General features: G+C 40.2%; 6 protein-coding genes and 1 pseudogene across 7 annotated transcripts in view; all 7 read left to right on the forward strand.

Moving 5' to 3' along the window:
• Positions 1-6,497: 6,497 nt before the first annotated feature.
• Positions 6,498-11,193, forward strand: LOC310731605 (B-cell receptor CD22-like; the record flags this gene model as incomplete). Its single annotated transcript, XM_083551259.1, has 5 exons — positions 6,498-6,546; positions 8,037-8,273; positions 8,361-8,579; positions 8,680-8,949; positions 11,177-11,193. The coding sequence occupies 5 exons, from the start codon at positions 6,498-6,500 to the stop codon at positions 11,191-11,193; spliced, it is 792 nt and encodes a 263-aa protein (XP_083407385.1).
• Positions 11,194-13,312: 2,119 nt separating this feature from the next.
• LOC310731606 (B-cell receptor CD22-like) lies at positions 13,313-42,496 on the forward strand (the record flags this gene model as incomplete). Its single annotated transcript, XM_083551260.1, has 14 exons — positions 13,313-13,375; positions 13,493-13,535; positions 13,761-13,848; positions 13,938-13,974; positions 14,081-14,158; positions 23,250-23,448; positions 23,536-23,754; positions 23,855-24,124; positions 27,697-27,966; positions 34,534-34,814; positions 34,965-35,050; positions 35,140-35,176; positions 35,278-35,355; positions 42,449-42,496. The coding sequence occupies 14 exons, from the start codon at positions 13,313-13,315 to the stop codon at positions 42,494-42,496; spliced, it is 1,797 nt and encodes a 598-aa protein (XP_083407386.1).
• Positions 42,497-46,926: 4,430 nt separating this feature from the next.
• LOC310731607 (B-cell receptor CD22-like) lies at positions 46,927-70,105 on the forward strand (annotated as a pseudogene). The gene is made up of 10 exons: positions 46,927-46,975; positions 48,500-48,736; positions 48,824-49,042; positions 49,149-49,418; positions 59,899-60,167; positions 64,668-64,937; positions 69,553-69,646; positions 69,736-69,772; positions 69,874-69,951; positions 70,073-70,105. The product of its transcript is annotated as a B-cell receptor CD22-like (transcript).
• Positions 70,106-78,761: 8,656 nt separating this feature from the next.
• On the forward strand, positions 78,762-89,802 carry LOC310731609 (B-cell receptor CD22-like; the record flags this gene model as incomplete). Its single annotated transcript, XM_083551262.1, has 6 exons — positions 78,762-78,765; positions 78,862-79,098; positions 79,186-79,404; positions 79,511-79,793; positions 89,515-89,616; positions 89,733-89,802. 6 exons carry the CDS (start codon positions 78,762-78,764, stop codon positions 89,800-89,802), a joined length of 915 nt encoding a protein of 304 aa, XP_083407388.1.
• Positions 89,803-92,872: 3,070 nt separating this feature from the next.
• Positions 92,873-111,417, forward strand: LOC310731610 (sialoadhesin-like; the record flags this gene model as incomplete). Its single annotated transcript, XM_083551263.1, has 12 exons — positions 92,873-92,932; positions 94,373-94,380; positions 94,556-94,592; positions 94,699-94,776; positions 100,453-100,651; positions 100,739-100,957; positions 101,058-101,327; positions 101,554-101,561; positions 101,875-101,952; positions 104,403-104,458; positions 111,130-111,231; positions 111,348-111,417. The coding sequence occupies 12 exons, from the start codon at positions 92,873-92,875 to the stop codon at positions 111,415-111,417; spliced, it is 1,185 nt and encodes a 394-aa protein (XP_083407389.1).
• A 3,008-nt stretch (positions 111,418-114,425) lies between these two features.
• On the forward strand, positions 114,426-117,700 carry LOC310731611 (pregnancy-specific beta-1-glycoprotein 5-like; the record flags this gene model as incomplete). The annotated part of the gene is made up of 8 exons (XM_083551264.1): positions 114,426-114,537; positions 114,734-114,742; positions 114,839-115,075; positions 115,163-115,381; positions 115,482-115,751; positions 115,978-115,985; positions 116,304-116,381; positions 117,683-117,700. The coding sequence occupies 8 exons, from the start codon at positions 114,426-114,428 to the stop codon at positions 117,698-117,700; spliced, it is 951 nt and encodes a 316-aa protein (XP_083407390.1).
• Positions 117,701-138,216: 20,516 nt separating this feature from the next.
• Positions 138,217-144,179, forward strand: part of LOC310731612 (sialoadhesin-like) — a gene marked incomplete at both ends in the record, with an annotated part of 19,663 nt that continues 13,700 nt past the window's right edge. The window contains 4 exons of the mRNA XM_083551265.1: positions 138,217-138,265; positions 139,736-140,014; positions 140,102-140,320; positions 140,421-140,690. Of these exons, the coding sequence (XP_083407391.1) occupies positions 138,217-138,265; positions 139,736-140,014; positions 140,102-140,320; positions 140,421-140,690 (817 nt within the window). The remainder of the gene's footprint in view (positions 138,266-139,735; positions 140,015-140,101; positions 140,321-140,420; positions 140,691-144,179) is intronic.

A 144,179-nucleotide genomic window follows, 5' to 3' on the forward strand; every position in this document is an offset into this window, starting at 1 on the left:
GCATCACAGGTCGTATGGAAAATCTCTCCAAGTTTCGTTTTTGGGCATGATAAAAATCTAACAGTTTTGGTGTCAGAAGCGAGATACTTTCCGACAATATCCAGAGGGAGATCACGCATCAAGGTAGAATTTAATGTATTCCCTTGTTTGCGGTGATTGTCCCGTTTGCCAGCTAATAAGGCTGCATGTGTGTTCGTGTCTTGGTTATGCATTAATTTTTTAATTAATGATAATTTCCTTGCGGGATGATTTCGTCGCGACATTGGTTTCCTCACCTTAGATGTAAGATGCAAGATTAGTAGACGTTTTTTACGGTCTGTCTAATATAGGCGATATTGTCTGAAGTATCCAAAAGAATCCACGATCATTTTTTATATGCCCGAAAAAAAATAGATAGATGAAAAATTAATTGTTTTAAGAAAAAAACAAAAAAGTGAGAAAAGAGAAAAGGAACTAAAGAGAAAAGGAACTAAAGAGAAACGGACATTTTGAAAAGACTTTAAAATTTTTCAAAAGACTTCAATCTTGTTTTGGCTTTAAAGTCTATTTTTTTCTCCTAATTTACAAAATTTGTGATCCAATTGGAGAGACTGGATTACCTTTTTGTTTGAAGACTGTGATCTCCCTGGTGCCTGCGCAGCTGTATTGTCTGAGTGTTATGTGTTTTGTGTATTGTCCGTGTATTAAGTGTTGTGTGTCTGTTCTTTGTTCTGTGTAAAGATGATGGGTCATAACATTTCTCGCTTACTGCCGGAAGAATATACCACAGATTTTGTGTATAGGAATAGTGCTGGTTTTTGGACTAATCCTTATTTAGATCATATGGCATTATGGAGTGAAATTGTGTCACATCTAGATACTTTTCCATAGAGATTTACATGCTGCTTGAGGTTTCTGCTATGCTTCAGGTTAAGTTAACCCTTTATGCTCTGCACTGCAACGGGAAGTGGTGCATTCCAGCCTCAGCACTAAACTCAAGGAGGAGGTCCTAGGAAAATGGAAAGTTCATCTATTAGGGAATAGATAGAGTTCCAATTTCATGTCCTGTAACTCACCTTTTGCCTGTGATGACACCGACTGGTACAAATTTATATCATAGCTTTACAATAATTCCAAACTCGCCTTTAAACATTTTAGGAAAGGATATGATGCACAAAATGGGAATGGAAATTCTGTTTTTTTAAACCAATGTCTCACTGTTTTTCCTTCTGTCCTCATGCTCTCAACTGAGCCACAGCCACATCTGGAAGATTTCTTTCAGGGTAGTACAGAAGTCGTGCCTGATGAACCAAGTTTCGGTGAAGTTAACCCTAAATTATGGGCCTCTCACAAAGATGAGGCAGGTTTCATCCAGGTAAAACCGTATCATCCACTCATGAAAACACACCATCCGATTTTTGTTAAACAATATCCATTGTCGAAAGAGAAGAATGTTGGCATTGCTCCTGTTATTGACAATTTATTGTCACAAGGTGTTTTGATCGAGACACATTCACCGTGTAACACACCGATTAATCCCGTCTTAAAGGAAGATAAAAAATGCTGGAGGCTAACACAAGATTTACGTGAGATTAATAAATGAGTTATTCCGTTAGCTCCTTTGGTGCCTGATGTAGCTACCATTGTTAACTCTATACCAGCAACTCACGGATTTTTTACTGTGATTGATCTTTGTTCTGCTTTTTTCAGTGTCCCTTTGGCCTCAGAGACGCAGCCGCTTTTCGCTTTTACCTATAGGAGCATCAATTCACCTGGACACGTCTTCCTCAAGGCTTTGTTGACTCGCCAGCCGTATTCTCCGCTGTAGCGCACTGAACTTTGGCTGATATCCACCTGCCGGAAACAATCTGCATTCATCAATACGCAGATGACATCCTTGTCACAGGACCGAGTACAGCTTGTGACTAGGTTTTCAAGACCTCTGACTGTGAAACAGATGCAGAGCTTCTTGGGACTGATGAACTACTGCCGAGCATGGATCTCTGACTGCGCACAGCATGATAAAGTTTTGCATAGTGCTATTGCTCACAAAGCTCCTCCATCACATCTCATTCTGTGGTCTCATGAAATGACTGACAGTTTTGCTGCCCTCAAGAAGGCTGTACAGTCTGCTCCAGCTCTGGGTCTTCCGAATTATGCTGAGCCTTTTCACCTTTATGTGCACGAACGTGGTGGTACGGCTGCGGGGATCCTAGCCCAGGAACACGGTGACAGATATCGCCCTGTTGCGTATCTTTCCAAATTTTTAGACAACATAGCACAAGGGTTGCCTTCGTGCTTGCGTGCAGTGGCTGCTGCGGCTCTGATGGTCCGGGATGCTGAGAAAACGGTGCTGTCACATCCTTTAATACTGTACACCTCAAATCAGGTAACAGCTAATTTATACGACCTCAACAAACAACATATGACAGCACAACGTAGATCTGGTTATGAAACTACACTCTTGGTAATGGAAAACTTAACTATTATGCCTTCTTCTCAGCCGCATTCAGCTGTAGAAGCTCTGCGTGATCTGCTAGACGATATTGACTTAGATGGTTTTGATGGCGCACATGATTGCCTTAGACAAATTGAACGTGAGACCTCTTGTAGGCCCGATCTTTTAGATACGGCCCTGGAAGAGGGGGATTGCTTATATGTAGATGTTCATGTTCAGAACCTTCTGGTGTGTATTTATGTGGATATGCGGTTTTAAGATTACCTGATGTAATAGTTGAAGCTAAATCATTCCCATACACATCGGCACAAGCTGCAGAATTGTTCGCACTTACAAGATCATGTCAGTTGTCTAAAGGTAAAGTAGTGACTTTATACACTGATTCTAAGGATGCTTATGGTGTTGTGCATGATTTTGCTGAAACATGGAAGCAAAGAGACTTTAAAACAGCTGATGGAAAGCCCATAGCACATTTTAATCTCATAGGCGACTTATTAAAAGCTGTTCAACTCCCTGCCAAAGTGGCCATAGATTTTATACATATGCCACCTGTAGGAAATTTGAGGTACCTGTTGGTTATAGTTGACAGATTCACTAAGTGGCCAGAAGCATTTGCATGTGCGACAGAGAATGCTAAAACTGTTATTAAAATATTAACAAAAGAGATCATCTCTAGGTTTGGTATTCCTAGCGTGATTGAAATTGATAACGGCACACCTTTTGCTTCGAAGGTAAGACAACTTTTGGCTAAAAGTTTAGCAATTGATTGTTATTTTAATATTCCCTATCACCCACAGTCAGCTGGAGTGGTAGAGAGAACAAACAGAACCATTAGACGTATTACTGAAGCCTGCATTGAAACAGGCCAAAATTGGACTGTTGTTCTCTCGGTAATACTCACAGAAATGAAAATAACCCTATCTTTAACAAAACTAACCCTGTCTCGAACAAAACTAATCTGATCTAAACAGCACCCACTTAATCTATGCATTAATTGGTCTGTTGGCCTAAGAAGCCAGCCTAAGTGAGTGTTCAGGGCTGAAACAGTTGAGAGCCCACGGAAAGATCTTTTCTTTTTAGTAGAAAGGGGGCCACCTCCGGGGTGAAGATCAAACTCACTTGACTGTTTAGTTTAGCGTACCCTGATACTCGCTCTAGGTCTAAATTCTATAACTATATGTGCATAGATGTAACTAGACTCCGAATTTTTTTATTCTCTTTGAATACATTATTCAGAGAAGAAACTGTTATGTATACCTTATATCACTGTTAATAGACATACTGAACAAACAATGAGAAACAATGGTCTCATGATGTCTTGGAGAACGTGAAACAACTGCTGAACAAAGTTTTTGGAAAAGATTAAGAATTTGTTTACGAGTGTTGAACACTATTTTGTTTTAGGAATGATTCTTGTATGTTGTTGGAATTGTACTATGTATGTTGATGACGATGGTAAGACAGGCCATAAAGGCCTTGATTTGAGTGGTTATGATGAACGATTATTTGCATGTAAGAAAAGAATGAAATGGAATATCTTTCAATTGGCAGTTTATGTCACAGGTTCTGTTCCCAGGATGAACATCCTATGTTTTGGTGTGTGATGCTAAATCATAAATGATTTAAAGTGGCCATTGTTAGTGTTAAAACTGTTTTCACACTATCTCACACACATTCCTTTGTCCGTTCAGTGTCTATAGGATATTTACGATGTTAGTCGGTAAGGTAAACAGAGAGTCTTATCTGGGCTGGTATATCCTCTTGTCTAAACAGGAAACACTTTAGGTCAGCTTTCTGCCCAATATGTGTGTGCGTGTTCGTGTGTGTGTGCGTGGACTGTATCATCCTGTGTATAAATACGTGTCTGTTTTTAAACAATCCCACAGCCAGGGACGGTCTCGGTCACCCAGACTTCCTCCAGACACCACAGATGAGGAGAATGTTCAGTACGCTGCTGTGAATATTCGTAGGAGCACTGCTGCCACCCAGTGAGCAAATCATTATCATTACACCAACACTAACTCTGCTGCTCAGGCTACTTCATTAACTGACTGATTAGATGTGCATTATTCGTGTCTTTAAGTCACCTCTTTTCGTTCCATAGGCTTATGACAGATGATTCATCTCTGATCTACAGCAAAATCCAGCACGTCCCCAGAAAAAGCAAGAGCTGAGACAGATGTGAATGCTCTTTTCTGTATTTAAACTGAACTGGAGAAGAAGAACGTCTTTGGCATTTCATCAGAACAGCAGTATTTATGCTTCAGTAGTGTGTTGTAGTGCTTTAAAAGTATACCTTTACCTTAAGAAATCTATTTTCAGGTAAAAAAAAAATTTTAAGGGAATTTAGATTCATAATATATATTTATTTTACATTTATGTTTTAGTTCCATTATAATTTTTATAAATGTAAAATTTTTTTTTATTATTTATTTTGTTACAAACTACATTTCCTATCAGCCACTGCACATTAAGGGGCCCTGTCACATGTCTCTTTGTGCACCTGAATCCTGTTGTGGATAATTAAGACTTGTATTTAGACTCAGCGTATGTTGCAACTTTTTTCTCTTCTCCATGGTTTTGTACCCTTGATCCATGTTTCAGTTTGCTTGTTGTTTCTTTGTTATTCATTGTGTTTTTTCTTCAGAGTTTGTATTTATTTTGAATAAATAGAAAGCATAGTCTGGGTTAATTAACACATTTGTATTGACCAGATAATTCCACATTTGGCATAAATTCAATGTCCTCAATATTAATACACAAAGTGGAAAACATTACAAATAAAGAAAAACCTTTGAATAAAAAGGTGTGTCCAAACTTTTGACTGGTAGAGTGTATATACTGTACTGTACAGACACACACACACACACACACACACACACACACACACAAACACACACACACACACACACAGAGTTCTTTGCAGAGGTTTTACCAGTGGTGGGCCATCAGGGCCATCAAAGCCTTCTCTTCTGGCCTAAACACTATCAGAAGCACTGACCTACATTTACCACCTAAATTCTAATATTTGTTCCATGAAATTGTTATAATTTATTCCCAACAGTTTATTCTCTTCATTTTCGTAGCGTTTCTCTCGGCTGCACTGCTTCAGTACGTGTATGTGGATGTTAGACTCTTTGTCCAATCAGATTTCAGCCTCTATGTGCTGCCATGTCAATCTAATCTGCCCAGAGCCTTCAGAATCAGTACTACTGGCCTTTTTAACCTTAGAGAATATTAGAAATTGGTCTGTTTCTTTAACCAATCAGAGTTCATATTTGCCTCACAGGGCAGCTCGCTGGCCCAGAATAGCGTCAGCATTTTTCCGTCCTCTGATTGGTTGGTCAGAGAGAAACTGTTACAGACGAGTTCGACTGGCAAAACACTTGTAGAGCTCTGCACACATAAATACATCTGAGTCAGACTTTTTTACGCCTATGGAGGAAGAGAAATTGATTTGATCTCAGACATACGTAACCTTGCAAAGGTGTATGACGTGCAACATGAGACTGTCTTCCACAACCTCAACTTTGTAGCAGAGTTCGGCTGTTCCTTACCCAGTTTTAAGCCCCCTAGACATCTGTTTCTGATTCAGTTAATTACTGTGTTTCAAACTGTGCAAGTGCCATATATATAATGCCATAATATTATTGGTGGTTGTTATGATGTTATTAGATACATGGTTGCTAATGTATCACTAAATCGTTCTCATGATATTTGAAATATTCCAACCTTAATTCTGAAAATCAAATCAGTTATAGAGACGCCATTTCATAGCACAACAGAAAGAAAGACAGAGTAATAAAGGGGTGTTAACCGTATGTATTTCTGTTTTAATGCATCAAAAGGGGAAGAGACTGAGCTGAAACAGACAGATAATCACAATCTTTACTGCTGATGCTCACAAATACAGTACGGGTGAAGGAGGAACAAACTAAGTGAGAAAGTTATTAAAAGTGTAAGATTTTTTGAAAGCATTTCTTGAAAGCATTTCCAAGGAAATCTTTGCATTAAATTCAACACCTGGTGGATCTTTAAGTGACGTCTGTCTGAAGGCAGAATGGCGAGAAACATTACAGCAGCAGCTGCAATCCTCGTGTTACTGACTGGTAAACTTCTCATATATTTCAGCTCTTTTGACTGTTTTTCTGTGCGATTATGTCGTTGCTGTATCCTTTCAGTCTGTGTGCAAGATTGATCCTTTGTATGGTGCTGTAGAGTAAACATCAGGAGTTACAGAGCAAGAAACTAAACGAATTATTGCAACTTTTACTGAAAACATGCGAATGTAAAAAAAACTCATGATGTATATTAGGCATGTATTTTACACAACAATATATTAGTATCCTCCACCGTTCTTCATCTGTGTGAGTTTATTTGTACTGTTTATATTCTTCAAACCAAGAGGAAGTTTGTAAACTGTTTCAAACTGAGATCTATTTTTACATGTCATTTTCACATGATTTTGGTACAATCGCTCTGTGTGACTAAAAACAGCAGCATCAGTGGTAAAGTCTAAAGTAACACCTTCCTGATCAGTGTATGTGTCATCGTTTTAATTTCAGCTTCGTGTGTGTGTGTGTGTGTGTGTGTGTGTGTGTGTGTGTGTGTGTGTGTGTGTGTGTGTGTGTGTGTGTGTGTGTGTGTGTTCCAGGAGTTCAGGCTCAGCCCAGTGTAACTTTCCCCACTCAGAGTTTCTGTGCTCCTGCTGAATCTTCAGTAAAAATCCCCTGTACATTTACAAATCCTGATCACTCCAGTGTCACACAGAGCGAGTGGTATCGAGTCCAGAGCTCTGAAGGAGAACCACAAGACCTGAGTAAAGATCCACAATATTCAGGACGAGTTATAATCTGGACACCTGAATGTTCGCTGACAGTGCAAAATGTGAGTGTGAGTGACTCTGGAGTTTATAACATTAGATTTAAAACACAGAGCAGTGACTGGATATCAGCGCCATCTGGAGTTCATCTGACTGTTACAGGTAATAATGCACATGTAGACTTTGCAGTATAATATGATATATAACAGGTCTGTAGTATTTACAGAGTTTTTGTACATTATTGTGTGTAGATTTGCAGGTGAAGGTGGAGCCTAAACCTGAAGGACAGAAAGAAGTAAAACTGACCTGCAGTTTCACCTGCAGTCTCAGTCCATACAATTTCGACTGGTACAGGAATGGCCAAATGTTAAAAACTACATATGATAACTTCATAGTCCTCGACTCGACTAGTCTACATGATGAAGGCAGCTACTCCTGTAGGGCGTATGAGAGTGAACGTCGCTCTCCTCCAGTGTGTAAGTGTCAGAGTAAATCTGTCCAGATTCCTCCCCCTCAAGTTTACAATAAAATTGACAAGACACCTAATTTTCGAAATTAAACTCAATATCTTCTGTTTTAACTACATTTATGACCAGAACTAGATGATAATTATGGGATGCCAGGCTTCAAAAGAAGATCCTCCCACAGTTATTACCTCTCTATATGTTTCAGGTGTAATGAGTAAGGCGTTTTGGCGTGTGACTTACACTCCTGATCATGTGTGTGCTCTGAAAGGCACATCGGTTGATCTCTCCTGCTCTTATACGCACCCTGCAGAACACACAGTGAGAACATCAGTGTGGTTCATTAAACAGAAGGCTGATGATGATCCTGTAGATGTGAGAAAGGGTGAGGAGCATCAGGGCCGAGTGCAGTACACACAGAACTCTCAGAATAACTGTAGTCTGAGAATCACTAACCTGAGAGAGACAGATGCTCAAACATACAGATTCAGATTCTACACTGATGGAGGTGATTACACTGGAGAACCTGGAGTCGCTCTGTCTGTTACAGGTGATGTACAGTTATACAAGTATATATTTACTAAATAAAGTGAATAGAGAGCAAAGTAATTACTCACATACTTTCTATAATTTGCAGATCTGAAGGTTATAGTATCAGACTGGACTGATCAGGACATGGAGCTGAGCTGTAACACCATCTGCACTCTGTCTAACAATCCCAATTACATCTGGTACAAGAACGGACAGCGGGTGAATGAGAGTAAATCTGCCTCCTGCTCTGTAGCTGCAGTCAGTGGTGAGGTCAGTTACAGCTGTGCTGTTGAAGGCCACGACAGTCTCCGATCTTCTCCAGTGTGTAAGTGTGGATTTACCTTTTTTCAAACACAGTATTTTTATATAACAAATGCTGATCCTGAACCAACACTAGCAGATTTAGTTGTTGTATTTCTATACAGATTCCCCTAAAAACACCAGAGCAGTGGTTCATCCATCTGGAGACCTAATGGAGGGGGATTCAGTGACTCTGAGCTGTAGCAGTGATGCAAACCCTCCTGTTCACACCTACTCCTGGTTTAAGCAGATAGAATCTACAGACACACTGCTGACAACAAGCCAGAATTACAGCATCAGCAACATCAACACCAATCACAATGGACTCTATTACTGCACTGCTCACAACCAGCTGGGACGGCAAAACTCTGCACCTGTACACCTGAATGTGTTAGGTAAGTGTCATGTGTACTGTAGCTTCACCCTGAAGCTGAAAGATTATTTTCATATATCAGCATATCTCCAAGTTGTTTATACACACGTAAAGTTTTACTAGTTGTGTTTACTGAGTGAAAAGTCCATATACTGGGTGCAATGTAGTTATTAATTATTAGTTCTTTGCAGATGTTTTACCAGTGGTGGGCCATCAGGGCCATCAAAGCCTTCTCTTCTGGTCTAAACACGATCAGAAGCACTGACCTACATTTACCACCTAAATTCTAATATTTGTTCCATGAAATTCTTATAATTTATTCCCAACAGTTTTTTCTCTTCATTTCGTAGCGTTTCTCTCGGCTGCACTGCTTCAGTACGTGTATGAGGATGTTAGACTTTTTGTCCAATCAGATTTCAGCCTCTATGTGCTGCCATGTCAATCTAATCTGCCCAGAGCCTTCAGAATCAGTACTACGGGCCTTTTTACCTTAGAGAATATTAGAAATTGGTCTGTTTCTTTAACCAATCAGATTTCATATTTGCCTCACAGGGCAGCTCGCTGGCCCAGAATAGCGTCAGCATTTTTCCGTCCTCTGATTGGTTGGTCAGAGAGAAACTGTTACAGACGAGTTCGACTGGCAAAACACTTGTAGAGCTCTGCACACATAAATACATCTGAGTTAGACTTTTTTACGCCTATGGAGGAAGAGAAATTGATTTGATCTCAGACATACGTAATCTTGCTAAGGTGTATGACGTGCAACATGAGTGTCAGGGATTCACCCTGCCACGCCCACCTCTGTAGCTGTCAGGGATTCACCCTGCCACGCCCCCGTCTGTAGCTGTCAGAGATCCATACTGCCACGCCCCCCTCGATAGCAGTCACGCTGCTTCCCAAGATTACCGACAGCTGTGGCTCATGAAAGATCAGACTACATAAACTCACGTTCTTGAGTCACAGGCTGTCGGTCGTTGTATTGTCATGCAGGTAAATCGCGTGGCTGCTCAAATGCCGGGATTCACCGCTGGCTATTTCTCCGAACTCCATTTCCTTATTGAAGTACTCATTGCCGAAAGCTTTACTTGCGTTGGGATTAGGCGTTTGACATTCGCGCTCATAGTGGATACTTCGTTACGAGCGGATGTCTGGGTTTGCTTTTGTTTTCATTGGTGTATGAGTGTTTTGTTTTTTGCACCTCAATAAAGAACATGATTGGACTTTATCTGCTTCCGCGTCTGCAGCCTGACAATGAGACTGTCTTCCACAACCTCACCTTTGTAGCAGAGTTCGGCTGTTCCTTACCCAGTTTTAAGCCCCCTAGACATCTGTTTCTGATTCAGTTAATTACTGTGTTTCAAACAGTGCAAGTGTTAGAATTGAGAGCCAAAGGGTAGTTTTACATTCTTAGTCACAAGTTTTGTACTTATTCTGTCTTTTTTAAATTATAATCATTGTTTTTAATATTATGTCTGATGATGAGGCTGTGTAAGCTATGGTGTTGCTAGGTGGTTGCTGTGCTAAACAGATTTGGTTATTGCTAGGTGTTTCCTAAAGTATATCCGTGGTTTGTTAGCATTTTGCTTGTTGGTTGCCATAATATTCCAGGTGCTTTCCATGGTGTTGTTAGCTAGTTGCTATGCTAACCAATTTGGCTACCTCTGTATTCCAGGGGTTGCTGGCATCTTTCTCATTGGATGCCATAATATTATTGGTGGTTGTTATGATGTTATTAGATACATGGTTGCTAATGTTTTACTAAATCGTTCTCATGATATTTGAAATATTCCAACCTTAATTCTGAAAATCAAATCAGTTATAGAGACGCCATTTCATAGCACAACAGAAAGAAAGACAGAGTAATAAAGGGGTGTTAACCGTATGTATTTCTGTTTTAATGCATCAAAAGGGGAAGAGACTGAGCTGAAACAGACTGATAATCACAATCTTTACTGCTGGTGCTCACAAATACAGTACGGGTGAAGGAGAAACAAACTAAGTGAGAAAGTTATTGTTTATTAAAAGTGTAAGATTTCTTGAAAGCATTTCTTGAAAGCATTTGCAAGGAAATCTTTGCATTAAATTCAACACCTGGTGGATCTTTAAGTGACGTCTGTCTGAAGGCAGAATGGCGAGAAACATTACAGCAGCAGCTGCAATCCTCGTGTTACTGACTGGTAAACTTCTCATATATTTCAGCTCTTTTGACTGTTTTTCTGTGCGATTATGTCGTTGCTGTATCCTTTCAGTCTGTGTGCAAGATTGATCCTTTGTATGGTGCTGTAGAGTAAACATCAGGAGTTACAGAGCAAGAAACTAAACGAATTATTGCAACTTTTACTGAAAACATGCGAATGTACAAAAAACTCATGATGTATATTAGGCATGTATTTTACACAACAATATATTAGTATCCTCCACCGTTCTTCATCTGTGTGAGTTTATTTGTACTGTTTATATTCTTCAAACCAAGAGGAAGTTTGTAAACTGTTTCAAACTGAGATCTATTTTTACATGTCATTTTCACATGATTTTGGTACAATCGCTCTGTGTGACTAAAAACAGCAGCATCAGTGGTGAAGTCTAAAGTAACACCTTCCTGATCAGTGTATGTGTCATCGTTTTAATTTCAGCTTCATGTGTGTGTGTGTGTGTGTGTGTGTGTGTGTGTGTGTGTGTGTGTGTGTGTGTGTGTGTGTGTGTGTGTGTGTGTGTGTGTGTGTGTGTGTGTGTGTGTGTGTGTGTTCCAGGAGTTCAGGCTCAGCCCAGTGTAACTTTCCCCACTCAGAGTTTCTGTGCTCTTGCTGAATCTTCAGTAAAAATCCCCTGTACATTTACAAATCCTGATCACTCCAGTGTCACACAGAGAGAGTGGTATCGAGTCCAGAGCTCTGAAGGAGAACCACAAGACCTGAGTAAAGATCCACAATATTCAGGACGAGTTATAATCTGGACATCTGAATGTACGCTGTCAGTGCAAAATGTGAGTGTGAGTGACTCTGGAGTTTATAACTTTAGATTTAAAACACAGAGCAGTGACTGGATATCAGCGCCATCTGGAGTTCATCTAACTGTTACAGGTAATAATGCACACATAGACTTTGCAGTATAATATGATATATAACAGGTCTGTAGTATTTACAGAGTTTTTGTACATTATTGTGTGTAGATTGGCAGGTGAAGGTGGAGCCTAAACCTGAAGGACAGAGAGAAGTAAAACTGACCTGCAGTTTCACCTGCAGTTTCAGAACATACAATTTCCACTGGTACAGGAATGGCCAAAAGTTAAAAACTACATATGATAACTTCATTGTCCTCGACTCGACTAGACTACATGATGAAGGCAGCTACTCCTGTAGGGTGTATGAGAGTGAACGTCGCTCTCCTCCAGTGTGTAAGTGTCAGAGTAAATCTGTCCAGATTCCTCCCTCTCAAGTTTCCAATAAAATTGACAAGACACCTAATTTTCGAAATTAAACTCAATATCTTCTGTTTTAACTACATTTATGACCAGAACTAAATGATAATTATGGGATGCCAGGCTTCAAAAGAAGATCCTCCCACAGTTATTACCTCTCTATATGTTTCAGGTGTAATGAGTAAGGCGTGTTGGGGTGTGACTTACACTCCTGATCATGTGTGTGCTCTGAAAGGCACATCGGTTGATCTCTCCTGCTCTTATACGCACCCTGCAGAACACACAGTGAGAACATCAGTGTGGTTCATTAAACAGAAGGCTGATGATGATCCTGTAGATGTGAGAAAGGGTGAGGAGCATCAGGGCCGAGTGCAGTACACACAGAACTCTCAGAATAACTGTAGTCTGAGAATCACTAACCTGAGAGAGACAGATGCTCAAACATACAGGTTCAGATTCTACACTGATGGAGGTGATTACACTGGAGAACCTGGAGTCGCTCTGTCTGTTACAGGTGATGTACAGTTATACAAGTATATATTTACTAAATAAAGTGAATAGAGAGCAAAGTAATTACTCACATACTTTCTATAATTTGCAGATCTGAAGGTTACAGTATCAGACTGGACTGATCAGTACATGGAGCTGAGCTGTAACACCACCTGCACTCTGTCTAACAATCCCAAATACATCTGGTACAAGAACGGACAGCGGGTGAAAGAGAGTAAATCTGCCTACTGCTATGTAGCTGCAGTCAGTGGTGAGGTCAGTTACAGCTGTGCTGTTGAAGGCCACGACAGTCTCCGATCTCCTCCAGTGTGTAAGTGTGGATTTACCTTTTTTTAAACACAGTATTTTTATATAACAAATGCTGATCCTGAACCAACACCAGCTGATTTAGTTGTTGTATTTCTATACAGATTCCCCTAAAAACACCAGAGCAGTGGTTCATCCATCTGGAGACCTAATGGAGGGGGATTCAGTGACTCTGAGCTGTAGCAGTGATGCAAACCCTCCTGTTCACACCTACTCCTGGTTTAAGCAGATAGAATCTACAGACACACTGCTGACAACAAGCCAGAATTACAGCATCAGCAACATCACCACCAATCACAATGGACTCTATTACTGCACTGCTCACAACCAGCTGGGACGGCAAAACTCTGCACCTGTACACCTGAATGTGTTAGGTAAGTGTCATGTGTACTGTAGCTTCACCCTGAAGCTGAAAGATTATTTTCATATATCAGCATATCTCCAAGTTGTTTATACAAACGTAAAGTTTTACTAGTTGTGTTTACTGAGTGAAAAGTCCATATACTGGGTGCATTGTAGTTATTAAGATTTGATGATTTAATTGCTGCAGTAAAATATATTTGTCTCTGTACCTGTAATAAAAGCTTTCTTTTCCTCAGGTGATGAGGTGTGGAAGCTCCATGTTGCATGGGGAGCTGCTGCACTCGTTCCTACTCTGCTTCTTCCTATTGCTGTTCTGGTCATTATGTGAGTAACTGAACTATTTTATTCTATAAATATCTGAATGAAACAAGAACAGATTGAAGAGCCGTGTTTTATGTTATTTGTGTGAATAGGAGGAAGAGAATAGCAAACAGAGACACTGACTTTCAGGTACTGAGAGACCGTTGTAATGTCTGTTTATGTCTTTTCTTCATCAAACTCTAGATCCTATAAAGTAAATAAAATAAGATTGGAAAATTTTGTTTCTTTTTCTCAGAGGGTTCCGGCACCTGAAGGCGACACGTACACAACACTGCAGCTCACGACGATGTCTCCAGATTATGATACTCTGCAAGTATGTACACAGTCTTTGTTTGTATGTGTGTGTGTGTGTGTGTGTGTGTGTGTGTGTGTGTGTGTGTGTGTGTGTGTGTGTGTGTGTGTTAGCAACACACATACTACATTCTTCATTCTCTTATCTTTTCCATTTAGAATATTAAGAGCTCTGTCAAGAGCCAACACCGAACCCTGCAGCCACGTCCTTAATTAAGACACCCTGACGGTAAGTGTACCTGCTTCACCAGACTGAGTATGAGTTTATATATCAAGTGTCAGGATTCTGGGGGTTTTGTATTTGTAGTTATTTCCTTTTACCACCAGATGTCGCCTTTGCCCTTTCCAAATGCTCAATTGTCTCCATCTGTTCCCAATCTCCCACAGTCTATTTAAGGTCTTTCTTTGTGGTAGTTTTTCACTTGCTTCTTAATGTTGTATGGTCTACTGATAGTGTTTGTTTCTCGTGTCCCCAGCATTGTTTCAAGTTGCCTCTTTTAAAGTTTTTAATATATTTTGCTTTTCTCTGCTTTTTTCTAGAAAAAGTCATTTGGACAACTCTTCTTGAGTTCTTTAAGAAGATTTTCAGTTTAATATTTTATTTCTTGTCTTCTTTGTTTATTCTTGTTTTTTACTTTATAATAAATACATTATGAAACCTTCCACCTTTTCATTGAGTCTATCTCTGATTAGGTTCATATGCCCCTCTGTGCCACATCTTATAGATGGTTTGACTATGAAGCCATTGTCCCTGGTTCAAGTCCTAACCGTCTCATAAAGGAAATTAAATCAAACAAAAGAGTATATGTTCCTTATTTTAATTGTAATACAAGCATGAATTTTAAGTATATAAATTGTCAGTAGATGCAAAAACACATTGTTCAGACATTATTTTATTCAGGTGCAGGAATAGTTAAATGCAGTTCAGAGAATAATATGTAATATAAACTTTTTATATTTCTCAAAATCAATGTCACAAATCATGTTAAGAAATGACAATTTCCTCTGCATGTTAGTAGCATAAACATGTTAGCATTTGTGACTGAAATTATATCATTGTGTGCTTGAGGCTCATAGGTTGTTGCTATGTGGTTGCTATGCTAAATCTGTTGGCTGCTCGTTATTCAAATGGGTTACAAACATGTTTTTCAATACTTCTAGACTGTGCACACTCGTGGCACAACTCCCATCCGAGTTGTAAAATAATAGTGTCACTTCAGCATCCTCGTTGTTGTGGAGAGCACAAGAGCACAAGAGCAGTGAAGTGTGGCAGCAAAACCCCTCACAGTGAACATCTTCTCTGGTCCTCCTACCTGTGTTTATCCTTTTCTCTCATTCTCATGCTCATGCAGTGTCCAGTGACTGACTGAGGTCATTCTCTTTACCATTGTTGTGCAGAGAGACTATGAAGCTTCTGACCTTGAGGTAGGACATGTGCAAATCTTCACTGACCACTCTTATCCTGTACCAACACACTTGCAATTAAAAACCAACAAATTCAGCAGCAAGCAACCACACAAGAGCTAAAACTTCCCTGAACTTCCTCATACTTCCTTTACTCCTGCTCTTATACGCACCCTGCAGAACACACAGTGAGAACATCAGTGTGGTTCATTAAACAGAAGGCTGGTGATGAGCTTGTAGATGTGAGAAAGGGTGAGGAGTATCAGGGCCGAGTGCAGGACACACAACTCTCAGAATAACTGTAGTCTGAGAATCACTAACCTGAGAGAGACAGATGCTCAAACATACAGATTCAGATTCTACACTGATCAGGACAAATACACCGGGAATTCTGGAGTCTCTCTGTCTGTTACAGGTGATGTCAAATTATTCTATAATTGCTTAAGTAATCTAGCAATAAACAGCTGAAAATGATTAAACATTTATTTACAGTATATAGTTATTATTGTGCAGATCTGAAGGTTACAGTATCAGACTGGAGAAATGGGTATAAAAAGCTGAGCTGCATCACCACCTGCACTCTGTCTAACAATCCCACTTACATCTGGTACAAGAACGGACAGCGTGTTCCTGACCAGAACAGAAATGAACTGGATCTGGATGTGAGCAGTGATGGCAGCTACTCCTGTGCTGTAACAGGACATGAGAATCTTCACTCTCCTGCAGTCTGTAAGAACTTTTCTCCTTCACTCAGTTTCTCATAATCCCACTGTCAGCTTCTGCTTATTGAGTGGTACATTTCTTTGTTTTAAACATAAAAACGTAGCTTCCTGTGACGTAGCTTCCTGTGTTTGACTTGTTTGCCGCGAGTTACGTGTTTGTATCTCTCGGCGTCTTTCAAACAAACTTTGCTATCTATCCATCCGTTTTTCCTCTTTTAATAATCCTTAATTGTTTTTGTCTTCCTGACTTGTGCCTGTAGTTAGTTAACTCGACTATAACTAGTGTTGTTTATATTTATTTTCTCTCACTCACATCTCTGTATAATAAATCTGTTCGTGACGATAAGCACTATGCCGGTTGTTTGTCTGCATTCGAGCACAGGTGAGGACTCGTTCGAGTTGCAAACGGTGGCGTTGGAGATGGAGGCATTGGAGAAACAGATTCGCGAGCTGCATGTAAAGCATGACCGGCTGCGAGAGCGGAAAGCGGCGCTGGAAACATCCCGGGCGGACGCGCACTCATCCCAGGTAAACTCCCGGGTTGAACCTAACGCTCCCAGCACATCAACTCCGCGTGCTTCTATGCCCAGGCCCAGCGCACCTACAACTCCGGCACCGGTGCAACATGGACCCTGGATGCGACCGCGGCGGAAGAGACAAGCCAAGCCCCGATCGAGGACGTCTCCACCTCCACCACCGGCCTTCGAGATCTCGACCGAGAACCGCTTCGTCCCCCTCCGCGAGACGGAACGCGACACTGTTATTCTCGGAGATTCCATCGTCCGGCATGTCCGCGCTACCCGAGCTAAAGGTAAGGTGCACACTCGCTGTTTTCCTGGTGCTCGTGTTCTGGATGTCGCTGCGCAGGTACCCGCGATCCTGAACGAGAACTTCGGAGCGGTTGTTCTCCATGCCGGATCAAACGACACCAGGCTGCGGCAAACGGAGATCTTAAAGAGGGACTTCAGGATCCTGGTGGAGACGGTACGCAGCACATCACCCACAACGAGGATCATTGTGTCAGGACCTCTTCCCACTTACCAGTGAGGGGCTGAGAAGTTTAGTAGACTTTTAGCTCTAAATGAATGGTTACAGTCATGGTGTCGAGAACATAAACTTCTCTTTGTTAATAACTGGAACTGTTTCTGGGAGCATCCTAGGTTCTTCCGCCTGATGGCCTGCACCCCAGCAGAGTTGGAGCAGCAGTGCTATCAGATAACATCTCTAGGATACTTCACACCATCTGACTGGTAAGACATCAAGAAATCTTCAACTATAAGAACACGCATACTACAGACCAAATAGTTACAAGTTCACACACAGCCCAGTTTATAGAAACCGTATCTATTCCTCGTGTAGTAAAACCAAGAATTACATACACAAGATCCAGAAATAATCTTATTGCAGTTAAAACTGAAAAATGCCAGATAAACAAACACAACAAAGTTCTAAAGTTCGGTCTTTTAAACATTAGATCACTTGCACCCAAAGCACTGATTGTAAATGAGATGATCACAGATAATAATCTCTCAGCACTCTGTCTCACTGAGACCTGGATTAAACCAGGTGATTATATGGGTCTAAACGAGTCGACACCGTCAGGATATGTTTATAAGCATGAGCCCCGTCAGACTGGTCGTGGGGGGGGTGTAGGAACCATTTATAGTGCTTCTCTTAATGTTAGTCAGAGATTAGGATTCAGCTTTAAATCATTTGAAGTGCTCGTTCTTAAAATTGCACTTTCAGAGATGCATAGAAAACTCGCTCTGGTCACCGTGTACAGACCCCCAGGACCCTACGCTGATTTTCTTCATGAGTTTGCTTGTTTTCTCTCAGACCTCCTGATCAGCTTTGATAAAGTGCTGCTTGTAGGAGATTTTAATATTCATGTAGATGATGAAAACGATGCCCTAGGATTATCATTTGTCGATTTACTAAACTCTTTTGGAGTTAAACAAAACGTCACCAGACCAACCCACCGTTTTAACCACACACTAGACTTAATAATATCCCACGGAGCAGACGTCACTGATATAAATATTTTACCTCAGAATGATGACATCACAGACCATTATCTCCTACTGTACACACTACCGGTAGAGCAGATTAACCGTGTTTCACCACGGTATCGACTTGGTAGGACTATTATTCCAACCACTAAGGACAGATTCATAAATAACCTGCCTGATTTATCTCAGTTTCATATTAAACCCATAACTGCTGATCATCTTGATGAGATGGCAAACAACATAGACCTTATCCTCACTAGCACTTTAGACACTGTTGCCCCCATCCGGTTAAAAAAGGTTCGAGAACAAGCACCTGCACCTTGGTATAATAGTCATACGCATGCCCTAAAGAGAACAACACGTAATCTGGAGAGAAAATGGAGGAAAACTAAATTGGAGGTATTTAGAATTGCGTATAAAGACAGTATGCTTAGCTACAGACAGGCGCTAAAAGCTGCTAGAGCTAAACACCTGAGCAAACTCATAGAAAACAACAAAAACAACCCCAGGTTCCTTTTCAGTACAGTCGCTAAATTAACAACAAATCAGGGATCTGAAAAATGTGTTCCATCACAGTTTAGTAGTGAAGACTTTATGAATTTCTTCACTGAAAAAATAGATAACATTCGAAAAACAATTGTGGCAGTTCAACCTCTGACAGCATCTCCCGACACAATCGTACTTACAACCCCACAACTACACTGTTTTACATGTATAGGACAGGAAGAGCTGTATGATGCTATTATGAAAGCTAAATCAACAACATGTCAGTTAGATCCAATTCCCACTAAACTACTGAAGGAAGTGTTATATACAGCTGGTGAGCCTCTTTTAAATATTATTAACTCCTCACTATCGTTAGGTCATGTCCCTAAATCCCTCAAGTTAGCAGTTATTAAGCCCCTCATTAAAAAACCTAATCTGGATCCAAACACGCTATCGAATTACAGACCAATTTCAAATCTCCCATTTATGTCTAAGATTTTAGAAAAGATTGTCGCTGCCCAGCTATGTAACCACTTGCAGGAGAACAATATCTTTGAAGAGTTTCAGTCAGGTTTTAGGCTCCATCATAGCACAGAAACTGCTCTAGTTAAAATCACTAACGACCTGTTTTTAGCTTCAGACCAAGGCTTCATCTCCCTATTAGTTTTACTAGATCTTAGTGCTGCGTTCGACACTATAGATCATGATCTTCTCCTCGATCGCTTACAGAATTACATCGGTATTCAGGGACAGGCATTAAGCTGGTTTAAATCCTACCTGTCCAATCGTTACCATTTCGTAGATTTAAATGGAGAGCTATCCAGGATAATGCTAGTAAATTATGGCGTGCCACAAGGGTCAGTTCTGGGACCCCTGCTTTTTACAATATACATGCTTCCATTAGGAAATATTATTAGAAGGCATGGAATTAGCTTCCATTGTTATGCTGATGATACCCAGCTATATATTTCATCCAAACCAGGCGATACAGCTCAATTAGCTCGCATAACTGAGTGTGTTGAAGAAATAAGAGATTGGATGACCCATAACTTTCTGCTATTAAATTCTGATAAAACGGAGATTTTGCTCATCGGCCCAAAAAATAGTACACAGAAGCTCCAGCATCTCAGCCTGCATTTAGACGGTTGTTCTGTAACTACTAGTTCAACGGTAAAAGACCTGGGAGTTATTTTAGACAGCAACTTATCTTTTAAAAATCACATCAATCAAGTTACAAAAACAGCCTTCTTTCACCTTAGAAATATTTCTAAGCTAAGAAATATGTTATCTATATCTGATGCAGAGAAGCTCGTCCATGCGTTTATGACCTCTAGAATAGACTACTGTAATGCATTACTAGGTGGATGTCCTGCATCATTAATAAACAAGCTTCAGTTAGTTCAGAATGCCGCAGCAAGAGTTCTTACTAGGTCAAGAAAATACGATCATATAACCCCAATCTTATCGTCCCTACATTGGCTTCCTATTAAGTTTCGAATAGACTACAAACTACTGCTACTCACTTATAAAGCACTAAATGGTTTGGCTCCCATGTATCTATCCAGTCTTTTAACACGCTACAATCCGTCACGCTCCCTGAGATCTCAAAACTCTGGGCTTCTAGTAGTTCCTAGAATAGCAAAGTCCACTAAAGGCGGTAGAGCATTTTCACATTTAGCTCCTAAACTCTGGAATAGTCTTCCTGACAGTGTTCGGGGTTCAGATACACTCTCCCAGTTTAAGTGCAGATTAAAAACATATCTTTTTAGCAAAGCCTACACATAACACACATCACACACATCACATCACAACCTTGTGCTCCAGAACATCTGATCACATGCACATTATCAACTTGTGCTGTTAATATCATGAACAGCAGCTACGCTAATTCCTCTTCACTGCTTCTCTTTCTCTCCCCATCCCGAGGCTTCCTGAGGTTTGGCCAGCTCCAGTCACGTCCCACCTCGTGAAGATTGTGGACCTATGGATGATCATGGAGAAGTAGATGCCGAGTGTTTAAAGGCCTTGGCATGGAGAAGCTGATGCTGGATCTATGATGATCACAAATTGTTCTGTATTGTTGAAAAATTTATGACCAAACTTTTGATGTCACCCATATGAGGATGGGTTCCCCTTTGAGTCTGGTTCCTCTCAAGGTTTCTTCCTCATATCATCTAAGGGAGTTTTTCCTTGCCACTGTCGCCACGGCTGCTCATCAGGGACAAACGCACACCATTCACCTTCACTGTTGTTTTCTGTAAAGCTGCTTTGAGACAATGTCTGTTGTGAAAAGCGCTATACAAATAAACTTGACTTAAACCATCAACCAAAACAAATCTGCCCAGTTTTTACCAATAAATACCATGACGAATGAAAATTGTAAATACAGACAATGTAGACCAATTTACAACGTACAGTAACGTTTTTTTTCTCATGATCTTTTATGAAGGTAGCAACAGATCACAACATATGTGATCTTATGTGATCAGGTGTTTTATTTCCCCTCAGATTCCCCTAAAAACACAAAAGCAGAGGTTCTTCCATCTGGAGACCTAATGGAGGGGGATTCATTGACTCTGAGCTGTAGCAGTGATGCAGACCCTCCTGTTCACACCTACTCCTGGTTTAAGCAGAGAGCAGCTGCAGACACACTGCTGACAACAAGCCAGAATTACAGCATCAGCAACATCAGCTCCCTGCACAGTGGACTCTACTACTGCACTGCTTACAACCAGCTGGGACGTCAAAACTCTACACCCGTACACCTGAATGTGTTAGGTAAGTGTCATGTGTACTGTAGCTTCACCCTGAAGCTGAAAGATTATTTTCATATAAAAGCTTTTCTTTCCCTCAGGTGATACAGGAGGTGTGGAAGCTCCATGCTGCATGGGGAGCTGCTGCACTTGTTCCTACTCTGCTTCTCCTTCTTATTGCTGTTCTGGTCATTATGTGAGTAACTGAACTATTTTATTATATAAATATCTGAATGAAACAAGAACAGATTGAAGAGCCGTGTTTTATGTTATTTGTGTGAATAGGAGGAAGAGAATAGCAAACAGAGACACTGACTTTCAGGTACTGAGAGACCGTTGTAATTTATGTCTTTATCTTCATCAAACTCTAGATCCTATAAAGTAAATAAAATAAGATGATGTATATTAGGCATGTATTATCATTTGTACTGTTAATATTCTACAAACCCAGAGAAAGTTTGTGAACTGTTTCAAACTGAGATCTATTTTTACATGTCATTTTCACACGATCTTGGTTCAGTCGCTCTGTGTGACTAAAAACATCAGCATCAGTGGTGAAATCAAATGTAACACCCTTCCTGGTCAGTGTACGAGTATTACTTTAATTTCTGCTTTTAAGGCGTGTGTGTGTGTGTGTGTGTGTGTGTGTGTGTGTGTGTGTGTGTGTGTGTGTGTGTGTGTGTGTGTGTGTGTGTGTGTGTGTGTGTGTGTGTGTGTGTGTGTGTGTGTGTGTGTGTGTGTGTGTGTGTTTTCCAGGAGTTCAGGCTCAGCCCAGTGTAACTTTCCCCACTCAGAGTCTCTGTGCTGTTGCTGAATCTTCATTAGGAATCCCCTGTACATTTACAAATCCTGATCGCTCCAGTGTCACACAGAGAGAGTGGTATCGAGTCCAGAGCTCTGAAGGAGAACCACAAGACCTGAGTAAAGATCCACAATATTCAGGACGAGTTATAATCTGGACATCTGAATGTTCGCTGACAGTGCAAAATGTGAGTGTGAGTGACTCTGGAGTTTATAACTTTAGATTTAAAACACAGAGCAGTGACTGGATATCAGCGCCATCTGGAGTTCATCTGACTGTTACAGGTAATAATGCACACATAGACTTTGCAGTATAATATGATATATAACAGGTCTGTAGTATTTACAGAGTTTTTGTACATTATTGTGTGTAGATTTGCAGGTGAAGGTGGAGCCTAAACCTGAAGGACAGAAAGAAGTAAAACTGACCTGCAGTTTCACCTGCAGTCTCACTCCATACAATTTCGACTGGTACAAGAATGGCCAAAAGTTAAAAACTACAAATGACAACTTCATTGTCCTCGACTCGACTAGTCTACATGATGAAGGCAGCTACTCCTGTAGTACGTATGAGAGTGAACGTCGCTCTCCTCCAGTGTGTAAGTGTCAGAGTAAATCTGTCCAGATTCCTCCCTCTCAAGTTTACAATAAAATTGACAAGACACCTAATTTTCGAAATTAAACTCAATATCTTCTGTTTTAACTACATTTATGACCAGAACTAGATGATAATTATGGGATGCCAGGCTTCAAAAGAAGATCCTCCCACAGTTATTACCTCTCTATATGTTTCAGGTGTAATGAGTAAGGCGTTTTGGCGTGTGACTTACACTCCTGATCATGTGTGTGCTCTGAAAGGTACATCGGTTGATCTCTCCTGCTCTTATACGCACCCTGCAGAACACACAGTGAGAACATCAGTGTGGTTCATTAAACAGAAGGCTGATGATGATCCTGTAGATGTGAGAAAGGGTAAGGAGCATCAGGGCCGAGTGCAGTACACACAGAACTCTCAGAATAACTGTAGTCTGAGAATCACTAACCTGAGAGAGACAGATGCTCAAACATACAGATTCAGATTCTACACTGATGAAGGTGATTACACTGGAGAACCTGGAGTCGCTCTGTCTGTTACAGGTGATGTACAGTTATACAAGTATATATTTACTAAATAAAGTGAATAGAGAGCAAAGTAATTACTCACATACTTTCTATAATTTGCAGATTTGAAGGTTACAGTATCAGACTGGACTGATCAGTACATGGAGCTGAGCTGTAACACCACCTGCACTCTGTCTAACAATCCCACTTACATCTGGTACAAGAACGGACAGCGGGTGAATGAGAGTAAATCTGCCTCCTGCTTTGTAGCTGCAGTCAGTGGTGAGGTCAGTTACAGCTGTGCTGTTGAAGGCCATGACAGTCTCCGATCTTCTCCAGTGTGTAAGTGTGGATTTACCTTTTTTCAAACACAGTATTTTTATATAACAAATGCTGATCCTGAACCAACACCAGCTGATTTAGTTGTTGTATTTCTATACAGATTCCCCTAAAAACACCAGAGCAGTGGTTCATCCATCTGGAGACCTAATGGAGGGGGATTCAGTGACTCTGAGCTGTAGCAGTGATGCAAACCCTCCTGTTAACACCTACTCCTGGTTTAAGCAGATAGAATCTACAGACACACTGCTGACAACAAGCCAGAATTACAGCATCAGCGACATCAACACCAATCACAATGGACTCTATTACTGCACTGCTCACAACCAGCTGGGACGGCAAAACTCTGCACCTGTACACCTGAATGTGTTAGGTAAGTGTCATGTGTACTGTAGCTTCACCCTGAAGCTGAAAGATTATTTTCATCTATCAGCATATCTCCAAGTTGTTTATACACACATAAAGTTTTACTAGTTGTGTTTACTGAGTGAAAAGTCCATATACTGGGTGCAATGTAGTTATTAATTATTAGTTCTTTGCAGATGTTTTACCAGTGGTGGGCCATCACGGCCATCAAAGCCTTCTCTTCTGGTCTAAACACGATCAGAAGCACTGACCTACATTTACCACCTAAATTCTAATATTTGTTCCATGAAATTCTTATAATTTATTCCCAACAGTTTATTCTCTTCATTTTCGTAGCGTTTCTCTCGGCTGCACTGCTTCAGTACGTGTATGAGGATGTTAGACTTTTTGTCCAATCAGATTTCAGCCTCTATGTGCTGCCATGTCAATCTAATCTGCCCAGAGCCTTCAGAATCAGTACTACTGGCCTTTTTACCTTAGAGAATATTAGAAATTGGTCTGTTTCTTTAACCAATCAGAGTTCATATTTGCCTCACAGGGCAGCTCGCTGGCCCAGAATAGCGTCAGCATTTTTCCGTCCTCTGATTGGTTGGTCAGAGAGAAACTGTTACAGACGAGTTCGACTGGCAAAACACTTGTAGAGCTCTGCACACATAAATACATCTGAGTTAGACTTTTTTACGCCTATGGAGGAAGAGAAATTGATTTGATCTCAGACATACGTAATCTTGCAAAGGTGTATGACGTGCAACATGAGACTGTCTTCCACAACCTCACCTTTGTAGCAGAGTTCGGCTGTTCCTTACCCAGTTTTAAGCCCCCTAGACATCTGTTTCTGATTCAGTTAATTACTGTGTTTAAAACTGTGCAAGTGCCATATATATAATGCCATAATATTATTGGTGGTTGTTATGATGTTATTAGATACATGGTTGCTAATGTATCACTAAATCGTTCTCATGATATTTGAAATATTCCAACCTTAATTCTGAAAATCAAATCAGTTATAGAGACGCCATTTCATAGCACAACAGAAAGAAAGACAGAGTAATAAAGGGGTGTTAACCGTATGTATTTCTGTTTAATGCATCAAAAGGGGAAGAGACTGAGCTGAAACAGACTGATAATCACAATCTTTACTGCTGGTGCTCACAAATACAGTACGGGTGAAGGAGGAACAAACTAAGTGAGAAAGTTATTGTTTATTAAAAGTGTAAGATTTCTTGAAAGCATTTCTTGAAAGCATTTCCAAGGAAATCTTTGCATTCAATTCAACACCTGGTGGATCTTTAAGTGACGTCTGTCTGAAGGCAGAATGGCGAGAAACATTACAGCAGCAGCTGCAATCCTCGTGTTACTGACTGGTAAACTTCTCATATATTTCAGCTCTTTTGACTGTTTTTCTGTGCGATTATGTCGTTGCTGTATCCTTTCAGTCTGTGTGCAAGATTGATCCTTTGTATGGTGCTGTAGAGTAAACATCAGGAGTTACAGAGCAAGAAACTAAACGAATTATTGCAACTTTTACTGAAAACATGCGAATGTACAAAAAACTCATGATGTATATTAGGCATGTATTTTACACAACAATATATTAGTATCCTCCACTGTTCTTCATCTGTGTGAGTTTATTTGTACTGTTTATATTCTTCAAACCAAGAGGAAGTTTGTAAACTGTTTCAAACTGAGATCTATTTTTACATGTCATTTTCACATGATTTTGGTACAATCGCTCTGTGTGACTAAAAACAGCAGCATCAGTGGTGAAGTCTAAAGTAACACCTTCCTGATCAGTGTATGTGTCATCGTTTTAATTTCAGCTTCATGTGTGTGTGTGTGTGTGTGTGTGTGTGTGTGTGTGTGTGTGTGTGTGTGTGTGTGTGTGTGTGTGTGTGTGTGTGTGTGTGTGTGTGTGTGTGTGTGTGTGTGTGTGTGTGTGTGTGTGTGTGTGTGTGTGTGTGTGTGTGTGTGTGTGTGTGTGTGTGTTCCAGGAGTTCAGGCTCAGCCCAGTGTAACTTTCCCCACTCAGAGTCTCTGTGCTGTTGCTGAATCTACAGTAAAAATCCCCTGTACATTTACAAATCCTGATCACTCCAGTGTCACACAGAGAGAGTGGTATCGAGTCCAGAGCTCTGAAGGAGAACCACAAGACCTGAGTAAAGATCCACAATATTCAGGACGAGTTATAATCTGGACATCTGACTGTGCGCTGACAGTGCAAAATGTGAGTGTGAGTGACTCTGGAGTTTATAACTTTAGATTTAAAACACAGAGCAGTGACTGGATATCAGCGCCATCTGGAATTCATCTAACTGTTACAGGTAATAATGCACACATAGACTTTGCAGTATAATATGATATATAACAGGTCTGTAGTATTTACAGAGTTTTTGTACATTATTGTGTGTAGATTTGCAGGTGAAGGTGGAGCCTAAACCTGAAGGACAGAGAGAAGTAAAACTGACCTGCAGTTTCACCTGCAGTCTCAGTCCATACAATTTCGACTGGTACAGGAATGGCCAAAAGTTAAAAACTACATATGATAACTTCATTGTCCTCGACTCGACTAGACTACATGATGAAGGCAGCTACTCCTGTAGGGCGTATGAGAGTGAACGTCGCTCTCCTCCAGTGTGTAAGTGTCAGAGTAAATCTGTCCAGATTCCTCCCCCTCAAGTTTCCAATAAAATTGACAAGACACCTAATTTTCGAAATTAAACTCAATATCTTCTGTTTTCACTACATTTATGACCAGAACTAGATGATAATTATGGGATGCCAGGCTTCAAAAGAAGATCCTCCCACAGTTATTACCTCTCTATATGTTTCAGGTGTAATGAGTAAGGCGTTTTGGCGTGTGACTTACACTCCTGATCATGTGTGTGCTCTGAAAGGCACATCGGTTGATCTCTCCTGCTCTTATACGCACCCTGCAGAACACACAGTGAGAACATCAGTGTGGTTCATTAAACAGAAGGCTGATGATGATCCTGTAGATGTGAGAAAGGGTGAGGAGCATCAGGGCCGAGTGCAGGACACACAGAACTCTCAGAATAACTGTAGTCTGAGAATCACTAACCTGAGAGAGACAGATGCTCAAACATACAGATTCAGATTCTACACTGATGGAGGTAATTACACTGGAGAACCTGGAGTCGCTCTGTCTGTTACAGGTGATGTACAGTTATACAAGTATATATTTACTAAATAAAGTTAATAAAGAGCAAAATAATTACTCACATACTTTCTATAATTTGCAGATCTGAAGGTTACAGTATCAGACTGGACTGATCAGGACATAGAGCTGAGCTGTAACACCACCTGCACTCTGTCTAACAATCCCACTTACATCTGGTACAAGAACGGACAGCGGGTGAATGAGAGTAAATCTGCCTCCTGCTCTGTAGCTGCAGTCAGTGGTGAGGTCAGTTACAGCTGTGCTGTTGAAGGCCACGACAGTCTCCGATCTCCTCCAGTGTGTAAGTGTGGATTTACCTTTTTTTAAACACAGTATTTTTATATAACAAATGCTGATCCTGAACCAACACCAGCTGATTTAGTTGTTGTATTTCTATACAGATTCCCCTAAAAACACCAGAGCAGTGGTTCATCCATCTGGAGACCTAATGGAGGGGGATTCAGTGACTCTGAGCTGTAGCAGTGATGCAAACCCTCCTGTTCACACCTACTCCTGGTTTAAGCAGATAGAATCTACAGACACACCGCTGACAACAAGCCAGAATTACAGCATCAGCAACATCAACACCAATCACAATGGACTCTACTACTGCACTGCTCACAACCAGCTGGGACGGCAAAACTCTACACCCGTACACCTGAATGTGTTAGGTATGTGCATTGTAACACTGTCACATAGCTTTATGAAGCAGAAGAAAAAATATCAATGAAATGGTGTATCATCTTTTTTTTATGATTTATTTCTGAAGGTTCAGAGAACACAGTGTTAAAGTTCAGCGTGGTGGGTCTGGTTGTCTTCCTGGCAGTAACACTCCTCTCAGGAGCTCTGTGGATGTGGTATGTAAATTGCAAACATACTAATTATTTTGAAAAAAACGATTTATAATTAGCATGAACATGTGCTTGGCGTTCCTCAGGAAGCGGAAGTCGAGCTCAGCTAATAAACGCAGCAGCACTGCCGAGGGTGAACAGGTGAGTGTGACTGAATGGAGCGACTGTTTGATCGTGTTCAAGTTGAAACTTAATTCTGTGCTCCTTTTTTCAACGTCAGCCTGCTCCAGTGTATGACAATGTTCCAGCCTCAAACCACAGACACAGAGTCACCTCAGATGATCAGGAGAATGTTGCCTACGCTAGTGTTGTTTTTAAACAATCCCACAGCCAGGGACGGTCTCGGTCACCCAGACTTCCTCCAGACACCACAGATGAGGAGAATGTTCAGTACGCTGCTGTGAATATTCGTAGGAGCACTGCTGCCACCCAGTGAGCAAATCATTATCATTACACCAAAACTAACTCTGCTGCTCAGGCTACTTCATTAACTGACTGATTAGATGTGCATTATTTGTGTCTTTAAGTCACCTCTTTTTGTTCCATAGGTTTATGACAGATGATTCATCTCTGATCTACAGCAAAATCCAGCACGTCCCCAGAAAAAGCAAGAGCTGAGACAGATGTGAATGCTCTTTTCTGTATTTAAACTGAACAGGAGAAGAAGAACGTCTTTGGCATTTCATCAGAACAGCAGTATTTATGCTTCAGTAGTGTGTTGTAGTGCTTTAAAAGTATACCTTTACCTTAAGAAATCTATTTTCAGGTAAGAATTTTTTTTTAAGGGAATTTAGATTCATAATATATATTTATTTGACATTTATGTTTTAGTTCCATTATAATTTAAAAAAAAAATAATAAAATTTTAATATTTATTTTGTTACAATTTACATTTCCTATCAGCCACTGCACATTAAGGGGCCCTGTCACATGTCTCTTTGTGCACCTGAATCCTGTTGTGGATAATTAAGACTTGTATTTAGACTCAGCGTATGTTGCAACTTTTTTCTCTTCTCCATGGTTTTGTACCCTTGATCCATGTTTCAGTTTGCTTGTTGTTTCTTTGTTATTCATTGTGTTTTTTCTTCAGAGTTTGTATTTATTTTGAATAAATAGAAAGCATAGTCTGGGTTAATTAACACATTTATATTGACCAGATAATTCCACATTTGGCATAACTTCAATGTCCTCAATATTAATACACAAAGTGGAAAACATTACAAATAAAGAAAAACCTTTGAATAAAAAGGTGTGTCCAAACTTTTGACTGGTAGAGTGTATATACTGTACTGTACAGACACAAACACACACACACACACACAGAGAGTTCTTTGCAGAGGTTTTACCAGTGGTGGGCCATCAGGGCCATCAAAGCCTTCTCTTCTGGCCTAAACACGATCAGAAGCACTGACCTACATTTAACACCTAAATTCTAATATTTGTTCCATGAAATTGTTATAATTTATTCCCAACAGTTTATTCTCTTCATTTTGTAGCGTTTCTCTCGTTGCTATGCTAACCAATTTGGCTACCTCTGTATTCCAGGGGTTGCTGGCATCTTTCTCATTGGATGCCATAATATTATTGGTGGTTGTTATGATGTTATTAGATACATGGTTGCTAATGTATCACTAAATCGTTCTCATGATATCAAATCAAATCAAATTTTATTCATCACATACACATACATACAGGGTACGACATGTAGTGAAATGTTTTGTACGATGGTCCGGCATGAGGGAATAGGATGGGGGAAAGAAAAGGAGGCAGATAAATAACTATAAGGTATAAGAAAAACTATTAAAATAAAATAAAATAAATAAATAAAATAAAATAAATGAATATAAGGTATAAAGATATATAGATATATAAAAGGATAATGTATGAAACAAATATACATATAAACAGTAAACAATGTGTAGTGAAAAATGTAAACAAAATAAAAATGTAAACAATAGGCAATTTGTGGTGGGTTGTCCATAAAGTGTCCGTGTGCGGTATGGTGTGGTGTAAAGGTCCGTAAAGTGTCCATGTGCAATATGGTGCAATATGTATGGTCCATGTGGTATGAATAAAATAAAAAGCGCACTGTGCTGTGCAAGTCCAGAGTTTAAAGTGTCGTGGTGCGAACGGTGAGATATGTTTAAAGTGACGTGGTGCGAAGGTGAATATATGTACAGAGAAGTGTGATGATGATGGTGGAGAGAGTGGGCCAGTTCTAGATCCTGGGTGTTTCCTGGTTTAAACACCGGATGGCCTGCGGGAAGAAGCTCCTCCTCATTCTCTCTGTGTTCGCTTTCAGGGAGCGGAAGCGTTTTCCTGAACGCAACAGAGAAAAAAGTCCATTGTTGGGATGGCTGAGGTTCTTCATAATCTTCCTGGCTCTGGTCCTGCACCACGTGCTATAGATGTCCTGCAGGTTAGGGAGCTCAGTGTGGATGGTATGTTCAGCTGAACGCACAGGACCAAGACAGATCCTGTGTGATGTTAACACCAAGGTACCGGAAACTGTCCACTCTCTCCACTGGGGTCCCGCTGATGTTTATAGGTTGGTATGACCGCTCCCGCTTTGTGCTGAAGTCCACGATCAACTCCTTAGTCTTGCTGACGTTCAGGAGAAGGTTGTTCTCCTGGCACCATCTCTCCAGGTTTTTAACCTCCTGTAGGTAGGCCGTCTCGTCGTTGTTAGAGATCAGACCCGTCAGCAAACTTGATGATGGTGGTGGAGTTGGATGTGGCCACACAGTCATGTGTGTACATTGAGTAAAGCAGGGGGCTCAGAACACAACCCTGGGGGGCGCCAGTGCTAAGGGTGAGGGTGGATGGGGTGTTTTTTTCCCACCCGTACGGCTTGTGGTCTGTCTGTCAGGAAGTTAGAGATCCATTGACACAGAGTCCCAGGACCTCCAACTTAGAGGTGAGTGTGGAGGGAATTATGGTGTTAAACGCTGAACTGTAGTCCACGAACAACATCTTTGCATAATTCCCATTTCTTTGGTCCAGGTGGCTCATCGTGGTGTGGAGAAGATGAGCAATGGCGTCCTCAGTAGAGCGGTTTTGACGGTACGCAAACTGCAGTGGGTCCAGTGTGTCTGGTAGTGATGCAGTGATGAAGTCTCTGACCAGTCTCTCGAAGCACTTCATCACTACTGAGGTCAAGGCTACAGGGCGGTAGTCGTTAAGGCAGGCGGGCTGGGGTTTCTTCGGGACCGGAACAATGGTGGACTGTTTGAAACATGAGGGGACAACAGACTGTTCCAGTGAGAGGTTGAATATCTCAGTGAACACCGGTGCTAGCTGGTCAGCGCAGGCTTTCAGAACCCGGCCTGTGATGCCATCTGGTCCTGCTGCCTTCCTGGTATTCACTCTCTTGAAAGCCCTCCTTACGTCATGCTCCGAGATGGTGAACGTGTTTACCTCTCCGGCTCTCTCGGCGTGCACGCTGGTTGTGCCGCTAGCGTGGTTAGCTGCAGCCTCGAAACGAGCGTAAAAGGTGTTTAGCTCGTCTGCCAGAGAAGCGTCCGCATTCACCATTTTAGAAGATGGTGTTTTATAGTCCGTTATTGTTCTTAGTCCCTGCCACAGGTTCCTAGAGCCACCATGTTGAAACTGTGACTCTAGTTTCCTCCCGTAGCGCCGCTTTGCTTCCTTCACCGCTCTGCGAACACTGTAAGACGCAGCCTTGTACTCGTCCATGTCCCCGGTGGCGAGCCCCGTGTTGTAGGCAGCGGAGCGGGATCTCAGAGCGTCGCGGATAGTTTTATCCACCCACGGCTTCTGGTTGGGAAACGTTCTGATAGTGGTTTTCTGCACTGTATCATCAGCTAGATTCCCGATGAAAACTATGAAAATGTTTCCCGATGAAAATGATATTTGAAATATTCCAACCTTAATTCTGAAAATCAAATCAGTTATAGAGACGCCATTTCATAGCACAACAGAAAGAAAGACAGAGTAATAAAGGGGTGTTAACCGTATGTATTTCTGTTTTAATGCATCAAAAGAGGAAGAGACTGAGCTGAAACAGACTGATAATCACAATCTTTACTGCTGGTGCTCACAAATACAGTACGGGTGAAGGAGGAACAAACTAAGTGAGAAAGTTATTGTTTATTAAAAGTGTAAGATTTCTTGAAAGCATTTCTTGAAAGCATTTCCAAGGAAATCTTTGCATTAAATTCAACACCTGGTGGATCTTTAAGTGACGTCTGTCTGAAGGCAGAATGGCGAGAAACATTACAGCAGCAGCTGCAATCCTCGTGTTACTGACTGGTAAACTTCTCATATATTTCAGCTCTTTTTAGTGTTTTTCTGTGCGATTATGTCGTTGCTGTATCCTTTCAGTCTGTGTGCAAGATTGATCCTTTGTATGGTGCTGTAGAGTAAACATCAGGAGTTACAGAGCAAGAAACTAAACGAATTATTGCAACTTTTACTGAAAACATGCGAATGTACAAAAAACTCATGATGTATATTAGGCATGTATTTTACACAACAATATATTAGTATCCTCCACCGTTCTTCATCTGTGTGAGTTTATTTGTACTGTTTATATTCTTCAAACCAAGAGGAAGTTTGTAAACTGTTTCAAACTGAGATCTATTTTTACATGTCATTTTCACATGATTTTGGTACAATCGCTCTGTGTGACTAAAAACAGCAGCATCAGTGGTGAAGTCTAAAGTAACACCTTCCTGATCAGTGTATGTGTCATCGTTTTAATTTCAGCTTCATATGTGTGCGTGTGTGTGTGTGTGTGTGCGTGTGTGTGTGTGTGTGTGTGTGTGTTCCAGGAGTTCAGGCTCAGCCCAGTGTAACTTTCCCCACTCAGAGTCTCTGTGCTGTTGCTGAATCTTCAGTAAGAATCCCCTGTACATTTACAAAACCTGATCGCTCCAGTGTCACACAGAGAGAGTGGTATCGGGTCCAGAGCTCTGAAGGAGAACCACAAGACCTGAGTAAAGATCCACAATATTCAGGACGAGTTATAATCTGGACATCTGACTGTTCGCTGACAGTGAAAAATGTGAGTGTGAGTGACTCTGGAGTTTATAACTTTAGATTTAAAACACAGAGTAGTGACTGGATATCAGCGCCATCTGGAGTTCATCTGACTGTTACAGGTAATAATGCACACATAGACTTTGCAGTATAATATGATATATAACAGGTCTGTAGTATTTACAGAGTTTTTGTACATTATTGTGTGTAGATTTGCAGGTGAAGGTGGAGCCTAAACCTGAAGGACAGAGAGAAGTAAAACTGACCTGCAGTTTCACCTGCAGTCCCAGTCCATACAATTTCAACTGGTACAGGAATGGCCAAATGTTAAAAACTACATATGATAACTTCATTGTCCTCGACTCGACTAGTCTACATGATGAAGGCAGCTACTCCTGTAGTACGTATGAGAGTGAACGTCGCTCTCCTCCAGTGTGTAAGTGTCAGAGTAAATCTGTCCAGATTCCTCCCTCTCAAGTTTCCAATAAAATTGACAAGACACCTAATTTTCGAAATTAAACTCAATATCTTCTGTTTTAACTACATTTATGACCAGAACTAGATGATAATTATGGGATGCCAGGCTTCAAAAGAAGATCCTCCCACAGTTATTACCTCTCTATATGTTTCAGGTGTAATGAGTAAGCCGTGTTGGGGTGTGACTTACACTCCTGATCATGTGTGTGCTCTGAAAGGCACATCGGTTGATCTCTCCTGCTCTTATACGCACCCTGCAGAACACACAGTGAGAACATCAGTGTGGTTCATTAAACAGAAGGCTGATGATGATCCTGTAGATGTGAGAAAGGGTGAGGAGTATCAGGGCCGAGTGCAGTACACACAGAACTCTCAGGATAACTGTAGTCTGAGAATCACTAACCTGAGAGAGACAGATGCTCAAACATACAGATTCAGATTCTACACTGATGAAGGTGATTACACTGGAGAACCTGGAGTCGCTCTGTCTGTTACAGGTGATGTACAGTTATACAAGTATATATTTACTAAATAAAGTGAATAGAGAGCAAAGTAATTACTCACATACTTTCTATAATTTGCAGATCTGAAGGTTACAGTATCAGACTGGACTGATCAGTACATGAAGCTGAGCTGTAACACCATCTGCACTCTGTCTAACAATCCCAATTACATCTGGTACAAGAACGGACAGCAGGTGAATGAGTGTAAATCTGCCTCCTGCTTTGTAGCTGCAGTCAGTGGTGAGGTCAGTTACAGCTGTGCTGTTGAAGGCCACGAGAGTCTCCGATCTTCTCCAGTGTGTGAGTGTGGATTTGACTTTTCTCAAACACAGTACATCTATTTTTATATAACAAATGCTGATTCTGAACCAACACCAGCTGATTTAGTTGTTGTATTTCTGATCAGATTCCCCTAAAAACATCATAGCAGTGGTTCATTCCTCTGAAAGTCTAGTGAAGGTTGATTCAGTGACTTTAAGCTGTAGCAGTGATGCAAACCCTCCTGTTCTCACCTACTCCTGGTTTAAGCAAAGAGTAGCTACAAACAACCTGTTGACAACAAACCAGAATTACAGCATCAGTAAAATTAGCTCCCTACACAGTGGACTCTACTACTGCACTGCTCACAACCAGCTGGGACGTCAAAACTCTACACCCATACACCTGCATGTGTTACATAAGTGTCATGTGTAAAGTTTTACTAGTTGTGTTTACTGAGTGAAAAGTCCATATACTGGGTGCAATGTAGTTATTAAGATTTGATGATTTCATTGCTGCAGTAAAATATATTTGTCTCTGTACCTGTAATAAAAGCTTTTCTTTCCCTCAGGTGATGAGGTGTGGAAGCTCCATGCTGCATGGGGAGCTGCTGCACTCGTTCCTACTCTGCTTCTCCTTCTTCTTATTGCTGTTCTGGTCATTATGTGAGTAACTGAACTATTTTATTATATAAATATCTGAATGAAACAAGAACAGATTGAAGAGCCGTGTTTTATGTTATTTGTGTGAATAGGAGGAAGAGAATAGCAAACAGAGACACTGACTTTCAGGTACTGAGAGACCGTTGTAATTTATGTCTTTATCTTCATCAAACTCTAGATCCTATAAAGTAAATAAAATAAGATTGGAAAATTTTGTTTCTTTTTCTCAGAGGGCTCCGGCACCTGAAGGCGACACGTACACAACACTGCAGCTCACGACGATGTCTCCAGATTATGATACTCTGCAAGTATGTACACAGTCTTTGTTTGTGTGTGTGTGTGTGTGTGTGTGTGTGTGTGTGTGTGTGTGTGTGTGTGTTAGCAACACACATACTACATTCTTCATTCTCTAATCTATTCCATTTAGAATATTAAGAGCTCTGTCAAGAGCCAACACCGAACCCTGCAGCCACGTCCTTAATTAAGACACCCTGACGGTAAGTGTACCTGCTTCACCAGACTGAGTATGAGTTTATATATCAAGTCTCAGGATTCAGGGGGTTTTGTATTTGTAGTTATTTCCTTTTACCACCAGATGTCGCCTTTGCCCTTTCCAAATGCTCAATTGTCTCCACCTGTTCCCAATCTCCCACAGTCTATTTAAGGTCCTTCTTTGTGGTAGTTTTTCACTTGCTTCTTAATGTTGTATGGTCTACTGATAGTGTTTTGTTTCCCGTGTCCCCAGCATTGTTTCAAGTTGCCTCTTTTAAAGTTTTTAATATATTTTGCTTTTCTCTGCTTTTTTCTAGAAAAAGTCATTTGGACAACTCTTCTTGAGTTCTTTAAGAAGATTTTCAGTTTAATATTTTATTTCTTGTCTTCTTTGTTTATTCTTGTTTTTTACTTTATAATAAATACATTATGAAACCTTCCACCTTTTCATTGAGTCTATCTCTGATTAGGTTCATATTCCCCTCTGTGCCACATCTTATAGATGGTTTGACTATGAAGCCATTGTCCCTGGTTCAAGTCCTAACCGTCTCATAAAGGAAATTAAATCAAACAAAAGAGAATATGTTCCTTATTTTAATTGTAATACAAGCATGAATTTTAAGTTTATAAATTGTCAGTAGATGCAAAAACACATTGTTCAGAAATTATTTTATTCAGGTGCAGGAATAGTTAAATGCTGTTCAGAGAATAATATGTAATATAAACTTTTTATATTTCTCAAAATCAATGTCACAAATCATGTTAAGAAATGACAATTTCCTCTGCATGTTAGTAGCATAAACATGTTAGCATTTGTGACTGAAATGATATCATTGTGTGCTTGAGGCTCATAGGTTGTTGCTATGTGGTTGCTATGCTAAATCTGTTGGCTGCTCGTTATTCAAATGGGTTACAAACATGTTTTTCAATACTTCTAGACTGTGCACACTCGTGGCACAACTCCCATCCGAGTTGTAAAATAATAGTGTCACTTCAGCATCCTCGTTGTTGTGGAGAGCACAAGAGCACAAGAACAGTGAAGTGTGGCAGCAAAACCCCTCACAGTGAACATCTTCTCTGGTCCTCCTACCTGTGTTTATCCATTTCTCTCATTCTCATGCTCATGCAGTGTCCAGTGACTGACTGAGGTCATTCTCTTTACCATTGTTGTGCAGAGAGACTATGAAGCTTCTGACCTTGAGGTAGGACATGTGCAAATCTTTACTGACCACTCTCATCCTGTACCAACACACTTGCAATTAAAAACCAACAAATTCAGCAGCAAGCAACCACACAAGAGCTAAAACTTCCCTGAACTTCCTCATACTTCCTTTACTCCTGCTCTTATACGCACCCTGCAGAACACACAGTGAGAACATCAGTGTGGTTCATTAAACAGAAGGCTGGTGATGAGCTTGTAGATGTGAGAAAGGGTGAGGAGCATCAGGGTCGAGTGCAGGACACAAAGAACTCTCAGAATAACTGTAGTCTGAGAATCACTAACCTGAGAGAGACAGATGCTCAAACATACAGATTCAGATTCTACACTGATCAGGACAAATACACCGGGAATTCTGGAGTCTCTCTGTCTGTTACAGGTGATGTCAAATTATTCTATAATTGCTTAAGTAATCTAGCAATAAACAGCTGAAAATGATTAAACATTTATTTACAGTATATAGTTATTATTGTGCAGATCTGAAGGTTACAGTATCAGACTGGAGAAATGGGTATAAAAAGCTGAGCTGCATCACCACCTGCACTCTGTCTAACAATCCCACTTACATCTGGTACAAGAACGGACAGCGTGTTCCTGACCAGAACAGAAATGAACTGGATCTGGATGTGAGCAGTGATGGCAGCTACTCCTGTGCTGTAACAGGACATGAGAATCTTCACTCTCCTGCAGTCTGTAAGAACTTTTCTCCTTCACTCAGTTTCTCATAATCCCACTGTCAGCTTCTGCTTATTGAGTGGTACATTTCTTTGTTTTAAACATAAAAACGTAGCTTCCTGTGACGTAGCTTCCTGTGTTTGACTTGTTTGCCGCGAGTTACGTGTTTGTATCTCTCGGCGTCTTTCAAACAAACTTTGCTATCTATCCATCCGTTTTTCCTCTTTTAATAATCCTTAATTGTTTTTGTCTTCCTGACTTGTGCCTGTAGTTAGTTAACTCGACTATAACTAGTGTTGTTTATATTTATTTTCTCTCACTCACATCTCTGTATAATAAATCTGTTCGTGACGATAAGCACTATGCCGGTTGTTTGTCTGCATTCGAGCACAGGTGAGGACTCGTTCGAGTTGCAAACGGTGGCGTTGGAGATGGAGGCATTGGAGAAACAGATTCGCGAGCTGCATGTAAAGCATGACCGGCTGCGAGAGCGGAAAGCGGCGCTGGAAACATCCCGGGCGGACGCGCACTCATCCCAGGTAAACTCCCGGGTTGAACCTAACGCTCCCAGCACATCAACTCCGCGTGCTTCTATGCCCAGGCCCAGCGCACCTACAACTCCGGCACCGGTGCAACATGGACCCTGGATGCGACCGCGGCGGAAGAGACAAGCCAAGCCCCGATCGAGGACGTCTCCACCTCCACCACCGGCCTTCGAGATCTCGACCGAGAACCGCTTCGTCCCCCTCCGCGAGACGGAACGCGACACTGTTATTCTCGGAGATTCCATCGTCCGGCATGTCCGCGCTACCCGAGCTAAAGGTAAGGTGCACACTCGCTGTTTTCCTGGTGCTCGTGTTCTGGATGTCGCTGCGCAGGTACCCGCGATCCTGAACGAGAACTTCGGAGCGGTTGTTCTCCATGCCGGATCAAACGACACCAGGCTGCGGCAAACGGAGATCTTAAAGAGGGACTTCAGGATCCTGGTGGAGACGGTACGCAGCACATCACCCACAACGAGGATCATTGTGTCAGGACCTCTTCCCACTTACCAGTGAGGGGCTGAGAAGTTTAGTAGACTTTTAGCTCTAAATGAATGGTTACAGTCATGGTGTCGAGAACATAAACTTCTCTTTGTTAATAACTGGAACTGTTTCTGGGAGCGTCCTAGGTTCTTCCGCCCTGATGGCCTGCACCCCAGCAGAGTTGGAGCAGCAGTGCTATCAGATAACATCTCTAGGATACTTCACACCATCTGACTGGTAAGACATCAAGAAATCTTCAACTATAAGAACACGCATACTACAGACCAAATAGTTACAAGTTCACACACAGCCCAGTTTATAGAAACCGTATCTATTCCTCGTGTAGTAAAACCAAGAATTACATACACAAGATCCAGAAATAATCTTATTGCAGTTAAAACTGAAAAATGCCAGATAAACAAACACAACAAAGTTCTAAAGTTCGGTCTTTTAAACATTAGATCACTTGCACCCAAAGCACTGATTGTAAATGAGATGATCACAGATAATAATCTCTCAGCACTCTGTCTCACTGAGACCTGGATTAAACCAGGTGATTATATGGGTCTAAACGAGTCGACACCGTCAGGATATGTTTATAAGCATGAGCCCCGTCAGACTGGTCGTGGGGGGGGTGTAGGAACCATTTATAGTGCTTCTCTTAATGTTAGTCAGAGATTAGGATTCAGCTTTAAATCATTTGAAGTGCTCGTTCTTAAAATTGCACTTTCAGACATGCATAGAAAACTCGCTCTGGTCACCGTGTACAGACCCCCAGGACCCTACGCTGATTTTCTTCATGAGTTTGCTTGTTTTCTCTCAGACCTCCTGATCAGCTTTGATAAAGTGCTGCTTGTAGGAGATTTTAATATTCATGTAGATGATGAAAACGATGCCCTAGGATTATCATTTGTCGATTTACTAAACTCTTTTGGAGTTAAACAAAACGTCACCAGACCAACCCACCGTTTTAACCACACACTAGACTTAATAATATCCCACGGAGCAGACGTCACTGATATAAATATTTTACCTCAGAATGATGACATCACAGACCATTATCTCCTACTGTACACACTACCGGTAGAGCAGATTAACCGTGTTTCACCACGGTATCGACTTGGTAGGACTATTATTCCAACCACTAAGGACAGATTCATAAATAACCTGCCTGATTTATCTCAGTTTCATATTAAACCCATAACTGCTGATCATCTTGATGAGATGGCAAACAACATAGACCTTATCCTCACTAGCACTTTAGACACTGTTGCCCCCATCCGGTTAAAAAAGGTTCGAGAACAAACACCTGCACCTTGGTATAATAGTCATACGCATGCCCTAAAGAGAACAACACGTAATCTGGAGAGAAAATGGAGGAAAACTAAATTGGAGGTATTTAGAATTGCGTATAAAGACAGTATGCTTAGCTACAGACAGGCGCTAAAAGCTGCTAGAGCTAAACACCTGAGCAAACTCATAGAAAACAACAAAAACAACCCCAGGTTCCTTTTCAGTACAGTCGCTAAATTAACAACAAATCAGGGATCTGAAAAATGTGTTCCATCACAGTTTAGTAGTGAAGACTTTATGAATTTCTTCACTGAAAAAATAGATAACATTCGAAAAACAATTGTGGCAGTTCAACCTCTGACAGCATCTCCCGACACAATCGTACTTACAACCCCACAACTACACTGTTTTACATGTATAGGACAGGAAGAGCTGTATGATGCTATTATGAAAGCTAAATCAACAACATGTCAGTTAGATCCAATTCCCACTAAACTACTGAAGGAAGTGTTATATACAGCTGGTGAGCCTCTTTTAAATATTATTAACTCCTCACTATCGTTAGGTCATGTCCCTAAATCCCTCAAGTTAGCAGTTATTAAGCCCCTCATTAAAAAACCTAATCTGGATCCAAACACGCTATCGAATTACAGACCAATTTCAAATCTCCCATTTATGTCTAAGATTTTAGAAAAGATTGTCGCTGCCCAGCTATGTAACCACTTGCAGGAGAACAATATCTTTGAAGAGTTTCAGTCAGGTTTTAGGCTCCATCATAGCACAGAAACTGCTCTAGTTAAAATCACTAACGACCTGTTTTTAGCTTCAGACCAAGGCTTCATCTCCCTATTAGTTTTACTAGATCTTAGTGCTGCGTTCGACACTATAGATCATGATCTTCTCCTCGATCGCTTACAGAATTACATCGGTATTCAGGGACAGGCATTAAGCTGGTTTAAATCCTACCTGTCCAATCGTTACCATTTCGTAGATTTAAATGGAGAGCTATCCAGGATAATGCTAGTAAATTATGGCGTGCCACAAGGGTCAGTTCTGGGACCCCTGCTTTTTACAATATACATGCTTCCATTAGGAAATATTATTAGAAGGCATGGAATTAGCTTCCATTGTTATGCTGATGATACCCAGCTATATATTTCATCCAAACCAGGCGATACAGCTCAATTAGCTCGCATAACTGAGTGTGTTGAAGAAATAAGAGATTGGATGACCCATAACTTTCTGCTATTAAATTCTGATAAAACGGAGATTTTGCTCATCGGCCCAAAAAATAGTACACAGAAGCTCCAGCATCTCAGCCTGCATTTAGACGGTTGTTCTGTAACTACTAGTTCAACGGTAAAAGACCTGGGAGTTATTTTAGACAGCAACTTATCTTTTAAAAATCACATCAATCAAGTTACAAAAACAGCCTTCTTTCACCTTAGAAATATTTCTAAGCTAAGAAATATGTTATCTATATCTGATGCAGAGAAGCTCGTCCATGCGTTTATGACCTCTAGAATAGACTACTGTAATGCATTACTAGGTGGATGTCCTGCATCATTAATAAACAAGCTTCAGTTAGTTCAGAATGCCGCAGCAAGAGTTCTTACTAGGTCAAGAAAATACGATCATATAACCCCAATCTTATCGTCCCTACATTGGCTTCCTATTAAGTTTCGAATAGACTACAAACTACTGCTACTCACTTATAAAGCACTAAATGGTTTGGCTCCCATGTATCTATCCAGTCTTTTAACACGCTACAATCCGTCACGCTCCCTGAGATCTCAAAACTCTGGGCTTCTAGTAGTTCCTAGAATAGCAAAGTCCACTAAAGGCGGTAGAGCATTTTCACATTTAGCTCCTAAACTCTGGAATAGTCTTCCTGACAGTGTTCGGGGTTCAGATACACTCTCCCAGTTTAAGTGCAGATTAAAAACATATCTTTTTAGCAAAGCCTACACATAACACACATCACACACATCACATCACAACCTTGTGCTCCAGAACATCTGATCACATGCACATTATCAACTTGTGCTGTTAATATCATGAACAGCAGCTACGCTAATTCATCTTCACTGCTTCTCTTTCTCTCCCCATCCCGAGGCTTCCTGAGGTTTGGCCAGCTCCAGTCACGTCCCACCTCGTGAAGATTGTGGACCTATGGATGATCATGGAGAAGTAGATGCCGAGTGTTTAAAGGCCCTGGCATGGAGAAGCTGATGCTGGATCTATGATGATCACAAATTGTTCTGTATTGTTGAAAAATTTATGACCAAACTTTTGATGTCACCCATATGAGGATGGGTTCCCCTTTGAGTCTGGTTCCTCTCAAGGTTTCTTCCTCATATCATCTAAGGGAGTTTTTCCTTGCCACTGTCGCCACGGCTGCTCATCAGGGACAAACGCACACCATTCACCTTCACTGTTGTTTTCTGTAAAGCTGCTTTGAGACAATGTCTGTTGTGAAAAGCGCTATACAAATAAACTTGACTTAAACCATCAACCAAAACAAATCTGCCCAGTTTTTACCAATAAATACCATGACGAATGAAAATTGTAAATACAGACAATGTAGACCAATTTACAACGTACAGTAACGTTTTTTTTCTCATGATCTTTTATGAAGGTAGCAACAGATCACAACATATGTGATCTTATGTGATCAGGTGTTTTATTTCCCCTCAGATTCCCCTAAAAACACAAAAGCAGAGGTTCTTCCATCTGGAGACCTAATGGAGGGGGATTCATTGACTCTGAGCTGTAGCAGTGATGCAGACCCTCCTGTTCACACCTACTCCTGGTTTAAGCAGAGAGCAGCTGCAGACACACTGCTGACAGCAAACCAGAATTACAGCATCAGCAACATCAGTTCCCTGCACAGTGGACTCTACTACTGCACTGCTTACAACCAGCTGGGACGTCAAAACTCTACACCCGTACACCTGAATGTGTTAGGTAAGTGTCATGTGTACTGTAGCTTCACCCTGAAGCTGAAAGATTATTTTCATATAAAAGCTTTTCTTTCCCTCAGGTGATACAGGAGGTGTGGAAGCTCCATGCTGCATGGGGAGCTGCTGCACTCGTTCCTACTCTGCTTCTCCTTCTTCTTATTGCTGTTCTGGTCATTATGTGAGTAACTGAACTATTTTATTATATAAATATCTGAATGAAACAAGAACAGATTGAAGAGCCGTGTTTTATGTTATTTGTGTGAATAGGAGGAAGAGAATAGCAAACAGAGACACTGACTTTCAGGTACTGAGAGACCGTTGTAATTTATGTCTTTATCTTCATCAAACTCTAGATCCTATAAAGTAAATAAAATAAGATGATGTATATTAGGCATGTATTATCATTTGTACTGTTAATATTCTACAAACCCAGAGAAAGTTTGTGAACTGTTTCAAACTGAGATCTATTTTTACATGTCATTTTCACACGATCTTGGTTCAGTCGCTCTATGTGACTAAAAACATCAGCATCAGTGGTGAAATCAAATGTAACACCCTTCCTGGTCAGTGTACGAGTATTACTTTAATTTCTGCTTTTAAGGCGTGTGTGCGTGTGTGTGTGTGTGTTTGCGTGTGCGTGTGCGTGTGCGTGTGCGCGTGCGTGTGCGCGTGCGTGTGCGCGTGCGTGCGTGCGTGCGTGCGTGCGTGCGTGCGTGCGTGCGTGCGTTCCAGGAGTTCAGGCTCAGCCCAGTGTAACTTTCCCCACTCAGAGTCTCTGTGCTGTTGCTGAATCTTCATTAAGAATCCGCTGTACATTTACAAATCCTGATCACTCCAGTGTCACACAGAGAGAGTGGTATCGAGTCCAGAGCTCTGAAGGAGAACCACAAGACCTGAGTAAAGATCCACAATATTCAGGACGAGTTATAATCTGGATATCTGAATGTACGCTGTCAGTGAAAAATGTGAGTGTGAGTGACTCTGGAGTTTATAACATTAGATTTAAAACACAGAGCAGTGACTGGATATCAGCGCCATCTGGAGTTCATCTAACTGTTACAGGTAATAATGCACACATAGACTTTGCAGTATAATATGATATATAACAGGTCTGTAGTATTTACAGAGTTTTTGTACATTATTGTGTGTAGATTTGCAGGTGAAGGTGGAGCCTAAACCTGAAGGACAGAGAGAAGTAAAACTGACCTGCAGTTTCACCTGCAGTCTCACTCCATACAATTTCCACTGGTACAGGAATGGCCAAAAGGTAAAAACTACAAATGACAACTTCATTGTCCTCGACTCGACTAGACTACATGATGAAGGCAGCTACTCCTGTAGGGCGTATGAGAGTGAACGTCGCTCTCCTCCAGTGTGTAAGTGTCAGAGTAAATCTGTCCAGATTCCTCCCCCTCAAGTTTCCAATAAAATTGACAAGACACCTAATTTTCGAAATTAAACTCAATATCTTCTGTTTTAACTACATTTATGACCAGAACTAGATGATAATTATGGGATGCCAGGCTTCAAAAGAAGATCCTCCCACAGTTATTACCTCTCTATATGTTTCAGGTGTAATGAATAAGGCGTGTTGGCGTGTGACTTACACTCCTGATCATGTGTGTGCTCTGAAAGGCACATCGGTTGATCTCTCCTGCTCTTATACGCACCCTGCAGAACACACAGTGAGAACATCAGTGTGGTTCATTAAACAGAAGGCTGATGATGATCCTTTAGATGTGAGAAAGGGTGAGGAGCATCAGGGCCGAGTGCAGTACACACAGAACTCTCAGAATAACTGTAGTCTGAGAATCACTAACCTGAGAGAGACAGATGCTCAAACATACAGATTCAGATTCTACACTGATGGAGGTGATTACACTGGAGAACCTGGAGTCGCTCTGTCTGTTACAGGTGATGTACAGTTATACAAGTATATATTTACTAAATAAAGTGAATAGAGAGCAAAGTAATTACTCACATACTTTCTATAATTTGCAGATCTGAAGGTTACAGTATCAGACTGGACTGATCAGTACATGGAGCTGAGCTGTAACACCACCTGCACTCTGTCTAACAATCCCACTTACATCTGGTACAAGAACGGACAGCGGGTGAATGAGAGTAAATCTGCCTCCTGCTTTGTAGCTGCAGTCAGTGGTGAGGTCAGTTACAGCTGTGCTGTTGAAGGCCACGACAGTCTCCGATCTCCTCCAGTGTGTAAGTGTGGATTTAACTTTTTTTAAACACAGTATTTTTATATAACAAATGCTGATCCTGAACCAACACCAGCTGATTTAGTTGTTGTATTTCTATACAGATTCCCCTAAAAACACCAGAGCAGTGGTTCATCCATCTGGAGACCTAATGAAGGGGGATTCAGTGACTCTGAGCTGTAGCAGTGATGCAAACCCTCCTGTTCACACCTACTCCTGGTTTAAGCAGATAGAATCTACAGACACACTGCTGACAACAAGCCAGAATTACAGCATCAGCAACATCAACACCAATCACAATGGACTCTATTACTGCACTGCTCACAACCAGCTGGGACGGCAAAACTCTGCACCCGTACACCTGAATGTGTTAGGTAAGTGTCATGTGTACTGTAGCTTCACCCTGAAGCTGAAAGATTTTCATCTATCAGCATATCTCCAAGTTGTTTATACACACGTAAAGTTTTACTAGTTGTGTTTACTGAGTGAAAAGTCCATATACTGGGTGCATTGTAGTTATTAATTATTAGTTCTTTGCAGAGGTTTTACCAGTGGTGGGCCATCAGGGCCATCAAAGCCTTCTCTTCTGGTCTAAACACTATCAGAAGCACTGACCTACATTTACCACCTAAATTCTAATATTTGTTCCATGAAATTGTTTTAATTTATTCCCAACAGTTTTTTCTCTTCATTTTCGTAGCGTTTCTCTCGGCTGCACTGCTTCAGTACGTGTATGAGGATGTTAGACTTTTTGTCCAATCAGATTTCAGCCTCTATGTGCTGCCATGTCAATCTAATCTGCCCAGAGCCTTCAGAATCAGTACTACTGGCCTTTTTACCTTAGAGAATATTAGAAATTGGTCTGTTTCTTTAACCAATCAGAGTTCATATTTGCCTCACAGGGCAGCTCGCTGGCCCAGAATAGCGTCAGCATTTTTCCGTCCTCTGATTGGTTGGTCTGATTGGTTGGTTGGAGAAACTGTTACAGCCAAGTTCGACTGGCAAAACACTTGTAGAGCTCTGCACACATAAATACATCTGAGTTAGACTTTTTCACGCCTATGGAGGAAGAGAAATTGATTTGATCTCAGACATACGTAACCTTGCAAAGGTGTATGACGTGCAACATGAGACTGTCTTCCACAACCTCACCTTTGTAGCAGAGTTCGGCTGTTCCTTACCCAGTTTTAAGCCCCCTAGACATCTGTTTCTGATTCAGTTAATTAATGTGTTTTAAACAGTGCAAGTGTTAGAATTGAGAGCCAAAGGGTAGTTTTACATTCTTAGTCACAAGTTTGTACTTATTCTGTCTTTTTTAAATTATAATCATTGTTTTTAATATTATGTCTGATGATGAGGCTGTGTAAGCTATGGTGTTGCTAGGTGGTTGCTGTGCTAAACAGATTTGGTTATTGCTAGGTGTTTCCTAAAGTATATCCGTGGTTTGTTAGCATTTTGCTTGTTGGTTGCCATAATATTCCAGGTGCTTTCCATGGTGTTGTTAGCTAGTTGCTATGCTAACCAATTTGGCTACCTCTGTATTCCAGGGGTTGCTGGCATCTTTCTCATTGGATGCCATAATATCATTGGTGGTTGTTATGATGTTATTAGATACATGGTTGCTAATGTTTTACTAAATCGTTCTCATGATATTTGAAATATTCCAACCTTAATTCTGAAAATCAAATCAGTTATAGAGACGCCATTTCATAGCACAACAGAAAGAAAGACAGAGTAATAAAGGGGTGTTAACCGTATGTATTTCTGTTTTAATGCATCAAAAGGGGAAGAGACTGAGCTGAAAAAGACTGATAATCACAATCTTTACTGCTGATGCTCACAAATACAGTACGGGTGAATGAGGAACAAACTAAGTGAGAAAGTTATTAAAAGTGTAAGATTTCTTGAAAGCATTTCTTGAAAGCATTTCCAAGGAAATCTTTGCATTAAATTCAACACCTGGTGGATCTTTAAGTGACGTCTGTCTGAAGGCAGAATGGCGAGAAACATTACAGCAGCAGCTGCAATCCTCGTGTTACTGACTGGTAAACTTCTCATATATTTCAGCTCTTTTTACTGTTTTTCTGTGCGATTATGTCGTTGCTGTATCCTTTCAGTCTGTGTGCAAGATTGATCCTTTGTATGGTGCTGTAGAGTAAACATCAGGAGTTACAGAGCAAGAAACTAAACGAATTATTGCAACTTTTACTGAAAACATGCGAATGTACAAAAAACTCATGATGTATATTAGGCATGTATTTTACACAACAATATATTAGTATCCTCCACCGTTCTTCATCTGTGTGCGTTTATTTGTACTGTTTATATTCTTCAAACCAAGAGGAAGTTTGTAAACTGTTTCAAACTGAGATCTATTTTTACATGTCATTTTCACATGATTTTGGTACAATCGCTCTGTGTGACTAAAAACAGCAGCATCAGTGGTGAAGTCTAAAGTAACACCCTTCCTGATCAGTGTATGTGTCATCGTTTTAATTTCAGCTTCATATGTGTGCGTGTGTGTGGCGTGTGTGTGGCGTGTGTGTGGCGTGTGTGTGGCGTGTGTGTGGCGTGTGTGTGGCGTGTGTGTGGCGTGTGTGTGTGTGTGTGTGTGTGTGTTCCAGGAGTTCAGGCTCAGCCCAGTGTAACTTTCCCCACTCAGAGTTTCTGTGCTGTTGCTGAATCTACAGTAAGAATCCCCTGTACATTTACAAATCCTGATCACTCCAGTGTCACACAGAGAGAGTGGTATCGAGTCCAGAGCTCTGAAGGAGAACCACAAGACCTGAGTAAAGATCCACAATATTCAGGACGAGTTATAATCTGGACATCTGAATGTTCGCTGCCAGTGCGAAATGTGAGTGTGAGTGACTCTGGAGTTTATAACTTTAGATTTAAAACACAGAGCAGTGACTGGATATCAGCGCCATCTGGAGTTCATCTAACTGTTACAGGTAATAATGCACACGTAGACTTTGCAGTATAATATGATATATAACAGGTCTGTAGTATTTACAGAGTTTTTGTACATTATTGTGTGTAGATTTGCAGGTGAAGGTGGAGCCTAAACCTGAAGGACAGAAAGAAGTAAAACTGACCTGCAGTTTCACCTGCAGTCTCAGAACATACAATTTCCACTGGTACAGGAATGGCCAAAAGGTAAAAACTACAAATGACAACTTCATTGTCCTCGACTCGACTAGTCTACATGATGAAGGCAGCTACTCCTGTAGGGCGTATGAGAGTGAACGTCGCTCTCCTCCAGTGTGTAAGTGTCAGAGTAAATCTGTCCAGATTCCTCCCCCTCAAGTTTACAATAAAATTGACAAAACACCTAATTTTCGAAATTAAACTCAATATCTTCTGTTTTAACTACATTTATGACCAGAACAAAATGATAATTATGGGATGCCAGGCTTCAAAAGAAGATCCTCCCACAGTTATTACCTCTCTATATGTTTCAGGTGTAATGAGTAAGGCGTGTTGGCGTGTGACTTACACTCCTGATCATGTGTGTGCTCTGAAAGGCACATCGGTTGATCTCTCCTGCTCTTATACGCACCCTGCAGAACACACAGTGAGAACATCAGTGTGGTTCATTAAACAGAAGGCTGATGATGATCCTGTAGATGTGAGAAAGGGTGAGGAGCATCAGGGCCGAGTGCAGTACACACAGAACTCTCAGAATAACTGTAGTCTGAGAATCACTAACCTGAGAGAGACAGATGCTCAAACATACAGATTCAGATTCTACACTGATGAAGGTGATTACACTGGAGAACCTGGAGTCGCTCTGTCTGTTACAGGTGATGTACAGTTATACAAGTATATATTTACTAAATAAAGTGAATAGAGAGCAAAGTAATTACTCACATACTTTCTATAATTTGCAGATCTGAAGGTTACAGTATCAGACTGGACTGATCAGTACATGGAGCTGAGCTGTAACACCACCTGCACTCTGTCTAACAATCCCACTTACATCTGGTACAAGAACGGACAGCGGGTGAATGAGAGTAAATCTGCCTCCTGCTCTGTAGCTGCAGTCAGTGGTGAGGTCAGTTACAGCTGTGCTGTTGAAGGCCACGACAGTCTCCGATCTTCTCCAGTGTGTGAGTGTGGATTTAACTTTTCTCAAACACAGTACATCTATTTTTATAAAACAAATGCTGATCCTGAACCAACACCAGCTGATTCACTTGTTGTATTTCTGATCAGATTCCTCTAAAAACATCATAGCAGTGGTTCATTCCTCTGAAAGTCTAGTGAAGGTTGATTCAGTGACTTTAAGCTGTAGCAGTGATGCAAACCCTCCTGTTCTCACCTACTCCTGGTTTAAGCAAAGAGTAGCTACAAACAACCTGTTGACAACAAACCAGAATTACAGCATCAGTAAAATTAGCTCCCTACACAGTGGACTCTACTACTGCACTGCTCACAACCAGCTGGGACGTCAAAACTCTACACCCATACACCTGCATGTGTTACGTAAGTGTCATGTGTAAAGTTTTACTAGTTGTGTTTACTGAGTGAAAAGTCCATATACTGGGTGCAATGTAGTTATTAAGATTCGATGATTTCATTGCTGCAGTAAAATATATTTGTCTCTGTACCTGTAATAAAAGCTTTTCTTTCCCTCAGGTGATGAGGTGTGGAAGCTCCATGTTGCATGGGGAGCTGCTGCACTCGTTCCTACTCTGCTTCTCCTTCTTCTTATTGCTGTTCTGGTCATTATGTGAGTAACTGAACTATTTTATTCTATAAATATCTGAATGAAACAAGAAAAGATTGAAGAGCCGTGTTTTATGTTATTTTTGTGAATAGGAGGAAGAGAATAGCAAACAGAGACACTGACTTTCAGGTACTGAGAGACCGTTGTAATTTATGTCTTTATCTTCATCAAACTCTAGATCCTATAAAGTAAATAAAATAAGATTGGAAAATTGTTTCTTTTTCTCAGAGGGCTCCGGCACCTGAAGGCGACACGTACACAACACTGCAGCTCACGACGATGTCTCCAGATTATGATACTCTGCAAGTATGTACACAGTCTTTGTTTGTTTGTGTGTGTGTGTGTGTGTGTGTGTGTGTGTGTGTGTGTGTGTGTGTGTGTGTGTGTGTGTGTGTGTGTGTGTGTGTGTGTGTGTGTGTGTGTGTGTGTGTGTGTGTGTTAGCAACACACATACTACATTCTTCATTCTCTAATCTTTTCCATTTAGAATATTAAGAGCTCTGTCAAGAGCCAACACCGAACCCTGCAGCCACGTCCTTAATTAAGACACCATGACGGTAAGTGTACCTGCTTCACCAGACTGAGTATGAGTTTATATATCAAGTGTCAGGATTCAGGGGGTTTTGTATTTGTAGTTATTTCCTTTTACCACCAGATGTCGCCTTTGCCCTTTCCAAATGCTCAATTGTCTCCACCTGTTCCCAATCTCCCACAGTCTATTTAAGGTCCTTCTTTGTGGTAGTTTTTCACTTGCTTCTTAATGTTGTATGGTCTACTGATAGTGTTTTGTTTCCCGTGTCCCCAGCATTGTTTCAAGTTGCCTCTTTTAAAGTTTTTAATATATTTTGCTTTTCTCTGCTTTTTTCTAGAAAAAGTCATTGGGACAACTCTTCTTGAGTTCTTTAAGAAGATTTTTAGTTTAATATTTTATTTCTTGTCTTCTTTGTTTATTCTTGTTTTTTACTTTATAATAAATACATTATGAAACCTTCCACCTTTTCATTGAGTCTATCTCTGATTAGGTTCATATGCCCCTCTGAGCCACATCTTATAAATGGTTTGACTATGAAGCCATTGTCCCTGGTTCAAGTCCTAACCGTCTCATAAAGGAAATTAAATCAAACAAAAGAGTATATGTTCCTTATTTTAATTGTAATACAAGCATGAATTTTAGGTATATAAATTGTCAGTAGATGCAAAAACACATTGTTCAGAAATTATTTTATTCAGGTGCAGGAATAGTTAAATGCAGTTCAGAGAATAATATGTAATATAAACTTTTTATATTTCTCAAATTCAATGTCACAAATCATGTTAAGAAATGACAATTTCCTCTGCATGTTAGTAGCATAAACATGTTAGCATTTGTGACTGAAATGATATCATTGTGTGCTTGAGGCTCATAGGTTGTTGCTATGTGGTTGCTATGCTAAATCTGTTGGCTGCTCGTTATTCAAATGGGTTACAAACATATTTTTCAATACTTCTAGACTGTGCACACTCGTGGCACAACTCCCATCCGAGTTGTAAAATAATAGTGTCACTTCAGCATCCTCGTTGTTGTGGAGAGCACAAGAGCACAAGAACAGTGAAGTGTGGCAGCAAAACCCCTCAATGTCCTTAATATTAATAAACAAAGTGGAAAACATTACAAATAAAGAAAAACTTTTGAATAAAAAGGTGTGTACAAACTTTTGACTGGTAGAGTGTATATACTGTACTGTATAGACACACACACACACACACACACACACACACACACACTGTTATATTTTTATCATGCCCAAACGAAACTTAATTCATGGAGAGATTTTCCATACGACCTGTGATGCTCCGTAGTGCCTTTCTGATATCAGGGAAGAAGAAATACACAGCACACAGAATGTAGCAATGTTTCCTCTCTTCAGTTTATTGCAGGTGGCAGACACGTATTTATACACAGGATGATACAGTCCACGCACACACACACGAACACGCACACACAAAAGGCTGACCTAAAGTGTTTTCCTGTTTGGACAAGAGGATATACCAGCCCAGATAAGACTCTCTGTTTACCTTACCGACTAACATGGTAAAAATCCTATAGACACTGAACGGACAAAGGAATGTGTGTGAGATAGTGTGAAAACAGTTTTAACACTAACAATGGCCACTTTAAATCATTTATGATTTAGCATCACACACCAAAACATAGGATGTTCATCCTGGGAACAGAACCTGTGACATAAACTGCCAATTGAAAGATATTCCATTTCATTCTTTTCCTACATGCAAATAATCCTTCATCATCACCACTCAAATCAAGGCCTTTATGGCCTGTCTTACCATCGTCATCAACATACATAGTACAATTCCAACAACATACAAGAATCATTCCTAAAACAAAATAGTGTTCAACACTCGTAAACAAATTCTTAATCTTTTCCAAAAACTTTGTTCAGCAGTTGTTTCACGTTCTCCAAGACATCATGAGACCATTGTTTCTCATTGTTTGTTCAGTATGTCTATTAACAGTGATATAAGGTATACATAACAGTTTCTTCTCTGAATAATGTATTCAAAGAGAATAAAAAAATTCGGAGTCTAGTTACATCTATGCACATATAGTTATAGAATTTAGACCTAGAGCGAGTATCAGGGTACGCTAAACTAAACAGTCAAGTGAGTTTGATCTTCACCCCGGAGGTGGCCCCCTTTCTACTAAAAAGAAAAGATCTTTCCGTGGGCTCTCAACTGTTTCAGCCCTGAACACTCACTTAGGCTGGCTTCTTAGGCCAACAGACCAATTAATGCATAGATTAAGTCGGTGCTGTCTTGATCCTGCTTGCGTGTATCCACTGTGGCTGATAATCAGTCAGAACTCCAGTTCTGGTTACAGCTAGGACAGTCGCTGGACCCAGATACTTCGGATCACCGACCTTGATGGGCGTCAGACTTCTTATCAGGACCTGCTGATTAGGCACAAAAGGGTGTGTGGGCTTATCTGTGGGCAGAGGAAGAGTTAGTGAAACATCAGCACTGATAGAATTAAATTTCTCAACCAGGGCAGAAACGTAGTCGTCCACCATCACTTCCAGGTTACCTAAGAAAGAAATGCCAGTGCGTCTCCTGACCCATGGGGTCATATAAGGTTAGAACATAAAACTTTCAAAGGATTAGTTTTGTTCGAGACAGGGTTAGTTTTGTTAAAGATAGGGTTATTTTTATTTCTGTGAGTATTACCGAGAGAACAACAGTCCAATTTTGGCCTGTTTCAATGCAGGCTTCAGTAATATGGCTAATGGTTCTGTTTGTTCTCTCTACCACTCCAGCTGACTGTGGGTGATAGGGAATATTAAAATAACAATCAATTGCTAAACTTTTAGTCAAAAGTTGTCTTACCTTCGAAGCAAAAGGTGTGCCGTTATCAATTTCAATCACGCTAGGAATACCAAACCTAGAGATGATCTCTTTTGTTAATATTTTAATAACAGTTTTAGCATTCTCTGTCGCACATGCAAATGCTTCTGGCCACTTAGTGAATCTGTCAACTATAACCAACAGGTACCTCAAATTTCCTACAGGTGGCATATGTATAAAATCTATGGCCACTTTGGCAGGGAGTTGAACAGCTTTTAATAAGTCGCCTATGAGATTAAAATGTGCTATGGGCATTCCATCAGCTGTTTTAAAGTCTCTTTGCTTCCATGTTTCAGCAAAATCATGCACAACACCATAAGCATCCTTAGAATCAGTGTATATGATCACTAAGTGTGACCTATTCGGCGGCTTGTGCCGATGTGTATGTTAATGATTTAGCTTCAACTATTACATCAGGTAATCTTACAACCCCATATCCACATAAATACACACTAGAAGGTTCTAAACATGAACATCTACATATAAGCAATCCCCCTCTTCCAGGGCCGTATCTGAAGATCGGGCCTACAAGAGGTCTCACGTTCAATTTGTCTAAGGCAATCATGCGCATCATCAAAACCATCTAAATCAATATCGTCTAGCAGATCACGCAGAGCTTCTACAGCTGAATGCGGCTGAGAAGAAGGCTTAATAGTTAAGTTTTCCGTTACCAATAGTGTAGTTTCATAACCAGATCTACGTTGTGCTGTCATATGTTGTTTGTTGAGGTCGTATAAATTAGCTGTTACCTGATTTGAGGTGTACAGTATTAAAGGATGTGACAGCACCATTTTCTCAGCATCCCGGACCATCAGAGCCGCAGCAGCCACTGCACGCAAGCACGAAGGCAACCCTTGTGCTATGTTGTCTAAAAATTTGGAAAGATACGCAACAGGGCGATATCTGTCACCGTGTTCCTGGGCTAGGATCCCCGCAGCCGTACCACCACGTTCGTGCACATAAAGGTGAAAAGGCTCAGCATAATTCGGAAGACCCAGAGCTGGAGCAGACTGTACAGCCTTCTTGAGGGCAGCAAAACTGTCAGTCATTTCATGAGACCACAGAATGAGATGTGATGGAGGAGCTTTGTGATCAATAGCACTACGCAAACTTTATCATGCTGTGTGCAGTCAGGGATCCATGCTCGGCAGTAGTTCATCAGTCCCAAGAAGCTCTGCATCTGTTTCACAGTCAGAGGTCTTGAAAACCTAGTCACAAGCTGTACTCGGTCCTGTGACAAGGATGTCATCTGCGTATTGATGAATGCAGGTTGTTTCCGGCAGGTGGATATCAGCCAAAGTTCAGTGCTCTACAGCGGAGAATACGGCTGGCGAGTCAACAAAGCCTTGAGGAAGACGTGTCCAGGTGAATTGACGTCTCCTATAGGTAAAAGCGAAAAGCGGCTGCGTCTCCGAGGCCAAAGGGACACTGAAAAAAGCAGAACAAAGATCAATCACAGAAAAAAATCCGTGAGTTGCTGGTATAGAGTTAACAATGGTAGCTACTTCGGGCACCAAAGGAGCTAACAGGATAACTCATTTATTAATCTCACGTAAATCTTGTGTTAGCCTCCAGCATTTTTTATCTGCCTTTAAGACGGGATTAATCGGTGTGTTACACGGTGAATGTGTCTCGATCAAAACACCTTGTGACAATAAATTGTCAATAACAGGAGCAATGCCAACATTCTTCTCTATTGACAATGGATATTGTTTAACAAAAATCGGATGGTGTGTTTTCATGAGTGGATGATACGGTTTTACCTGGATGAAACCTGCCTCATCTTTGTGAGAGGCCCATAATTTAGGGTTAACTTCACCTAAATTTGCTTCATCAGGCAGGACCTCTGTGGCTTGGTTGAGAGCATGAGGACAGAAGGAAAAACAGTGAGACATTGGTTTAAAAAAACAGAATTTCCATTCCCATTTTGTGCATCATATCTCTTCCTTAAAGGCGAGTTTGGAATTATTGTAAAGCTATGATATAAATTTGTACCAGTCGGTGTCATCACAGGCAAAAGGTGAGTTACAGGACATGAAATTGGAACTCTATCTATTCCCTAATAGATGAACTTTCCCTTTTTCCTAGGACCTCCTCCTTGAGTTTAGTGCTGAGGCTGGAATGCACCACTTCCTGTTGCAGTGCAGAGCATAAAGGGTTAACTTAACCTGAAGCATAGCAGAAACCTCAAGCAGCATGTAAATCTCTATGGAAAAGTATCTAGATGTGACACAATTTCACTCCATAATGCCAAATGATCTAAATAAGGATTAGTCCAAAAACCAGCACTATTCCTATACACAAAATCTGTGGTATATTCTTCCGGCAGTAAGCGAGAAATGTTATGACCCATCATCTTTACACAGAACAAAGAACAGACACACAACACTTAATACACGGACAATACACAAAACACATAACACTCAGACAATACAGCTGCGCAGGCACCAGGGAGATCACAGTCTTCAAACAAAAAGGTAATCCAGTCTCTCCAATTGGATCACAAATTTTGTAAATTAGGAGAAAAAAATAGACTTTAAAGCCAAAACAAGATTGAAGTCTTTTGAAAAATTTTAAAGTCTTTTCAAAATGTCCGTTTCTCTTTAGTTCCTTTTCTCTTTTCTCACTTTTTTGTTTTTTTTCTTAAAACAATTAATTTTTCATTTATAATTTTTTATTATATTTTTTTTTCAGGCATATTAAAATGATCGTGGATTCTTTTGGATACTTCAGCCAATATCGCCTATATTAGACAGACCGTAAAAAACGTCTTCTAATCTTGCATCTTACATCTAAGGTGAGGAAACCAATGTCGCGACGAAATCATCCCACCAAAGGAAATTATCACTAATTAAAAAATTAATGCATAACCAAGACACGAACACACATGCAGCCTTAATAGCTGGCAAACGGGACAATCACCGCAAACAAGGGAATACATTAAATTCTACCTTGATGCGTGATCTCCCTCTGGATATTGTCGGAAAGTATCTCGCTTCTGACACCAAAACTGTTAGATTTTTATCATGCCCAAAAACGAAACTTAATTCATGGAGAGATTTTCCATACGACCTGTGATGCTCTGTAGTGCCTTTCTGATATCAGGGAAGAAGAAATACACAGCACACAGAATGTAGCAATGTTTCCTCTCTTCAGTTTATTGCAGGTGGCAGACACGTATTTATACACAGGATGATACAGTCCACGCACACACACACGAACACGCACACACATATTGGGGAGAAAGCTGATCTAAAGTGTTTCCTGTTTGGACAAGAGGATATACCAGCCCAGATAAGACTCTCTGTTTACCTTACCGACTAACATCCTATAGACACTGAACGGACAAAGGAATGTGTGTGAGATAGTGTGAAAACAGTTTTAACACTAACAATACTCAAACTATTTTTTCATGTCTCTCAGTTCCTTGCGTTACTTCATGTGCAATCAAACAAAATGGCCTTGCTTATTTAGGCAGTAAAACAGACAAAGTCTATTCAAATGATAGAGACTCTGCCTCTTTAATGATATTACGGACTTTTGGGTTAATGCCTGACAGATTTTCCATTACTCCGGCTCTGCTGTCATGTTTTATTATGAAAAAGCTCATTAATATTATTCCGTTACCTAACAAACTGCATGCAACTGTATTGTCAAATCAGCATTACTGTAGTACCTCAGCTGTGCTCTGTCGGGCCTTGATTATATTACTGCTTATGATCTCTGGTAATGTTCATGTCAACCCTGGCCCTTCTTCTGATGTTCTTTCTGGTGTTGTTTTCCCTACGGATCATGTGGCCTCAAATAATATATGCTTTGATGATTTTTGTAATCGCCATAACCTTGGGTTTTTGCATTTAAACGCAAGAAGCATATTATCTAAACAGGACCAGCTTAAAGTATGGGTTGAGAGTTCTAACCCTGATGTTTTAGTAATTACTGAGACATGGTTGCGTAACTCTATTCTCTATCCTGACCTGTATTTATCTGGTTACAACCTGTTTCGGCAGGATAGGTCATCTAAGGGTGGGGGAGTAGCAATTTTCACTAAAGAATATCTTGAATGTAGTATAGCCCTGGCAAAGTCTATACCCAAACAGTATGATCTTCTTGTTCTTAACATGAAATTATCTAACAGTTTTTCTTTATCTGTGGCTGGCTGCTATCGCCCTCCATCTGCACCAGCATGTACCCTAGAGGCCTTGAGCAATGCTCTTGCGCCTTTCACTAGGTCCGAGTTGATCATACTTGGTGATCTTAAATGGGACATGCTTAAGCCCCCTGAGAAAGTTGTACAACAATTTGATTTCTTAAACCTTCATCAAATCATAAACCTACCTACTAGATATAACCCAAAAGGTTGTGACAACGCCACATTGATAGATGTTGTGTTCACAAATGCCCCTCACATGTACCTATCGGGTGTTTTTTGCAATGATCTCAGCGACCACTGTTTTATTGCCTGTGTTAGAAAACAACTTTCTGTCAAACAGCCAGTCGTAATCACCACTAAACGTATTCTGAAAAATTTTGATGCTCAAGCCTTCTTACATGATTTGAATCATTTAAGTAGGTATAGAGTCAGTCTGATTCCTACAGTGAATGATGCATGGTTGTTGTTTAAAGATCTTTTAACTGCTGTGATCAACAAACATGCCCCAAACAAATAGATGCGTATAAAAAACCGCAACAGCCCGTGGATTAAGCGTGATCTAGTGGTTCTGCTTCAGCAAAAAAATACAGCCTGGCGCAGAGCACGCAAGACACATTCTGTTAACGACAACATTTTATTTCGTCAAATCAGGAACAAGGCCACACAAGCGGTGAGGGAGGTTAAAGCTGGCTTTTTTAAAAAACAGCTCACACTTTGTGGCGCGAACCCAAAAGCTTTTTGGAATACGGTAAAAAAACTTGAAAACAAACCCCGGACCATACCATTGTCCCTAAAATTGGATGACATAGTTGTCACTAATAAAAACTCCATGGCTGAAGCATTCAATCACCACTTCATAAATGCTGGCTTTGTTTCAAAGACATTAAACCCTATTTCTACAGCCCCTGCAACCTCTAATACTTGCAACCTTTTAGCACCTCCTCACAGTTTTTCCATCCAGCCTGTTTTAGAGGGGGAAGTCTTGAACGAACTGACTGCTCTGGACCCCAATAAAGCAGCTGGGTCAGATGATCTTGCTGCCTTTTTTTTATTAAAATTGCTGCCCCTGTCATTGCGGCTCCACTAACAGCCCTCATTAACCTCTCCCTCTATACAGCTGAGATTCCATCTGCTTGGAAAGAAGCGGTTGTGCTTCCTCTGTATAAGGGCGGTGATCAGGCTGACCTTAATAATTACAGGCCGATTTCCATCTTGCCATGTGTGTCTAAAATTCTGGAAAACCTTGTCAATAAACAACTAATCAATTATCTAAATGTTAACGGTATCACCTCCGGGGCACAGTCTGGCTTTCGATCAGGGTATGGTTGTGTTACAGCTACCACTAAAGTGCTCAATGACATTACATCTGCATTAGATAACAAACAAAACTGTGCTGCTATATTCATTGATCTTGCAAAAGCTTTTGACTCGGTGGACCACAACACACTTATCCACAGACTCCGCAGCATTGGTGTCACTGATCACTCACTGGATTGGTTCTCAAATTATCTTTCTCAACGGGTTCAACGTGTAAGATTTTAAAACCTTTTCTCCCATTCTCTTCTGGTCACCAGGGGTGTCCCCCAAGGCTCCATCCTTGGTCCCACACTTTTCTCAATTTATATTAATAACATTTCCCAGGCAGTTGGTAATTCACTCATTCACTTATATGCTGATGATACAATCCTTTATGCCATAGGTCCCTCCCCTGATGCTGTTCAAGCTACCCTGCAACATGGCTTTTACCAACTACAGCAGTCTTTTACACAACTCAAACTCACTCTCAATACCTCCAAAACAAAAAGCATGTGGTTTGGCCGTACGGGTACTACGCCTCCTCCTGCCCTTAACATCACCACCTGCAAGGGAGCTATTTTAGAACAAGTCACTGCTTATAACTACTTAGGCATCTGGTTGGAAACTTCACTCTCTTTCTCTATCCACATATCAAAGCTGCAATCTAAGGTCCAAGCCAAGCTTGGTTTCTTTTACAGAAACCGCTCTTCCTTCACCACTTCTGCCAAACTTATTCTTATTCAAATGACCTTTCTACCCATGTTAGATTATGGAGACACTATATATAGGGTTGCTTGCAAGTCCACCCTATCAAAACTTGATGCTCTTGACCATTCTGCTATCAGGTTTGCCACAAATGCTCCTTTCAATACACACCATTGTGCTTTATATTCATCTGTTAACTGGCCCTCCCTTCACAATCGCCGTAAAATTCACTGGTTCACCTTCATTTATAAGACCCTTCTCGGCCACTCACCTCCTTACTTAGGTCACTTGCTGCAGCTAAAGCCTGTCACATATAACACCCGGTCCTCACTTCATTTTTCAATTAAGCATTCCTAAAACCAACTCTGCGTTTGGTCTCGCATCTTTTCAATCTGCTGCCGCTCGCGACTGGAATGCTTTGCAAAATACTCTCAAACTGGATAAATTCATTCCAATTTCAACCTTTAAAAATAGTATATCGTATTTGTTCACGGATATATGCAGTTGCTTCTTGTCATAATTTTGTTTTAAAATGTATTTATGTAATTGTTTACATGTATGTATTTTTAATGTTTTGTACTTATTTTAGCCCTATTTCCCTTTCCCTAAGTGGTTTTTCCACTTGTCAGGCCGCCATTGTAAATAAGAACCTGTTCTTAATGACTTGCCTGTAAAAAATAAAGGTAAAAAAAAAAAAAAAATAATAATAATAATTCCTCTGGAACCATAGTGGAGGGGGATTCAGTGACTCTGAGCTGTAGCAGTGATGCAGAACCTCCTGTTCACACCTACTCCTGGTTTAAGCAGATAGAATCTACAGACACACCGCTGACAACAAGCCAGAATTACAGCATCAGCGACATCAACACCAATCACAATGGACTCTACTACTGCACTGCTCACAACCAGCTGGGACGGCAAAACTCTACACCCGTACACCTGAATGTGTTAGGTAAGTGCATTGTAACACTGTCACATAGCTTTATGAAGCAGATGAAAAAATATCAATGAAATGGTGTATCATCTTTTTTATGATTTATTTCTGAAGGTTCAGAGAACACAGTGTTAAAGTTTAGCGTGGTGGGTCTGGTTGTCTTCCTGGCAGTAACACTCCTTTTAGGAGCTCTGTGGATGTGGTATGTAAAATGCAACCATACTAATTATGTTGAAAAAAACGATTTATAATTAGCATGAACATGTGCTTGGCGTTCCTCAGGAAGCGGAAGTCGAGCTCAGCTAATAAACACAGCAGCACTGCCGAGGGTGAACTTCATTAACTGACTGATTAGATGTGCATTATTCGTGTCTTTAAGTCACCTCTTTTTGTTCCATAGGCTTATGACAGATGATTCATCTCTGATCTACAGCAAAATCCAGCACGTCCCCAGAAAAAGCAAGAGCTGAGACAGATGTGAATGCTCTTTTCTGTATTTAAACTGAACAGGAGAAGAAGAACGTCTTTGGCATTTCATCAGAACAGCAGTATTTATGCTTCAGTAGTGTGTTGTAGTGCTTTAAAAGTATACCTTTACCTTAAGAAATCTATTTTCAGGTAAAAAAATTTTTTTAAGGGAATTTAGATTCATAATATATATTTATTTGACATTTATGTTTTAGTTCCATTATAATTTTTATAATTGTAAATTTTTTTAAAATTATTTCTTTTGTTACAAACTACATTTCCTATCAGCCACTGCACATTAAGGGGCCCTGTCACATGTCTCTTTGTGCACCTGAATCCTGTTGTGGATAATTAAGACTTGTATTTAGACTCAGCGTATGTTGCAACTTTTTTCTTCTCCATGGTTTTGTACCCTTGATCCATGTTTCATTTTGCTTGTTGTTTCTTTGTTATTGATTGTGTTTTTTCTTCAGAGTTTGTATTTATTTTGAATAAATAGAAAGCATAGTCTGGGTTAATTAACACATTTATATTGACCAGATAATTCCACATTTGGCATAACTTCAATGTCCTCAATATTAATACACAAAGTGGAAAACATTACAAATAAAGAAAAACCTTTGAATAAAAAGGTGTGTCCAAACTTTTGACTGGTAGAGTGTATATACTGTACTGTATACACACACACACACACACACACACACACACACACACACACACACACACACACACACACACACAGAGTTCTTTGCAGAGGTTTTACCAGTGGTGGGCCATCAGGGCCATCAAAGCCTTCTCTTCTGGCCTAAACACGATCAAAAGCACTGACCTACATTTACCACCTAAATTCTAATATTTGTTCCATGAAATTGTTATAATTTATTCCCAACAGTTTATTCTCTTCATTTTCGTAGCGTTTCTCTCGGCTGCACTGCTTCAGTACGTGTATGTGGATGTTAGACTTTTTGTCCAATCAGATTTCAGCCTCTATGTGCTGCCATGTCAATCTAATCTGCCCAGAGCCTTCAGAATCAGTACTGCTGGCCTTTTTAACCTTAGAGAATATTAGAAATTGGTCTGTTTCTTTAACCAATCAGATTTCATATTTGCCTCACAGGGCAGCTTGCTGGCCCAGAATAGCGTCAGCATTTTTCCGTCCTCTGATTGGTTGGTCTGATTGGTTGGTCAGAGAGAAACTGTTACAGACGAGTTCGACTGGCAAAACACTTGTAGAGCTCTGCACACATAAATACATCTGAGTTAGACTTTTTTACGCCTATGGAGGAAGAGAAATTGATTTGATCTCAGACATACGTAACCTTGCAAAGGTGTATGACGTGCAACATGAGACTGTCTTCCACAACCTCACCTTTGTAGCAGAGTTCGGCTGTTCCTTACCCAGTTTTAAGCCCCCTAGACATCTGTTTCTGATTCAGTTAATTACTGTGTTTAAAACTGTGCAAGTGCCATATATATAATGCCATAATATTATTGGTGGTTGTTATGATGTTATTAGATACATGGTTGCTAATGTATCACTAAATCGTTCTCATGATATTTGAAATATTCCAACCTTAATTCTGAAAATCAAATCAGTTATAGAGACGCCATTTCATAGCACAACAGAAAGAAAGACAGAGTAATAAAGGGGTGTTAACCGTATGTATTTCTGTTTTAATGCATCAAAAGGGGAAGAGACTGAGCTGAAACAGACTGATAATCACAATCTTTACTGCTGATGCTCACAAATACAGTACGGGTGAAGGAGGAACAAACTAAGTGAGAAAGTTATTAAGAGTGTAAGATTTCTTGAAAGCATTTCTTGAAAGCATTTCCAAGGAAATCTTTGCATTAAATTCAACACCTGGTGGATCTTTAAGTGACGTCTGTCTGAAGGCAGAATGGCGAGAAACATTAAAGCAGCAGCTGCAATCCTCGTGTTACTGACTGGTAAACTTCTCATATATTTCAGCTCTTTTGACTGTTTTTCTGTGCGATTATGTCGTTGCTGTATCCTTTCAGTCTGTGTGCAAGATTGATCCTTTGTATGGTGCTGTAGAGTAAACATCAGGAGTTACAGAGCAAGAAACTAAACGAATTATTGCAACTTTTACTGAAAACATGCGAATGTACAAAAAACTCATGATGTATATTAGGCATGTATTTTACACAACAATATATTAGTATCCTCCACCGTTCTTCATCTGTGTGAGTTTATTTGTACTGTTTATATTCTTCAAACCAAGAGGAAGTTTGTAAACTGTTTCAAACTGAGATCTATTTTTACATGTCATTTTCACATGATTTTGGAACAATCGCTCTGTGTGACTAAAAACAGCAGCATCAGTGGTGAAGTCTAAAGTAACACCTTCCTGATCAGTGTATGTGTCATCGTTTTAATTTTCATATGTGTGTGTGTGTGTGTGTGTGTGTGTGTGTGTGTGTGTGTGTGTGTGTTCCAGGAGTTCAGGCTCAGCCCAGTGTAACTTTCCCCACTCAGAGTCTCTGTGCTCTTGCTGAATCTTCAGTAAAAATCCGCTGTACATTTACAAATCCTGATCACTCCAGTGTCACACAGAAAGAGTGGTATCGAGTCCAGAGCTCTGAAGGAGAACCACAAGACCTGAGTAAAGATCCACAATATTCAGGACGAGTTATAATCTGGACATCTGACTGTGCGCTGACAGTGACAAATGTGAGTGTGAGTGACTCTGGAGTTTATAACTTTAGATTTAAAACACAGAGCAGTGACTGGATATCAGCGCCATCTGGAGTTCATCTAACTGTTACAGGTAATAATGCACACGTAGACTTTGCAGTATAATATGATATATAACAGGTCTGTAGTATTTACAGAGTTTTTGTACATTATTGTGTGTAGATTTGCAGGTGAAGGTGGAGCCTAAACCTGAAGGACAGAAAGAAGTAAAACTGACCTGTAGTTTCACCTGCAGTCTCAGTCCATACAATTTCAACTGGTACAGGAATGGCCAAAAGTTAAAAACTACATATGATAACTTCATTGTCCTCGACTCGACTAGACTACATGATGAAGGCAGCTACTCCTGTAGGGCGTATGAGAGTGAACGTCGCTCTCCTCCAGTGTGTAAGTGTCAGAGTAAATCTGTCCAGATTCCTCCCCCTCAAGTTTACAATAAAATTGACAAAACACCTTATTTTCGAAATTAAACTCAATATCTTCTGTTTTAACTACATTTATGACCAGAACTAGATGATAATTATGGGATGCCAGGATTCAAAAGAAGATCCTCCCACAGTTATTATCTCTCTATATGTTTCAGGTGTAATGAGTAAGGCGCGTTGGCGTGTGACTTACACTCCTGATCATGTGTGTGCTCTGAAAGGCACATCGGTTGATCTCTCCTGCTCTTATACGCACCCTGCAGAACACACAGTGAGAACATCAGTGTGGTTCATTAAACAGAAGGCTGATGATGATCCTGTAGATGTGAGAAAGGGTGAGGAGCATCAGGGCCGAGTGCAGTACACACAGAACTCTCAGAATAACTGTAGTCTGAGAATCACTAACCTGAGAGAGACAGATGCTCAAACATACAGATTCAGATTCTACACTGATGGAGGTAATTACACTGGAGAACCTGGAGTCGCTCTGTCTGTTACAGGTGATGTACAGTTATACAAGTATATATTTACTAAACAAAGTGAATAGAGAGCAAAGTAATAACTCACATACTTTTTATAATTTGCAGATCTGAAGGTTACAGTATCAGACTGGACTGATCAGTACATGGAGCTGAGCTGTAACACCACCTGCACTCTGTCTAACAATCCCACTTACATCTGGTACAAGAACGGACAGCGGGTGAATGAGAGTAAATCTGCCTACTGCTCTGTAGCTGCAGTCAGTGGTGAGGTCAGTTACAGCTGTGCTGTTGAAGGCCATGACAGTCTCCGATCTTCTCCAGTGTGTAAGTGTGGATTTAACTTTTTTTAAACACAGTATTTTTATATAACAAATGCTGATCCTGAACCAACACCAGCTGATTTAGTTGTTGTATTTCTATACAGATTCCCCTAAAAACACCAGAGCAGTGGTTCATCCATCTGGAGACCTAATGGAGGGGGATTCAGTCACTTTGAGCTGTAGCAGTGATGCAAACCCTCCTGTTCACACCTACTCCTGGTTTAAGCAGATAGAATCGACCGACACACTGCTGACAACAAGCCAGAATTACAGCATCAGCAACATCAACACCAATCACAATGGACTCTATTACTGCACTGCTCACAACCAGCTGGGACGGCAAAACTCTGCACCCGTACACCTGAATGTGTTAGGTAAATGCATTGTAACACTGTCACATAGCTTTATGAAGCAGATAAAAAATATCAATGATCAATGACACCAGCTGATTTAGTTGTTCTATTTCTATACAGATTCCCCTAAAAACACCAGAGCAGTGGTTCATCCATCTGGAGACCTAATGGAGGGGGATTCAGTCACTTTGAGCTGTAGCAGTGATGCAAACCCTCCTGTTCACACCTACTCCTGGTTTAAGCAGATAGAATCTACAGACACACTGCTGACAACAAGCCAGAATTACAGCATCAGCGACATCAACACCAATCACAATGGACTCTATTACTGCACTGCTCACAACCAGCTGGGATGGCAAAACTCTACAACCGTACACCTGAATGTGTTAGGTAAGTGTCATGTGTACTGTAGCTTCACCCTGAAGCTGAAAGATTATTTTCATCTATCAGCATATCTCCAAGTTGTTTATACACACGTAAAGTTTTACTAGTTGTGTTTACTGAGTGAAAAGTCCATATACTGGGTGCAATGTAGTTATTAATTATTAGTTCTTTGCAGAGGTTTTACCAGTGGTGGGCCATCAGGGCCATCAAAGCCTTCTCTTCTGGTCTAAACACGATCAGAAGCACTGACCTACATTTACCACCTAAATTCTAATATTTGTTCCATGAAATTGTTTTAATTTATTCCCAACAGTTTATTCTCTTCATTTTCGTAGCGTTTCTCTCGGCTGCACTGCTTCAGTACGTGTATGAGGATGTTAGACTTTTTGTCCAATCAGATTTCAGCCTCTATGTGCTGCCATGTCAATCTAATCTGCCCAGAGCCTTCAGAATCAGTACTGCTGGCCTCTTTACCTTAGAGAATATTAGAAATTGGTCTGTTTCTTTAACCAATCAGAGTTCATATTTGCCTCACAGGGCAGCTCGCTGGCCCAGAATAGCGTCAGCATTTTTCCGTCCTCTGATTGGTTGGTCTGATTGGTTGGTTGGAGAAACTGTTACAGACGAGTTCGACTGGCAAAACACTTGTAGAGCTCTGCACACATAAATACATCTGAGTTAGACTTTTTCACGCCTATGGAGGAAGAGAAATTGATTTGATCTCAGACATACGTAACCTTGCAAAGGTGTATGACGTGCAACATGAGACTGTCTTCCACAACCTCACCTTTGTAGCAGAGTTCGGCTGTTCCTTACCCAGTTTTAAGCCCCCTAGACATCTGTTTCTGATTCAGTTAATTAATGTGTTTTAAACTGTGCAAGTGTTAGAATTGAGAGCCAAAGGGTAGTTTTACATTCTTAGTCACAAGTTTGTACTTATTCTGTCTTTTTTAAATTATAATCATTGTTTTTAATATTATGTCTGATGATGAGGCTGTGTAAGCTATGGTGTTGCTAGGTGGTTGCTGTGCTAAACAGATTTGGTTATTGCTAGGTGTTTCCTAAAGTATATCCGTGGTTTGTTAGCATTTTGCTTGTTGGTTGCCATGATATTCCAGGTGCTTTCCATGGTGTTGTTAGCTAGTTGCTATGCTAACCAATTTGGCTACCTCTGTATTCCAGGGGTTGCTGGCATCTTTCTCATTGGATGCCATAATATCATTGGTGGTTGTTATGATGTAATTAGATACATGGTTGCTAATGTTTTACTAAATCGTTCTCATGATATTTGAAATATTCCAACCTTAATTCTGAAAATCAAATCAGTTATAGAGACGCCATTTCATAGCACAACAGAAAGAAAGACAGAGTAATAAATGGGTGTTGACCGTATGTATTTCTGTTTAATGCATCAAAAGGGGAAGAGACTGAGCTGAAACAGACTGATAATCACAATCTTTACTGCAGGTGCTCACAAATACAGTACGGGTGAAGGAGGAACAAACTAAGTGAGAAAGTTATTGTTTATTAAAAGTGTAAGATTTCTTGAAAGCATTTCTTGAAAGCATTTCCAAGGAAATCTTTGCATTAAATTCAACACCTGGTGGATCTTTAAGTGACGTCTGTCTGAAGGCAGAATGGCGAGAAACATTACAGCAGCAGCTGCAATCCTCGTGTTACTGACTGGTAAACTTCTCATATATTTCAGCTCTTTTTACTGTTTTTCTGTGCGATTATGTCGTTGCTGTATCCTTTCAGTCTGTGTGCAAGATTGATCCTTTGTATGGTGCTGTAGAGTAAACATCAGGAGTTACAGAGCAAGAAACTAAACGAATTATTGCAACTTTTACTGAAAACATGCGAATGTACAAAAAACTCGATGTATATTAGGCATGTATTTTACACAACAATATATTAGTATCCTCCACCGTTCTTCATCTGTGTGAGTTTATTTGTACTGTTTATATTCTTCAAACCAAGAGGAAGTTTGTAAACTGTTTCAAACTGAGATCTATTTTTACATGTCATTTTCACATGATTTTGGTACAATCGCTCTGTGTGACTAAAAACAGCAGCATCAGTGGTGAAGTCTAAAGTAACACCTTCCTGATCAGTGTATGTGTCATCGTTTTAATTTCAGCTTCATATGTGTGTGTGTGTGTGTGTGTGTGTGTGTGTGTGTGTGTGTGTGTGTGTGTGTGTGTGTGTGTGTGTGTGTGTGTGTGTGTGTTCCAGGAGTTCAGGCTCAGCCCAGTGTAACTTTCCCCACTCAGAGTTTCTGTGCTCTTGCTGAATCTTCAGTAAAAATCCCCTGTACATTTACAAATCCTGATCACTCCAGTGTCACACAGAGAGAGTGGTATCGAGTCCAGAGCTCTGAAGGAGAACCACAAGACCTGAGTAAAGATCCACAATATTCAGGACGAGTTATAATCTGGACACCTGAATGTACGCTGTCAGTGAAAAATGTGAGTGTGAATGACTCTGGAGTTTATAACATTAGATTTAAAACACAGAGCAGTGACTGGATATCAGCGCCATCTGGAGTTCATCTAACTGTTACAGGTAATAATGCACACATAGACTTTGCAGTATAATATGATATATAACAGGTCTGTAGTATTTACAGAGTTTTTGTACATTATTGTGTGTAGATTTGCAGGTGAAGGTGGAGCCTAAACCTGAAGGACAGAGAGAAGTAAAACTGACCTGCAGTTTCACCTGCAGTCTCAGTACATACAATTTCCACTGGTACAGGAATGGCCAAATGTTAAAAACTACATATGATAACTTCATTGTCCTCGACTCGACTAGTCTACATGATGAAGGCAGCTACTCCTGTAGTACGTATGAGAGTGAACGTCGCTCTCCTCCAGTGTGTAAGTGTCAGAGTAAATCTGTCCAGATTCCTCCCCCTCAAGTTTCCAATAAAATTGACAAGACACCTAATTTTCTAAATAAAACTCAATATCTTCTGTTTTAACTACATTTATGACCAGAACTAGATGATAATTATGGGATGCCAGGCTTCAAAAGAAGATCCTCCCACAGTTATTACCTCTCTATATGTTTCAGGTGTAATGAGTAAGACGTGTTGGCGTGTGACTTACACTCCTGATCATGTGTGTGCTCTGAAAGGCACATCGGTTGATCTCTCCTGCTCTTATACGCACCCTGCAGAACACACAGTGAGAACATCAGTGTGGTTCATTAAACAGAAGGCTGATGATGATCCTGTAGATGTGAGAAAGGGTGAGGAGTATCAGGGCCGAGTGCAGTACACACAGAACTCTCAGGATAACTGTAGTCTGAGAATCACTAACCTGAGAGAGACAGATGCTCAAACATACAGATTCAGATTCTACACTGATGGAGGTGATTACACTGGAGAACCTGGAGTCGCTCTGTCTGTTACAGGTGATGTTCAGTTTTACAAGTATATATTTACTAAACAAAGTAAATAGAGATGAAAGTCATTACTCACATACTTTCTATAATTTGCAGATCTGAAGGTTACAGTATCAGACTGGACTGATCAGTACATGGAGCTGAGCTGTAACACCACCTGCACTCTGTCTAACAATCCTACTTACATCTGGTACAAGAACGGACAGCGGGTGAATGAGTGTAAATCTGCCTCCTGCTCTGTAGCTGCAGTCAGTGGTGAGGTCAGTTACAGCTGTGCTGTTGAAGGCCACGAGAGTCTCCGATCTTCTCCAGTGTGTGAGTGTGGATTTAACTTTTCTCAAACACAGTACATCTATTTTTATAAAACAAATGCTGATCCTGAACCAACACCAGCTGATTTAGTTGTTGTATTTCTGATCAGATTCCCCTAAAAACATCATAGCAGTGGTTCATTCCTCTGAAAGTCTAGTGAAGGTTGATTCAGTGACTTTAAGCTGTAGCAGTGATGCAGACCCTCCTGTTCTCACCTACTCCTGGTTTAAGCAAAGAGTAGCTACAAACAACCTGTTGACAACAAACCAGAATTACAGCATCAGTAAAATTAGCTCCCTACACAGTGGACTCTACTACTGCACTGCTCACAACCAGCTTGGACGTCAAAACTCTACACCCATACACCTGCATGTGTTACGTAAGTGTCATGTGTAAAGTTTTACTAGTTGTGTTTACTGAGTGAAAAGTCCATATACTGGGTGCATTGTAGTTATTAAGATTTGATGATTTCATTGCTGCAGTAAAATATATTTGTCTCTGTACCTGTAATAAAAGCTTTTCTTTCCCTCAGGTGATGAGGTGTGGAAGCTCCATGCTGCATGGGGAGCTGCTGCACTCGTTCCTACTCTGCTTCTCCTTCTTCTTATTGCTGTTCTGGTCATTATGTGAGTAACTGAACTATTTTATTATATAAATATCTGAATGAAACAAGAACAGATTGAAGAGCCGTGTTTTATGTTATTTGTGTGAATAGGAGGAAGAGAATAGCAAACAGAGACACTGACTTTCAGGTACTGAGAGACCGTTGTAATTTATGTCTTTATCTTCATCAAACTCTAGATCTTATAAAGTAAATAAAATAAGATTGGAAAATTTTGTTTCTTTTTCTCAGAGGGCTCCGGCACCTGAAGGCGACACGTACACAACACTGCAGCTCACGACGATGTCTCCAGATTATGATACTCTGCAAGTATGTACACAGTCAATGTTTGTGTGTGTGTGTGTGTGTGTGTGTGTGTGTGTATGTGTGTGTGTGTGTGTGTTAGCAACACACATACTACATTCTTCATTCTCTTATCTTTTCCATTTAGAATATTAAGAGCTCTGTCAAGAGCCAACACTGAACCCTGCAGCCACGTCCTTAATTAAGACACCCTGACGGTAAGTGTACCTGCTTCACCAGACTGAGTATGAGTTTATATATCAAGTCTCAGGATTTAGGGGGTTTTGTATTTGTAGTTATTTCCTTTTACCACCAGATGTCGCCTTTGCCCTTTCCAAATGCTCAATTGTCTCCACCTGTTCCCAATCTCCCACAGTCTATTTAAGGTCCTTCTTTGTGGTAGTTTTTCACTTGCTTCTTAATGTTGTATGGTCTACTGATAGTGTTTTGTTTCTCGTGTCCCCAGCATTGTTTCAAGTTGCCTCTTTTAAAGTTTTTAATATATTTTGCTTTTCTCTGCTTTTTTCTAGAAAAAGTCATTTGGACAACTCTTCTTGAGTTCTTTAAGAAGATTTTCAGTTTAATATTTTATTTCTTGTCTTCTTTGTTTATTCTTGTTTTTTACTTTATAATAAATACATTATGAAACCTTCCACCTTTTCATTGAGTCTATCTCTGATTAGGTTCATATGCCCCTCTGTGCCACATCTTATAGATGGTTTGACTATGAAGCCATTGTCCCTGGTTCAAGTCCTAACCGTCTCATAAAGGAAATTAAATCAAACAAAAGAGTATATGTTCCTTATTTTAATTGTAATACAAGCATGAATTTTAAGTATATAAATTGTCAGTAGATGCAAAAACACATTGTTCAGAAATTATTTTATTCAGGTGCAGGAATAAGTTAAATGCAGTTCAGAGAATAATATGTAATATAAACTTTTTATATTTCTCAAAATCAATGTCACAAATCATGTTAAGAAATGACAATTTCCTCTGCATGTTAGTAGCATAAACATGTTAGCATTTGTGACTGAAATTATATCATTGTGTGCTTGAGGCTCATAGGTTGTTGCTATGTGGTTGCTATGCTAAATCTGTTGGCTGCTCGTTATTCAAATGGGTTACAAAATTTTTTTTTCAATACTTCTAGACTGTGCACACTCGTAACACAACTCCCATCCGAGTTGTAAAATAATAGTGTCACTTCAGCATCCTCGTTGTTGTGGAGAGCACAAGAGCACAAGAGCAGTGAAGTGTGGCAGCAAAACCCCTCACAGTGAACATCTTCTCTGGTCCTCCTACCTGTGTTTATCCATTTCTCTCATTCTCATGCTCATGCAGTGTCCAGTGACTGACTGAGGTCATTCTCTTTACCATTGTTGTGCAGAGAGACTATGAAGCTTCTGACCTTGAGGTAGGACATGTGCAAATCTTCACTGACCACTCTCATCCTGTACCAACACACTTGCAATTAAAAAACAACAAATTCAGCAGCAAGCAACCACACAAGAGCTAAAACTTCCCTGAACTTCCTCATACTTCCTTTACTCCTGCTCTTACACGCACCCTGCAGAACACACAGTGAGAACATCAGTGTGGTTCATTAAACAGAAGGCTGATGATGAGCTTGTAGATGTGAGAAAGGGTGAGGAGTATCAGGGCCAAGTGCAGGACACACAGAACTCTCAGAATAACTGTAGTCTGAGAATCACTAACCTGAGAGAGACAAATGCTCAAACATACAGATTCAGTTTCTACACTGATCAGGACAAATACACCGGGAATCCTGGAGTTTCTCTGTCTGTTACAGGTGATGTCAAATTATTCTATAATTGCTTAAGTAATCTAGCAATAAACAGCTGAAAATGATTAAACATTTATTTACAGTATATAGTTATTATTGTGCAGATCTGAAGGTTACAGTATCAGACTGGAGAAATGGGTATAAAAAGCTGAGCTGCATCACCACCTGCACTCTGTCTAACAATCCCACTTACATCTGGTACAAGAACGGACAGCGTGTTCCTGACCAGAACAGAAATGAACTGGATCTGGATGTGAGCAGTGATGGCAGCTACTCCTGTGCTGTAACAGGACATGAGAATCTTCACTCTCCTGCAGTCTGTAAGAACTTTTCTCCTTCACTCAGTTTCTCATAATCCCACTGTCCGCTTCTGCTTATTGAGTGGTACATTTCTTTGTTTTAAACCATCAACCAAAACAAATCTGCCCAATTTTTACCAATAAATACCATGACGAATGGAAATTTTAAATACAGACAATGTAGACCAATTTACAACGTACAGTAACGTTTTTTTTCTCATGATCTTTTATGAAGGTAGCAACAGATCACAACATATGTGATCTTATGTGATCAGGTGTTTTATTTCCCATCAGATTCCCCTAAAAACACAAAAGCAGAGGTTCTTCCAACTGGAGACCTAATGGAGGGGGATTCATTGACTCTGAGCTGTAGCAGTGATGCAGACCCTCCTGTTCACACCCACTCCTGGTTTAAGCAGAGAGCAGCTGCAGACACACTGCTGACAGCAAACCAGAATTACAGCATCAGCAACATCAGTTCCCTGCACAGTGGACTCTACTACTGCACTGCTTACAACCAGCTGGGACGTCAAAACTCTACACCCGTACACCTGAATGTGTTAGGTAAGTGTCATGTGTACTGTAGCTTCACCCTGAAGCTGAAAGATTACTTTCATATAAAAGCTTTTCTTTCCCTCATGTGATACAGGAGGTGTGGAAGCTCCATGCTGCATGGGGAGCTGCTGCACTCGTTCCTACTCTGCTTCTCCTTATTCTTATTGCTGTTCTGGTCATTATGTGAGTAACTGAACTATTTTATTATATAAATATCTGAATGAAACAAGAACAGATTGAAGAGCCGTGTTTTATGTTATTTGTGTGAATAGGAGGAAGAGAATAGCAAACAGAGACACTGACTTTCAGGTACTGAGAGACCGTTGTAATTTATGTCTTTATCTTCATCAAACTCTAGATCCTATAAAGTAAATAAAATAAGATGATGTATATTAGGCATGTATTATTATTTGTACTGTTAATATTCTACAAACCCAGAGAAAGTTTGTGAACTGTTTCAAACTGAGATCTATTTTAACATGTCATTTTCACACGATCTTGGTTCAGTCGCTCTGTGTGACTAAAAACATCAGCATCAGTGGTGAAATCAAATGTAACCCCCTTCCTGGTCAGTGTACGAGTATCACTTTAATTTCTGCTTTTAAGGCGTGTGTGTGTGTGTGTGTGTGTGTGTGTGTGTGTGTGTGTGTGTGTGTGTGTGTGTGTGTGTTCCAGGAGTTCAGGCTCAGCCCAGTGTAACTTTCCCCACTCAGAGTTTCTGTGCTCTTGCTGAATCTACAGTAAAAATCCCCTGTACATTTACAAATCCTGATCACTCCAGTGTCACACAGAGCGAGTGGTATCGAGTCCAGAGCTCTGAAGGAGAACCACAAGACCTGAGTAAAGATCCACAATATTCAGGACGAGTTATAATCTGGACATCTGAATGTACGCTGTCAGTGCAAAATGTGAGACTGAGTGACTCTGGTGTTTATAACATTAAATTTAAAACACAGAGCAGTGACTGGATATCAGCGCCATCTGGAGTTCATCTGACTGTTACAGGTAATAATGCACATGTAGACTTTGCAGTATAATATGATATATAACAAGTCTGTAGTATTTACAGAGTTTTTGTACATTATTGTGTGTAGATTTGCAGGTGAAGGTGGAGCCTAAACCTGAAGGACAGAGAGAAGTAAAACTGACCTGTAGTTTCACCTGCAGTCTCAGTACATACAATTTCCACTGGTACAGGAATGGCCAAAAGTTAAAAACTACAAATAACAACTTCATTGTCCTCGACTCGACTAGTCTACATGATGAAGGCAGCTACTCCTGTAGGGCGTATGAGAGTGAACGTCGCTCTCCTCCAGTGTGTAAGTGTCAGAGTAAATCTGTCCAGATTCCTCCCTCTCAAGTTTCCAGTAAAATGTACAAGACATTTAATTTTAGAAATAAAACTCAGTATCATGTCAAGTCAAGTCAAGTCAAGTTTATTTGTATAGCGCTTTTCACAACAGACATTGTCTCAAAGCAGCTTTACAGAAAACAACAGTGAAGGTGAATGGTGTGCGTTTGTCCCTGATGAGCAGCCGTGGCGACAGTGGCAAGGAAAAACTCCCTTAGATGATATGAGGAAGAAACCTTGAGAGGAACCAGACTCAAAGGGGAACCCATCCTCATATGGGTGACATCAAAAGTTTGGTCATAAATCTTTCAACAATACAGAACAATTTGTGATCATCATAGATCCAGCATCAGCTTCTCCATGCCAGGGCCTTTAAACACTCGGCATCTACTTCTCCATGATCATCCATAGGTCCACAATCTTCACGAGGTGGGACGTGACTGGAGCTGGCCAAACCTCAGGAAGCCTCGGGATGGGGAGAGAAAGAGAAGCAGTGGAGAGGAATTAGCGTAGCTGCTGTTCATGATATTAACAGCACAAGTTGATAATGTGCATGTGATCAGATGTTCTGGAGCACAAGGTTGTGATGTGATGTGTGTGATGTGTGTTATGTGTAGGCTTTGCTAAAAAGATATGTTTTTAATCTGCACTTAAACTGGGAGAGTGTATCTGAACCCCGAACACTGTCAGGAAGACTATTCCAGAGTTTAGGAGCTAAATGTGAAAATGCTCTACCGCCTTTAGTGGACTTTGCTATTCTAGGAACTACTAGAAGCCCAGAGTTTTGAGATCTCAGGGAGCGTGACGGATTGTAGCGTGTTAAAAGACTGGATAGATACATGGGAGCCAAACCATTTAGTGCTTTATAAGTGAGTAGCAGTAGTTTGTAGTCTATTCGAAACTTAATAGGAAGCCAATGTAGGGACGATAAGATTGGGGTTATATGATCGTATTTTCTTGACCTAGTAAGAACTCTTGCTGCGGCATTCTGAACTAACTGAAGCTTGTTTATTAATGATGCAGGACATCCACCTAGTAATGCATTACAGTAGTCTATTCTAGAGGTCATAAACGCATGGACGAGCTTCTCTGCATCAGATATAGATAACATATTTCTTAGCTTAGAAATATTTCTAAGGTGAAAGAAGGCTGTTTTTGTAACTTGATTGATGTGATTTTTAAAAGATAAGTTGCTGTCTAAAATAACTCCCAGGTCTTTTACCGTTGAACTAGTAGTTACAGAACAACCGTCTAAATGCAGGCTGAGATGCTGGAGCTTCTGTGTACTATTTTTTGGGCCGATGAGCAAAATCTCCGTTTTATCAGAATTTAATAGCAGAAAGTTATGGGTCATCCAATCTCTTATTTCTTCAACACACTCAGTTATGCGAGCTAATTGAGCTGTATCGCCTGGTTTGGATGAAATATATAGCTGGGTATCATCAGCATAACAATGGAAGCTAATTCCATGCCTTCTAATAATATTTCCTAATGGAAGCATGTATATTGTAAAAAGCAGGGGTCCCAGAACTGACCCTTGTGGCACGCCATAATTTACTAGCATTATCCTGGATAGCTCTCCATTTAAATCTACGAAATGGTAACGATTGGACAGGTAGGATTTAAACCAGCTTAATGCCTGTCCCTGAATACCGATGTAATTCTGTAAGCGATCGAGGAGAAGATCATGATCTATGGTGTCGAACGCAGCACTAAGATCTAGTAAAACTAATAGGGAGATGTAGCCTTGGTCTGAAGCTAAAAACAGGTCGTTAGTGATTTTAACTAGAGCAGTTTCTGTGCTATGATGGGGCCTAAAACCTGACTGAAACTCTTCAAAGATATTGTTCTCCTGCAAGTGGTTACATAGCTGGGCAGCGACAATCTTTTCTAAAATCTTAGACATAAATGGGAGATTTGAAATTGGTCTGTAATTCGATAGCGTGTTTGGATCCAGATTAGGTTTTTTAATGATGGGCTTAATAACTGCTAACTTGAGGGATTTAGGGACATGACCTAACGATAGTGAGGAGTTAATAATATTTAAAAGAGGCTCACCAGCTGTATATAACACTTCCTTCAGTAGTTTAGTGGGAATTGGATCTAACTGACATGTTGTTGATTTAGCTTTCATAATAGCATCATACAGCTCTTCCTGTCCTATACATGTAAAACAGTGTAGTTGTGGGGTTGTAAGTACGATTGTGTCGGGAGATGCTGTCAGAGGTTGAACTGCCACAATTGTTTTTCGAATGTTATCTATTTTTTCAGTGAAGAAATTCATAAAGTCTTCACTACTAAACTGTGATGGAACACATTTTTCAGATCCCTGATTTGTTGTTAATTTAGCGACTGTACTGAAAAGGAACCTGGGATTGTTTTTGTTATTTTCTATGAGTTTGCTCAGTTGTTTAGCTCTAGCAGCTTTTAGCGCCTGTCTGTAGCTAAGCATACTGTCTTTATACGCAATTCTAAATACCTCCAATTTAGTTTTCCTCCATTTTCTCTCCAGATTACGTGCTGTTCTCTTTAGGGCATGCGTATGACTATTATACCAAGGTGCAGGTGCTTGTTCTCGAACCTTTTTTAACCGGATGGGGGCAACAGTGTCTAAAGTGCTAGTGAGGATAAGGTCTATGTTGTTCGCCATCTCATCAAGATGATCAGCATTTATGGGTTTAATGTGAAACTGAGATAAATCAGGCAGGTTATTTATGAATCTGTCCTTAGTGGTTGGAATAATAGTCCTACCAAGTCGATACCGTGGTGAAACACGGTTAATCTGCTCTACCGGTAGTGTGTACAGTAGGAGATAATGGTCTGTGATGTCATCATTCTGAGGTAAAATATTTATATCAGTGACGTCTGCTCCGTGGGATATTATTAAGTCTAGTGTGTGGTTAAAACGGTGGGTTGGTCTGGTGACGTTTTGTTTAACTCCAAAAGAGCTTAGTAAATCGACAAATGATAATCCTAGGGCATAGTTTTCATCATCTACATGAATATTAAAATCTCCTACAAGCAGCACTTTATCAAAGCTGATCAGGAGGTCTGAGAGAAAACAAGCAAACTCATGAAGAAAATCAGCGTAGGGTCCTGGGGGTCTGTACACGGTGACCAGAGCGAGTTTTCTATGCATCTCTGAAAGTGCAATTTTAAGAACGAGCACTTCAAATGATTTAAAGCTGAATCCTAATCTCTGACTAACATTAAGAGAAGCACTATAAATGGTTCCTACACCCCCCCCACGACCAGTCTGACGGGGCTCATGCTTATAAACATATCCTGACGGTGTCGACTCGTTTAGACCCATATAATCACCTGGTTTAATCCAGGTCTCAGTGAGACAGAGTGCTGAGAGATTATTATCTGTGATCATCTCATTTACAATCAGTGCTTTGGGTGCAAGTGATCTAATGTTTAAAAGACCGAACTTTAGAACTTTGTTGTGTTTGTTTATCTGGCATTTTTCAGTTTTAACTGCAATAAGATTATTTCTGGATCTTGTGTATGTAATTCTTGGTTTTACTACACGAGGAATAGATACGGTTTCTATAAACTGGGCTGTGTGTGAACTTGTAACTATTTGGTCTGTAGTATGCGTGTTCTTATAGTTGAAGATTTCTTGATGTCTTACCAGTCAGATGGTGTGAAGTATCCTAGAGATGTTATCTGATAGCACTGCTGCTCCAACTCTGCTGGGGTGCAGGCCATCAGGCGGAAGAACCTAGGACGCTCCCAGAAACAGTTCCAGTTATTAACAAAGAGAAGTTTATGTTCTCGACACCATGACTGTAACCATTCATTTAGAGCTAAAAGTCTACTAAACTTCTCAGCCCCTCGCTGGTAAGTGGGAAGAGGTCCTGACACAATGATCCTCGTTGTGGGTGATGTGCTGCGTACCGTCTCCACCAGGATCCTGAAGTCCCTCTTTAAGATCTCCGTTTGCCGCAGCCTGGTGTCGTTTGATCCGGCATGGAGAACAACCGCTCCGAAGTTCTCGTTCAGGATCGCGGGTACCTGCGCAGCGACATCCAGAACACGAGCACCAGGAAAACAGCGAGTGTGCACCTTACCTTTAGCTCGGGTAGCGCGGACATGCCGGACGATGGAATCTCCGAGAATAACAGTGTCGCGTTCCGTCTCGCGGAGGGGGACGAAGCGGTTCTCGGTCGAGATCTCGAAGGCCGGTGGTGGAGGTGGAGACGTCCTCGATCGGGGCTTGGCTTGTCTCTTCCGCCGCGGTCGCATCCAGGGTCCATGTTGCACCGGTGCCGGAGTTGTAGGTGCGCTGGGCCTGGGCATAGAAGCACGCGGAGTTGATGTGCTGGGAGCGTTAGGTTCAACCCGGGAGTTTACCTGGGATGAGTGCGCGTCCGCCCGGGATGTTTCCAGCGCCGCTTTCCGCTCTCGCAGCCGGTCATGCTTTACATGCAGCTCGCGAATCTGTTTCTCCAATGCCTCCATCTCAAACGCCACCGTTTGCAACTCGAACGAGTCCTCACCTGTGCTCGAATGCAGACAAACAACCGGCATAGTGCTTATCGTCACGAACAGATTTATTATACAGAGATGTGAGTGAGAGAAAATAAATATAAACAACACTAGTTATAGTCGAGTTAACTAACTACAGGCACAAGTCAGGAAGACAAAAACAATTAAGCATGTTTCCAAGAAAATTTAGGAGACAATTAATTTTGTAATCCAAACTCAATATTAACACTTTTTACGACATTTATAAACAGGACAGGATGATCATTGTGGAAGGCAGGCTTCAAAAGAAGATCCTCCCACAGTTATTACCTCTCTATATGTTTCAGGTGTAATGAGTAAGGCGTTTTGGCGTGTGACTTACACTCCTGATCATGTGTGTGCTCTGAAAGGCACATCGGTTGATCTCTCCTGCTCTTATACGCACCCTGCAGAACACACAGTGAGAACATCAGTGTGGTTCATTAAACAGAAGGCTGATGATGATCCTGTAGATGTGAGAAAGGGTGAGGAGCATCAGGGCCGAGTGCAGGACACACAGAACTCTCAGAATAACTGTAGTCTGAGAATCACTAACCTGAGAGAGACAGATGCTCAAACATACAGATTCAGATTCTACACTGATGGAGGTGATTACACTGGAGAACCTGGAGTCGCTCTGTCTGTTACAGGTGATGTACAGTTATACAAGTATATATTTACTAAATAAAGTGAATAGAGAGCAAAGTAATTACTCACATACTTTCTATAATTTGCAGATCTGAAGGTTACAGTATCAGACTGGACTGATCAGTACATGGAGCTGAGCTGTAACACCATCTGCACTCTGTCTAACAATCCCACTTACATCTGGTACAAGAACGGACAGCGGGTGAATGAGTGTAAATCTGCCTCCTGCTCTGTAGCTTCAGTCAGTGGTGAGGTCAGTTACAGCTGTGCTGTTGAAGGCCACGAGAGTCTCCGATCTTCTCCAGTGTGTGAGTGTGGATTTAACTTTTCTCAAACACAGTACATCTATTTTTATAAAACAAATGCTGATCCTGAACCAACACCAGCTGATTTAGTTGTTGTATTTCTGATCAGATTCCCCTAAAAACATCATAGCAGTGGTTCATTCCTCTGAAAGTCTAGTGAAGGTTGATTCAGTGACTTTAAGCTGTAGCAGTGATGCAGACCCTCCTGTTCTCACCTACTCCTGGTTTAAGCAAAGAGTAGCTACAAACAACCTGTTGACAACAAACCAGAATTACAGCATCAGTAAATTTAGCTCCCTACACAGTGGACTCTACTACTGCACTGCTCACAACCAGCTGGGACGTCAAAACTCTACACCCATACACCTGCATGTGTTACATAAGTGTCATGTGTAAAGTTTTACTAGTTGTGTTTACTGAGTGAAAAGTCCATATACTGGGTGCAATGTAGTTATTAAGATTTGATGATTTAATTGCTGCAGTAAAATATATTTGTCTCTGTACCTGTAATAAAAGCTTTTCTTTCCCTCAGGTGATGAGGTGTGGAAGCTCCATGTTGCATGGGGAACTGCTGCACTCGTTCCTACTCTGCTTCTCCTTCTTCTTATTGCTGTTCTGGTCATTATGTGAGTAACTGAACTATTTTATTCTATAAATATCTGAATGAAACAAGAACAGATTGAAGAGCCGTGTTTTATGTTATTTGTGTGAATAGGAGGAAGAGAATAGCAAACAGAGACACTGACTTTCAGGTACTGAGAGACCGTTGTAATTGATGTCTTTATCTTTATCAAACTCTAGATCCTATAAAGTAAATAAAATAAGATTGGAAAATTTTGTTTATTTTTCTCAGAGGGTTCCGGCACCTGAAGGCGACACGTACACAACACTGCAGCTCACGACGATGTCTCCAGATTATGATACTCTACAAGTATGTACACAGTCTTTGTGTGTGTGTGTGTGTGTGTGTGTGTGTGTGTGTGTGTGTGTGTGTGTGTGTGTGTGTGTGTTAGCAACACACATACTACATTCTTCATTCTGTAATCTTTTCCATTTAGAATATTAAGAGCTCTGTCAAGAGCCAACACCGAACCCTGCAGCCACGTCCTTAATTAAGACACCCTGACGGTAAGTGTACCTGCTTCACCAGACTGAGTATGAGTTTATATATCAAGTCTCAGGATTTAGGGGGTTTTGTTTTTGTAGTTATTTCCTTTTACCACCAGATGTCGCCTTTGCCCTTTCCAAATGCTCAATTGTCTCCACCTGTTCCCAATCTCCCACAGTCTATTTAAGGTCCTTCTTTGTGGTAGTTTTTCACTTGCTTCTTAATGTTGTATGGTCTACTGATAGTGTTTTGTTTCCTGTGTCCCCAGCATTGTTTCAAGTTGCCTCTTTTAAAGTTTTTAATATATTTTGCTTTTCTCTGCTTTTTTCTAGAAAAAGTCATTGGGACAACTCTTCTTGACTTCTTTAAGAAGATTTTCAGTTTAATATTTTATTTCTTGTCTTCTTTGTTTATTCTTGTTTTTTACTTTATAATAAATACATTATGAAACCTTCCACCTTTTCATTGAGTCTATCTCTGATTAGGTTCATATGCCCCTCTGAGCCACATCTTATAGATGGTTTGACTATGAAGCCATTGTCCCTGGTTCAAGTCCTAACCGTCTCATAAAGGAAATTAAATCAAACAAAAGAGTATATGTTCCTTATTTTAATTGTAATACAAGCATGAATTTTAAGTATATAAATTGTCAGTAGATGCATAAAACAGAAATTATTTTATTCAGGTGCAGGAATAGTTAAATGCAGTTCAGAGAATAATATGTAATATAAACTTTTTATATTTCTCAAAATCAATGTCACAAATCATGTTAAGAAATGACAATTTCCTCTGCATGTTAGTAGCATAAACATGTTAGCATTTGTGACTGAAATTATATCATTGTGTGCTTGAGGCTCATAGGTTGTTGCTATGTGGTTGCTATGCTAAATCTGTTGGCTGCTCGTTATTCAAATGGGTTACAAACATGTTTTTCAATACTTCTAGACTGTGCACACTCGTGGCACAACTCCCATCCGAGTTGTAAAATAATAGTGTCACTTCAGCATCCTCGTTGTTGTGGAGAGCACAAGAGCACAAGAACAGTGAAGTGTGGCAGCAAAACCCCTCACAGTGAACATCTTCTCTGGTCCTCCTACCTGTGTTTATCCTTTTCTCTCATTCTCATGCTCATGCAGTGTCCAGTGACTGACTGAGGTCATTCTCTTTACCATTGTTGTGCAGAGAGACTATGAAGCTTCTGACCTTGAGGTAGGACATGTGCAAATCTTCACTGACCACTCTCATCCTGTACCAACACACTTGCAATTAAAAAACAACAAATTATCAGGATTTTCCCACTGACCCTGCCTTCAGCAGCAAGCAACCACACAAGAGCTAAAACTTCCCTGAACTTCCTCATAAAAACAGGGAAAAAACCCACGCCCCAACAAATATTTATATATAATATTCTTAACATATATGTTAACATATTAACATGTGGTAAAAAAATATACATTTTTTTAATAAATTATCTGTATTAGACTCTATAGGACTGACTGTTGACTGTTAAATGCTATTACAATTATTATGTATAATACCTCTGTATGTGAAACTGGTGTGTGTCGAACACGACAAGGAGAGTTTAAAATACCAGAATCTTAATTGATTATAAAACAGACTTGATTTGGTGGTTTCTTTTTCTCCAATAGTTTGCAATGAGCATGTGATTTACAAAAAAATTCTACAATTTAGTTTCGCCATGACTTGGGATAAAAAAAATAAGTTGTCTAAAACGGCCACAGGAGGGCGCTAGAAATAGCTTAGGAATAACTGATTATGGTCAAATCGCATGGACTTCTCTTGGCTTCTTTCATTCCTGTACTTGTAGCTTGATTAAGACAAATATCCATTACTAAACATTATAACAAAATGTACATTTACATCACAACATTAACATCATCACATTTAGACATTATCAAAGAATTAAAAGTAACAGTGTTTTTTTTTACCTCAGAAGAAAGAAAAATCGAGTAGGAATGTGGTATTAATGAAACTTGAATGACTTTTTTATAGGGTTAAAAGTAAAGAGGAGGCTTAAACACGTTGGCGTGGTTCACACAATGCTGGTGTGAACGCATCGTTCATATTCCGAGTCATAACTGGACGTGTCGTACAGAGACGAGTGCAGCATGAGTGAAAGAGGAATAGGCTGATTTAGGCAGTTATTGTTTATTAAAAGAGTAAGAAAGTTTTATATTGTAATTCTAAGGATATTTCTGGACTAAATTTCACACCTGGTGGATCTCAGTATGAGCTGTTTAAAGGTTGATGTCAGCGTTTTTCACAGAATGACGAGAAACTTTACAGCAGCAGCAGCAGCAGCAATTCTCATGTTACTCACTGGTAAACTTTTCATATATTTCAGCTCTTTCTACTGTTTTTCTGTGCTTCTGTGTCACTACTGCATCCTTCCAGAAACATCTGTATGTAGAATAGATCATTTGTAGGGTGCTGTAGAGTAAACATCAGGAGGTACAGTATAGAGCCAGAAATAAAAAGATCACATACGTATGTTAAATCATATGTGTATTAGTCATGTATTACTGTACAAACTATAATGTGTTAGTATCCTGCACTGTTTTTTATCTGCATGAGTTTATTTGTTGCAGTTCTAGAGTCTACAAACCCAGAGGAAGTTTTAAAATGAGTTCTATTTTTATTGTCAATTTCACAACTTTTTTTTTCACTCACTATGTGTGACTGAGTGCAGCAGCAGCACTTAAGACTGATTATACTTCCCTGTCAGTGCACAAGACATTACTTTACTTTCTGCTTCTGTTTTGTTGTGTGTGTGTGTGTGTGTGTGTGTGTGTGTGTGTGTGTGTGTGTGTGTGTGTGTGTGTTCCAGGAGTTCAGGCTCAGCCCAGTGTAACTTTACCCACTCAGAGTTTCTGTGCTGTTGCTGAATCTTCAGTAAAAATCCCCTGTACATTTACAAATCCTGATCACTCCAGTGTCACACAGAGAGAGTGGTATCGAGTCCAGAGCTCTGAAGGAGAACCACAAGACCTGAGTAAAGATCCACAATATTCAGGACGAGTTATAATCTGGACATCTGAATGTTTGCTGTCAGTGCAAAATGTGAGTGTGAGTGACTCTGGAGTTTATAACATTAGATTTAAAACACAGAGCAGTGACTGGATATCAGCGCCATCTGGAGTTCATCTGACTGTTACAGGTAATAATGCACACATAGACTTTGCAGTATAATATGATATATAACAGGTCTGTAGTATTTACAGAGTTTTTGTACATTATTGTGTGTAGATTTGCAGGTGAAGGTGGAGCCTAAACCTGAAGGACAGAGAGAAGTAAAACTGACCTGCAGTTTCACCTGCAGTCTCAGTACATACAATTTCCACTGGTACAGGAATGGCCAAAAGTTAAAAACTACAGTTGACAACTTCATTGTCCTCGACTCGACTAGTCTACATGATGAAGGCAGCTACTCCTGTAGGGCGTACCAGAGTGAACGTCGCTCTCCTCCAGTGTGTAAGTGTCAGAGTAAATCTGTCCAGATTCCTCCCTCTCAAGTTTCCTGTAAAATATTTAATTTTCGAAATAAAACTCAATATCTTCTGTTTTAACTACATTTATGACCAGAACTAGATGATAATTATGGGATGCCAGGCTTCAAAAGAAGATCCTCCCACAGTTATTACCTCTCTATATGTTTCAGGTGTAATGAGTAAGGCGTGTTGGCGTGTGACTTACACTCCTGATCATGTGTGTGCTCTGAAAGGCACATCGGTTGATCTCTCCTGCTCTTATACGCACCCTGCAGAACACACAGTGAGAACATCAGTGTGGTTCATTAAACAGAAGGCTGATGATGATCCTGTAGATGTGAGAAAGGGTGAGGAGTATCAGGGCCGAGTGCAGGACACACAGAACTCTCAGGATAACTGTAGTCTGAGAATCACTAACCTGAGAGAGACAGATGCTCAAACATACAGATTCAGATTCTACACTGATGAAGGTGATTACACTGGAGAACCTGGAGTCGCTCTGTCTGTTACAGGTGATGTACAGTTATACAAGTATATATTTACTAAATAAAGTGAATAGAGAGCAAAGTAATTACTCACATACTTTCTATAATTTGCAGATCTGAAGGTTACAGTATCAGACTGGACTGATCAGTACATGGAGCTGAGCTGTAACACCACCTGCACTCTGTCTAACAATCCCACTTACATCTGGTACAAGAACGGACAGCGGGTGAATGAGTGTAAATCTGCCTACTGCTTTGTAGCTGCAGTCAGTGGTGAGGTCAGTTACAGCTGTGCTGTTGAAGGCCATGAGGGTCTCCGATCTCCTCCAGTGTGTGAGTGTGGATTTACCTTTTTTTAAACACAGTTGTTAGTGTTAAAACTGTTTTCACACTATCTCACACACATTCCTTTGTCCGTTCAGTGTCTATAGGATATTTACGATGTTAGTCGGTAAGGTAAACAGAGAGTCTTATCTGGGCTGGTATATCCTCTTGTCCAAACAGGAAACACTTTAGATCAGCTTTCTCCCCAATATGTGTGTTCGTGTTCGTGTGTGTGTGCGTGGACTGTATCATCCTGTGTGTATAAATACGTGTCTGCCACCTGCAATAAACTGAAGAGGAACATTTTGCCACATTCTGTGTGCTGTGTATTTCTCCTTCCCTGATATCAGAAAGGCACTACGGAGCATCACAGGTCGTATGGAAAATCTCTCCAAGTTTCGTTTTTGGGCATGATAAAAATCTAACAGTTTTGGTGTCAGAAGCGAGATACTTTCCGACAATATCCAGAGGGAGATCACGCATCAAGGTAGAATTTAATGTATTCCCTTGTTTGCGGTGATTGTCCCGTTTGCCAGCTAATAAGGCTGCATGTGTGTTCGTGTCTTGGTTATGCATTAATTTTTTAATTAATGATAATTTCCTTGCGGGATGATTTCGTCGCGACATTGGTTTCCTCACCTTAGATGTAAGATGCAAGATTAGTAGACGTTTTTTACGGTCTGTCTAATATAGGCGATATTGGCTGAAGTATCCAAAAGAATCCACGATCATTTTTTATATGCCCGAAAAAAAATAGATAGATGAAAAATTAATTGTTTTAAGAAAAAAACAAAAAAGTGAGAAAAGAGAAAAGGAACTAAAGAGAAAAGGAACTAAAGAGAAACGGACATTTTGAAAAGACTTTAAAATTTTTCAAAAGACTTCAATCTTGTTTTGGCTTTAAAGTCTATTTTTTTCTCCTAATTTACAAAATTTGTGATCCAATTGGAGAGACTGGATTACCTTTTTGTTTGAAGACTGTGATCTCCCTGGTGCCTGCGCAGCTGTATTGTCTGAGTGTTATGTGTTTTGTGTATTGTCCGTGTATTAAGTGTTGTGTGTCTGTTCTTTGTTCTGTGTAAAGATGATGGGTCATAACATTTCTCGCTTACTGCCGGAAGAATATACCACAGATTTTGTGTATAGGAATAGTGCTGGTTTTTGGACTAATCCTTATTTAGATCATATGGCATTATGGAGTGAAATTGTGTCACATCTAGATACTTTTCCATAGAGATTTACATGCTGCTTGAGGTTTCTGCTATGCTTCAGGTTAAGTTAACCCTTTATGCTCTGCACTGCAACGGGAAGTGGTGCATTCCAGCCTCAGCACTAAACTCAAGGAGGAGGTCCTAGGAAAATGGAAAGTTCATCTATTAGGGAATAGATAGAGTTCCAATTTCATGTCCTGTAACTCACCTTTTGCCTGTGATGACACCGACTGGTACAAATTTATATCATAGCTTTACAATAATTCCAAACTCGCCTTTAAACATTTTAGGAAAGGATATGATGCACAAAATGGGAATGGAAATTCTGTTTTTTTAAACCAATGTCTCACTGTTTTTCCTTCTGTCCTCATGCTCTCAACTGAGCCACAGCCACATCTGGAAGATTTCTTTCAGGGTAGTACAGAAGTCGTGCCTGATGAACCAAGTTTCGGTGAAGTTAACCCTAAATTATGGGCCTCTCACAAAGATGAGGCAGGTTTCATCCAGGTAAAACCGTATCATCCACTCATGAAAACACACCATCCGATTTTTGTTAAACAATATCCATTGTCGAAAGAGAAGAATGTTGCCATTGCTCCTGTTATTGACAATTTATTGTCACAAGGTGTTTTGATCGAGACACATTCACCGTGTAACACACCGATTAATCCCGTCTTAAAGGAAGATAAAAAATGCTGGAGGCTAACACAAGATTTACGTGAGATTAATAAATGAGTTATTCCGTTAGCTCCTTTGGTGCCTGATGTAGCTACCATTGTTAACTCTATACCAGCAACTCACGGATTTTTTACTGTGATTGATCTTTGTTCTGCTTTTTTCAGTGTCCCTTTGGCCTCAGAGACGCAGCCGCTTTTCGCTTTTACCTATAGGAGCATCAATTCACCTGGACACGTCTTCCTCAAGGCTTTGTTGACTCGCCAGCCGTATTCTCCGCTGTAGCGCACTGAACTTTGGCTGATATCCACCTGCCGGAAACAATCTGCATTCATCAATACGCAGATGACATCCTTGTCACAGGACCGAGTACAGCTTGTGACTAGGTTTTCAAGACCTCTGACTGTGAAACAGATGCAGAGCTTCTTGGGACTGATGAACTACTGCCGAGCATGGATCTCTGACTGCGCACAGCATGATAAAGTTTTGCATAGTGCTATTGCTCACAAAGCTCCTCCATCACATCTCATTCTGTGGTCTCATGAAATGACTGACAGTTTTGCTGCCCTCAAGAAGGCTGTACAGTCTGCTCCAGCTCTGGGTCTTCCGAATTATGCTGAGCCTTTTCACCTTTATGTGCACGAACGTGGTGGTACGGCTGCGGGGATCCTAGCCCAGGAACACGGTGACAGATATCGCCCTGTTGCGTATCTTTCCAAATTTTTAGACAACATAGCACAAGGGTTGCCTTCGTGCTTGCGTGCAGTGGCTGCTGCGGCTCTGATGGTCCGGGATGCTGAGAAAACGGTGCTGTCACATCCTTTAATACTGTACACCTCAAATCAGGTAACAGCTAATTTATACGACCTCAACAAACAACATATGACAGCACAACGTAGATCTGGTTATGAAACTACACTCTTGGTAATGGAAAACTTAACTATTATGCCTTCTTCTCAGCCGCATTCAGCTGTAGAAGCTCTGCGTGATCTGCTAGACGATATTGACTTAGATGGTTTTGATGGCGCACATGATTGCCTTAGACAAATTGAACGTGAGACCTCTTGTAGGCCCGATCTTTTAGATACGGCCCTGGAAGAGGGGGATTGCTTATATGTAGATGTTCATGTTCAGAACCTTCTGGTGTGTATTTATGTGGATATGCGGTTTTAAGATTACCTGATGTAATAGTTGAAGCTAAATCATTCCCATACACATCGGCACAAGCTGCAGAATTGTTCGCACTTACAAGATCATGTCAGTTGTCTAAAGGTAAAGTAGTGACTTTATACACTGATTCTAAGGATGCTTATGGTGTTGTGCATGATTTTGCTGAAACATGGAAGCAAAGAGACTTTAAAACAGCTGATGGAAAGCCCATAGCACATTTTAATCTCATAGGCGACTTATTAAAAGCTGTTCAACTCCCTGCCAAAGTGGCCATAGATTTTATACATATGCCACCTGTAGGAAATTTGAGGTACCTGTTGGTTATAGTTGACAGATTCACTAAGTGGCCAGAAGCATTTGCATGTGCGACAGAGAATGCTAAAACTGTTATTAAAATATTAACAAAAGAGATCATCTCTAGGTTTGGTATTCCTAGCGTGATTGAAATTGATAACGGCACACCTTTTGCTTCGAAGGTAAGACAACTTTTGGCTAAAAGTTTAGCAATTGATTGTTATTTTAATATTCCCTATCACCCACAGTCAGCTGGAGTGGTAGAGAGAACAAACAGAACCATTAGACGTATTACTGAAGCCTGCATTGAAACAGGCCAAAATTGGACTGTTGTTCTCTCGGTAATACTCACAGAAATGAAAATAACCCTATCTTTAACAAAACTAACCCTGTCTCGAACAAAACTAATCTGATCTAAACAGCACCCACTTAATCTATGCATTAATTGGTCTGTTGGCCTAAGAAGCCAGCCTAAGTGAGTGTTCAGGGCTGAAACAGTTGAGAGCCCACGGAAAGATCTTTTCTTTTTAGTAGAAAGGGGGCCACCTCCGGGGTGAAGATCAAACTCACTTGACTGTTTAGTTTAGCGTACCCTGATACTCGCTCTAGGTCTAAATTCTATAACTATATGTGCATAGATGTAACTAGACTCCGAATTTTTTTATTCTCTTTGAATACATTATTCAGAGAAGAAACTGTTATGTATACCTTATATCACTGTTAATAGACATACTGAACAAACAATGAGAAACAATGGTCTCATGATGTCTTGGAGAACGTGAAACAACTGCTGAACAAAGTTTTTGGAAAAGATTAAGAATTTGTTTACGAGTGTTGAACACTATTTTGTTTTAGGAATGATTCTTGTATGTTGTTGGAATTGTACTATGTATGTTGATGACGATGGTAAGACAGGCCATAAAGGCCTCGATTTGAGTGGTGATGATGAACGATTATTTGCATGTAAGAAAAGAATGAAATGGAATATCTTTCAATTGGCAGTTTATGTCACAGGTTCTGTTCCCAGGATGAACATCCTATGTTTTGGTGTGTGATGCTAAATCATAAATGATTTAAAGTGGCCATTGTTAGTGTTAAAACTGTTTTCACACTATCTCACACACATTCCTTTGTCCGTTCAGTGTCTATAGGATATTTACGATGTTAGTCGGTAAGGTAAACAGAGAGTCTTATCTGGGCTGGTATATCCTCTTGTCTAAACAGGAAACACTTTAGGTCAGCTTTCTCCCCAATATGTGTGTGCGTGTTCGTGTGTGTGTGCGTGGACTGTATCATCCTGTGTATAAATACGTGTCTGTTTTTAAACAATCCCACAGCCAGGGACGGTCTCGGTCACCCAGACTTCCTCCAGACACCACAGATGAGGAGAATGTTCAGTACGCTGCTGTGAATATTCGTAGGAGCACTGCTGCCACCCAGTGAGCAAATCATTATCATTACACCAACACTAACTCTGCTGCTCAGGCTACTTCATTAACTGACTGATTAGATGTGCATTATTCGTGTCTTTAAGTCACCTCTTTTTGTTCCATAGGCTTATGACAGATGATTCATCTCTGATCTACAGCAAAATCCAGCACGTCCCCAGAAAAAGCAAGAGCTGAGACAGATGTGAATGCTCTTTTCTGTATTTAAACTGAACTGGAGAAGAAGAACGTCTTTGGCATTTCATCAGAACAGCAGTATTTATGCTTCAGTAGTGTGTTGTAGTGCTTTAAAAGTATACCTTTACCTTAAGAAATCTATTTTCAGGTAAAAAAAAAATTTTAAGGGAATTTAGATTCATAATATATATTTATTTTACATTTATGTTTTAGTTCCATTATAATTTTTATAAATGTAAAATTTTTTTTTATTATTTATTTTGTTACAAACTACATTTCCTATCAGCCACTGCACATTAAGGGGCCCTGTCACATGTCTCTTTGTGCACCTGAATCCTGTTGTGGATAATTAAGACTTGTATTTAGACTCAGCGTATGTTGCAACTTTTTTCTCTTCTCCATGGTTTTGTACCCTTGATCCATGTTTCAGTTTGCTTGTTGTTTCTTTGTTATTCATTGTGTTTTTTCTTCAGAGTTTGTATTTATTTTGAATAAATAGAAAGCATAGTCTGGGTTAATTAACACATTTGTATTGACCAGATAATTCCACATTTGGCATAAATTCAATGTCCTCAATATTAATACACAAAGTGGAAAACATTACAAATAAAGAAAAACCTTTGAATAAAAAGGTGTGTCCAAACTTTTGACTGGTAGAGTGTATATACTGTACTGTACAGACACACACACACACACACACACACACACACACACACACACAAACACACACACACACACACACAGAGTTCTTTGCAGAGGTTTTACCAGTGGTGGGCCATCAGGGCCATCAAAGCCTTCTCTTCTGGCCTAAACACTATCAGAAGCACTGACCTACATTTACCACCTAAATTCTAATATTTGTTCCATGAAATTGTTATAATTTATTCCCAACAGTTTATTCTCTTCATTTTCGTAGCGTTTCTCTCGGCTGCACTGCTTCAGTACGTGTATGTGGATGTTAGACTCTTTGTCCAATCAGATTTCAGCCTCTATGTGCTGCCATGTCAATCTAATCTGCCCAGAGCCTTCAGAATCAGTACTACTGGCCTTTTTAACCTTAGAGAATATTAGAAATTGGTCTGTTTCTTTAACCAATCAGAGTTCATATTTGCCTCACAGGGCAGCTCGCTGGCCCAGAATAGCGTCAGCATTTTTCCGTCCTCTGATTGGTTGGTCAGAGAGAAACTGTTACAGACGAGTTCGACTGGCAAAACACTTGTAGAGCTCTGCACACATAAATACATCTGAGTCAGACTTTTTTACGCCTATGGAGGAAGAGAAATTGATTTGATCTCAGACATACGTAACCTTGCAAAGGTGTATGACGTGCAACATGAGACTGTCTTCCACAACCTCAACTTTGTAGCAGAGTTCGGCTGTTCCTTACCCAGTTTTAAGCCCCCTAGACATCTGTTTCTGATTCAGTTAATTACTGTGTTTCAAACTGTGCAAGTGCCATATATATAATGCCATAATATTATTGGTGGTTGTTATGATGTTATTAGATACATGGTTGCTAATGTATCACTAAATCGTTCTCATGATATTTGAAATATTCCAACCTTAATTCTGAAAATCAAATCAGTTATAGAGACGCCATTTCATAGCACAACAGAAAGAAAGACAGAGTAATAAAGGGGTGTTAACCGTATGTATTTCTGTTTTAATGCATCAAAAGGGGAAGAGACTGAGCTGAAACAGACAGATAATCACAATCTTTACTGCTGATGCTCACAAATACAGTACGGGTGAAGGAGGAACAAACTAAGTGAGAAAGTTATTAAAAGTGTAAGATTTTTTGAAAGCATTTCTTGAAAGCATTTCCAAGGAAATCTTTGCATTAAATTCAACACCTGGTGGATCTTTAAGTGACGTCTGTCTGAAGGCAGAATGGCGAGAAACATTACAGCAGCAGCTGCAATCCTCGTGTTACTGACTGGTAAACTTCTCATATATTTCAGCTCTTTTGACTGTTTTTCTGTGCGATTATGTCGTTGCTGTATCCTTTCAGTCTGTGTGCAAGATTGATCCTTTGTATGGTGCTGTAGAGTAAACATCAGGAGTTACAGAGCAAGAAACTAAACGAATTATTGCAACTTTTACTGAAAACATGCGAATGTAAAAAAAACTCATGATGTATATTAGGCATGTATTTTACACAACAATATATTAGTATCCTCCACCGTTCTTCATCTGTGTGAGTTTATTTGTACTGTTTATATTCTTCAAACCAAGAGGAAGTTTGTAAACTGTTTCAAACTGAGATCTATTTTTACATGTCATTTTCACATGATTTTGGTACAATCGCTCTGTGTGACTAAAAACAGCAGCATCAGTGGTGAAGTTTAAAGTAACACCCTTCCTGATCAGTGTATGTGTCATCGTTTTAATTTCTGCTTCATATGTGTGCGTGTGTGTGTGTGTGTGTGTGTGTGTGTGTGTGTGTGTGTGTGTGTGTGTGTGTGTGTGTGTGTTTTATGTTCTAGGAGTTCAGGCTCAGCCCAGTGTAACTTTCCCCACTCAGAGTTTCTGTGCTGTTGCTGAATCTACAGTAAAAATCCGCTGTACATTTACAAATCCTGATCACTCCAGTGTCACACAGAAAGAGTGGTATCGAGTCCAGAGCTCTGAAGGAGAACCACAAGACCTGAGTAAAGATCCACAATATTCAGGACGAGTTATAATCTGGACATCTGAATGTGCGCTGACAGTGAAAAATGTGAGTGTGAGTGACTCTGGAGTTTATAACATTAGATTTAAAACACAAAGCAGTGACTGGATATCAGCGCCATCTGGAGTTCATCTAACTGTTACAGGTAATAATGCACATGTAGACTTTGCAGTATAATATGATATATAACAAGTCTTTAGTATTTACATTGTTTTTGTACATTATTGTGTGTAGATTTGCAGGTGAAGGTGGAGCCTAAACCTGAAGGACAGAGAGAAGTAAAACTGACCTGCAGTTTCACCTGCAGTCTCAGTACATACAATTTCAACTGGTTCAGGAATGGCCAAAAGTTAAAAACTACATATGATAACTTCATTGTCCTCGACTCGACTAGTCTACATGATGAAGGCAGCTACTCCTGTAGGGCGTATGAGAGTGAACGTCGCTCTCCTCCAGTGTGTAAGTGTCAGAGTAAATCTGTCCAGATTCATCCCTCTCAAGTTTCCAATAAAATTGACAAGACACCTAATTTTCGAAATTAAACTCAATATCTTCTGTTTTAACTACATTTATGACCAGAACTAGATGATAATTATGGGATGCCAGGCTTCAAAAGAAGATCCTCCCACAGTTATTACCTCTCTATATGTTTCAGGTGTAATGAGTAAGGCGCGTTGGCGTGTGACTTACACTCCTGATCATGTGTGTGCTCTGAAAGGCACATCGGTTGATCTCTCCTGCTCTTATACGCACCCTGCAGAACACACAGTGAGAACATCAGTGTGGTTCATTAAACAGAAGGCTGATGATGATCCTGTAGATGTGAGAAAGGGTGAGGAGCATCAGGGCCGAGTGCAGTACACACAGAACTCTCAGAATAACTGTAGTCTGAGAATCACTAACCTGAGAGAGACAGATGCTCAAACATACAGATTCAGATTCTACACTGATGGAGGTGATTACACTGGAGAACCTGGAGTCGCTCTGTCTGTTACAGGTGATGTACAGTTATACAAGTATATATTTACTAAATAAAGTGAATAGAGAGCAAAGTAATTACTCACATACTTTCTATAATTTGCAGATCTGAAGGTTACAGTATCAGACTGGACTGATCAGTACATGGAGCTGAGCTGTAACACCACCTGCACTCTGTCTAACAATCCCACTTACATCTGGTACAAGAACGGACAGCGGGTGAATGAGAGTAAATCTGCCTCCTGCTCTGTAGCTGCAGTCAGTGGTGAGGTCAGTTACAGCTGTGCTGTTGAAGGCCACGACAGTCTCCGATCTTCTCCAGTGTGTAAGTGTGGATTTACCTTTTTTCAAACACAGTATTTTTATATAACAAATGCTGATCCTGAACCAACACTAGCAGATTTAGTTGTTGTATTTCTATACAGATTCCCCTAAAAACACCAGAGCAGTGGTTCATCCATCTGGAGACCTAATGGAGGGGGATTCAGTGACTCTGAGCTGTAGCAGTGATGCAAACCCTCCTGTTCACACCTACTCCTGGTTTAAGCAGATAGAATCTACAGACACACTGCTGACAACAAGCCAGAATTACAGCATCAGCAACATCAACACCAATCACAATGGACTCTATTACTGCACTGCTCACAACCAGCTGGGACGGCAAAACTCTGCACCCGTACACCTGAATGTGTTAGGTAAGTGTCATGTGTACTGTAGCTTCACCCTGAAGCTGAAAGATTATTTTCATATATCAGCATATCTCCAAGTTGTTTATACACACGTAAAGTTTTACTAGTTGTGTTTACTGAGTGAAAAGTCCATATACTGGGTGCAATGTAGTTATTAAGATTTGATGATTTAATTGCTGCAGTAAAATATATTTGTCTCTGTACCTGTAATAAAAGCTTTTCTTTCCCTCAGGTGATGAGGTGTGGAAGCTCCATGTTGCATGGGGAACTGCTGCACTCGTTCCTACTCTGCTTCTCCTTCTTCTTATTGCTGTTCTGGTCATTATGTGAGTAACTGAACTATTTTATTCTATAAATATCTGAATGAAACAAGAACAGATTGAAGAGCCGTGTTTTATGTTATTTGTGTGAATAGGAGGAAGAGAATAGCAAACAGAGACACTGACTTTCAGGTACTGAGAGACCGTTGTAATGTCTGTTTATGTCTTTTCTTCATCAAACTCTAGATCCTATAAAGTAAATAAAATAAGATTGGAAAATTTTGTTTCTTTTTCTCAGAGGGTTCCGGCACCTGAAGGCGACACGTACACAACACTGCAGCTCACGACGATGTCTCCAGATTATGATACTCTGCAAGTATGTACACAGTCTTTGTTTGTTTGTGTGTGTGTGTGTGTGTGTGTGTGTGTGTGTGTGTGTGTGTGTGTGTGTGTGTGTGTGTGTGTGTGTTAGCAACACACATACTACATTCTTCATTCTCTAATCTATTCCATTTAGAATATTAAGAGCTCTGTCAAGAGCCAACACTGAACCCTGCAGCCACGTCCTTAATTAAGACACCCTGACGGTAAGTGTACCTGCTTCACCAGACTGAGTATGAGTTTATATATCAAGTCTCAGGATTCAGGGGGTTTTGTATTTGTAGTTATTTCCTTTTACCACCAGATGTCGCCTTTGCCCTTTCCAAATGCTCAATTGTCTCCACCTGTTCCCAATCTCCCACAGTCTATTTAAGGTCCTTCTTTGTGGTAGTTTTTCACTTGCTTCTTAATGTTGTATGGTCTACTGATAGTGTTTTGTTTCCCGTGTCCCCAGCATTGTTTCAAGTTGCCTCTTTTAAAGTTTTTAATATATTTTGCTTTTCTCTGCTTTTTTCTAGAAAAAGTCATTGGGACAACTCTTCTTGAGTTCTTTAAGAAGATTTTCAGTTTAATATTTTATTTCTTGTCTTCTTTGTTTATTCTTGTTTTTTACTTTATAATAAATACATTATGAAACCTTCCACCTTTTCATTGAGTCTATCTCTGATTAGGTTCATATGCCCCTCTGTGCCACATCTTATAGATGGTTTGACTATGAAGCCATTGTCCCTGGTTCAAGTCCTAACCGTCTCATAAAGGAAATTAAATCAAACAAAAGAGTATATGTTCCTTATTTTAATTGTAATACAAGCATGAATTTTAAGTATATAAATTGTCAGTAGATGCAAAAACACATTGTTCAGAAATTATTTTATTCAGGTGCAGGAATAGTTAAATGCAGTTCAGAGAATAATATGTAATATAAACTTTTTATATTTCTCAAAATCAATGTCACAAATCATGTTAAGAAATGACAATTTCCTCTGCATGTTAGTAGCATAAACATGTTAGCATTTGTGACTGAAATGATATCATTGTGTGCTTGAGGCTCATAGGTTGTTGCTATGTGGTTGCTATGCTAAATCTGTTGGCTGCTCGTTATTCAAATGGGTTACAAACATGTTTTTCAATACTTCTAGACTGTGCACACTCGTGGCACAACTCCCATCCGAGTTGTAAAATAATAGTGTCACTTCAGCATCCTCGTTGTTGTGGAGAGCACAAGAGCACAAGAACAGTGAAGTGTGGCAGCAAAACCCCTCACAGTGAACATCTTCTCTGGTCCTCCTACCTGTGTTTATCCATTTCTCTCATTCTCATGCTCATGCAGTGTCCAGTGACTGACTGAGGTCATTCTCTTTACCATTGTTGTGCAGAGAGACTATGAAGCTTCTGACCTTGAGGTAGGACATGTGCAAATCTTCACTGACCACTCTCATCCTGTACCAACACACTTGCAATTAAAAACCAACAAATTATCAGGATTTTCCCACTGACCCTGCCTTCAGCAGCAAGCAACCACACAAGAGCTAAAACTTCCCTGAACTTCCTCATAAAAACAGGGAAAAAACCCACGCCCCAACAAATATATATATATAATATTCTTAACATACAGTGAGGAAAATAGGTATTTGAACACCCTGCTATTTTGCAAGTTCTTCCACTTAGAAATCATGGAGGTGTCTGAAATTGTCATCGTAGGTGCATGTCCACTGTGAGAGACATAATCTAAAAATAAAAATCCAGAAATCACAATATATGATTTTTAAACTACTTATTTGTATGATACAGCTGCAAATAAGTATTTGAACACTTGTCTATCAACTAGAATTCTGACCCTCGAAGACCTGTTAGTCTGCCTTTAAAATGTCCACCGCCACTACATTTATTATCCTAAATTAGATGCACCTGTTTGAGGTCGTTTGTTGCATAAAGACACCTGTCCACCCCATACAATCAGTAAGAATCCAACTACTAACATGGCCAAGACCAAAGAGCTGTCCAAAGACACTAGAGACAAAATTGTACACCGCCACAAGGCTGGAAAGGGCTACGGGGAAATTGCCAAGCGGCTTGGTGAAAAAAGGTCCACTGTTGGAGCAATCATTAGAAAATGGAAGAAGCTAAACATGACTGTCAATCTCCCTCGGACTGGGGCTCCATGCAAGATCTCACCTCGTGGGGTCTCAATGATCCTAAGGAAGGTGAGAAATCAGCCCAGAACTACACGGGAGGAGCTGGTCAATGACCTGAAAAGAGCTGGGACCACCGTTTCCAAGGTTACTGTTCGTAATACACTAAGACGTCATGGTTTGAAATCATGCCTGGCATGGAAGGTTCCCCTGCTTAAACCAGCACATGTCCAGGCACGTCTTAAGTTTGCCAATGACCATTTGGATGATCCAGAGGAGTCATGGGAGAAAGTCATGTGGTCAGATGAGACCAAAATAGAACTTTTGGGTCATAATTCCACTAAACGTGTTTGGAGGAAGAAGAATGATGAGTACCATTCCAAGAACACCATCCCTACTGTGAAGCATGGGGGTGGTAGCATCATGCTTTGGGGGTGTTTTTCTGCACATGGGACAGGGCGACTGAACTGTATTAAGGAGAGGATGACCGGAGCCATGTATTGTGAGATTTTGGGGAACAACCTCCTTCCTTCAGTTAGAGCATTGAAGATGGGTCGAGGCTGGGTCTTCCAACATGACAATGACCCGAAGCACACAGCCAGGATAACCAAGGAGTGGCTCTGTAAGAAGCATATCAAGGTTCTGGCGTGGCCTAGCCAGTCTCCAGACCTAAACCCAATAGAGAATCTTGAGGGAGCTCAAAGGACGTGTTTTTTAGCGACAGGCCAGAAACCTGACTGATCTAGAGAAGATCTGTGTGGAGGAGTGGGCCAAAATCCCTCCTGCAGTGTGTGCAAACCTGGTGAAAAACTACAGGAAACGTTTGACCTCTGTAATTGCAAACAAAGGCTCCTGTACCAAATATTAACATTGACTTTCTCAGGTGTTCAAATACTTATTTGCAGCTGTATCATACAAATAAATAGTTAAAAACTCATACATTGTGATTTCTGGATTTTTTTTTTTTTAGATTATGTCTCTCACAGTGGACATGCACCTACGATGACAATTTCAGACCCCTCCATGATTTCTAAGTGGGAGAACTTGCAAAATAGCAGGGTGTTCAAATACTTATTTTCCTCACTGTATATGTTAACATATTAACATGTGGTAAAAAACATATACATTTTTTAAATAAATTATCTGTATTAGACTCTATAGGACTGACTGTTGACTGTTAAATGCTATTACTATTATTATGTATAATACCTCTGTATGTGAAACTGGTGTGTGTCGAACACGACAAGGAGAGTTTAAAATACCAGAATCTTAATTGATTATAAAACAGACTTGATTTGGTGGTTTCTTTTTCTCCAATAGTTTGCAATGAGCATGTGATTTACAAAAAAATTCTACAATTTAGTTTCGCCATGACTTGGGATAAAAAAAATAAGTTGTCTAAAACGGCCACAGGAGGGCGCTAGAAATAGCTTAGGAATAACTGATTATGGTCAAATCGCATGGACTTCTCTTGGCTTCTTCATTCCTGTACTTGTAGCTTGATTAAGACAAATATCCATTACTAAACAATATAACAAAATGTACATTTACATCACAACATTAACATCATCACATTTAGACATTATCAAAGAATTAAAAGTAACAGTGTTTTTTTTACCTCAGAAGAAAGAAAAATCGAGTAGGAATGTGGTATTAATGAAACTTGAATGACTTTTTTTATAGGGTTAAAAGTAAAGAGGAGGCTAAAACACGTTGGCGTGGTTCACACAATGCTGGTGTGAACGCATCATTCATATTCCGAGTCATAACTGGAAGTGTCGTACAGAGACGAGTGCAGCATGAGTGAAAGAGGAATAGGCTGATTTAGGCAGTTATTGTTTATTAAAAGAGTAAGAAAGTTTTATATTGTAATTCTAAGGATATTTTTGGACTAAATTTCACACCTGGTGGATCTCAGTATGAGCTGTTTAAAGGTTGATGTCAGCGTTTTTCACAGAATGACGAGAAACTTTACAGCAGCAGCAGCAGCAGCAATTCTCATGTTACTCACTGTTAAACTTTTCATATATTTCAGCTCTTTCTACTGTTTTTCTGTGCTTCTGTGTCACTACTGCATCCTTCCAGAAACATCTGTATGTAGAATAGATCATTTGTAGGGTGCTGTAGAGTAAACATCAGGAGGTACAGTATAGAGCCAGAAATAAAAAGACCACATACGTATGTTAAATCATATGTGTATTAGTCATGTATTACTGTACAAACTATAATGTGTTAGTATCCTGCACTGTTTTTTAACTGCATGAGTTTATTTGTTGCAGTTCTAGAGTCTACAAACCCAGAGGAAGTTTTAAAATGAGTTCTATTTTTATTGTCAATTTCACAACTTTTTTTTTCACTCACTATGTGTGACTGAGTGCAGCAGCAGCACTTAAGACTGATTATACTTCCCTGTCAGTGCACAAGACATTACTTTACTTTCTGCTTCTGTTTTGTTGTGTGTGTGTGTGTGTGTGTGTGTGTGTGTGTGTGTGTGTGTGTGTGTGTGTGTGTGTGTGTGTGTGTGTGTGTGTGTGTGTGTGTGTGTGTGTGTTCCAGGAGTTCAGGCTCAGCCCAGTGTAACTTTCCCCACTCAGAGTTTCTGTGCTGTTGCTGAATCTTCAGTAAAAATCCCCTGTACATTTACAAATCCTGATCACTCCAGTGTCACACAGAGAGAGTGGTATCGAGTCCAGAGCTCTGAAGGAGAACCACAAGACCTGAGTAAAGATCCACAATATTCAGGACGAGTTATAAACTGGACATCTGACTGTACGCTGACAGTGCAAAATGTAAGTGTGAGTGACTCTGGAGTTTATAACTTTAGATTTAAAACACAGAGCAGTGACTGGATATCAGCGCCATCTGGAGTTCATCTAACTGTTACAGGTAATAATGAACATGTAGACTTTGCAGTATAATATGATATATAACAGGTCTGTAGTATTTAAAGAGTTTTTGTACATTATTGTGTGTAGATTTGCAGGTGAAGGTGGAGCCTAAACCTGAAGGACAGAGAGAAGTAAAACTGACCTGCAGTTTCACCTGCAGTCTCAGTCCATACAATTTCGACTGGTACAAGAATGGCCAAAAGTTAAAAACTACATATGATAACTTCATTGTCCTCGACTCGACTAGTCTACATGATGAAGGCAGCTACTCCTGTAGGGTGTATGAGAGTGAACGTCGCTCTCCTCCAGTGTGTAAGTGTCAGAGTAAATCTGTCCAGATTCCTCAACCTCAAGTTTACAATAAAATTGACAAGACACCTAATTTTCGAAATTAAACTCAATATCTTCTGTTTTCACTACATTTATGACCAGAACTAGATGATAATTATGGGATGCCAGGCTTCAAAAGAAGATCCTCCCACAGTTATTACCTCTCTATATGTTTCAGGTGTAATGAGTAAGGCGTTTTGGCGTGTGACTTACACTCCTGATCATGTGTGTGCTCTGAAAGGCACATCGGTTGATCTCTCCTGCTCTTATACGCACCCTGCAGAACACACAGTGAGAACATCAGTGTGGTTCATTAAACAGAAGGCTGATGATGATCCTGTAGATGTGAGAAAGGGTGAGGAGCATCAGGGCCGAGTGCAGTACACACAGAACTCTCAGAATAACTGTAGTCTGAGAATCACTAACCTGAGAGAGACAGATGCTCAAACATACAGGTTCAGATTCTACACTGATGAAGGTGATTACACTGGAGAACCTGGAGTCGCTCTGTCTGTTACAGGTGATGTACAGTTATACAAGTATATATTTACTAAACAAAGTGAATAGAGAGCAAAGTAATTACTCACATACTTTTTATAATTTGCAGATCTGAAGGTTACAGTATCAGACTGGACTGATCAGTACATGGAGCTGAGCTGTAACACCACCTGCACTCTGTCTAACAATCCCACTTACATCTGGTACAAGAACGGACAGCGGGTGAATGAGTGTAAATCTGCCTCCTGCTATGTAGCTGCAGTCAGTGGTGAGGTCAGTTACAGCTGTGCTGTTGAAGGCCACGACAGTCTCCGATCTTCTCCAGTGTGTAAGTGTGGATTTACCTTTTTTTAAACACAGTATTTTTATATAACAAATGCTGATCCTGAACCAACACCAGCTGATTTAGTTGTTGTATTTCTATACAGATTCCCCTAAAAACACCAGAGCAGTGGTTCATCCATCTGGAGACCTAATGGAGGGGTATTCAGTGACTCTGAGCTGTAGCAGTGATGCAAACCCTCCTGTTCACACCTACTCCTGGTTTAAGCAGATAGAATCTACAGACACACTGCTGACAACAAGCCAGAATTACAGCATCAGCGACATCAACACCAATCACAATGGACTCTATTACTGCACTGCTCACAACCAGCTGGGACGGCAAAACTCTGCACCTGTACACCTGAATGTGTTAGGTAAGTGTCATGTGTACTGTAGCTTCACCCTGAAGCTGAAAGATTATTTTCATATATCAGCATATCTCCAAGTTGTTTATACACACGTAAAGTTTTACTAGTTGTGTTTACTGAGTGAAAAGTCCATATACTGGGTGCAATGTAGTTATTAAGATTTGATGATTTAATTGCTGCAGTAAAATATATTTGTCTCTGTACCTGTAATAAAAGCTTTTCTTTCCCTCAGGTGATGAGGTGTGGAAGCTCCATGTTGCATGGGGAGCTGCTGCACTCGTTCCTACTCTGCTTCTCCTTCTTCTTATTGCTGTTCTGGTCATTATATGAGTAACTGAACTATTTTATTATATAAATATCTGAATGAAACAAGAACAGATTGAAGAGCCGTGTTTTATGTTATTTGTGTGAATAGGAGGAAGAGAATAGCAAACAGAGACACTGACTTTCAGGTACTGAGAGACCGTTGTAATTTATGTCTTTATCTTTATCAAACTCTAGATCCTATAAAGTAAATAAAATAAGATTGGAAAATTTTGTTTATTTTTCTCAGAGGGCTCCGGCACCTGAAGGCGACACGTACACAACACTGCAGCTCACGACGATGTCTCCAGATTATGATACTCTGCAAGTATGTACACAGTCTTTGTTTGTGTGTGTGTGTGTGTGTGTGTGTGTGTGTGTGTGTGTGTGTGTGTGTGTGTGTGTGTGTGTGTGTTAGCAACACACATACTACATTCTTCATTCTCTTATCTTTTCCATTTAGAATATTAAGAGCTCTGTCAAGAGCCAACACCGAACCCTGCAGCCACGTCCTTAATTAAGACACCCTGACGGTAAGTGTACCTGCTTCACCAGACTGAGTATGAGTTTATATATCAAGTGTCAGGATTCAGGGGGTTTTGTATTTGTAGTTATTTCTTTTTACCACCAGATGTCGCCTTTGCCCTTTTCAAATGCTCAATTGTCTCCATCTGTTCCCAATCTCCCACAGTCTATTTAAGGTCCTTCTTTGTGGTAGTTTTTCACTTGCTTCTTAATGTTGTATGGTCTACTGATAGTGTTTTGTTTCCCGTGTCCCCAGCATTGTTTCAAGTTGCCTCTTTTAAAGTTTTTAATATATTTTGCTTTTCTCTGCTTTTTTCTAGAAAAAGTCATTGGGACAACTCTTCTTGAGTTCTTTAAGAAGATTTTCAGTTTAATATTTTATTTCTTGTCTTCTTTGTTTATTCTTGTTTTTTACTTTATAATAAATACATTATGAAACCTTCCACCTTTTCATTGAGTCTATCTCTGATTAGGTTCATATGCCCCTCTGTGCCACATCTTATAGATGGTTTGACTATGAAGCCATTGTCCCTGGTTCAAGTCCTAACCGTCTCATAAAGGAAATTAAATCAAACAAAAGAGTATATGTTCCTTATTTTAATTGTAATACAAGCATGAATTTTAAGTATATAAATTGTCAGTAGATGCATAAAACAGAAATTATTTTATTCAGGTGCAGGAATAGTTAAATGCAGTTCAGAGAATAATATGTAATATAAACTTTTTATATTTCTCAAAACAAATGGCACAAATCATGTTAAGAAATGACAATTTCCTCTGCATGTTAGTAGCATAAACATGTTAGCATTTGTGGCTGAAATTATATCATTGTGTGCTTGAGGCTCATAGGTTGTTGCTATGTGGTTGCTATGCTAAATCTGTTGGCTGCTCGTTATTCAAATGGGTTACAAACATGTTTTTCAATACTTCTAGACTGTGCAAATAACAGTAAAATAATAGTGTCACTTCAGCATCCTCGTTGTTGTGGAGAGCACAAGAGCACAAGAACAGTGAAGTGTGGCAGCAAAACCCCTCACAGTGAACATCTTCTCTGGTCCTCCTACCTGTGTTTATCCATTTCTCTCATTCTCATGCTCATGCAGTGTCCAGTGACTGACTGAGGTCATTCTCTTTACCATTGTTGTGCAGAGAGACTATGAAGCTTCTGACCTTGAGGTAGGACATGTGCAAATCTTCACTGACCACTCTCATCCTGTACCAACACACTTGCAATTAAAAACCAACAAATTATCAGGATTTTCCCACTGACCCTGCCTTCAGCAGCAAGCAACCACACAAGAGCTAAAACTTCCCTGAACTTCCTCATAAAAACAGGGAAAAAACCCACGCCCCAACAAATATTTATATATAATATTCTTAACAGATATGTTAACATATTAACATGTGGTAAAAAAAATATACATTTTTTAATAAATTATCTGTATTAGACTCTATAGGACTGACTGTTGACTGTTAAATGCTATTACTATTATTATGTATAATACCTCTGTATGTGAAACTGGTGTGTGTCGAACACGACAAGGAGAGTTTAAAATACCAGAATCTTAATTGATTATAAAACAGACTTGATTTGGTGGTTTCTTTTTCTCCAATAGTTTGCAATGAGCATGTGATTTACAAAAAAACTCTACAATTTAGTTTCGCCATGACTTGGGATAAAAAAAATAAGTTGTCTAAAACGGCCACAGGAGGGCGCTAGAAATAGCTTAGGAATAACTGATTATGGTCAAATCGCATGGACTTCTCTTGGCTTCTTCATTCCTGTACTTGTAGCTTGATTAAGACAAATATCCATTACTAAACATTATAACAAAATGTACATTTACATCACAACATTAACATCATCACATTTAGACATTATCAAAGAATTAAAAGTAACAGTGTTTTTTTTTACCTCAGAAGAAAGAAAAATCGAGTAGGAATGTGGTATTAATGAAACTTGAATGACTTTTTTATAGGGTTAAAAGTAAAGAGGAGGCTTAAACACGTTGGCGTGGTTCACACAATGCTGGTGTGAACGCATCATTCATATTCCGAGTCATAACTGGACGTGTCGTACAGAGACGAGTGCAGCATGAGTGAAAGAGGAATAGGCTGATTTAGGCAGTTATTGTTTATTAAAAGAGTAAGAAAGTTTTATATTGTAATTCTAAGGATATTTCTGGACTAAATTTCACACCTGGTGGATCTCAGTATGAGCTGTTTAAAGGTTGATGTCAGCGTTTTTCACAGAATGACGAGAAACTTTACAGCAGCAGCAGCAGCAGCAATTCTCATGTTACTCACTGGTAAACTTTTCATATATTTCAGCTCTTTCTACTGTTTTTCTGTGCTTCTGTGTCACTACTGCATCCTTCCAGAAACATCTGTATGTAGAAAAGATCATTTGTAGGGTGCTGTAGAGTAAACATCAGGAGGTACAGTATAGAGCCAGAAATAAAAAGATCACATACGTATGTTAAATCATATGTGTATTATTCATGTATTACTGTACAAACTATAATGTGTTAGTATCCTGCACTGTTTTTTTTACTGCATGAGTTTATTTGTTGCAGTTCTAGAGTCTACAAACCCAGAGGAAGTTTTAAAATGAGTTCTATTTTTATTGTCAATTTCACAACTTTTTTTTTCACTCACTATGTGTGACTGAGTGCAGCAGCAGCACTTAAGACTGATTATACTTCCCTGTCAGTGCACAAGACATTACTTTACTTTCTGCTTCTGTTTTGTTGTGTGTGTGTGTGTGTGTGTGTGTGTGTGTGTGTGTGTGTGTGTGTGTGTGTGTGTGTGTGTGTGTGTGTTCCAGGAGTTCAGGCTCAGCCCAGTGTAACTTTCCCCACTCAGAGTTTCTGTGCTGTTGCTGAATCTTCAGTAAAAATCCCCTGTACATTTACAAATCCTGATCACTCCAGTGTCACACAGAGAGAGTGGTATCGAGTCCAGAGCTCTGAAGGAGAACCACAAGACCTGAGTAAAGATCCACAATATTCAGGACGAGTTATAATCTGGACATCTGAATGTTTGCTGTCAGTGCAAAATGTGAGTGTGAGTGACTCTGGAGTTTATAACATTAGATTTAAAACACAGAGCAGTGACTGGATATCAGCGCCATCTGGAGTTCATCTAACTGTTACAGGTAATAATGCACACATAGACTTTGCAGTATAATATGATATATAACAGGTCTGTAGTATTTACAGAGTTTTTGTACATTATTGTGTGTAGATTTGCAGGTGAAGGTGGAGCCTAAACCTGAAGGACAGAGAGAAGTAAAACTGACCTGCAGTTTCACCTGCAGTCTCAGTACATACAATTTCCACTGGTACAGGAATGGCCAAAAGTTAAAAACTACAGTTGACAACTTCATTGTCCTCGACTCGACTAGTCTACATGATGAAGGCAGCTACTCCTGTAGGGCGTATGAGAGTGAACGTCGCTCTCCTCCAGTGTGTAAGTGTCAGAGTAAATCTGTCCAGATTCCTCCCTCTCAAGTTTCCTGTAAAATATTTAATTTTCGAAATAAAACTCAATATCTTCTGTTTTAACTACATTTATGACCAGAACTAGATGATAATTATGGGATGCCAGGCTTCAAAAGAAGATCCTCCCACAGTTATTACCTCTCTATATGTTTCAGGTGTAATGAGTAAGGCGTGTTGGCGTGTGACTTACACTCCTGATCATGTGTGTGCTCTGAAAGGCACATCGGTTGATCTCTCCTGCTCTTATACGCACCCTGCAAAACACACAGTGAGAACATCAGTGTGGTTCATTAAACAGAAGGCTGATGATGATCCTGTAGATGTGAGAAAGGGTGAGGAGTATCAGGGCCGAGTGCAGGACACACAGAACTCTCAGGATAACTGTAGTCTGAGAATCACTAACCTGAGAGAGACAGATGCTCAAACATACAGATTCAGATTCTACACTGATGAAGGTGATTACACTGGAGAACCTGGAGTCGCTCTGTCTGTTACAGGTGATGTACAGTTATACAAGTATATATTTACTAAATAAAGTGAATAGAGAGCAAAGTAATTACTCACATACTTTCTATAATTTGCAGATCTGAAGGTTACAGTATCAGACTGGACTGATCAGTACATGGAGCTGAGCTGTAACACCACCTGCACTCTGTCTAACAATCCCACTTACATCTGGTACAAGAACGGACAGCGGGTGAATGAGTGTAAATCTGCCTACTGCTTTGTAGCTGCAGTCAGTGGTGAGGTCAGTTACAGCTGTGCTGTTGAAGGCCATGAGGGTCTCCGATCTCCTCCAGTGTGTGAGTGTGGATTTACCTTTTTTTAAACACAGTTGTTAGTGTTAAAACTGTTTTCACACTATCTCACACACATTCCTTTGTCCGTTCAGTGTCTATAGGATATTTACGATGTTAGTCGGTAAGGTAAACAGAGAGTCTTATCTGGGCTGGTATATCCTCTTGTCCAAACAGGAAACACTTTAGATCAGCTTTCTCCCCAATATGTGTGTTCGTGTTCGTGTGTGTGTGCGTGGACTGTATCATCCTGTGTGTATAAATACGTGTCTGCCACCTGCAATAAACTGAAGAGGAACATTTTGCCACATTCTGTGTGCTGTGTATTTCTCCTTCCCTGATATCAGAAAGGCACTACGGAGCATCACAGGTCGTATGGAAAATCTCTCCATGAATTAAGTTTCGTTTTTGGGCATGATAAAAATCTAACAGTTTTGGTGTCAGAAGCGAGATACTTTCCGACAATATCCAGAGGGAGATCACGCATCAAGGTAGAATTTAATGTATTCCCTTGTTTGCGGTGATTGTCCCGTTTGCCAGCTAATAAGGCTGCATGTGTGTTCGTGTCTTGGTTATGCATTAATTTTTTAATTAATGATAATTTCCTTGCGGGATGATTTCGTCGCGACATTGGTTTCCTCACCTTAGATGTAAGATGCAAGATTAGTAGACGTTTTTTACGGTCTGTCTAATATAGGCGATATTGTCTGAAGTATCCAAAAGAATCCACGATCATTTTTTATATGCCCGAAAAAAAATAGATAGATGAAAAATTAATTGTTTTAAGAAAAAAACAAAAAAGTGAGAAAAGAGAAAAGGAACTAAAGAGAAAAGGAACTAAAGAGAAACGGACATTTTGAAAAGACTTTAAAATTTTTCAAAAGACTTCAATCTTGTTTTAGCTTTAAAGTCTATTTTTTTCTCCTAATTTACAAAATTTGTGATCCAATTGGAGAGACTGGATTACCTTTTTGTTTGAAGACTGTGATCTCCCTGGTGCCTGCGCAGCTGTATTGTCTGAGTGTTATGTGTTTTGTGTATTGTCCGTGTATTAAGTGTTGTGTGTCTGTTCTTTGTTCTGTGTAAAGATGATGGGTCATAACATTTCTCGCTTACTGCCGGAAGAATATACCACAGATTTTGTGTATAGGAATAGTGCTGGTTTTTGGACTAATCCTTATTTAGATCATATGGCATTATGGAGTGAAATTGTGTCACATCTAGATACTTTTCCATAGAGATTTACATGCTGCTTGAGGTTTCTGCTATGCTTCAGGTTAAGTTAACCCTTTATGCTCTGCACTGCAACGGGAAGTGGTGCATTCCAGCCTCAGCACTAAACTCAAGGAGGAGGTCCTAGGAAAAAGGGAAAGTTCATCTATTAGGGAATAGATAGAGTTCCAATTTCATGTCCTGTAACTCACCTTTTGCCTGTGATGACACCGACTGGTACAAATTTATATCATAGCTTTACAATAATTCCAAACTCGCCTTTAAACATTTTAGGAAAGGATATGATGCACAAAATGGGAATGGAAATTCTGTTTTTTTAAACCAATGTCTCACTGTTTTTCCTTCTGTCCTCATGCTCTCAACTGAGCCACAGCCACATCTGGAAGATTTCTTTCAGGGTAGTACAGAAGTCGTGCCTGATGAACCAAGTTTCGGTGAAGTTAACCCTAAATTATGGGCCTCTCACAAAGACGAGGCAGGTTTAATCCATGTAAAACCGTATCATCCACTCATGAAAACACACCATCCGATTTTTGTTAAACAATATCCATTGTCGAAAGAGAAGAATGTTGCCATTGCTCCTGTTATTGACAATTTATTGTCACAAGGTGTTTTGATCGAGACACATTCACCGTGTAACACACCGATTAATCCCGTCTTAAAGGCAGATAAAAAATGCTTGAGGCTAACACAAGATTTACGTGAGATTAATAAATGAGTTATTCCGTTAGCTCCTTTGGTGCCCGATGTAGCTACCATTGTTAACTCTATACCAGCAACTCACGGATTTTTTACTGTGATTGATCTTTGTTCTGCTTTTTTCAGTGTCCCTTTGGCCTCAGAGACGCAGCCGCTTTTCGCTTTTACCTATAGGAGCATCAATTCACCTGGACACGTCTTCCTCAAGGCTTTGTTGACTCGCCAGCCGTATTCTCCGCTGTAGCGCACTGAACTTTGGCTGATATCCACCTGCCGGAAACAACCTGCATTCATCAATACGCAGATGACATCCTTGTCACAGGACCGAGTACAGCTTGTGACTAGGTTTTCAAGACCTCTGACTGTGAAACAGATGCAGAGCTTCTTGGGACTGATGAACTACTGCCGAGCATGGATCCCTGACTGCGCACAGCATGATAAAGTTTGCGTAGTGCTATTGATCACAAAGCTCCTCCATCACATCTCATTCTGTGGTCTCATGAAATGACTGACAGTTTTGCTGCCCTCAAGAAGGCTGTACAGTCTGCTCCAGCTCTGGGTCTTCCGAATTATGCTGAGCCTTTTCACCTTTATGTGCACGAACGTGGTGGTACGGCTGCGGGGATCCTAGCCCAGGAACACGGTGACAGATATCGCCCTGTTGCGTATCTTTCCAAATCTTTAGACAACATAGCACAAGGGTTGCCTTCGTGCTTGCGTGCAGTGGCTGCTGCGGCTCTGATGGTCCGGGATGCTGAGAAAACGGTGCTGTCACATCCTTTAATACTGTACACCTCAAATCAGGTAACAGCTAATTTATACGACCTCAACAAACAACATATGACAGCACAACGTAGATCTGGTTATGAAACTACACTCTTGGTAATGGAAAACTTAACTATTATGCCTTCTTCTCAGCCGCATTCAGCTGTAGAAGCTCTGCGTGATCTGCTAGACGATATTGACTTAGATGGTTTTGATGGCGCACATGATTGCCTTAGACAAATTGAACGTGAGACCTCTTGTAGGCCCGATCTTCAGATACGGCCCTGGAAGAGGGGGATTGCTTATATGTAGATGTTCATGTTCAGAACCTTCTGGTGTGTATTTATGTGGATATGGGGTTGTAAGATTACCTGATGTAATAGTTGAAGCTAAATCATTCCCATACACATCGGCACAAGCTGCAGAATTGGTCACACTTACAAGATCATGTCAGTTGTCTAAAGGTAAAGTAGTGACTTTATACACTGATTCTAAGTATGCTTATGGTGTTGTGCATGATTTTGCTGAAACATGGAAGCAAAGAGATTTTAAAACAGCTGATGGAAAGCCCATAGCACATTTTAATCTCATAGGCGACTTATTAAAAGCTGTTCAACTCCCTGCCAAAGTGGCCATAGATTTTACACATACGCCACCTGTAGGAAATTTGAGGTACCTGTTGGTTATAGTTGACAGATTCACTAAGTGGCCAGAAGCATTTGCATGTGCGACAGAGAATGCTAAAACTGTTATTAAAATATTAACAAAAGAGATCATCTCTAGGTTTGGTATTCCTAGTGTGATTGAAATTGATAACGGCACACCTTTTGCTTCGAAGGTAAGACAACTTTTGGCTAAAAGTTTAGCAATTGATTGTTATTTTAATATTCCCTATCACCCACAGTCAGCTGGAGTGGTAGAGAGAACAAACAGAACCATTAGACGTATTACTGAAGCCTGCATTGAAACAGGCCAAAATTGGACTGTTGTTCTCTCGGTAATACTCACAGAAATGAAAATAACCCTATCTTTAACAAAACTAACCCTGTCTCTAACAAAACTAATCTGATCTAAACAGCACCCACTTAATCTATGCATTAATTGGTCTGTTGGCCTAAGAAGCCAGCCTAAGTGAGTGTTCAGGGCTGAAACAGTTGAGAGCTAACGGAAAGATCTTTTCTTTTTAGTAGAAGGGGGGCCACCTTCGGGGTGAAGTTCAAACTCACTTGACTGTTTAGTTTAGCGTACCCTGATACTCGCTCTAGGTCTAAATTCTATAACTATATGTGCATAGATGTAACTAGACTCCGAATTTTTTTATTCTCTTTGAATACATTATTCAGAGAAGAAACTGTTATCTATACCTTATATCATTGTTAATAGACATACTGAACAAACAATGAGAAACAATGGTCTCATGATGTCTTGGAGAACGTGAAACAACTGCTGAACAAAGTTTTTGGAAAAGATTAAGAGTTTGTTTACGAGTGTTGAACACTATTTTGTTTTAGGAATGATTCTTGTATGTTGTTGGAATTGTACTATGTATGTTGATGACGATGGTAAGACAGGCCATAAAGGCCTTGATTTGAGTGGTTATGATGAAGGATTATTTGCATGTAGGAAAAGAATGAAATGGAATATCTTTCAATTGGCAGTTTGTCACAGGTTCTGTTCCCAGGATGAACATCCTATGTTTTGGTGTGTGATGCTAAATCATAAATGATTTAAAGTGGCCATTGTTAGTGTTAAAACTGTTTTCACACTATCTCACACACATTCCTTTGTCCGTTCAGTGTCTATAGGATATTTACGATGTTAGTCGGTAAGGTAAACAGAGAGTCTTATCTGGGCTGGTATATCCTCTTGTCTAAACAGGAAAACACTTTAGGTCAGCCTTTTGTGTGTGCGTGTTCGTGTGTGTGTGCGTGGACTGTATCATCCTGTGTATAAATACGTGTCTGTTTTTAAACAATCCCACAGCCAGGGACGGTCTCGGTCACCCAGACTTCCTCCAGACACCACAGATGAGGAGAATGTTCAGTACGCTGCTGTGAATATTCGTAGGAGCACTGCTGCCACCCAGTGAGCAAATCATTATCATTACACCAACACTAACTCTGCTGCTCAGGCTACTTCATTAACTGACTGATTAGATGTGCATTATTCGTGTCTTTAAGTCACCTCTTTTTGTTCCATAGGCTTATGACAGATGATTCATCTCTGATCTACAGCAAAATCCAGCACGTCCCCAGAAAAAGCAAGAGCTGAGACAGATGTGAATGCTCTTTTCTGTATTTAAACTGAACAGGAGAAGAAAAACGTCTTTGGCATTTCATCAGAACAGCAGTATTTATGCTTCAGTAGTGTGTTGTAGTGCTTTAAAAGTATACCTTTACCTTAAGAAATCTATTTTCAGGTAAAAAAAATTTTTTTAAGGGAATTTAGATTCATAATATATATTTATTTTACATTTATGTTTTAGTTCCATTATAATTTTTATAATTGTAAATTTTTTTTTAATTATTTCTTTTGTTACAAACTACATTTCCTATCAGCCACTGCACATTAAGGGGCCCTGTCACATGTCTCTTTGTGCACCTGAATCCTGTTGTGGATAATTAAGACTTGTATTTAGACTCAGCGTATGTTGCAACTTTTTTCTCTTCTCCATGGTTTTGTACCCTTGATCCATGTTTCAGTTTGCTTGTTGTTTCTTTGTTATTCATTGTGTTTTTTCTTCAGAGTTTGTATTTATTTTGAATAAATAGAAAGCATAGTCTGGGTTAATTAACACATTTATATTGACCAGATAATTCCACATTTGGCATAAATTCAATGTCCTCAATATTAATACACAAAGTGGAAAACATTACAAATAAAGAAAAACCTTTGAATACAAAGGTGTGTCCAAACTTTTGACTGGTAGAGTGTATATACTGTACTGTACAGACACAAACACACACACACACACACACACACACACAAACACACACAGAGTTCTTTGCAGAGGTTTTACCAGTGGTGGGCCATCAGGGCCATCAAAGCCTTCTCTTCTGGCCTAAACACGATCAGAAGCACTGACCTACATTTACCACCTAAATTCTAATATTTGTTCCATGAAATTGTTATAATTTATTCCCAACAGTTTATTCTCTTCATTTCGTAGCGTTTCTCTCGGCTGCACTGCTTCAGTACGTGTATGTGGATGTTAGACTTTTTGTCCAATCAGATTTCAGACTCTATGTGCTGCCATGTCAATCTAATCTGCCCAGAGCCTTCAGAATCAGTACTACTGGCCTTTTTAACCTTAGAGAATATTAGAAATTGGTCTGTTTCTTTAACCAATCAGATTTCATATTTGCCTCACAGGGCAGCTCGCTGGCCCAGAATAGCGTCAGCATTTTTCCGTCCTCTGATTGGTTGGTCTGATTGGTTGGTCAGAGAGAAACTGTTACAGCCAAGTTCGACTGGCAAAACACTTGTAGAGCTCTGCACACATAAATACATCTGAGTTAGACTTTTTTACGCCTATGGAGAAAGAGAAATTGATTTGATCTCAGACATACGTAACCTTGCAAAGGTGTATGACGTGCAACTTGAGACTGTCTTCCACAACCTCACCTTTGTAGCAGAGTTCGGCTGTTCCTTACCCAGTTTTAAGCCCCCTAGACATCTGTTTCTGATTCAGTTAATTACTGTGTTTAAAACTGTGCAAGTGCCATATATATAATGCCATAATATTATTGGTGGTTGTTATGATGTTATTAGATACATGGTTGCTAATGTATCACTAAATCGTTCTCATGATATTTGAAATATTCCAACCTTAATTCTGAAAATCAAATCAGTTATAGAGACGCCATTTCATAGCACAACAGAAAGAAAGACAGAGTAATAAAGGGGTGTTAACCGTATGTATTTCTGTTTTAATGCATCAAAAGGGGAAGAGACTGAGCTGAAACAGACTGATAATCACAATCTTTACTGCTGGTGCTCACAAATACAGTACGGGTGAAGGAGGAACAAACTAAGTGAGAAAGTTATTGTTTATTAAAAGTGTAAGATTTCTTGAAAGCATTTCTTGAAAGCATTTCCAAGGAAATCTTTGCATTAAATTCAACACCTGGTGGATCTTTAAGTGACGTTTGTCTGAAGGCAGAATGGCGAGAAACATTACAGCAGCAGCTGCAATCCTCGTGTTACTGACTGGTAAACTTCTCATATATTTCAGCTCTTTTTACTGTTTTTCTGTGCGATTATGTCGTTGCTGTATCCTTTCAGTCTGTGTGCAAGATTGATCCTTTGTATGGTGCTGTAGAGTAAACATCAGGAGTTACAGAGCAAGAAACTAAACGAATTATTGCAACTTTTACTGAAAACATGCGAATGTACAAAAAACTCATGATGTATATTAGGCATGTATTTTACACAACAATATATTAGTATCCTCCACCGTTCTTCATCTGTGTGAGTTTATTTGTACTGTTTATATTCTTCAAACCAAGAGGAAGTTTGTAAACTGTTTCAAACTGAGATCTATTTTTACATGTCATTTTCACATGATTTTGGTACAATCGCTCTGTGTGACTAAAAACAGCAGCATCAGTGGTGAAGTCTAAAGTAACACCTTCCTGATCAGTGTATGTGTCATCGTTTTAATTTCAGCTTCATATGTGTGCGTGTGTGTGTGTGTGTGTGTGTGTGTGTGTGTGTGTGTGTGTGTGTGTGTGTGTGTGTGTTCCAGGAGTTCAGGCTCAGCCCAGTGTAACTTTCCCCACTCAGAGTTTCTGTGCTGTTGCTGAATCTTCATTAAGAATCCCCTGTACATTTACAAATCCTGATCACTCCAGTGTCACACAGAGAGAGTGGTATCGGGTCCAGAGCTCTGAAGGAGAACCACAAGACCTGAGTAAAGATCCACAATATTCAGGACGAGTTATAATCTGGACATCTGACTGTTCGCTGACAGTGAAAAATGTGAGTGTGAGTGACTCTGGAGTTTATAACATTAGATTTAAAACACAGAGCAGTGACTGGATATCAGCGCCATCTGGAGTTCATCTAACTGTTACAGGTAATAATGCACACGTAGACTTTGCAGTATAATATGATATATAACAGGTCTGTAGTATTTACAGAGTTTTTGTACATTATTGTGTGTAGATTTGCAGGTGAAGGTGGAGCCTAAACCTGAAGGACAGAGAGAAGTAAAACTGACCTGCAGTTTCACCTGCAGTCCCAGTCCATACAATTTCAACTGGTACAGGAATGGCCAAATGTTAAAAACTACATATGATAACTTCATTGTCCTCGACTCGACTAGTCTACATGATGAAGGCAGCTACTCCTGTAGGGCGTTTGAGAGTGAACGTCGCTCTCCTCCAGTGTGTAAGTGTCAGAGTAAATCTGTCCAGATTCCTCCCTCTCAAGTTTACAATAAAATTGACAAGACACCTAATTTTCGAAATTAAACTCAATATCTTCTGTTTTAACTACATTTATGACCAGAACTAGATGATAATTATGGGATGCCAGGCTTTAAAAGAAGATTCTCCCACAGTTATTACCTCTCTATATGTTTCAGGTGTAATGAGTAAGGCGTTTTGGCGTGTGACTTACACTCCTGATCATGTGTGTGCTCTGAAAGGCACATCGGTTGATCTCTCCTGCTCTTATACGCACCCTGCAGAACACACAGTGAGAACATCAGTGTGGTTCATTAAACAGAAGGCTGATGATGATCCTGTAGATGTGAGAAAAGGTGAGGAGCATCAGGGCCGAGTGCAGTACACACAGAACTCTCAGAATAACTGTAGTCTGAGAATCACTAACCTGAGAGAGACAGATGCTCAAACATACAGATTCAGATTCTACACTGATGGAGGTGATTACACTGGAGAACCTGGAGTCGCTCTGTCTGTTACAGGTGATGTACAGTTATACAAGTATATATTTACTAAATAAAGTGAATAGAGAGCAAAGTAATTACTCACATACTTTCTATAATTTGCAGATCTGAAGGTTACAGTATCAGACTGGACTGATCAGTACATGGAGCTGAGCTGTAACACCACCTGCACTCTGTCTAACAATCCCACTTACATCTGGTACAAGAACGGACAGCGGGTGAATGAGAGTAAATCTGCCTCCTGCTATGTAGCTGCAGTCAGTGGTGAGGTCAGTTACAGCTGTGCTGTTGAAGGCCACGACAGTCTCCGATCTTCTCCAGTGTGTGAGTGTGGATTTACCTTTTTTTAAACACAGTATTTTTATATAACAAATGCTGATCCTGAACCAACACCAGCTGATTTAGTTGTTGTATTTCTATACAGATTCCCCTAAAAACACCAGAGCAGTGGTTCATCCATGTGGAGTCCTAATGGAGGGGGATTCAGTAACTCTGAGCTGTAGCAGTGATGCAAACCCTCCTGTTCACACCTACTCCTGGTTTAAGCAGATAGAATCTACAGACACACTGCTGACAACAAGCCAGAATTACAGCATCAGCGACATCACCACCAATCACAATGGACTCTATTACTGCACTGCTCACAACCAGCTGGGACGGCAAAACTCTGCACCTGTACACCTGAATGTGTTAGGTAAGTGTCATGTGTACTGTAGCTTCACCCTGAAGCTGAAAGATTATTTTCATATATCAGCATATCTCCAAGTTGTTTATACACACGTAAAGTTTTACTAGTTGTGTTTACTGAGTGAAAAGTCCATATACTGGGTGCAATGTAGTTATTAAGATTTGATGATTTCATTGCTGCAGTAAAATATATTTGTCTCTGTACCTGTAATAAAAGCTTTTCTTTCCCTCAGGTGATGAGGTGTGGAAGCTCCATGTTGCATGGGGAACTGCTGCACTCGTTCCTACTCTGCTTCTCCTTCTTCTTATTGCTGTTCTGGTCATTATGTGAGTAACTGAACTATTTTATTCTATAAATATCTGAATGAAACAAGAACAGATTGAAGAGCCGTGTTTTATGTTATTTGTGTGAATAGGAGGAAGAGAATAGCAAACAGAGACACTGACTTTCAGGTACTGAGAGACCGTTGTAATGTCTGTTTATGTCTTTTCTTCATCAAACTCTAGATCCTATAAAGTAAATAAAATAAGATTGGAAAATTTTGTTTCTTTTTCTCAGAGGGTTCCGGCACCTGAAGGCGACACGTACACAACACTGCAGCTCACGACGATGTCTCCAGATTATGATACTCTGCAAGTATGTACACAGTCTTTGTTTGTGTGTGTGTGTGTGTGTGTGTGTGTGTGTGTGTGTGTTAGCAACACACATACTACATTCTTCATTCTCTAATCTATTCCATTTAGAATATTAAGAGCTCTGTCAAGAGCCAACACTGAACCCTGCAGCCACGTCCTTAATTAAGACACCCTGACGGTAAGTGTACCTGCTTCACCAGACTGAGTATGAGTTTATATATCAAGTCTCAGGATTCAGGGGGTTTTGTATTTGTAGTTATTTCCTTTTACCACCAGATGTCGCCTTTGCCCTTTCCAAATGCTCAATTGTCTCCACCTGTTCCCAATCTCCCACAGTCTATTTAAGGTCCTTCTTTGTGGTAGTTTTTCACTTGCTTCTTAATGTTGTATGGTCTACTGATAGTGTTTTGTTTCCCGTGTCCCCAGCATTGTTTCAAGTTGCCTCTTTTAAAGTTTTTAATATATTTTGCTTTTCTCTGCTTTTTTCTAGAAAAAGTCATTGGGACAACTCTTCTTGAGTTCTTTAAGAAGATTTTCAGTTTAATATTTTATTTCTTGTCTTCTTTGTTTATTCTTGTTTTTTACTTTATAATAAATACATTATGAAACCTTCCACCTTTTCATTGAGTCTATCTCTGATTAGGTTCATATGCCCCTCTGTGCCACATCTTATAGATGGTTTGACTATGAAGCCATTGTCCCTGGTTCAAGTCCTAACCGTCTCATAAAGGAAATTAAATCAAACAAAAGAGTATATGTTCCTTATTTTAATTGTAATACAAGCATGAATTTTAAGTATATAAATTGTCAGTAGATGCAAAAACACATTGTTCAGAAATTATTTTATTCAGGTGCAGGAATAGTTAAATGCTGTTCAGAGAATAATATGTAATATAAACTTTTTATATTTCTCAAAATCAATGTCACAAATCATGTTAAGAAATGACAATTTCCTCTGCATGTTAGTAGCATAAACATGTTAGCATTTGTGACTGAAATGATATCATTGTGTGCTTGAGGCTCATAGGTTGTTGCTATGTGGTTGCTATGCTAAATCTGTTGGCTGCTCGTTATTCAAATGGGTTACAAACATGTTTTTCAATACTTCTAGACTGTGCACACTCGTGGCACAACTCCCATCCGAGTTGTAAAATAATAGTGTCACTTCAGCATCCTCGTTGTTGTGGAGAGCACAAGAGCACAAGAGCAGTGAAGTGTGGCAGCAAAACCCCTCACAGTGAACATCTTCTCTGGTCCTCCTACCTGTGTTTATCCTTTTCTCTCATTCTCATGCTCATGCAGTGTCCAGTGACTGACTGAGGTCATTCTCTTTACCATTGTTGTGCAGAGAGACTATGAAGCTTCTGACCTTGAGGTAGGACATGTGCAAATCTTCACTGACCACTCTTATCCTGTACCAACACACTTGCAATTAAAAACCAACAAATTCAGCAGCAAGCAACCACACAAGAGCTAAAACTTCCCTGAACTTCCTCATACTTCCTTTACTCCTGCTCTTATACGCACCCTGCAGAACACACAGTGAGAACATCAGTGTGGTTCATTAAACAGAAGGCTGGTGATGAGCTTGTAGATGTGAGAAAGGGTGAGGAGTATCAGGGCCGAGTGCAGGACACACAACTCTCAGAATAACTGTAGTCTGAGAATCACTAACCTGAGAGAGACAGATGCTCAAACATACAGATTCAGATTCTACACTGATCAGGACAAATACACCGGGAATTCTGGAGTCTCTCTGTCTGTTACAGGTGATGTCAAATTATTCTATAATTGCTTAAGTAATCTAGCAATAAACAGCTGAAAATGATTAAACATTTATTTACAGTATATAGTTATTATTGTGCAGATCTGAAGGTTACAGTATCAGACTGGAGAAATGGGTATAAAAAGCTGAGCTGCATCACCACCTGCACTCTGTCTAACAATCCCACTTACATCTGGTACAAGAACGGACAGCGTGTTCCTGACCAGAACAGAAATGAACTGGATCTGGATGTGAGCAGTGATGGCAGCTACTCCTGTGCTGTAACAGGACATGAGAATCTTCACTCTCCTGCAGTCTGTAAGAACTTTTCTCCTTCACTCAGTTTCTCATAATCCCACTGTCAGCTTCTGCTTATTGAGTGGTACATTTCTTTGTTTTAAACATAAAAACGTAGCTTCCTGTGACGTAGCTTCCTGTGTTTGACTTGTTTGCCGCGAGTTACGTGTTTGTATCTCTCGGCGTCTTTCAAACAAACTTTGCTATCTATCCATCCGTTTTTCCTCTTTTAATAATCCTTAATTGTTTTTGTCTTCCTGACTTGTGCCTGTAGTTAGTTAACTCGACTATAACTAGTGTTGTTTATATTTATTTTCTCTCACTCACATCTCTGTATAATAAATCTGTTCGTGACGATAAGCACTATGCCGGTTGTTTGTCTGCATTCGAGCACAGGTGAGGACTCGTTCGAGTTGCAAACGGTGGCGTTGGAGATGGAGGCATTGGAGAAACAGATTCGCGAGCTGCATGTAAAGCATGACCGGCTGCGAGAGCGGAAAGCGGCGCTGGAAACATCCCGGGCGGACGCGCACTCATCCCAGGTAAACTCCCGGGTTGAACCTAACGCTCCCAGCACATCAACTCCGCGTGCTTCTATGCCCAGGCCCAGCGCACCTACAACTCCGGCACCGGTGCAACATGGACCCTGGATGCGACCGCGGCGGAAGAGACAAGCCAAGCCCCGATCGAGGACGTCTCCACCTCCACCACCGGCCTTCGAGATCTCGACCGAGAACCGCTTCGTCCCCCTCCGCGAGACGGAACGCGACACTGTTATTCTCGGAGATTCCATCGTCCGGCATGTCCGCGCTACCCGAGCTAAAGGTAAGGTGCACACTCGCTGTTTTCCTGGTGCTCGTGTTCTGGATGTCGCTGCGCAGGTACCCGCGATCCTGAACGAGAACTTCGGAGCGGTTGTTCTCCATGCCGGATCAAACGACACCAGGCTGCGGCAAACGGAGATCTTAAAGAGGGACTTCAGGATCCTGGTGGAGACGGTACGCAGCACATCACCCACAACGAGGATCATTGTGTCAGGACCTCTTCCCACTTACCAGCGAGGGGCTGAGAAGTTTAGTAGACTTTTAGCTCTAAATGAATGGTTACAGTCATGGTGTCGAGAACATAAACTTCTCTTTGTTAATAACTGGAACTGTTTCTGGGAGCGTCCTAGGTTCTTCCGCCTGATGGCCTGCACCCCAGCAGAGTTGGAGCAGCAGTGCTATCAGATAACATCTCTAGGATACTTCACACCATCTGACTGGTAAGACATCAAGAAATCTTCAACTATAAGAACACGCATACTACAGACCAAATAGTTACAAGTTCACACACAGCCCAGTTTATAGAAACCGTATCTATTCCTCGGGTAGTAAAACCAAGAATTACATACACAAGATCCAGAAATAATCTTATTGCAGTTAAAACTGAAAAATGCCAGATAAACAAACACAACAAAGTTCTAAAGTTCGGTCTTTTAAACATTAGATCACTTGCACCCAAAGCACTGATTGTAAATGAGATGATCACAGAGAATAATCTCTCAGCACTCTGTCTCACTGAGACCTGGATTAAACCAGGTGATTATATGGGTCTAAACGAGTCGACACCGTCAGGATATGTTTATATGCATGAGCCCCGTCAGACTGGTCGTGGGGGGGGTGTAGGAACCATTTATAGTGCTTCTCTTAATGTTAGTCAGAGATTAGGATTCAGCTTTAAATCATTTGAAGTGCTCGTTCTTAAAATTGCACTTTCAGAGATGCATAGAAAACTCGCTCTGGTCACCGTGTACAGACCCCCAGGACCCTACGCTGATTTTCTTCATGAGTTTGCTTGTTTTCTCTCAGACCTCCTGATCAGCTTTGATAAAGTGCTGCTTGTAGGAGATTTTAATATTCATGTAGATGATGAAAACGATGCCCTAGGATTATCATTTGTCGATTTACTAAACTCTTTTGGAGTTAAACAAAACGTCACCAGACCAACCCACCGTTTTAACCACACACTAGACTTAATAATATCCCACGGAGCAGACGTCACTGATATAAATATTTTACCTCAGAATGATGACATCACAGACCATTATCTCCTACTGTACACACTACCGGTAGAGCAGATTAACCGTGTTTCACCACGGTATCGACTTGGTAGGACTATTATTCCAACCACTAAGGACAGATTCATAAATAACCTGCCTGATTTATCTCAGTTTCATATTAAACCCATAACTGCTGATCATCTTGATGAGATGGCAAACAACATAGACCTTATCCTCACTAGCACTTTAGACACTGTTGCCCCCATCCGGTTAAAAAAGGTTCGAGAACAAGCACCTGCACCTTGGTATAATAGTCATACGCATGCCCTAAAGAGAACAACACGTAATCTGGAGAGAAAATGGAGGAAAACTAAATTGGAGGTATTTAGAATTGCGTATAAAGACAGTATGCTTAGCTACAGACAGGCGCTAAAAGCTGCTAGAGCTAAACACCTGAGCAAACTCATAGAAAATAACAAAAACAACCCCAGGTTCCTTTTCAGTACAGTCGCTAAATTAACAACAAATCAGGGATCTGAAAAATGTGTTCCATCACAGTTTAGTAGTGAAGACTTTATGAATTTCTTCACTGAAAAAATAGATAACATTCGAAAAACAATTGTGGCAGTTCAACCTCTGACAGCATCTCCCGACACAATCGTACTTACAACCCCACAACTACACTGTTTTACATGTATAGGACAGGAAGAGCTGTATGATGCTATTATGAAAGCTAAATCAACAACATGTCAGTTAGATCCAATTCCCACTAAACTACTGAAGGAAGTGTTATATACAGCTGGTGAGCCTCTTTTAAATATTATTAACTCCTCACTATCGTTAGGTCATGTCCCTAAATCCCTCAAGTTAGCAGTTATTAAGCCCCTCATTAAAAAACCTAATCTGGATCCAAACACGCTATCGAATTACAGACCAATTTCAAATCTCCCATTAATGTCTAAGATTTTAGAAAAGATTGTCGCTGCCCAGCTATGTAACCACTTGCAGGAGAACAATATCTTTGAAGAGTTTCAGTCAGGTTTTAGGCTCCATCATAGCACAGAAACTGCTCTAGTTAAAATCACTAACGACCTGTTTTTAGCTTCAGACCAAGGCTACATCTCCCTATTAGTTTTACTAGATCTTAGTGCTGCGTTCGACACTATAGATCATGATCTTCTCCTCGATCGCTTACAGAATTACATCGGTATTCAGGGACAGGCATTAAGCTGGTTTAAATCCTACCTGTCCAATCGTTACCATTTCGTAGATTTAAATGGAGAGCTATCCAGGATAATGCTAGTAAATTATGGCGTGCCACAAGGGTCAGTTCTGGGACCCCTGCTTTTTACAATATACATGCTTCCATTAGGAAATATTATTAGAAGGCATGGAATTAGCTTCCATTGTTATGCTGATGATACCCAGCTATATATTTCATCCAAACCAGGCGATACAGCTCAATTAGCTCGCATAACTGAGTGTGTTGAAGAAATAAGAGATTGGATGACCCATAACTTTCTGCTATTAAATTCTGATAAAACGGAGATTTTGCTCATCGGCCCAAAAAATAGTACACAGAAGCTCCAGCATCTCAGCCTGCATTTAGACGGTTGTTCTGTAACTACTAGTTCAACGGTAAAAGACCTGGGAGTTATTTTAGACAGCAACTTATCTTTTAAAAATCACATCAATCAAGTTACAAAAACAGCCTTCTTTCACCTTAGAAATATTTCTAAGCTAAGAAATATGTTATCTATATCTGATGCAGAGAAGCTCGTCCATGCGTTTATGACCTCTAGAATAGACTACTGTAATGCATTACTAGGTGGATGTCCTGCATCATTAATAAACAAGCTTCAGTTAGTTCAGAATGCCGCAGCAAGAGTTCTTACTAGGTCAAGAAAATACGATCATATAACCCCAATCTTATCGTCCCTACATTGGCTTCCTATTAAGTTTCGAATAGACTACAAACTACTGCTACTCACTTATAAAGCACTAAATGGTTTGGCTCCCATGTATCTATCCAGTCTCTTAACACGCTACAATCCGTCACGCTCCCTGAGATCTCAAAACTCTGGGCTTCTAGTAGTTCCTAGAATAGCAAAGTCCACTAAAGGCGGTAGAGCATTTTCACATTTAGCTCCTAAACTCTGGAATAGTCTTCCTGACAGTGTTCGGGGTTCAGATACACTCTCCCAGTTTAAGTGCAGATTAAAAACATATCTTTTTAGCAAAGCCTACACATAACACACATCACACACATCACATCACAACCTTGTGCTCCAGAACATCTGATCACATGCACATTATCAACTTGTGCTGTTAATATCATGAACAGCAGCTACGCTAATTCCTCTCCACTGCTTCTCTTTCTCTCCCCATCCCGAGGCTTCCTGAGGTTTGGCCAGCTCCAGTCACGTCCCACCTCGTGAAGATTGTGGACCTATGGATGATCATGGAGAAGTAGATGCCGAGTGTTTAAAGGCCCTGGCATGGAGAAGCTGATGCTGGATCTATGATGATCACAAATTGTTCTGTATTGTTGAAAAATTTATGACCAAACTTTTGATGTCACCCATATGAGGATGGGTTCCCCTTTGAGTCTGGTTCCTCTCAAGGTTTCTTCCTCATATCATCTAAGGGAGTTTTTCCTTGCCACTGTCGCCACGGCTGCTCATCAGGGACAAACGCACACCATTCACCTTCACTGTTGTTTTCTGTAAAGCTGCTTTGAGACAATGTCTGTTGTGAAAAGCGCTATACAAATAAACTTGACTTAAACCATCAACCAAAACAAATCTGCCCAGTTTTTACCAATAAATACCATGACGAATGAAAATTGTAAATACAGACAATGTAGACCAATTTACAACGTACAGTAACGTTTTTTTTCTCATGATCTTTTATGAAGGTAGCAACAGATCACAACATATGTGATCTTATGTGATCAGGTGTTTTATTTCCCCTCAGATTCCCCTAAAAACACAAAAGCAGAGGTTCTTCCATCTGGAGACCTAATGGAGGGGGATTCATTGACTCTGAGCTGTAGCAGTGATGCAGACCCTCCTGTTCACACCTACTCCTGGTTTAAGCAGAGAGCAGCTGCAGACACACTGCTGACAGCAAACCAGAATTACAGCATCAGCAACATCAGTTCCCTGCACAGTGGACTCTACTACTGCACTGCTTACAACCAGCTGGGACGTCAAAACTCTACACCCGTACACCTGAATGTGTTAGGTAAGTGTCATGTGTACTGTAGCTTCACCCTGAAGCTGAAAGATTATTTTCATATAAAAGCTTTTCTTTCCCTCAGGTGATACAGGAGGTGTGGAAGCTCCATGCTGCATGGGGAGCTGCTGCACTTGTTCCTACTCTGCTTCTCCTTCTTCTTATTGCTGTTCTGGTCATTATGTGAGTAACTGAACTATTTTATTATATAAATATCTGAATGAAACAAGAACAGATTGAAGAGCCGTGTTTTATGTTATTTGTGTGAATAGGAGGAAGAGAATAGCAAACAGAGACACTGACTTTCAGGTACTGAGAGACCGTTGTAATTGATGTCTTTATCTTCATCAAACTCTAGATCCTATAAAGTAAATAAAATAAGATGATGTATATTAGGCATGTATTATCATTTGTACTGTTAATATTCTACAAACCCAGAGAAAGTTTGTGAACTGTTTCAAACTGAGATCTATTTTTACATGTCATTTTCACACGATCTTGGTTCAGTCGCTCTATGTGACTAAAAACATCAGCATCAGTGGTGAAATCAAATGTAACACCCTTCCTGGTCAGTGTACGAGTATTACTTTAATTTCTGCTTTTAAGGCGTGTGTGCGTGTGTGTGTGTGTGTTTGCGTGTGCGTGTGCGTGTGCGTGTGCGTGTGCGTGTGCGTGTGCGTGTGCGCGTGCGTGCGTGCGTGCGTGCGTGCGTGCGTGCGTGCGTGCGTGCGTGCGTTCCAGGAGTTCAGGCTCAGCCCAGTGTAACTTTCCCCACTCAGAGTCTCTGTGCTGTTGCTGAATCTTCATTAAGAATCCGCTGTACATTTACAAATCCTGATCACTCCAGTGTCACACAGAGAGAGTGGTATCGAGTCCAGAGCTCTGAAGGAGAACCACAAGACCTGAGTAAAGATCCACAATATTCAGGACGAGTTATAATCTGGATATCTGAATGTACGCTGTCAGTGAAAAATGTGAGTGTGAGTGACTCTGGAGTTTATAACATTAGATTTAAAACACAGAGCAGTGACTGGATATCAGCGCCATCTGGAGTTCATCTAACTGTTACAGGTAATAATGCACACATAGACTTTGCAGTATAATATGATATATAACAGGTCTGTAGTATTTACAGAGTTTTTGTACATTATTGTGTGTAGATTTGCAGGTGAAGGTGGAGCCTAAACCTGAAGGACAGAGAGAAGTAAAACTGACCTGCAGTTTCACCTGCAGTCTCACTCCATACAATTTCCACTGGTACAGGAATGGCCAAAAGGTAAAAACTACAAATGACAACTTCATTGTCCTCGACTCGACTAGACTACATGATGAAGGCAGCTACTCCTGTAGGGTGTTTGATAGTGAACGTCGCTCTCCTCCAGTGTGTAAGTGTCAGAGTAAATCTGTCCAGATTCCTCCCCCTCAAGTTTCCAATAAAATTGACAAGACACCTAATTTTCGAAATTAAACTCAATATCTTCTGTTTTAACTACATTTATGACCAGAACTAGATGATAATTATGGGATGCCAGGCTTCAAAAGAAGATCCTCCCACAGTTATTACCTCTCTATATGTTTCAGGTGTAATGAATAAGGCGTGTTGGCGTGTGACTTACACTCCTGATCATGTGTGTGCTCTGAAAGGCACATCGGTTGATCTCTCCTGCTCTTATACGCACCCTGCAGAACACACAGTGAGAACATCAGTGTGGTTCATTAAACAGAAGGCTGATGATGATCCTTTAGATGTGAGAAAGGGTGAGGAGCATCAGGGCCGAGTGCAGTACACACAGAACTCTCAGAATAACTGTAGTCTGAGAATCACTAACCTGAGAGAGACAGATGCTCAAACATACAGATTCAGATTCTACACTGATGGAGGTGATTACACTGGAGAACCTGGAGTCGCTCTGTCTGTTACAGGTGATGTACAGTTATACAAGTATATATTTACTAAATAAAGTGAATAGAGAGCAAAGTAATTACTCACATACTTTCTATAATTTGCAGATCTGAAGGTTACAGTATCAGACTGGACTGATCAGTACATGGAGCTGAGCTGTAACACCACCTGCACTCTGTCTAACAATCCCACTTACATCTGGTACAAGAACGGACAGCGGGTGAATGAGAGTAAATCTGCCTCCTGCTTTGTAGCTGCAGTCAGTGGTGAGGTCAGTTACAGCTGTGCTGTTGAAGGCCACGACAGTCTCCGATCTCCTCCAGTGTGTAAGTGTGGATTTAACTTTTTTTAAACACAGTATTTTTATATAACAAATGCTGATCCTGAACCAACACCAGCTGATTTAGTTGTTGTATTTCTATACAGATTCCCCTAAAAACACCAGAGCAGTGGTTCATCCATCTGGAGACCTAATGAAGGGGGATTCAGTGACTCTGAGCTGTAGCAGTGATGCAAACCCTCCTGTTCACACCTACTCCTGGTTTAAGCAGATAGAATCTACAGACACACTGCTGACAACAAGCCAGAATTACAGCATCAGCGACATCAACACCAATCACAATGGACTCTATTACTGCACTGCTCACAACCAGCTGGGACGGCAAAACTCTGCACCCGTACACCTGAATGTGTTAGGTAAGTGTCATGTGTACTGTAGCTTCACCCTGAAGCTGAAAGATTATTTTCATCTATCAGCATATCTCCAAGTTGTTTATACACACGTAAAGTTTTACTAGTTGTGTTTACTGAGTGAAAAGTCCATATACTGGGTGCATTGTAGTTATTAATTATTAGTTCTTTGCAGAGGTTTTACCAGTGGTGGGCCATCAGGGCCATCAAAGCCTTCTCTTCTGGTCTAAACACTATCAGAAGCACTGACCTACATTTACCACCTAAATTCTAATATTTGTTCCATGAAATTGTTTTAATTTATTCCCAACAGTTTTTTCTCTTCATTTTCGTAGCGTTTCTCTCGGCTGCACTGCTTCAGTACGTGTATGAGGATGTTAGACTTTTTGTCCAATCAGATTTCAGCCTCTATGTGCTGCCATGTCAATCTAATCTGCCCAGAGCCTTCAGAATCAGTACTACTGGCCTTTTTACCTTAGAGAATATTAGAAATTGGTCTGTTTCTTTAACCAATCAGAGTTCATATTTGCCTCACAGGGCAGCTCGCTGGCCCAGAATAGCGTCAGCATTTTTCCGTCCTCTGATTGGTTGGTCTGATTGGTTGGTTGGAGAAACTGTTACAGCCAAGTTCGACTGGCAAAACACTTGTAGAGCTCTGCACACATAAATACATCTGAGTTAGACTTTTTCACGCCTATGGAGGAAGAGAAATTGATTTGATCTCAGACATACGTAACCTTGCAAAGGTGTATGACGTGCAACATGAGACTGTCTTCCACAACCTCACCTTTGTAGCAGAGTTCGGCTGTTCCTTACCCAGTTTTAAGCCCCCTAGACATCTGTTTCTGATTCAGTTAATTACTGTGTTTAAAACTGTTCAAGTGCCATATATATAATGCCATAATATTATTGGTGGTTGTTATGATGTTATTAGATACATGGTTGCTAATGTATCACTAAATCGTTCTCATGATATTTGAAATATTCCAACCTTAATTCTGAAAATCAAATCAGTTATAGAGACGCCATTTCATAGCACAACAGAAAGAAAGACAGAGTAATAAAGGGGTGTTAACCGTATGTATTTCTGTTTTAATGCATCAAAAGGGGAAGAGACTGAGCTGAAACAGACTGATAATCACAATCTTTACTGCTGATGCTCACAAATACAGTACGGGTGAAGGAGGAACAAACTAAGTGAGAAAGTTATTGTTTATTAAAAGTGTAAGATTTCTTGAAAGCATTTCTTGAAAGCATTTCTAAGGAAATCTTTGCATTAAATTCAACACCTGGTGGATCTTTAAGTGACGTCTGTCTGAAGGCAGAATGGCGAGAAACATTACAGCAGCAGCTGCAATCCTCGTGTTACTGACTGGTAAACTTCTCATATATTTCAGCTCTTTTGACTGTTTTTCTGTGCGATTATGTCGTTGCTGTATCCTTTCAGTCTGTGTGCAAGATTGATCCTTTGTATGGTGCTGTAGAGTAAACATCAGGAGTTACAGAGCAAGAAACTAAACAAATTATTGCAACTTTTACTGAAAACATGCGAATGTACAAAAAACTCATGATGTATATTAGGCATGTATTTTACACAACAATATATTAGTATCCTCCACCGTTCTTCATCTGTGTGAGTTTATTTGTACTGTTTATATTCTTCAAACCAAGAGGAAGTTTGTAAACTGTTTCAAACTGAGATCTATTTTTACATGTCATTTTCACATGATTTTGGTACAATCGCTCTGTGTGACTAAAAACAGCAGCATCAGTGGTGAAGTCTAAAGTAACACCTTCCTGATCAGTGTATGTGTCATCGTTTTAATTTCAGCTTCGTGTGTGTGTGTGTGTGTGTGTGTGTGTGTGTGTGTGTGTGTGTGTGTGTGTGTGTGTGTGTGTGTGTGTGTGTGTGTGTGTGTGTGTGTGTGTGTGTGTGTTTGTTCCAGGAGTTCAGGCTCAGCCCAGTGTAACTTTCCCCACTCAGAGTTTCTGTGCTGTTACTGAATCTACAGTAAAAATCCCCTGTACATTTACAAATCCTGATCACTCCAGTGTCACACAGAGCGAGTGGTATCGAGTCCAGAGCTCTGAAGGAGAACCACAAGACCTGAGTAAAGATCCACAATATTCAGGACGAGTTATAATCTGGACACCTGACTGTACGCTGACAGTGCAAAATGTGAGTGTGAGTGACTCTGGAGTTTATAACATTAGATTTAAAACACAGAGTAGTGACTGGATATCAGCGCCATCTGGAGTTCATCTGACTGTTACAGGTAATAATGCACACAGACTTTGCAGTATAATATGATATATAACAGGTCTGTAGTATTTACAGAGTTTTTGTACATTATTGTGTGTAGATTTGCAGGTGAAGGTGGAGCCTAAACCTGAAGGACAGAGAGAAGTAAAACTGACCTGCAGTTTCACCTGCAGTCTCACTCCATACAATTTCTACTGGTACAGGAATGGCCAAATGTTAAAAACTACATATGATAACTTCATTGTCCTCGACTCGACTAGACTACATGATGAAGGCAGCTACTCCTGTAGGGTGTATGAGAGTGAACGTCGCTCTCCTCCAGTGTGTAAGTGTCAGAGTAAATCTGTCCAGATTCCTCCCTCTCAAGTTTCCAATAAAATTGACAAGACACCTAATTTTCGAAATTAAACTCAATATCTTCTGTTTTAACTACATTTATGACCAGAACTAGATGATAATTATGGGATGCCAGGCTTCAAAAGAAGATCCTCCCACAGTTATTACCTCTCTATATGTTTCAGGTGTAATGAGTAAGGCGTGTTGGCGTGTGACTTACACTCCTGATCATGTGTGTGCTCTGAAAGGCACATCGGTTGATCTCTCCTGCTCTTATACGCACCCTGCAGAACACACAGTGAGAACATCAGTGTGGTTCATTAAACAGAAGGCTGATGATGATCCTGTAGATGTGAGAAAGGGTGAGGAGTATCAGGGCCGAGTGCAGTACACACAGAACTCTCAGAATAACTGTAGTCTGAGAATCACTAACCTGAGAGAGACAGATGCTCAAACATACAGATTCAGATTCTACACTGATGGAGGTGATTACACTGGAGAACCTGGAGTCGCTCTGTCTGTTACAGGTGATGTACAGTTATACAAGTATATATTTACTAAATAAAGTGAATAGAGAGCAAAGTAATTACTCACATACTTTCTATAATTTGCAGATCTGAAGGTTACAGTATCAGACTGGACTGATCAGTACATGGAGCTGAGCTGTAACACCACCTGCACTCTGTCTAACAATCCCACTTACATCTGGTACAAGAACGGACAGCGGGTGAATGAGTGTAAATCTGCCTCCTGCTCTGTAGCTTCAGTCAGTGGTGAGGTCAGTTACAGCTGTGCTGTTGAAGGCCACGACAGTCTCCGATCTTCTCCAGTGTGTGAGTGTGGATTTAACTTTTCTCAAACACAGTACATCTATTTTTATAAAACAAATGCTGATTCTGAACCAACACCAGCTGATTTAGTTGTTGTATTTCTGATCAGATTCCCCTAAAAACATCATAGCAGTGGTTCATTCCTCTGAAAGTCTAGTGAAGGTTGATTCAGTGACTTTAAGCTGTAGCAGTGATGCAAACCCTCCTGTTCTCACCTACTCCTGGTTTAAGCAAAGAGTAGCTACAAACAACCTGTTGACAACAAACCAGAATTACAGCATCAGTAAAATTAGCTCCCTACACAGTGGACTCTACTACTGCACTGCTCACAACCAGCTGGGACGTCAAAACTCTACACCCATACACCTGCATGTGTTACATAAGTGTCATGTGTAAAGTTTTACTAGTTGTGTTTACTGAGTGAAAAGTCCATATACTGGGTGCAATGTAGTTATTAAGATTTGATGATTTAATTGCTGCAGTAAAATATATTTGTCTCTGTACCTGTAATAAAAGCTTTTCTTTCCCTCAGGTGATGAGGTGTGGAAGCTCCATGTTGCATGGGGAACTGCTGCACTCGTTCCTACTCTGCTTCTTCCTATTGCTGTTCTGGTCATTATGTGAGTAACTGAACTATTTTATTCTATAAATATCTGAATGAAACAAGAACAGATTGAAGAGCCGTGTTTTATGTTATTTGTGTGAATAGGAGGAAGAGAATAGCAAACAGAGACACTGACTTTCAGGTAGTGAGAGACCGTTGTAATTGATGTCTTTATCTTCATCAAACTCTAGATCCTATAAAGTAAATAAAATAAGATTGGAAAATTTTGTTTCTTTTTCTCAGAGGGCTCCGGCACCTGAAGGCGACACGTACACAACACTGCAGCTCACGACGATGTCTCCAGATTATGATACTCTGCAAGTATGTACACAGTCTTTGTTTGTGTGTGTGTGTGTGTGTGTGTGTGTGTGTGTGTGTGTGTGTGTGTGTGTGTGTTAGCAACACACATACTACATTCTTCATTCTGTAATCTTTTCCATTTAGAATATTAAGAGCTCTGTCAAGAGCCAACACCGAACCCTGCAGCCACGTCCTTAATTAAGACACCCTGACGGTAAGTGTACCTGCTTCACCAGACTGAGTATAAGTTTATATATCAAGTGTCAGGATTCAGGGGGTTTTGTATTTGTAGTTATTTCCTTTTACCACCAGATGTCGCCTTTGCCCTTTCCAAATGCTCAATTGTCTCCACCTGTTCCCAATCTCCCACAGTCTATTTAAGGTCCTTCTTTGTGGTAGTTTTTCACTTGCTTCTTAATGTTGTATGGTCTACTGATAGTGTTTTGTTTCTCGTGTCCCCAGCATTGTTTCAAGTTGCCTCTTTTAAAGTTTTTAATATATTTTGCTTTTCTCTGCTTTTTTCTAGAAAAAGTCATTGGGACAACTCTTCTTGAGTTCTTTAAGAAGATTTTCAGTTTAATATTTTATTTCTTGTCTTCTTTGTTTATTCTTGTTTTTTACTTTATAATAAATACATTATGAAACCTTCCACCTTTTCATTGAGTCTATCTCTGATTAGGTTCATATGCCCCTCTGTGCCACATCTTATAGATGGTTTGACTATGAAGCCATTGTCCCTGGTTCAAGTCCTAACCGTCTCATAAAGGAAATTAAATCAAACAAAAGAGTATATGTTCCTTATTTTAATTGTAATACAAGCATGAATTTTAAGTATATAAATTGTCAGTAGATGCAAAAACACATTGTTCAGAAATTATTTTATTCAGGTGCAGGAATAGTTAAATGCAGTTCAGAGAATAATATGTAATATAAACTTTTTATATTTCTCAAAATCAATGTCACAAATCATGTTAAGAAATGACAATTTCCTCTGCATGTTAGTAGCATAAACATGTTAGCATTTGTGACTGAAATTATATCATTGTGTGCTTGAGGCTCATAGGTTGTTGCTATGTGGTTGCTATGCTAAATCTGTTGGCTGCTCGTTATTCAAATGGGTTACAAACATGTTTTTCAATACTTCTAGACTGTGCACACTCGTGGCACAACTCCCATCCGAGTTGTAAAATAATAGTGTCACTTCAGCATCCTCGTTGTTGTGGAGAGCACAAGAGCACAAGAACAGTGAAGTGTGGCAGCAAAACCCCTCACAGTGAACATCTCTGGTCCTCCTACCTGTGTTTATCCTTTTCTCTCATTCTCATGCTCATGCAGTGTCCAGTGACTGACTGAGGTCATTCTCTTTACCATTGTTGTGCAGAGAGACTATGAAGCTTCTGACCTTGAGGTAGGACATGTGCAAATCTTCACTGACCACTCTCATCCTGTACCAACACACTTGCAATTAAAAACCAACAAATTATCAGGATTTTCCCACTGACCCTGCCTTCAGCAGCAAGCAACCACACAAGAGCTAAAACTTCCCTGAACTTCCTCATAAAAACAGGGAAAAAACCCACGCCCCAACAAATATTTATATATAATATTCTTAACATATATGTTAACATATTAACATGTGGTAAAAAAATATACATTTTTTAATAAATTATCTGTATTAGACTCTATAGGACTGACTGTTGACTGTTAAATGCTATTACTATTATTATGTATAATACCTCTGTATGTGAAACTGGTGTGTGTCGAACACGACAAGGAGAGTTTAAAATACCAGAATCTTAATTGATTATAAAACAGACTTGATTTGATGGTTTCTTTTTCTCCAATAGTTTGCAATGAGCATGTGATTTACAAAAAAATTCTACAATTTAGTTTCGCCATGACTTGGGATAAAAAAAATAAGTTGTCTAAAACGGCCACAGGAGGGCGCTAGAAATAGCTTAGGAATAACTGATTATGGTCAAATCGCATGGACTTCTCTTGGCTTCTTCATTCCTGTACTTGTAGCTTGATTAAGACAAATATCCATTACTAAACAATATAACAAAATGTACATTTACATCACAACATTAACATCATCACATTTAGACATTATCAAAGAATTAAAAGTAACAGTGTTTTTTTTTACCTCAGAAGAAAGAAAAATCGAGTAGGAATGTGGTATTAATGAAACTTGAATGACTTTTTTTATAGGGTTAAAAGTAAAGAGGAGGCTTAAACACGTTGGCGTGGTTCACACAATGCTGGTGTGAACGCATCGTTCATATTCCGAGTCATAACTGGACGTGTCGTACAGAGACGAGTGCAGCATGAGTGAAAGAGGAATAGGCTGATTTAGGCAGTTATTGTTTATTAAAAGAGTAAGAAAGTTTTATATTGTAATTCTAAGGATATTTTTGGACAAAATTTCACACCTGGTGGATCTCAGTATGAGCTGTTTAAAGGTTGATGTCAGCGTTTTTCACAGAATGACGAGAAACTTTACAGCAGCAGCAGCAATTCTCATGTTACTCACTGTTAAACTTTTCATATATTTCAGCTCTTTCTACTGTTTTTCTGTGCTTCTGTGTCACTACTGCATCCTTTCAGAAACATCTGTATGTAGAATAGATCATTTGTAGGGTGCTGTAGAGTAAACATCAGGAGGTACAGTATAGAGCCAGAAATAAAAAGATCACATACGTATGTTAAATCATATGTGTATTAGTCATGTATTACTGTACAAACTATAATGTGTTAGTATCCTGCACTGTTTTTTAACTGCATGAGTTTATTTGTTGCAGTTCTAGAGTCTACAAACCCAGAGGAAGTTTTAAAATGAGTTCTATTTTTATTGTCAATTTCACAACTTTTTTTTTCACTCACTGTGTGTGACTGAGTGCAGCAGCAGCACTTAAGACTGATTATACTTCCCTGTCAGTGCACAAGACATTACTTTACTTTCTGCTTCTGTTTTGTTGTGTGTGTGTGTGTGTGTGTGTGTGTGTGTGTGTGTGTGTGTGTGTGTGTGTGTGTTCCAGGAGTTCAGGCTCAGCCCAGTGTAACTTTCCCCACTCAGAGTTTCTGTGCTCTTGCTGAATCTTCAGTAAAAATCCCCTGTACATTTACAAATCCTGATCACTCCAGTGTCACACAGAGAGAGTGGTATCGAGTCCAGAGCTCTGAAGGAGAACCACAAGACCTGAGTAAAGATCCACAATATTCAGGACGAGTTATAATCTGGACATCTGAATGTTCGCTGTCAGTGAAAAATGTGAGTGTGAGTGACTCTGGAGTTTATAACTTTAGATTTAAAACACAGAGCAGTGACTGGATATCAGCGCCATCTGGAGTTCATCTAACTGTTACAGGTAATAATGCACACATAGACTTTGCAGTATAATATGATATATAACAGGTCTGTAGTATTTACAGAGTTTTTGTACATTATTGTGTGTAGATTTGCAGGTGAAGGTGGAGCCTAAACCTGAAGGACAGAGAGAAGTAAAACTGACCTGTAGTTTCCCCTGCAGTCTCAGTCCATACAATTTCCACTGGTACAGGAATGGCCAAATGTTAAAAACTACATATGATAACTTCATTGTCCTCGACTCGACTAGTCTACATGATGAAGGCAGCTACTCCTGTATGGTGTATGAGAGTGAACGTCGCTCTCCTCCAGTGTGTAAGTGTCAGAGTAAATCTGTCCAGATTCCTCCCTCTCAAGTTTACAATAAAATTGACAAGACACCTAATTTTCGAAATTAAACTCAATATCTTCTGTTTTAACTACATTTATGACCAGAACTAGATGATAATTATGGGATGCCAGGCTTCAAACGAAGATCCTCCCACAGTTATTACCTCTCTATATGTTTCAGGTGTAATGAGTAAGGCGTGTTGGGGTGTGACTTACACTCCTGATCATGTGTGTGCTCTGAAAGGCACATCGGTTGATCTCTCCTGCTCTTATACGCACCCTGCAGAACACACAGTGAGAACATCAGTGTGGTTCATTAAACAGAAGGCTGATGATGATCCTGTAGATGTGAGAAAGGGTGAGGAGCATCAGGGCCGAGTGCAGGACACACAGAACTCTCAGAATAACTGTAGTCTGAGAATCACTAACCTGAGAGAGACAGATGCTCAAACATACAGATTCAGATTCTACACTGATGGAGGTGATTACACTGGAGAACCTGGAGTCGCTCTGTCTGTTACAGGTGATGTACAGTTATACAAGTATATATTTACTAAATAAAGTGAATAGAGAGCAAAGTAATTACTCACATACTTTCTATAATTTGCAGATCTGAAGGTTACAGTATCAGACTGGACTGATCAGGACATGGAGCTGAGCTGTAACACCACCTGCACTCTGTCTAACAATCCCACTTACATCTGGTACAAGAACGGACAGCGGGTGAATGAGTGTAAATCTGCCTCCTGCTCTGTAGCTGCAGTCAGTGGTGAGGTCAGTTACAGCTGTGCTGTTGAAGGCCACGACAGTCTCCGATCTCCTCCAGTGTGTAAGTGTGGATTTACCTTTTCTTAAACACAGTATTTTATATAACAAATGCTGATCCTGAACCAACACCAGCTGATTTAGTTGTTGTATTTCTATACAGATTCCCCTAAAAACACCAGAGCAGTGGTTCATCCATGTGGAGACCTAATGGAGGGGGATTCAGTGACTCTGAGCTGTAGCAGTGATGCAAACCCTGCTGTTCACACCTACTCCTGGTTTAAGCAGACAGAATCTACAGACACACTGCTGACAACAAGCCAGAATTACAGCATCAGCGACATCAACACCCAATCACAATGAAACGTACTACTGCACTGCTCACAACCAGCTGGGACGGCAAAACTCTGCACCCGTACACCTGAATGTGTTAGGTAAGTGCATTGTAACACTGTCACATAGCTTTATGAAGCAGATGAAAAAATATCAATAAAATTGTGTATCATCTTTTTTAGGATTTATTTCTGAAGGTTCAGAGAACACAGTGTTAAAGTTCAGCGTGGTGGGTCTGGTTGTCTTCCTGGCAGTAACACTCCTCTCAGGAGCTCTGTGGATGTGGTATGTAAATTGCAAACATACTAATTATGTTGAAAAAAACGATTTATAATTAGCATGAACATGTGCTTGGCGTTCCTCAGGAAGCGGAAGTCGAGCTCAGCTAATAAACGCAGCAGCACTGCCGAGGGTGAACAGGTGAGTGTGACTGAATGGAGCGACTGTTTGATCGTGTTCAAGTTGAAACTTAATTCTGTGCTCCTTTTTTCAACGTCAGCCTGCTCCAGTGTATGACAATGTTCCAGCCTCAAACCACAGACACAGAGTCACCTCAGATGATCAGGAGAATGTTGCCTACGCTAGTGTTGTTTTTAAACAATCCCACAGCCAGGGACGGTCTCGGTCACCCAGACTTCCTCCAGACACCACAGATGAGGAGAATGTTCAGTACGCTGCTGTGAATATTCGTAGGAGCACTGCTGCCACCCAGTGACCAAATCATTATCATTACACCAACACTAACTCTGCTGCTCAGGCTACTTCATTAACTGACTGATTAGATGTGCATTATTCGTGTCTTTAAGTCACCTCTTTTTGTTCCATAGGCTTATGACAGATGATTCATCTCTGATCTACAGCAAAATCCAGCACGTCCCCAGAAAAAGCAAGAGCTGAGACAGATGTGAATGCTCTTTTCTGTATTTAAACTGAACAGGAGAAGAAGAACGTCTTTGGCATTTCATCAGAACAGCAGTATTTATGCTTCAGTAGTGTGTTGTAGTGCTTTAAAAGTATACCTTTACCTTAAGAAATCTATTTTCAGGTAAAAAAATTTTTTTAAGGGAATTTAGATTCATAATATATATTTATTTTACATTTATGTTTTAGTTCCATTATAATTTTTATGAATGTAAACAATTTTTTAATTATTTCTTTTGTTACAAACTACATTTCCTATCAGCCACTGCACATTAAGGGGCCCTGTCACATGTCTCTTTGTGCACCTGAATCCTGTTGTGGATAATTAAGACTTGTATTTAGACTCAGCGTATGTTGCAACTTTTTTCTTCTCCATGGTTTTGTACCCTTGATCCATGTTTCATTTTGCTTGTTGTTTCTTTGTTATTCATTGTGTTTTTTCTTCAGAGTTTGTATTTATTTTGAATAAATAGAAAGCATAGTCTGGGTTAATTAACACATTTGTTTGACCAGATAATTCCACATTTGGCATAAATTCAATGTCCTCAATATTAATACACAAAGTGGAAAACATTACAAATAAAAAAAAACCTTTGAATAAAAAGGTGTGTCCAAACTTTTGACTGGTAGAGTGTATATACTGTACTGTATAGACACACACACACACACACACACACACACACACACACACAAACACACACAGAGTTCTTTGCAGAGGTTTTACCAGTGGTGGGCCATCAGTGCCATCAAAGCCTTCTCTTCTGGCCTAAACACGATCAGAAGCACTGACCTACATTTACCACCTAAATTCTAATATTTGTTCCATGAAATTCTTATAATTTATTCCCAACAGTTTATTCTCTTCATTTCGTAGCGTTTCTCTCGGCTGCACTGCTTCCAGTACGTGTATGTGGATGTTAGACTTTTTGTCCAATCAGATTTCATCCTCTATGTGCTGCCATGTCAATCTAATCTGCCCAGAGCCTTCAGAATCAGTACTGCTGGCCTTTTTACCTTAGAGAATATTAGAAATTGGTCTGTTTCTTTAACCAATCAGAGTTCATATTTGCCTCACAGGGCAGCTCGCTGGCCCAGAATAGCGTCAGCATTTTTCCGTCCTCTGATTGGTTGGTCAGAGAGAAACTGTTACAGACGAGTTCGACTGGCAAAACACTTGTAGAGCTCTGCACACATAAATACATCTGAGTTAGACTTTTTTACGCCTATGGAGGAAGAGTAATTGATTTGATCTCAGACATACGTAACCTTGCAAAGGTGTATGACGTGCAACATGAGACTGTCTTCCACAACCTCACCTTTGTAGCAGAGTTCGGCTGTTCCTTACCCAGTTTTAAGCCCCCTAGACATCTGTTTCTGATTCAGTTAATTACTGTGTTTCAAACTGTGCAAGTGCCATATATATAATGCCATAATATTATTGGTGGTTGTTATGATGTTATTAGATACATGGTTGCTAATGTATCACTAAATCGTTCTCATGATATTTGAAATATTCCAACCTTAATTCTGAAAATCAAATCAGTTATAGAGACGCCATTTCATAGCACAACAGAAAGAAAGACAGAGTAATAAAGGGGTGTTAACCGTATGTATTTCTGTTTAATGCATCAAAAGGGGAAGAGACTGAGCTGAAACAGACTGATAATCACAATCTTTACTGCTGGTGCTCACAAATACAGTACGGGTGAAGGAGGAACAAACTAAGTGAGAAAGTTATTGTTTATTAAAAGTGTAAGATTTCTTGAAAGCATTTCTTGAAAGCATTTCCAAGGAAATCTTTGCATTCAATTCAACACCTGGTGGATCTTTAAGTGACGTCTGTCTGAAGGCAGAATGGCGAGAAACATTACAGCAGCAGCTGCAATCCTCGTGTTACTGACTGGTAAACTTCTCATATATTTCAGCTCTTTTGACTGTTTTTCTGTGCGATTATGTCGTTGCTGTATCCTTTCAGTCTGTGTGCAAGATTGATCCTTTGTATGGTGCTGTAGAGTAAACATCAGGAGTTACAGAGCAAGAAACTAAACGAATTATTGCAACTTTTACTGAAAACATGCGAATGTACAAAAAACTCATGATGTATATTAGGCATGTATTTTACACAACAATATATTAGTATCCTCCACTGTTCTTCATCTGTGTGAGTTTATTTGTACTGTTTATATTCTTCAAACCAAGAGGAAGTTTGTAAACTGTTTCAAACTGAGATCTATTTTTACATGTCATTTTCACATGATTTTGGTACAATCGCTCTGTGTGACTAAAAACAGCAGCATCAGTGGTGAAGTCTAAAGTAACACCTTCCTGATCAGTGTATGTGTCATCGTTTTAATTTCAGCTTCATGTGTGTGTGTGTGTGTGTGTGTGTGTGTGTGTGTGTGTGTGTGTGTGTGTGTGTGTGTGTGTGTGTGTGTGTGTGTGTGTGTGTGTGTGTGTGTGTGTGTTCCAGGAGTTCAGGCTCAGCCCAGTGTAACTTTCCCCACTCAGAGTCTCTGTGCTGTTGCTGAATCTACAGTAAAAATCCCCTGTACATTTACAAATCCTGATCACTCCAGTGTCACACAGAGAGAGTGGTATCGAGTCCAGAGCTCTGAAGGAGAACCACAAGACCTGAGTAAAGATCCACAATATTCAGGACGAGTTATAATCTGGACATCTGACTGTGCGCTGACAGTGCAAAATGTGAGTGTGAGTGACTCTGGAGTTTATAACTTTAGATTTAAAACACAGAGCAGTGACTGGATATCAGCGCCATCTGGAATTCATCTAACTGTTACAGGTAATAATGCACACATAGACTTTGCAGTATAATATGATATATAACAGGTCTGTAGTATTTACAGAGTTTTTGTACATTATTGTGTGTAGATTTGCAGGTGAAGGTGGAGCCTAAACCTGAAGGACAGAGAGAAGTAAAACTGACCTGCAGTTTCACCTGCAGTCTCAGTCCATACAATTTCGACTGGTACAGGAATGGCCAAAAGTTAAAAACTACATATGATAACTTCATTGTCCTCGACTCGACTAGACTACATGATGAAGGCAGCTACTCCTGTAGGGTGTATGAGAGTGAACGTCGCTCTCCTCCAGTGTGTAAGTGTCAGAGTAAATCTGTCCAGATTCCTCCCCCTCAAGTTTCCAATAAAATTGACAAGACACCTAATTTTCGAAATTAAACTCAATATCTTCTGTTTTCACTACATTTATGACCAGAACTAGATGATAATTATGGGATGCCAGGCTTCAAAAGAAGATCCTCCCACAGTTATTACCTCTCTATATGTTTCAGGTGTAATGAGTAAGGCGTTTTGGCGTGTGACTTACACTCCTGATCATGTGTGTGCTCTGAAAGGCACATCGGTTGATCTCTCCTGCTCTTATACGCACCCTGCAGAACACACAGTGAGAACATCAGTGTGGTTCATTAAACAGAAGGCTGATGATGATCCTGTAGATGTGAGAAAGGGTGAGGAGCATCAGGGCCGAGTGCAGGACACACAGAACTCTCAGAATAACTGTAGTCTGAGAATCACTAACCTGAGAGAGACAGATGCTCAAACATACAGATTCAGATTCTACACTGATGGAGGTAATTACACTGGAGAACCTGGAGTCGCTCTGTCTGTTACAGGTGATGTACAGTTATACAAGTATATATTTACTAAATAAAGTTAATAAAGAGCAAAATAATTACTCACATACTTTCTATAATTTGCAGATCTGAAGGTTACAGTATCAGACTGGACTGATCAGGACATAGAGCTGAGCTGTAACACCACCTGCACTCTGTCTAACAATCCCACTTACATCTGGTACAAGAACGGACAGCGGGTGAATGAGAGTAAATCTGCCTCCTGCTCTGTAGCTGCAGTCAGTGGTGAGGTCAGTTACAGCTGTGCTGTTGAAGGCCACGACAGTCTCCGATCTCCTCCAGTGTGTAAGTGTGGATTTACCTTTTTTTAAACACAGTATTTTTATATAACAAATGCTGATCCTGAACCAACACCAGCTGATTTAGTTGTTGTATTTCTATACAGATTCCCCTAAAAACACCAGAGCAGTGGTTCATCCATCTGGAGACCTAATGGAGGGGGATTCAGTGACTCTGAGCTGTAGCAGTGATGCAAACCCTCCTGTTCACACCTACTCCTGGTTTAAGCAGATAGAATCTACAGACACACCGCTGACAACAAGCCAGAATTACAGCATCAGCAACATCAACACCAATCACAATGGACTCTACTACTGCACTGCTCACAACCAGCTGGGACGGCAAAACTCTACACCCGTACACCTGAATGTGTTAGGTATGTGCATTGTAACACTGTCACATAGCTTTATGAAGCAGAAGAAAAAATATCAATGAAATGGTGTATCATCTTTTTTTTATGATTTATTTCTGAAGGTTCAGAGAACACAGTGTTAAAGTTCAGCGTGGTGGGTCTGGTTGTCTTCCTGGCAGTAACACTCCTCTCAGGAGCTCTGTGGATGTGGTATGTAAATTGCAAACATACTAATTATTTTGAAAAAAACGATTTATAATTAGCATGAACATGTGCTTGGCGTTCCTCAGGAAGCGGAAGTCGAGCTCAGCTAATAAACGCAGCAGCACTGCCGAGGGTGAACAGGTGAGTGTGACTGAATGGAGCGACTGTTTGATCGTGTTCAAGTTGAAACTTAATTCTGTGCTCCTTTTTTCAACGTCAGCCTGCTCCAGTGTATGACAATGTTCCAGCCTCAAACCACAGACACAGAGTCACCTCAGATGATCAGGAGAATGTTGCCTACGCTAGTGTTGTTTTTAAACAATCCCACAGCCAGGGACGGTCTCGGTCACCCAGACTTCCTCCAGACACCACAGATGAGGAGAATGTTCAGTACGCTGCTGTGAATATTCGTAGGAGCACTGCTGCCACCCAGTGAGCAAATCATTATCATTACACCAAAACTAACTCTGCTGCTCAGGCTACTTCATTAACTGACTGATTAGATGTGCATTATTTGTGTCTTTAAGTCACCTCTTTTTGTTCCATAGGTTTATGACAGATGATTCATCTCTGATCTACAGCAAAATCCAGCACGTCCCCAGAAAAAGCAAGAGCTGAGACAGATGTGAATGCTCTTTTCTGTATTTAAACTGAACAGGAGAAGAAGAACGTCTTTGGCATTTCATCAGAACAGCAGTATTTATGCTTCAGTAGTGTGTTGTAGTGCTTTAAAAGTATACCTTTACCTTAAGAAATCTATTTTCAGGTAAAAAAATTTTTTTAAGGGAATATAGATTCATAATATATATTTATTTGACATTTATGTTTTAGTTCCATTATAATTTAAAAAAAAAATAATAATATTTTAATATTTATTTTGTTACAATTTACATTTCCTATCAGCCACTGCACATTAAGGGGCCCTGTCACATGTCTCTTTGTGCACCTGAATCCTGTTGTGGATAATTAAGACTTGTATTTAGACTCAGCGTATGTTGCAACTTTTTTCTCTTCTCCATGGTTTTGTACCCTTGATCCATGTTTCAGTTTGCTTGTTGTTTCTTTGTTATTCATTGTGTTTTTTCTTCAGAGTTTGTATTTATTTTGAATAAATAGAAAGCATAGTCTGGGTTAATTAACACATTTATATTGACCAGATAATTCCACATTTGGCATAAATTCAATGTCCTCAATATTAATACACAAAGTGGAAAACATTACAAATAAAGAAAAACTTTTGAATAAAAAGGTGTGTCCAAACTTTTGACTGGTAGAGTGTATATACTGTACTGTACAGACACAAACACACACACACACACACACACACACACACACACACACACACACAGAGTTCTTTGCAGAGGTTTTACCAGTGGTGGGCCATCAGGGCCATCAAAGCCTTCTCTTCTGGCCTAAACACGATCAGAAGCACTGACCTACATTTAACACCTAAATTCTAATATTTGTTCCATGAAATTGTTATAATTTATTCCCAACAGTTTATTCTCTTCATTTTGTAGCGTTTCTCTCGTTGCTATGCTAACCAATTTGGCTACCTCTGTATTCCAGGGGTTGCTGGCATCTTTCTCATTGGATGCCATAATATTATTGGTGGTTGTTATGATGTTATTAGATACATGGTTGCTAATGTATCACTAAATCGTTCTCATGATATCAAATCAAATCAAATCAAATTTTATTCATCACATACACATACATACAGGGTACGACATGTAGTGAAATGTTTTGTACGATGGTCCGGCATGAGGGAATAGGATGGGGGAAAGAAAAGGAGGCAGATAAATAACTATAAGGTATAAGAAAAACTATTAAAATAAAATAAAATAAATAAATAAAATAAAATAAATGAATATAAGGTATAAAGATATATAGATATATAAAAGGATATTGTATGAAACAAATATACATATAAACAGTAAACAATGTGTAGTGAAAAATGTAAACAAAAGAAAAATGTAAACAATAGGCAATTTGTGGTGGGTTGTCCATAAAGTGTCCATGTGCGGTATGGTGTGGTGTAAAGGTCCGTAAAGTGTCCATGTGCAATATGGTGCAATATGGTCCATGTGGTATGAATAAAATAAAAAGCGCACTGTGCTGTGCAAGTCCAGAGTTTAAAGTGTCGTGGTGCGAACGGTGAGATATGTTTAAAGTGACGTGGTGCGAAGGTGAATATATGTACAGAGAAGTGTGATGATGATGGTGGAGAGAGTGGGCCAGTTCTAGATCCTGGGTGTTTCCTGGTTTAAACACCGGATGGACTGCGGGAAGAAGCTCCTCCTCATTCTCTCTGTGTTCGCTTTCAGGGAGCGGAAGCGTTTTCCTGAACGCAACAGAGAAAAAAGTCCATTGTTGGGATGGCTGAGGTTCTTCATAATCTTCCTGGCTCTGGTCCTGCACCACGTGCTATAGATGTCCTGCAGGTTAGGGAGCTCAGTGTGGATGGTACGTTCAGCTGAACGCACAGGACCAAGACAGATCCTGTGTGATGTTAACACCAAGGTACCGGAAACTGTCCACTCTCTCCACTGGGGTCCCGCTGATGTTTATAGGTTGGTATGACCGCTCCCGCTTTGTGCTGAAGTCCACGATCAACTCCTTAGTCTTGCTGACGTTCAGGAGAAGGTTGTTCTCCTGGCACCATCTCTCCAGGTTTTTAACCTCCTGTAGGTAGGCCGTCTCGTCGTTGTTAGAGATCAGACCCGTCAGCAAACTTGATGATGGTGGTGGAGTTGGATGTGGCCACACAGTCATGTGTGTACATTGAGTAAAGCAGGGGGCTCAGAACACAACCCTGGGGGGCGCCAGTGCTAAGGGTGAGGGTGGATGAGGTGTGTTTTCCCACCCGTTCGGCTTGTGGTCTGTCTGTCAGGAAGTTAGAGATCCATTGACACAGCGGAGTCCCAGGACCTCCAACTTAGAGGTGAGTGTGGAGGGAATTATGGTGTTAAACGCTGAATTGTAGTCCACGAACAACATCTTTGCATAATTCCCATTTCTTTGGTCCAGGTGGCTCATCATGGTGTGGAGAAGATGAGCAATGGCGTCCTCAGTAGAGCGGTTTTGACGGTACGCAAACTGCAGTGGGTCCAGTGTGTCTGGTAGTGATGCAGTGATGAAGTCTCTGACCAGTCTCTCGAAGCACTTCATCACTACTGAGGTCAAGGCTACAGGGCGGTAGTCGTTAAGGCAGGCGGGCTGGGGTTTCTTCGGGACCGGAACAATGGTGGACTGTTTGAAACATGAGGGGACAACAGACTGTTCCAGTGAGAGGTTGAATATCTCAGT

The sequence above is a fragment of the Silurus aristotelis genome (genome assembly GCF_946808225.1).
Source record: "Silurus aristotelis genome assembly, chromosome: 9".
Classification (NCBI taxonomy): domain Eukaryota; kingdom Metazoa; phylum Chordata; class Actinopteri; order Siluriformes; family Siluridae; genus Silurus; species Silurus aristotelis.